General features: G+C 37.3%; 3 protein-coding genes across 6 annotated transcripts in view; all 3 read left to right on the top strand.

Annotated features, from left to right (window-relative positions):
* The first annotated feature begins 41,634 nt into the window (after positions 1 to 41,634).
* Positions 41,635 to 52,457, top strand: LOC107806819 (ubiquitin C-terminal hydrolase 12). 2 transcript variants are annotated; one of them, XM_016631064.2, is made up of 14 exons: positions 41,635 to 41,799; positions 43,828 to 43,884; positions 43,969 to 44,049; positions 44,138 to 44,257; positions 44,705 to 44,827; positions 45,731 to 45,796; positions 45,919 to 46,007; positions 46,405 to 46,513; positions 46,595 to 46,663; positions 46,808 to 46,918; positions 49,602 to 49,668; positions 49,882 to 50,029; positions 50,124 to 50,281; positions 52,080 to 52,457. In XM_016631064.2, exons 4-14 carry the CDS (start codon positions 44,237 to 44,239, stop codon positions 52,226 to 52,228), a joined length of 1,110 nt encoding a protein of 369 aa, XP_016486550.2. In that variant the 5' UTR covers positions 41,635 to 41,799; positions 43,828 to 43,884; positions 43,969 to 44,049; positions 44,138 to 44,236; the 3' UTR covers positions 52,229 to 52,457. The 2 variants fall into 2 exon arrangements, with proteins under 2 accessions (XP_016486550.2, XP_016486549.2); XM_016631063.2 differs by lacking the exon at positions 43,828 to 43,884 and having other exon boundaries at positions 41,656 to 41,799.
* Positions 52,458 to 83,928: 31,471 nt separating this feature from the next.
* On the top strand, positions 83,929 to 111,077 carry LOC107760244 (ubiquitin C-terminal hydrolase 12-like). 3 transcript variants are annotated; one of them, XR_001642360.2, is made up of 19 exons: positions 97,788 to 98,598; positions 98,665 to 98,745; positions 98,835 to 98,954; positions 99,357 to 99,479; positions 100,451 to 100,516; positions 100,641 to 100,729; positions 102,038 to 102,146; positions 102,230 to 102,298; positions 102,445 to 102,555; positions 105,736 to 105,810; positions 105,900 to 106,019; positions 106,458 to 106,580; positions 107,458 to 107,535; positions 107,657 to 107,745; positions 109,146 to 109,254; positions 109,337 to 109,405; positions 109,536 to 109,646; positions 110,198 to 110,370; positions 110,737 to 111,077. XR_001642360.2 is itself a non-coding variant. In XM_075227810.1 (18 exons), exons 1-18 carry the CDS (start codon positions 84,034 to 84,036, stop codon positions 110,797 to 110,799), a joined length of 1,629 nt encoding a protein of 542 aa, XP_075083911.1. In that variant the 5' UTR covers positions 83,929 to 84,033; the 3' UTR covers positions 110,800 to 111,077. The 3 variants fall into 3 exon arrangements, 2 of the variants coding, with proteins under 2 accessions (XP_075083911.1, XP_016433752.1); XM_075227810.1 differs by lacking the exons at positions 97,788 to 98,598; positions 110,198 to 110,370 and adding an exon at positions 83,929 to 84,057; XM_016578266.2 differs by lacking the exon at positions 110,198 to 110,370 and having other exon boundaries at positions 97,786 to 98,598.
* Positions 111,078 to 126,764: 15,687 nt separating this feature from the next.
* LOC107760236 (ubiquitin C-terminal hydrolase 12) overlaps positions 126,765 to 137,217 on the top strand; it is a 16,618-nt gene continuing 6,165 nt past the window's right edge. The window contains exons 1-17 of the mRNA XM_016578257.2: positions 126,765 to 126,938; positions 128,162 to 128,228; positions 128,575 to 128,707; positions 128,808 to 128,965; positions 130,917 to 131,182; positions 131,256 to 131,474; positions 131,604 to 131,712; positions 131,818 to 131,933; positions 132,014 to 132,112; positions 132,602 to 132,711; positions 132,833 to 132,907; positions 133,347 to 133,425; positions 133,546 to 133,692; positions 133,776 to 133,856; positions 133,947 to 134,066; positions 134,503 to 134,625; positions 137,172 to 137,217. The exon at positions 137,172 to 137,217 is cut by the window's right edge and continues 32 nt beyond it. Of these exons, the coding sequence (XP_016433743.1) occupies positions 126,909 to 126,938; positions 128,162 to 128,228; positions 128,575 to 128,707; positions 128,808 to 128,965; positions 130,917 to 131,182; positions 131,256 to 131,474; positions 131,604 to 131,712; positions 131,818 to 131,933; positions 132,014 to 132,112; positions 132,602 to 132,711; positions 132,833 to 132,907; positions 133,347 to 133,425; positions 133,546 to 133,692; positions 133,776 to 133,856; positions 133,947 to 134,066; positions 134,503 to 134,625; positions 137,172 to 137,217 (1,978 nt within the window). The 5' untranslated portion in view covers positions 126,765 to 126,908. The remainder of the gene's footprint in view (positions 126,939 to 128,161; positions 128,229 to 128,574; positions 128,708 to 128,807; positions 128,966 to 130,916; positions 131,183 to 131,255; positions 131,475 to 131,603; positions 131,713 to 131,817; positions 131,934 to 132,013; positions 132,113 to 132,601; positions 132,712 to 132,832; positions 132,908 to 133,346; positions 133,426 to 133,545; positions 133,693 to 133,775; positions 133,857 to 133,946; positions 134,067 to 134,502; positions 134,626 to 137,171) is intronic.

Raw genomic sequence — 137,217 nt, 5'->3', positions numbered from 1 at the left:
CTGTTCATGGGTTTCATAAAATACGTAGTTGATAAAGTTTGTCTGAAAGGTATATTGATCACATTAACATATTTGTATGCATTTCATTCATTTATACATGCAAATTTTTTATATATAAGAAAATGCCCTTCATATACACGCACACACACACGCACACACACACACACACACACACACATATATATATATATATATATATATATATATATATATATACACACACACACACACACACACACACACACACACACACACACACACACACACACACACACATATATATATATATATATATATATATATATATATATATATATATATATGTGTGTGTGTGTGTGTGTGCGCGTGTTTATGGGATATGGGAAAAGGTTACGGTGTTATATATGCACCACCACCTGATCAGCTGGTATATGTGGATGATTTTGCCCACAGTGGCCGAGATGATATGATGGGATGACCTCAGAGGCTTGATGACATTATGTGCACCTATACCTATGCATGAAACGATATTTATACGCACGTGCAGGATATTATAAATGTTTCAGGATTTACAAAGTGATTTAAACTTATAGTTGGAATTCTTTATTCCATGTTTCATCTATGTATGTTATGTACTGATTTTTATGCCTTACATACTCAGTACATTATTCGTACTGATACCCTATTTCCCGGGGCACCTGCGTTTTATGCACGCAGGTACAGGTAGACAAGCTGACGATCCCCCTTCTTAAGATCCTTGATCAGCGAGAGTTGACGTGCCCCTTTTGATCCGGAGCTGCTTTTGATTTTGGTACGATATGCTTGTATGCATATATAGGTATGACGTGGCCCAGTACCATACTTGTACAATTGTATATTCCAATAGAGGTCTGTAGACAATATGTATAATTGGATAGTATGTGGCCTTGCCGGCTTCCAGTTTTGGGTATATAGTTGTCTATAGCAGCCTTGTAGGCTCGCCCTACATATTCTTCGCGTATATGTACGTATGCATTTTGGGCAGATTTCCCTCATGTATGTTATTCTCGTAATTTAGCAGATGTTATTCATGTTTACATCTTATACGCATGCTCAGGGGTGTTCGACATGTAGGACTCGGGCACCCGTCGCGGCCTATCGGTTTGGGTCGTGACAAAAGTGGTATCAGAGCAGTTCTATCCTAGGGTTGTGTACAGACCGTGTCTAGTAGAGTCTTATTTATGAGCCTGTTGTGCACCACACTTATAGACATGAGGCTATCGGACATATAGAATGTTATCCTCTCTTCTTATCTTAGATCGTGCGATATAAGAATTCATGTTCTTAACCATATGTTACTTTTCAGCGATGCCTCCGAAGACTACATCGTGGAGAAATGTCACATGTGGTAGGGTAGTAGGTTGGTCGTTTTATATCCTGCATTTCGTACATAAAGGTTTCGTCATAAGTTCTACTCGGGGATGATATTATCTTGACGTTATACGCATTTATGCTACCTATAACAAGCGATAAGTAAGTGCCGTGAAGGATAAAGGGTAAACGAATCAAAGAAAATGAGTTTCGTTGAAGGTTATCGATTTGAGATAAAATACGGTCCGGGCCATAATACCCAGTATTTATGGACTAGTGCCATACAAGGTACTCCCATGACCACGATAGTAGGGTGCGTAAAGTATATTAAAAGTGAGTAGTATTTTAAGTAATTTGAGATAATTTTTAATTATGAAGATTATTGGTTAATGAGAGAATTAAAAAGTTAACTAAAATTAGTGGGTAATTAATTAATAAACTTGGGATAAGCTTAACCCCTCCCCAACGTGGCAGCACCCCCACTTTCCCAATTTATGACTATTGAAAGAGACTTAAAGGTGTCACAATTGGAAAAGTCATGTGACACCAAGCTTAATTATGTGGGGCCTACCTAAAAGTAAGGATAACATTTATAATCTCTTAAGAAAGGATTTCAAGGAAGTAACGTTCTGTCTAAGAGTTTCAACCAAGATTCCTTACATAGTAATGTTATTTCTTATCTCTTAAGAAAGAGTTTAACAAAGATGATTTTCCAAATAGCAGCGTTATTGCTAAGTTCTTAAGGGAAAGCTTCAGCCAAGATTTTCTTTGCATAGCAACGTTATTGCTTCGGGTATTTCATACGAATTGTTCCCTATTTCGATCTCGTTGTTACGTGTTTCGTCGCGATGGCGTGTGTTAGAAGGATTGTCTGGAGGATCGACTCAGGTATGTTAAGGCTATCCCTTCTTTCTTTTTGGCATGATCCAAATGATACAAATAAAACGAGCAAAATATGCAACTTTCATAAATAACTCTATTCATAGGAGTATTAGAGGTGCCTATGTTCTTGAATTCCCATGTATCTTATTATCACATCTTCTGTTCATGGGTCTTAGAAAATACGTAGTTGATAAAGTTTGTCCGAATTGATCACATTAATCATATTAACATATTTTGTGTGTGTGTGTGTGTGTGTATATATATATATATATATATATATATATATATATATATATATATATATATATATATATATATATATATATATATATATATATATATATATCAGCTGGTATATGTTGATGATTTTTCCCACAGTGGCCGAGATGATATGATGTGATGCCCTCAGAGGCTTGATGATGTTATGTACACCTATACCTATACATGACACGACATTTATACATACGTGGAGGACACTATAAATGTTTTAGGATTTACAAAGTGATTTAGACTTACAGTTAGAATTCTTTATTTCATGTTTCATCTATGTCTGTTATGTACTGATTTTTATGCCTTACATACTTAGTACATTATTCGTACTGACGCCCTATTTCCCGGGGCTTGCGTTTCATGACCGCAGGTGCAGGTAGACAAGCTAACAGTCCCCCTTCTTAAGATCCTTGATCAACGAGAGTTGGTGTGCTCCATTTAATCTGGATCTGCTTTTGATTTTAGTACGATATACTTGTATACATATATGGGTATGAGGTGGCCCAGAACTGCCTTTGTACAGTTGTATATTCTAATAGAGGTTTTTAGACAGTATGTATAGTTGGATAGTATGTGGCTTTGCCGGCTTTGAATTTTGGGTATATAGTTGTCTATAGCAGCCTTATCGGCCCGCCATACGTATTCTGCACATATATGTACATATGTCTTTTGGGTAAATTTCTCTCATGTATGTTATTGTCGTAATTCAGCAGATGTTATTCATGTTTACATCTTATACGCATGCTCAGGGGTATTCTACAGGTAGCACTCGGGCACCCATCGCGGCCCATCAGTTTGGGTCGTGGCAGGTCGCTCACCGTTGTAGTTACAGGCTAATTGATAAGTTGTTGATTGGGTGTATTATGGTATATTTGGGGTTTTTGTTGTATTGATGTAATGACCCGACTTGTTGTTTTAAGAAATTACGCCTCGTCCAGTGACTTAAGGTCTCGAGAAGCTTCACAATATATATTATGACCCGCGTGGGTGGTCGAGTTTGATTTTCGGAATTTTCGGGATTTAATTTAAAGAAAAATTCTCATTCTGAAGCTTGAATGGAAATAGTTGATCGGGGAGTTGAATTTTGAGTAAACGACCCCGAAATAGAATTTCAATGATGGCAATAGCTTCGTATGATGATTTCGGACTTAGGCGTGTATTCGGATTTGGATTTGGAAGTCCGTAAGACAATTCGACACATTTTGGCAAAAGTTGGAAAATAATAAAATTTGAAAAAATCCTACCGACGGATGAATTTTTGATAACGAGGTCAAATTCCGATTTCGAAAATGGGAATATCTCCCTTACGTCAATTATGACTTGTGTGCAAAAATTTAAAGTTATTCCGGATTGATTTGATACCTTTCAGCGCAAAAATATAGAAGTTGAAAATTTTGAAAAGATATAATTCGATTCGATGCGCGATTCGTAATTCCGGCATTGTTTGATGTGATTTGAAGACTGGAATAAGTTCTTATTGTATTTTGGGACATGTTGTTATAATTGGTTGAGGTCCCGGGGGCCTCGGGTGGATTTCGAAAGGTTAACGGAGCAATTCGGACTTGGAAGAAGCTGTTGGAAAATGGCAGCAGCTGTTGGATTCGCACCTGCAGAATTTTGGGTGCAGGTGCAACCACACAGAAGCGAAGATGGAAGGGCATGGCAGTGGTCGCAGGTGCGAAGAAAATCCCGCACCTGCGGAAGCGCAGAAGAGGGAAAGAAAGCTCGCAGAAGCGAAATTGGCTGGGCTGGACTGAGGCCGCAGGTGCGAAGAATTTCCCGTACCTGCATGAGCGCATAAGCGAAAGCTCTTTCGCAGGTGTGAGGGAAGCGCCAGTGGACGTCGCAAAAGAGAGAATTTTCTTGCAAAAGCGAGCTCGCATGTGCAAAAATATGGTCCGCATGTGCGCAAACTAGGCAGAATGTTAAGGACCAAAAATGGTCATTTCGCCATTTTTGTTTTAGGGTTTTTGGAACTCGGATTTGGGCGATTCTGGAGGGATTCTTCATAGGCTTGGTTGGGGTAAGTGTTCTATATCCTAAATCGATTATATTTCATGAATCTATGATTATATTCATCATTTAATTCGGATTTAAATGGAAGAAATCAAGATTTTTGTAAAATCTTCCAAAAACGAAAATTTAAGATTTGGAAGTTGAGTTGTTATTGGAATTCAATAAAATTTGTATGGTTGAACTCGTATCAGAATGGGTGTTCGGATTTCATGAAAATATGTCGGGTTCCTAAAGGCGGGTCCCGCGTTGACTTTTGTTGACTTTTTGGAATAAATTTTTAAGTCGACGTATTATTATCCGGAATTATTTCCGATGAATTCTAATAAAGTTATACAATTAATTTGGATAAATTTGAGCTGTCCGGAGGTAAATTCAAGCAAGAAGTCTATTTTGAAATATCGGCCTAACTTCAAAAAGGTAAGTGTCTTGCTTAACCTCGAGTGGGGGAATTACCCCTTAGGCATTGAGTCTTATGTGCCATTTGTGAAATGTGAAAAGCCGTGTACGCGAGGTGACGAGAACGTACTCGGGCTTATACGTGCAAAATCCATTGAAATAAAGTCTTAGGCATTATTGCGTAGTAAATTGGAAAATTATGGAAAATTATTAAATCATCAGTTTGCCATGCCTAAATCCTTGTTGTTGACTCTGTTGTTATATGACAATTTGACGTGATTGTTATTTGATTATTTATGAAATTTCGTGAATTTGCTGGTTTGATAATTATTGGAATTTAATTTCATTTTGGATTTTTCTCTCTGCAAATAATTAATTAAATGAGCTTAAGAAGAGGTATTCATATAATTATTGAATATTTGGAGTTAATGAAGACTTTGCTTTATGTTGAGTAATTTCTATCTTTATTGATTATTTTGGGGTGTTGTGCACATTTTGGTCGAGCTATGGACTCCTTATTGCGGAAAATAATATATTTTGGATTTCTGTGGCAAATTATAATATTTGGGCACTTGAGGTACAAGTTGTATTATGCTGTGATAATTGGTCACTTGAGGTGCGATTTGTGAAATATTGTAATTTTGATACGCATGCGGTGAGATAAGGGTGACTTGAAATGGGTGGCTAGTAGGGGAGCTACTAGAAGTCATGCGGTGATATAAGGTCAGAGTGTTGAAACGCATGCGGTGAGATAAGGGTGGCTTGAAACGTCTGGCTAGTAGCCAGTAGGGGAACTACTAGAAGTCATGCGGTGTGATAAGGATGACTAACAACGCGGGATGCTATTTTGGAAAAAATAATTTCTTTAAAATTAAATGTGAAGGCTCCCGCGGTGATATAAGAAAATGAGATATTGTGAATTTATTTATGATTTGGGACTACGAGGCGGTACCTCGGGAGTGCCCTTTTGTTGATATTCTCTATGGCTGCACTTGCCTTTGGTTACTTTATTTTTTCCGAAATTTGTAAATTTTTGTGTTTTCCGTGATGTATTATTTCACCTAATATTAAGTCTTTTGTATTTCTTGAGGTATTATGTTGACCTCGACTTTTTCGTGCGAGACTTTGAGGATTTGTATTTTTGGGTTGTATTTGTTTTGATGATTGAGTTGTTTTAAATAAAATAAATATTCTAATATGTTTTAATTTAATAAATTTTTATATCCAAATCAGTAGTTTATCTGATATTTCATTTTATTTAAAATGTTATTTTCTCCACCCAAATGATTCTAAATAAAATTCATTCATTTATTGATTTATTACTTGATTTAAAGATTTTAACCTTACTTTATTGAAAAATAAATTGATTATGTGGATCTTATATACATTGAGGATATTGGCACGTGAGTTGTCCGTGCAGGTTAGATATGAATTAAGGGCACGAGGTGCCGGAGAAATATGATAATTTAATTATGGGCACGAGGTGCCGTGGAAACATGAAAAATAGGTTGAGACTCGTGTTTACGAAAAATATGAAACTGGGTTGAGACTCATATTTTTATGATTTTGAAATGAGGTGTCACATGGTGACTTTTAATTGAAAGAATTATATTCAAAATATTTATTTGGAAGGATTTTTATTCAAAAGAATTATATTAAAGATATTTATTTAAGGAAATTTTATTTGAAGATATTTATTGAAAGAATTTTATATTTGAAAAATAATTATTTGAGAAAATTATATTTAAAAGAGAGTTATCTGGAAGAATTATATGTGAAAAATATTTATTTGAAAGACTTGATTTAATTGGGTGAATTTGTGTTTATTAATTGTTGAGTGATATTAATGGTATTCTTGTTGTCTGTTGTGCATATCACTAGTTGTTTATTCCCGCCCTTATTATTATTGTTTCCTATTATTTTGTATATTATATTGCACGGGTTATTAGACTAGTGAGTGTCTTGAATGTACCTCGTCTCTACTCCATTGAGGTTAGTCTTGATACTTACTGGGTACCGACCGTAGCGTATTCATACTACACTTCTGCATATTTTTGTGCAGAGCCATGTATTGAAGATAACAGACTTGAGCAGAGTTAAAGCGGTATCGTAAGGATTCAAGGTAGAGCTTCTTGGCCGTCGCAGTCCCTTGGAGTCATTTTATTTCATTGTACTGTTAACTTGTAATCAAATAATATTGTATATTCGGTCCTCGTGATCATTCTATGTATTCAGTTAGAGTTCGTGACTCAGTACTACCAGTCTTGGGAAGTTGTGTATTATAATTACTTTCGCTGTTAGTTTTGATTACTTAAAAAAATGGCTTCAAAAATGTAATGGAAATCGGCTTACCTAGTCTTAGAGACTAGGTGCCATCACGACGCCTGTGGTGGGATTTTGGGTTGTGACAAGTTGGTATCAGAGCTCTAGGTTCATAGGTTCTACGAGTCATGAACGAGTCTAGTAGAGTCTTGCGGATTGGTACGGAGACGTCTGTACTTATCTTCGAGAGGCTATAGAACTGTTAGGAAATTTCCATTTCTTTCATTCCTGTTGTGTGGAATTTGTTGAATTTGGAATTTGAACCTTTGTATCTCCATTATCTCACATATGGTAAGGACACGTATTACTGGGTTAGCTGAGCAGTCATCCGCACATACTGCTAGGGCTGCAAAAGGCCGAGGTCGAGGTCGAGGTCGAGGTCGGGGAAGGGCACGTGCTGCGACTAGAGCACCTGTCAGAACAACAATTGAGGAGCCACTAGTAGCTCCAGTTGGGGACAGGTACCGGAAGCACCTATTGTTACCCCCAGACTTCAGTAGACTTTAGCATAGTTCCTGAGTATATTTGGTACGTTAACTCAGGCAGGATTGATCTCTGTTGCACCAAACACCGCAGATTGGGGGAGTAGCTCAAACTCTTATCATAACTCCAGAGCAGCAGGTTCATATTGGTCAGGTTCCGGGTGTAGTACCGGTACAACCTGTTATTCCGGTTCGGCCTGAGGTTAGGCCCGAGGCATCAGAAGAAGAACAAAAGAGGCTTGAAAGGTTTAAGAGGTATAGTCAACTTACTTTCAGTGGCACAACTACAGAGAATGCCCAAGAATTTCTAGAAAATTGTCACCGTATTTTCCGCACCATGGGTATTGTGAAGGTGAGTGGAGTTGCCTTTACTATATTTCAACTGTCAGGCGCAGCGTATCGGTGGTGGCAAATCTATGAAGAAGGTAGACCAGCCGATGCCACACCACCAACTTGGGCTCAATTTTCGGAAATGTTCTTGAAATAGTTTGTTCCCGAGACTCTCAGAGATGCGTGGCCCGCAGGGTTTGAACGGTTGCATCAGGGCCCTATGACAGTGTCAGAATATGCTATCAAGTTCAGTGAGTTAGCCCGTCATGCACCTATCTTGGTTTCTACAATCAGATAGCGGGTCCGCAGATTCATTGAAGGGCTCGATTATGATATTAAAATATGTATGGCTTGAGAGTTGCAAATTTATGCTCCATTTCAACAAGTAGTAGAGATTGCAAGGAAGATTGAGGGTGTTTTAGGCGAAGAAAGGGAGTCTAAGGAGGCCAAAAGGTCTCGAAGATCTGGAGAGTTCAGTGAATTTTACTCTTCAACTAGAACCCATTATAGCGGAGGCTCGAGCAGTCGGTCAGCTCAGTCCGCACATCAGATTACTCGGAGTGCTCCAGTTTACAGTGCACCACTGACACGAGATTCTTACAGTGGTTATTCCAGTTATCCGGTACAGACTCAATACGAGCAACCGCGACCTCAGAGGGGTTGTTATGAGTGTGGTGATACTAGGCATATCATGAGAGATTGTCCTATACTTGGTAGGGGTGGATTTCATTAGAACATTCCAGCTACAAGCTTTATTCCAGTTGATACTCCACGTGCACAGTCAGCTAGAGGTGGAGGACATGCGGGTAGTGGGCGCCTAAGAGGTGGAGGCCCGACCCGTTGATTTAATCACTATGATTTAGCTGAGGACAAAACACCAGATGGTGTTGTTACATGTACGATCCTGATTTTATTATAAAAGAATATTTCCCTTAATTTGATTCGGTTCTGAATATTGAGGTGAGTCCTCATATTATGCTCCACTTATGGGTGAGCTTCGTAAAATTGTGTTCCATTTATATGTCTATCCCTGTTGCGAGATTTAAAGATGTGAACCCATGTATGTCATTTTATTTTTGTACATCATTGAGGGCTATAAGCACAAAAATAATTTTTATTATTCATTACAGTGGGTTTAATATATTTCGGAATAATTGATTCCAATTTTTATGAATTATATGCCCTACCGGTAGGAGGGTTCATTATATGTTGTGAAAATTATTTATGAAATATATTGAAAAGAAGAAAGAAAGGAAATTGAAAATTTCAGTTGGCACAATGTGCAACATACTTGTGATTCGGAGTTGAGGACGAGATCCTCGTATTTTTACATGATGTGAAATATTTAAACCGAGTTGCAAGCCGTGATGTAAGTTATGTTAGGACGAGGTCCTTGTGGTGAAATATTTATGAGTTTAAAATTTTTCCTTTGTGAAATTTAATTGTACACTAGTATTAATATGGAGTCATGCCTGTTAGGCTTGTTTGATAATTCTCGTATATTTTTCTGGGCATATTCAGCCATTTTGGTGCTGTAAACATTGAGTTTTAACCTATGAAATGAGTGCCCAGGTAGCGTTAAATGTGACTCATTAATCCGAGTAAGCAATTATGAGGTCTTCATGCCTCACATTCTATTGTAAGTGTTGTGAAAATTCGAAATGAGGTGGTGGTTAATATGATATTGATTGATGATGCTGGAATTAATTATGAACAACTTTTAAGACCAGAGATGTGGTGATGAGCATACATATGATGTGCTTCATGTCCTGATATCATTATGATAATACAGTGCTTGTAATGATGAGATTGGTGTTATTGATATATACCTTGTGGTATTGTGTTGGGTTGTGGATGTGTTGTTAGGAGTTGTTTTGGTGTTACTCTGACAGGTGGATAGGCCCAATTACAGGGGAGACTCTGCCGAAATTTCTGAAAAATTTGGGAGTTAGTAAAATTTGAAGGATTGAGAATTTGCTAAGGAAGAGATAAATATGTTATGTATTTGAGGGGGAATGATCCTAAGCGGGGGAAGAATGTAACACCCCATAAATGTTTTTGAAGTACTTCAAAACTATTAAGAAAATTGATGTGTGTGTAGGCACGAGTTGCTATAGCCAGTTGAGACTAATACCATGTGTTGGTGTGAATTTTTTTTTAGACCTTTTGAAATGTTTGGAGTGTAAGAAATTTGATCTTAAAACTTACAAGTATGGATAAAAGAAATAAACTCAAATGAGATGATGTTGTCACGCTTATCTCAAATGCGGTAGCATGGAATCAAACGTGAGTATATGTGTAAAACTAAAATCATCAATTTGGTAACCTCAGAATAATTCTTAGAATGTTCGAGGACGAACGTTTGTTTAAGAGGTCGAGAATATAATGACCCGACTTGCCGTTTTAAGAAATTACGCCCCGTCCAGTGACTTAAGGTCTCGAGAAGCTTCACAATATATATTATGACCCGCGTGGGTGGTCGAGTTTGGTTTCCGGAAGATTCGAAATTTAATTTAAAGAAAAATTCTCATTTTGAAGCTTGAATGAAAAGAGTTGACTGGGGAGTTGACTTTTGAGCAAATGACCCCGAAATGGAATTTCGATGATGGCAATAGCTTCGTATAATGATTTCGGACTTAGGCGTGTGTTCAGATTTGGATTTGGAAGTCCGTAGGACAATTCGACACATTTTGGCGAAAGTTGGAAAATAGAAAATTTTGGAAACATCCTACCGACGGATGAATTTTTGATAACGAGGTCAAATTTAGATTCCGGAAATGGAAATAGCTCCCTTATGTCAATTATGACTTGTGTGCAAAAATTGAAGTCATTCCGGATTGATTTGATACGTTTCGGCGCAAAAATATAGAAGTTGAAAGATTTGAAAAGATATAATTTGATTCGATGCGCGATTCGTAATTCCGGCGTTGTTTGATGTGGTTTGAAGACTCGACTAAGTTCGTATTGTATTTTGGGACATGTTGTTATAGTTGGTTGAGGTCCCGGGGGCCTCGGGTGGATTTCGGAAGGTTAACGGAGCAATTCGGACTTGGAAGAAGTTGTTGGAAAATGGCAACAATTGTTGGATTCGCACCTGCAAAATTTTGGGCGCAGGTGCGACCACGCAGAAGCGAAGATGGAAGGGCATGGCAGTGATCACAAGTGCGAAGAAAATCCCGCACCTGCGGAAGCGCAGAAGCGGGAAAGGAACCTCGCAGAAGCGAAATTGGCTGGGCTGGAGTGAGGCCGCAGGTGCGAAGAATTTCCCGCACCTGCGTGAGCGCAGAAACGGAAGGTCTTTCGCAGGTGTGAGGGCAGTGCCAGTGGACGTTGCAGAAGCAAGAATTTGCTCGCAAAAGCGAGCTCGCAGGTGCTAAAATATGGTCCGCATATGCGCAAACTGGGCAGAATGTTAAGGACCAAAAATGGTCATTTCGCCATTTTTGTTTTGAAAATTTTGGAGCTCGGATTTAGGAGATTCTGGAGGGATTCTTCATAGGCTTGGTTGGGGTAAGTGTTATATATCCTAAAGCGATTATATTTCATGAATCTATGATTAGATTCATCGTTTAATTCGGATTTAAATGGAAGAAATCAAGATTTTTGTAAAATCTTCCAAAAATGAAAATTTAAGATTTGGAAGTCGAGTTGTTATTGGAATTCAATAAAATTGGTATGGTTGAACTCGTATCGGAATGGGTGTTCGGATTTCATAAAAATTATATCGGGTTCCGAGAGGTGGGTCCCGTGTTGACTTTTGTTGACTTTTTGGAATAAATTTTTAAGTCGACGTATTATTATCCGGAATTGTTTCCGATGAATTCTAATGAAGTTATACAATTAATTTGGATAGATTTGAGCTGTCCGGAGGCAAATCCAAGAAAGAAGGCTATTTTGAAATATCGGCCTAACTTTAAAAAGGTAAGTGTCTTGCTTAACCTCGAGTGGGGGAATTACCCCTTATGCATTGAGTCTTATGTGCCATTTGTGAAATGTAAAAAGCCGTGTACGCTAGGTGACGAGTACGTACTCGGGCTTATACATGCAAAATCCATTGAAATAAAGTCTTAGGCATTATTGCGTAGTAAATTGGAAAATTGTGAAAAATTATTAAATCATCGGTTTGCCATGCCTAAATCCTTGTTGTTGACTCTGTTGTTATATGACAATTTGACGTGATTGTTATTTGATTATTTATGAAATTTCGTGAATTTGCTGGTTTGATAATTATTGGAATTTAATTTTATTTTGGATTTTTCTCTCTGCAAATAATTAATTAAATGAGATTAAGAAGAGGTATTCATATAATTATTGAATATTTGGAGTTAATGAAGACTTTGCTTTATGTTGAGTAATTTCTATCTTTGTTGATTATTTTGGGGTGTTGTGCACATTTTGGTCGAGCCATGGGCTCCTTATTGCGGAAAATAATGTATTGTGGATTTCTGTAGCAAGTTATATTTGGGCACTTGAGGTACAAGTTATATTATGCTGTGATAATTGGGCACTTGAGGTGCGATTTGTGAAATATTATAATTTTGATACGCATGCGGTGAGATAAGGGTGACTTGAAACGCGTGGCTAGTAAGGGAACTACTAGAAGTCATGCGGTGATATAAGGTCAGGGTGTTGAAACGCATGCGGTACGTTAAGGGTGCCTTGAAACGCGTGGCTAGTAGGGGAACTGCTAGAAGTCATGCGGTGTGATAAGGATGGCTAAAAACGCGGGATGCTATTTCGGAAAAAAAATAATTTCTTTAAAATTAAATGGAAGGCTCCCGCGGTGATATAAGAAAATGAGATATTGTAAATTTATTTATGATTTGGGACTACGAGGCGCTATCTCGGGAGTGCCCTTTTGTTGATATTCTCTATGGCTGCACTTGCCTTTGGTTATTTTATTTTTTTCCGAAATTTGTAAATTCTTGTGTTTTTCGTGATGTATTATTTCACCTAATATTAAGTGTTTTATATTTCTTGAGGTATTGTGTTCACCTCGACTTTTTCATACGAGACTTTGAGGATATGTATTTTTGGGTTGTATTTGTTTTGATGATTGAGTTGTTTTAAATAAAAGAAATATTCTAATATATTTTAATTTAATAAATATTTATATCTAAATCAGTAGTTGATCTGATATTTCATTTTATTTGAAATGTTATTTTCTCCACCCAAATGATTCTAAAATAAATTCATTCATTTATTGATTTCTTACTTGATTTAAAGATTTTAACCTTACTTTATTGAAAAATAAATTGATCATGTGGATCTTATATACATTGAGGATATTGACACATGATTTGTCCATGCAGTTGAGATATGAATTAAGGGCACGAGGTGCCGGAGAAATATGATAATTTAATTATGGGCACGAGGTGCCGTGGAAACATGAAAAATAGGCCGAGACTCGTGTTTACGAAAAATATGAAATTGGGCTGAGACCCATATTTTTATGATTTTGAAATGAGGTATCACATGATGACTTTTAATTGAAAGAATTATATTCAAAATATTTATTTGGAATGATTTTTATTCAAGAGAATTATATGAAAGATATTTATTTAAGAAAATTTTATTTGAAGATATTTATTGAAATAATTTTATATTTGAAAAATAATTATTTGTGAAAAATATATTTAAAAGAGAGTTATCTGGAAGAATTATATGTGAAAGACATTTATTTGAAAGACTTGATTTAATTGGGTGAAATTGTGTTTATTAATTGTTGAGTGATATTAATGGTATTCTTGTTGTCTGTTGTGCATATAACTAGTTGTTTATTCCCGCCCTTATTATTATTGTTTCCTATTATTTTGTATATTATATTGCACAGGTTATTAGACTAGTGAGTGTCTTGACTGTACCTCATCTCTACTCCATTGAGGTTAGTCTTGATACTTACTGGGTACCGACCGTAGCGTACTCATACTACACTTCTGCACATTTTTGTGCAGAGCCATGTATTGAAGATAACGGACTTGAGCAGAGTTAAAGCGGGATCATAAGGATTCAAGGTAGAGCTGCTTGGTCGTCGCATTCCCTTGGAGTCTTTTCATTTCATTGTACTGTTACCTTGTAATCAAACAATATTGTATATTCGGTCCTCGTGATCATTCTATGTATTCAGTTAGAGTTCGTGACTCAGTACTACCAGTCTTGGGAAGTTGTGTATTGTAATTACTTTCGCTGTTAGTTTTGATTACTTAAAAAAATGGCTTCAAAAATGTAATGGAAATCGGCTTACCTAGTCTTAGAGACTAGGTGCCATCACGACGCCTGTGGTGGGATTTTAGGTCGTGACAATTGAAGGTACCGAATTGTAATTAGGTTGGTTTTGAGTTGATAATTGTATTATGTTTGTATCTCGCCTATAGTAGGCTTGAGGGAGCAGTAAAATAAGGGAAAATGCTGCCCGTTTTATTTTAGAATCGAGTTATCGTTCGAGATACGTAATATACTACCTCCATCTAAGTTGTACATGTATTTATTTGGTATAGGGTTGGCGCGCTAGTTGTCATAAGCTTGTTGTTGAGTTGCATTGACGACTTGAGGTATGTTAAGGCTGACCTTTCTTTCTTTTTGGCATGATCCAAATGATACAAACGAAACGAGCAAAATACGCAACTTTCATAAATGACTCTATTCATAGAAATACTAGGGGTGTCTATATTCTTTATTCCCCATGTGAATTATTATTATATCCTCTGTTCATGGGTCTAAGAAAAATATGTATTTGATAAAGTTTGTCCGAAAGGCATATTGATTTTATGATAGTCGAGAAATCTTATTAACGTATTTCTTATGCATTTCATACATTTATACATGTACATTGACCCATGACCAGAAGGCGTTATATACGCATATATTATATGTATATGGAATATGGAAAAGGTTACGACGTTAAATACACAGCACCACCTGATAAGCTGGTATACGTTGATGATTTGCCCACAGTGGCGGAGATGATATGATGGGATGCCCTCAGAGGCTTGATGATGTTATGTACACCTATACCTATGCATGATACGACATTTACACACACGTGCATTACAGTATAAATGTTTCAGGATTCACAAAGTTATTTAGACTCACAGGTGAAATTTTGTACTCCATGTTTCATCTATGTCTTTTATGTGTTGATTTTCATGCCTTACATACTCGGTATATTATTTGTACTGATGTCTCTTTTGCCTGGGGATGCTGCGTTTCATGGCCGTAGGTGCAGGTAAACAGTCTAACGGTCCCCCATCTTAGGATCCTTGCTTAGCGAGAGTTGGTGTGCTCCATTTGATCCAGAGTTGCTATTAAGTATTGGTACGATACTTTTGTATACATATGGGTATGACGGGACCCAGCCCAGTCCTTTATTCCTTTATATATTTGTACACTCTATTAGAGGTCTGTAGACAGTCATATATAGTTAGATAGTATGTGTCCTTGTCGGATAACCCTACCGTATTCCGTATATATATATATATATATATATATATATATATATATATATATATATATATATATATATATATATATATATATATATAGAGAGAGAGAGAGAACGTATGTTGTTCATATGAACCAGTAGTTTATTTGAGACGTTATGCATGACCTACACTTATTTCATGTTTATATCTTAGACGAATGCTTAGGGGTGTTCGATAGGTAGAACTCGGGCACTCGTCACGACCCATCGGTTTGGGTCGTGACACCTGCCACCTAGATTGTCGAGTGTGCATCCAGTATTTCATATTTCTATACTCCGGAAGTATGTCGGCGATCCGTCTCATGTTTTGGATTTCAGCATTATTCAGTTGGATGATGATTTGACTTATGATGTGGAGCCGGTGACTATTTTGGATCGGCAGGTTCGAAAGTTGAGATCAAAAGATATAGCTTCAGTGAAGGTGCAGTGGAGAGGTCAGCCCATTGAGGACGCTCCTTGGGAGACCGACCGGGAGATGCACAGCAAATATCCATGCCCATTTGAGACTCCAGATATATTTTTAGACCCGTTAAAAATGAACGTTTGTTTAAGAGGGGGAGGATGTAACGACACGGACGGTCATTTCGAGATTTGTAGCCCCATTCCCCCATTTACTGCTCCATTTGTGCTTTACATTTGTTATATGACTTAACAGGTTAGTTTGTTCGGGTCCGGAGAGATTTCGGAGTGAATTGAGACACTTAGTTTCATAATGGAAAGATTAAATTGGAAAAGTTGATCGGATATTGATTTATGTGTAAACAACCTCGGATATTGCTCCGTTAGGTTATTTTGGACTTAGGAGCACGTCCGGATTGTGATTTGGAGGTCCGTAGTAGAATTAGGCTTGAAATGGCGAAAGTTGGAATTTTGGAAAAGTTTAACCGGGAGTGGACTTTTTGATATTGAGGGTCGGATTCCGATTACGGAAGTTGGAGTAGGTTCGTGGTGTCATTTGTGACTTGTGTGCAAAATTTGGAGTCAATCGGACGTGATTTGATAGGTTTCGGCATCAGGTGTAAAGTTTGGAAGTTTCAAAGTTCATTAGGCTTGAATCTATGTGCGATTTGTGTTTATGATGTTGTTTGAGGTTATTTGATGGTTCGACTAAGTTCGTATCATATTTTTAGACTTGTTGGTATGTTTGGTTGAGGTCCCGGGGGCCTCAGGTTGATTTAGGGTGGTTAACGGATCAAGGGATGAAATTGAAGAGCTGCCGAAGTTTGAGGACTACTGGTGTAATCGCACATGCGGAGTGCGCACTGCAGGTGCGAGCCCGCAGAAGCTGGAAGGGAGTCGCAGAAGCGGGCCGGGAAGGAATTGGCAGAGGCTGCATGTGCGAGGTCCCTTTCGCACCAGTGAGGCCATACATGCGACAAAGAGGGCGCAAAAGCGGAGTGTGTAGGAGTTAAGGGGCGTAGGCTGCTTCCGCAGAAGCGGATCATGGGCCGCAGAAGTGCCTCCGCATGTGCGAGACCTGGAGCACAGGTGCAAGCCCAGTTGAGTTAAGTGACTTCCGTAGGTGCGAAATATTCACAGCAAAAGAGAGACCGCAGAAGCGAATTTTGGGACCGTAGGTGCGGTTTGACTAGGCAGAACATATAAACATAAGGGTTCGCGGTTTTCTTCATTATCTAACATTTTGGCTTGGATTTTGGAGGTTTTCGAGAGGATTTTGATGGGGATTCTTGAGGTAAGTTCCCTGTGTTTATTTTTCTTTAATAGTTATGTTTTCCCATTGATTTTCCACCTAGATGGTGTGTTTATGAGGTGTAATTTGGGGGTTTAAGGCTAGGGATTTGGAGAGTTGATTTTGGGGATTTGAATGACCAATTGGTGTCGGATTTTGATGAATTTGGTATGACTAGACTCGTGAGTGAATGGGCTTTCGGGTTTGTAACTTTTGTTGGATTTTGAGACGTGGGTCGGAGGCCGGGCTTGAGCCGATTTCGGAATTTTGAGTTATAACTTCATAATTTCTTGTAGAATTGATTCATTTACCCCGTATTGATTGTATTATACTGTTTGTGGCTAGATTCAGGGCATTTGGAGACCGATTTACGAGGTAAAGGCATATTGGAGTAGGGATTTGCTCGAATTGAGGTAAGTAACACTTCTAAACTTGGTTCTGAGGGTTCGAAACCCCGATTTTATGTGTTATGTGATTGGTATTAAGGTGACGCACATTCCAAGTGACGGGCATGCGGGTGTGCACCGTGAGAATTGTGACCTGGTCGATTCCATGGCACTGTTTAGTGGTTCTATCTTGTTGATATCCGTGTTTTCATCATGTGATAAAGTAATTGAGCTGACACTCATGCTAGATATCATGTTTAGGCTTTATGCCGGTACTGTTGGGACCCATGATTGTTGTCTTACTGATTTATTGATATTTCATACTCAGTCATAGTCATTCATTTCATATCATATCTCAGTCTATATTGTTATTTACTGATACATTATATCAAATTATTCGTGCTAGTATCTTGACATTTTGAGCTCGTGAGAAACAGACCGGAGAGATTGATGACTGAGTGAGGTCGAGGGCATGATTATGAGTGACATTTATGGGATCAGACTACACGCCGCATCAGTTATACTGATTTATGATAGCGTTTAGGCTGAAGGAGACCCTCCAGAGTATGCACACACCCCTAGTGAGCGCGGTTGATTATATTGAGGGATGGATCTTCCCTGTACATGGATCTTGTCCGAAGCATTATGTACCTGGAGATGGATCTTCTGTGTTGGATGGATTGCCCTACTCGGTACTGAGTGACAGATGGTTAGTGATATATATATTCCAGTATATATCTTCCTTGGGCCGTATGGGCCATATACAGTACCGAGTGATTGAGCATTTGAGAGTGTGATCACATGAGGCTGTCAGCATGGTGCATCACATACAACATGTGCATTGGCATGTAGAAGTAGAGGAGTTATATTCTTCATATCATTCAAATTTGATCCATTTTTACTGTTTTGACATATCTATCGAACTTGAAAGCATGTCTACATTTGTGCACTTTATTTTTTGTATTGAACTATGCCGGTCGAGTTCGTCACTACTTTCAGTCCACAGTTTGGATTTGTTACTTATTGAGTTGGTTATACTCATGCTACACCTTTAGCCTCGTGTGCAGATCCAGGTGCTTCTGGTTACGGCGGCTGCTGAGTGAGGGATCGAGATTTCGGAGACTATCGAGGTAGCTACATGGCGTTCGCAGACCTTGACTCTCCTTCATTATCTTTATTTGTATTTCAGTTCTTATTTTTTCAGACATTGTAGTAGGCTGTATCCTGGTATAGATGCTCATGTACTCGGTGACACCCCTATTTTGGGAGAGATTTGTATGGCGTTGTTATTTTAATTCAGTTTTTAAAAGGTTTTCTTAAATATTAACTTCTTCCATTTAATTTTCAAAGCTTTTATTTGGTTGAACTGGTTGAGTAGTTAGCTTGCCTAGTTCCACGATAGGCGCCATTACGACGGTTGGTTGTTGGGTCGTGACAGAAACATATCACAATGCTGAAATAATTTCGTAGGACAATGCTCAGGACAACTCAAGCTAATCCGTGTAATTATTTATATTAATATTGCAGAGTTATTATTGAAATTTTTGCTCTCATTTACTACAATCTAAGAAACTATAACAAGTAATAGTACTACCGAAATTATTGATGGTGTTACCAATTTTGGTGTTGACCTTGCTGCTATTGTTCTAATTATCTTGCCATATATCCATGATGTTGCAAATACGTTATTGCATTTACAACTTGAGCAGACACTGATATCAAAATACAGGTATGTAAATAGACATGGTTACATATCCGATCCTAATATTAAAATCTTCAAGAAAGATGGACCCCAATGCAAGAGATGAGTTGGGATAAATGACAATATCACCAAGTCAAAATTAAATTTGACTAAAGCGTATAATATAATTATTGTAGTCATTTTTCAAATAAATAATGTGGCCAAAGTGAGAGATTGAGTGATAGACTTTGCAATCGCTAGGATTAATATCTGGTTTATACTCAAATACTATTGATAAGTGTGAAATATGTGCTGAAGCTTAAAGCACTAAAAACACTTATTTTTCTGTAAATAGAGAAACTGAATTAATATCCTTGATTCACACTGATTTAGGCGATTTAAAGCAGACTAGGACTAGAGGTGGTAAAAAATATTATGTGACTTTTATTGATGATTTTTTCAGATATACTAAGTTGTATTTACCAAGAAATAAAGATGATGCCTTTAATGTTTTTATTTCTTATAAAATTGAGGTTGAAAATCAACTTAGTAGAAAAACCAAGAGAATTAGATCTGATAGAAGTGGAGAATATTTTTCTTTAAATATTTTTTATGAAAAGAATGGAATTATCCATAAAGTAACTCCCTCTTATTCACACCGAGTCTAATGCAAGTTGCTGAAAGAAGAAATAGAATATTGAAAGAGATGATGAACTCCATGCTACTTAGTTATAATACACGTGATAATTTATGGGTTGAAGCTATATTATCTACATGTCACTTACAAAGTAGATACCATATAGAATAACTGGCAAAACTCATTATGAATTGTGGAAGGATTATAAACCTAACTTGAAAAATTTAAAAGTGTGGGGGTGCCTTGCTAAAGTTCTTTTGCCTGAACCTAAAACGAGAGAAATAGGTTCTAAAATTGATGATTGTATGCTTATTGGATTTGCTAAACATAGTGTTGCATATAGATTTCTAGTTTTAAAAAGTGATGTGCTTGATTACAATACTATAATTGAGACAAAGAATGATGAGTTATTTGAATATATTTATCTATTGCCTGATAAAATTCCTCATACACTTGTTGAACAATTAATGAAAGTACCTCTAATGAGGAACCGAGAAGGAGCAAAAGGTATAGGAAAGATTATTTTTCTTATGGAATGATTTTCAAACATTTCTTGTCAATAATGAACCATGAAATTATTTTGAGCTATATCTTCTTTAGAAACTAATTATTGGAAAGAGGCAATAAAAATGAAATTGATTCTATTTTGAAAAATAAAACATAAATTTTAACAGATTTACCTCCTAGTGCAAAACATATTGGTTGTAAATTGATTTTCAAAAGAAAATTTAATCCTGATGGATCTTTAGATAAATATAAAGTTCGATTAGTAGTAAAAGGTTTTCTTAAAAATAAAATATAGGTTGTTTTGATACATTTGCACCAATGATTATAATTTCTTCCATTCGAGTATTTATTGCCTTAGTTTCAATTCGTAAGTTTTTATCCATCAAATGGATGTCAAAATCGCTTTCCTAAATGGTGATTTAGAAGAAGAAATTTATATGGTTCAACCTGAAGGCTGTGTCATTCCTGGACAAGAAAATAAAGTTTGTAAATTAATTAAATCTCTTTATGGCATTAAACAAGCTCCTAAATAGTGGTATGAGAAATTTGAACAAGTCTTACTGAGAGACGATTTCTTTCCAATGGAGTAGATAATTATACTAAAGTGGTAGACCATGATTATGTAATAATATGTTTGTATGATGATGACATACTAATATTTGGTACAAGTTTAAATATTGTGAAAAGTACTAAATTATTTATGTCTGCTAATTTTAATATAAAAGATATGGGTGAAGTAAATACGATATAGGGAGTTAAGGTTATAAGGAGTGAAAATGACATAATGTTGTGATATCGTGCTATAATTTTATATATTTTGACGTTTATTTACCCTACTTGTGTGTTATTTGGATGCTAATTTGTGCGATAATTGAGCTAAATAGAGCTTATTTCACTTGTACGAATGCTTTGAGAAATATTGCGTGAAATGGTACCCCGGAGCTATAAAATGGAGCAATAAAAGAAGACGAGCAAGGAAATGAAAAGTCATGGCCATCGACAGTGCAAGGCATTGTCTATGGCACTGTCATTGGTTCTCAGACAATGCCTCGCGCAGAAACATTGGCGCCCCTGACAGTGCCTCGCGCAGAAATGTTGGTGCCTCTAACAGTGCCTCACGCCAACGATGCTATCCAAGCCAATTTTTTTTTCCTCACTATTTTTGGACGTGTAAACTTCGACCCCAACCCTATAAATACCTCTTAAAGTTAATTTTGAGGGGTTAGATATCATTAGAGAGGGGATTCGACCCAAGGAGGCAAGAACACGCTAGGAGCAAGGCGGATAATTCTTCTACGAGTTTTTCACTTCCTTCTTCCTATTTTCATTATTAGTTATGAATTATAGTATTGTAGTTTTGTATACTATTATAAATAGCTAATTTGTTATCTAAGGTTTTGATGAAACCTTTTATAAGATAAATTCTCGTTATGTTTTTATATAATTGAACCGTTGGATTTCTCTACTTGTTAAAGTACGTGTTTACTACTGTTGATTGAATGACCATCAATTGATTGTGCCTATTTAATATGGATTGCTTGAGAGAGGGTAAATACGTAGGTAGTTATTGAACAATATCACTCCTAACGTATGTGAGAGATCAATATGAAAGGTTTAAAGGCGGGATTAAAGATAAAGAAACCTTGGTGCGATCATAGTGAGCGGTGAATTAGTGCCAACTAGCGTAGTTCGAGAGAATATATCTAGTAAATTGTAGTAGTTGCTCGAGAAAGAATTACAACACCAGAAGTACTTAAGATTGGTAGAGAATACTTAGGCGAAATTATAGAAGATGTAGCGGAAAGGATTCCGACTATTGGGAAAATAATAAATCTAGACCTCCATAATATTTTCTCTAACCTTTAGTATCCCCGGTTGTTAATTTACTACTTTAATTTGTTAGTTAATTAGTTAGACATAAGAATTTTAATATTTATAACTTATGAATTGTTCGAGCTTGTTTTCTGAGTGATATTGAATAGTTATAGTGAAATCTTAGTTTTTTGTGGGATTTGACTCCGGACTTTTAGAGCGGATTATATTTGCAACGACCACTTATCATTTTTAGGACTAGAGTTGGGCGTGATCAAATTTTGGCGCCATTGCCGGGGAACTAACGTTGTAGTTCTAGCTGTATATATTGTTAGGTTTCAAGTTTGAACTTTTATTTTATTTTATTCTGCTTGTTGAATTGAGAAACATGACATCTTGGAATTATAGGAGTTTAGGTGTTGATAATTCTATTGTTGATCCTCATATATATTGTGAAGGAAACCACCCATGGTAAAATTATCAAAATATTCCCGAGAACAAGTTATGTGCATCAACTTAATCTTATGTGTGGAATATGTGTAATATGTGTGGTGGTAAAGATGGTCACTTTCTTAGTTCTACTTATATTTCTTATCCTCCCAACATTTCTTATTATGATAGTTCTACTTGTGAAATTCACAGGAATAAAGAAACTGGGGATGCGGACCTGAAGGAGATCAAGAATATGTTAAAGTGCCTTCTGGAACAAATAATGAGAAACAACTGTAGATAGAAAGGCAAGAGGCAACTGTTCGCAACTTGGAGGCTCAAGTGAGTCAATTGGTTGAAGCTTTTAATGCTCAACAAGCCAATATTGAGGATAGTAGCCAATAAGAACGTGAATTCAAGGTGTTATTAGAGGACGTCAGAGTAGAACATCAAAAACCTATCTAACTACAATTTGAGGATGTCGATGTTGAAGACGTGAGACTAGAGTCAGCCAAGGACATTGATGATATAAATTTTATTGACTCTAGTATCATTGATGTTGAGGATGTTGAAAGTCCTGAAGTTCATGTGTTTGAGCTTATTGGTCCTCACTCCAAATATTTTTCCACATTGTACTTGGATGATGATATGGAAATAGAGTCATCCGAGCCGATTGAGGAGTCAAGGAATGAGGAACAAGATGCCTACATTCTAGAATTTTTCTTGCCAGAAAGACAAGACTACATACATGATCTAAAAGTCAAGAAGTGTAGAATAGTACAATGGTTGCTTGGGCCAATTAGATTTGTTCCACCACCTCTAGAGCATAATCAAAAACCTGAAACCAAATTGGGGGCTCAATTCATAAGTTAGAGGCGGAGGCGGAAAATGGTTCACGTGGTGCCGCGACGTTAAATCAGGCGCTTGTTGGAAGGCAACCCAACTTTACTGCTTTCTTTTATTTTTATTTTTTAAAATTATTTTCTTATTGTATTATTTTGTAGTGTCATTTTTCATTTTTTAGAAGCGTGGGAAGCATAGCTATTGGAAGGAGGCAACATCAAGACATATGGTTAGAACTAAGTGTGGGGTATCCGCACAAAGAAAAATACAGGGGGAGAAGTCTTGAGTACCCCATGAGCTGCTAGTACTTCGGCCTTTGGCCTACCAGAGAGTTTCTTTTACCCTCTTATTATTTATGTTGTACATTGGGGACAATGCACAATTTTAAGTGTGGGGTGAGGAGATTGTTTGAGTGACTTTCTATGCAATTTTAGTTGTGTTAGTTTAATTGCTGATTTTTTTTAAAAGACATTTTTGGACTTTTCCCGATTATGGATCTACTAGACATTTTTTGAGGGATTTAAGTCTAAACAAAAGATACAAAAAAAATTAGAAAATACAAAAATACAAAACACATGTCTTTTTTAATTTATTTTTCTTAGGTAGTAATAATCCCCGTAGTTTTTCTTCGTGCCTCGGTTCTTTTTCGTGGATGTAATTTGAATTGGGTAGTAGTTTTAATTTTTATTTTATTTTTACTTTTAGAGTAGTGTGTAGGAAATAAAGGAGAAAAACAAATGCGATTCGCATCTTTTGACTTGTTTGATGGTTGCATACTTTGGTTCTGGCATGTGCTTCACCGTCCCTTGATTTTAAATATATGATGATGCTTTGATAAAAATGAATAGCATGTGATATGACTCCTATGTCTCGGTTGCTTTACTTGCGTTCACTTTGTGCTTTACACTTAATATATCTCTTGGCTTTGTGAATACTTTTGATTGAGAGTCCGAATGAAACCGTCCTTAGGGAGTCACGCGCCATGTGTGAAGTGAGTTCTTTGCATAGTCCATGTTATTGTATTTGAGTCTAGAACTTGCTCGGAATGTAAATTGAATTGAAATAATAGGCGTTACTCGGTTTGAAAAGTGATGTTAGGCTTTCTTTGATCTTTTTGAGTTTTGTTGTCTATCACAAAGAAAATCATCCATAGTTCCCTTTTTGAGCCTATAAGCCTTTCTTTTGGCACCCGCATTACAAGCCTATTCCCGTTTATTCCTAATTGAATCATTTCGATTCTTATACCTCTTAAAGCACTTGAATTATAAAGAGAGCACTAGAAAGAAGTAATAAGGAAACTTAGGGTAGCTTTTGAGTGGAACCAATAGAAGGAGAAATGTGCAGTTGTGCTTTTAATAAAACGCCACTAGCGACAAGGTAAAAATACAAAAAGCAAAAAAAAAGAAGAATAAAATGAATAAATAAATGTTCTTATTTTTGCTAGTGAATGTGATCTGAAGTAGTGTGTAAATAAGAAGGAAAATATTCTGGGGTGAGCTATCTTGTGATGATTAAAGTGGATTGAAGGAATATCAATACGTGATGTGTTAAAGTACTTAGGAGGGTTAGCCACTATATCCTAAACATATCTTCCTCATCCCTTATCCCACATTACAACCATAATAAAGTCCTAGTTGATTTCGGACCGAGCGGGCCTACATTAGTAGAGGTTTACATAATGGGAAAGCCTATGGTACCTTTTGTATGTATACGACTTCTGTGAGAGAGTGAGTGATTTTTCTTCATATGTGTGAGTCCTTAAAATATATCCGATCATGTGATTTGGATGTGTGGACTGCTTACTCTTTATTTTATTGCGAGAGCACATGGTTTCACAAAGGATAGGTAACGTTATTAGACTTCTCTGTTAGATTAAGTATTCAAGCCTCGGGTGCATTGTGACATTGAGTTAGTTTTCGAGGCTAGGATTGTTATAATCATGTTGTTCCTGTGTTGGATATTTTGAAATTAGTCATAAGTATGGGAAGTGTATTTTGACCACATATGCTATAGCTTAATGTTATTATCAACCATGGTCATAAGTGTAGTGTGTTGTGAATGCGTGGCTTGTTGGGTCCTTGAAGAGGAAGTGTTTGGTTGGTTGACTCGAGGGCGAGAAACATTTAAGTGAGGTGTTGATGTCGTGTTATAATTCCAAATATTTTGACGTTATTTACCCTACTTGTGTGTTGTTTGATGCTAATTTGTGCGATAATTGAGCTTAATAGAGCTTATTTCACTTGTAGGAATGCTTGGACATGAATTGGAGAAATGTTGCATGAAATGGTACCTCAGAGCTATAAAATGGAGCAATAAAAGAAGACGTGCAAGGCAATGAAAAGGCATGGCCATCGACAGTGCAAGGCATTGTCCAGGGCACAGTCATTGGCACCCCAGACAGTGTCTCGCGCCGCCGATGCTATCCGAGCCAATTTTATTTCCTCACTATTTTTGGATGTGTAAACTTTGGCCCTAACCCTATAAATACCTCTTAAAGTTAATTTTTGAAAGGTTAAACATCATTAGATAGGGGATTCGACCCAAGGAGGCAAGAAAACGCTAGGTGCAAAGCGGAGAATTCTTCTACGAGTTTTTCACTTCTTTCTTCCTATTTTCATTATTGGTTATGAATTCTAGTACTGTAGTTTTGCATACAATTATAAATAGCTAATTTGTTATCTAGGATTTTGACGGAACCTTTTGTAAGATAAATTCTCTTTATGTTTTTATATAATTCAACCGTTAGATTTCTCTACTTCTTCAACTACGTGTTTACTGATGTTGACTGAATGGCCATCAATTAACTGTGCCTATTTAGTATGTATTTCTTGATAGAGGGTACATATGCAGGTAGTCACTCCTAACGTATGTGAGTGATCAATATGGAAGGTTTAAAGGCGGGATTAAAGATAAAGAAACCTTGGTGCGATCATAGTGAGCGGTGAATTAGTGCCAGCTAACGTAGTTCGAGAGAATATGTCTAGTAAATTATAGTAGTTGCTCGAGAAAAAATTACAACACCAGAAGTACTCACGATCGGTAGAGAATACTTAGGCGAAATTATAAAAGATGTAGCGGGAAGGATTCCGACTATTCCTTAATTTTTTCTCTAACCCTTAGTATCCCTAGTTGTTAATTTACTACTTTATTTTATTAATTAATTAGTTAGACATAAGAATTTTAATATTTATAACTTATGAATTGTTCGAGCTTGTCTTCTGAGTGATATTGAATAGTTATAGTGAAACATTAGTTCTCTGTGGGATTTGACTCTGGACTTTTAGACCGAATTATATTTGCAGCGACAACTTATCATTTTTAGGACTAGAGTTGGGCGTGATCATGTTGTCACAAGAACATTATGTTGAAGGACTTCTTAAGAAGTTTGAGTATTTTAATGTCACACGCTACAAAAAAAAATTGGAATTGGCTACGAATATCGTCACTATTCTGTCGCTAAATCGCTCGTAGCTAGCAAATTTTCTTGATAATCCGTCGCTAAATGATATTAACAACAGATTATTCAGTTTAGCTACAAAATTTGTTTATCGCTAAAACCTTATTTTTTTAGTAGTGACACTTGTGAGCACTCCTTTTCATGCTAACTCTAAGTTGAAAAAAGCATAATGGTGACTCAGTTGCTCAGTCTAAATATGCTTAGATTATTAGGAGTCTGATACATTTAATGAATTTTACAAGGCCTGATGTAGCATATAATATGTGTAGACTGAGTATATATATTCATAATCTCAACATAGAGCATTGGTCTGCATTAGTTAGACTAATAAAATATTTGAGAAGAACCATAAATTATGATATCTTATATAATGGATTTCCTTCTACTCTAGAAGGTTACATTGATGCAAATGGGATCTCTGACTCAGATGAGACAAAATTCACTAGTGGTTATGTATTCACCATTGGCGGTGGTGTAATATCGTGGAAATCTGCTAAACAACCGATCATAGATAGATCGACTATGGAATCAGAGTTTGTAGATCTGGAGTTAGCTGGTTCTGAGGCTGAGTGGCTAAGAAACTTCTTAGGTAATATTCCTTTAATACATGACGTATTGCCTCCCATGTTTATGCATTGTGATCGTCAAGCGGCAATAGCTATTGCAAAGAATAAATCTTACAATTGTAAAAGTAGACACATAAAATTGAGACATGATGTCATAAAACATATGTTGAAAGATGGAATAATTTTTATTGACTATGTGAAGTCAAAAATAAATCTGGCCGATCCTCTGACTAAACTTGTGAGAACAAAATTAATTCTTCAAACCTCAAGAGAGATGGGGTTAAGGCTAACATGTTGTCAATAGAGATAGTAACCCAATCTATATGATTGAAAATACCACGAAGTAGGTTCATATGAGTAATAACAAGTCAATATTGACAATAAAACACTAAAAGAGAGTGCTTGATTGCTACTAATTGAGAGGATAAGTTATAACTCGTAATGAAATTCATATTCCTTATAGATGGTGTATTTTAAAATAGTATACACTTGATGAATTAACCTATATGAGAGTGGAGTGGGGCCGCTCCTATGAGATCTTGGCCTAGTCTATAGAGCTCACATGAATTACCAGGCACACACATGGCTTAGTGGCGCAAAACTGCGTTGAACAACAAAATTGTGATGGTCAAAATGTGATTGATAAAATCTCTAACTTACAATAAGAATTATTGGTTCATAAAAATATTATAGTTCACCAGTAATTCTGTAAGTTATATTTTATTAGTCTAAGTTTGGTTCATAGTCCAAAAGATACCAAACCTATTGCATTTGGACCATACAAATTCAGCAAATCTTTCTCCTCTTTGTATGAACCATTTGAAAATATGTGGGGAAACTGTTGTGATATTTTCAAAAATGGACAAATGTCCTTCCAAGTGACAATAGAGAAATGAGTGTGGCAATCTTACATGGGAAATTCAAGACAAGTGTTATACACTTGTCATGCTTCAAACCTCTCTTAAAGCCTATAAATTGGCATTCAAATTAGGCATCAATCATCAACAACTTTCCTTTGTTTTTTCGTTCTTCACCAGCCTCCCTTTGTTGTCTTTCCTTCTCAAATTTTAGTCGTCTATTTTCTTTTATTCTCCTATTTTAAATAACTGGGTATGTAATTTAATATTTTGTTGATTCTTGTATCCTCTTAAGTAGAGGTAAGCTTGTTTTATCCTGGGAAAATATTTCACATTGCTGAAATAGTTTCTTAAGACAATCCCCAGCATGACTCAAGCCAAACCGTGTATTTATTTATATTAATATTGCAGTGTTATTATTGAATTTTTTTCTCTCATTTACTACATGGGCAACTGTTAGTGACAAGGGTATTTTTGTTTACTTTGTTAACGGTAAGAGTAGATTTGATCAGAAAGTGTAGCGGAAGGTAAATGTAGACTATTTTCAACAATACATGGGTATAATTGGCCTTTTCCCCTCATTAATTCTCATTCGCATAGTATGTTCACTATTGTTATAAAATATAGCTCAAAGTAATAATATATAACAAGGAAAAACAAGCTAAGAAATATAGAGAGATAGAGAGAAGGAAGAGATTTTCTTTTTCAGTTGTGTGTATTTTCCTATCTATTACAATGCTTTTATATAGGCATGAAAAGTGAAGCAAAATATGTCATTGAATATGTAATTAAGCATTTGAGATGAAGATCACGGAGGAAGAGTAGACATCCACCATAATTTGATTTTTCTTATAACATTCCCTCATGGATGTCCATAGATAATGTGCCTTGTTAAACCTTATTAGGAAAAACTCTCTAAAGAAAAATCACAGTGAAGGAAAAAGAGTACATATGTTTATAAATACGCCTTTTGGTTGCCTCATTAAAAACCTTCAAGGAAACCCCTAATATCTTAATAACAAATTTATAATGATCTTACAATCTAAATGTAACGACCCTACTGGTCGTTTCAAAGGGATTCTTGAGGTAAGTTCCTTGTGCTCATTTTTATCAATCATCTTGCTTCCCCATTGATTTTCCCATCTAGTTGGTGTGTATGTAAGGTGTAGATTGGGGGTTGAGGTTAGGGATTTGGAGTGTTTGATTTGGGGATTTGGGTGACGATTTAGTGTCGGATTTTGATAAATTTAGTATGGTTAGACTCGTGATTGAGTGGGCTTTCGGGTTTTGTGAATTTTATCGAATTTCTAGACGTGGGTCCGGGGGCCGGCTTTTGAGCCGGCTTTTTATTTTGATTAATAGCTTAGCATTTTCTTATGCAGTTGATTCCTTTATCCCATATTGATTATGTTACATTGTTTATGGCAAGATTCGAGGCATTCAGAGGCCGTTTCGCGAGGCAAGGGTGTGTTGAAGTAGAGATTTGCTCGGATTAAGGTAAGTAACTGTTCAAAATTTGATTTTGAGAGTACGAAACCCTGTATTACGTGTCATGTATTTGGTCTTGAGGTGACGCACATGCAAAGTGACAGGCGTGTGGGCGTGCACCGCAGGAATTGTGACTTGGTCAAATTCCGTGGAACCATGTAGTTGAATAATCTGTTGTCATTTGCACATTATCCATGTAGTAGAGAAATTTAATCACAAATTATGTTAGAAATCATGTTGGGCCCCACAGAGGTCGTCAACATGTTGAATTATCTGCTAAATTATTATTTTGTACTCAACCACAGTTTTACTTATTTATTATATCTCAGTCTATATTGTTCCTTGCTGATACATTATATCATTTCTGTTGGGGCTGACTTTCATGATTACTGAGGGCCTGAGAGACTGGAGAGGTTTATGACTGAGTGAGGCCGAGGGCCTGATTGTGAGATAGTAATACTATAGCATGTGAGAACCTGATACCCTGCTCCAGATTCCACTCTGCTCCTACATCAAATCCATCATCCTCCGAGTTGTCCGTGCGGATCCAGATATTATACTGTAGCACGTGAGTTGTCCGTGCGAATACAGATATTATACTATAGCACGTGAGTTGTCTGTGCAACACGTGAGTTGTCCGTGCGAGTTATAATGCTTGGGCTAAAGGAGCCCCTCCGAAGTCTTCACCCCCTCCCCAGTGAGTGCAGATACCTACTGAGTACGAGTGCTAAGTGAATGAGAGAGTTGAGTGACTGTGGCCCTGAGATGATGTATTTGATTTCTTTATTGTTGCACTTGGATGCCATGTATCACTGTCTTGAAATTTCTGAAAGGTATTACTCTATGTGTCACTTAAACTTGTCATGGAATAACTATTTGACCTAATTTATCAAACTTGAGCATGCCTACTTTCTTATGTTGAAATCACTGTAATTGAACTATAACTGTGAAACTTGTCACTACTTTTAGTTCTTTATTTAGTCTTATTACTTACTGAGTTGGTAGTACTCACGCAACACCCTACAACTTGTGTGCATACCCAGATGCATCCGGCCACGACGATTGCTGAGTTGTGGAGTTCGGATTCTCAGAGACTATTGAGGTAGTTGTTTGGCATTTCGCAGACCTTGTTTCTCCTTCCCTATCTTTCCACTTATTGTATTTAGTTTCAGATTAACATAGACAGTATTTTCCGGATTTATGATGTATAGATACTCATGTACTCATTGAAACCCTGATGTTGGAAATTTTCGCGTTGTATTTTGGGTTTCTATCCCGTTTGTGAAACCTTTTATTGTCTTAAACTGCTTAAATTCATTTTTTGTTAAAAGTGCTGGAAATATTTTAAATGTCGGATTGCCTAGTATCACGATAGGCGCCATCACGATAGGTTAGAATTTTTTGGGTCGTGACAAGTTGGTATCAGAGCCTAGGTTACATAGGTCTCATGAGTCATGAGCAGGTTTAGTAGAGTCTTGCGGATCGGTACAAAGACGTCTGTACTTATCTTCGAGAGGCTGCCGAACCCTTAGGAAATTTCACATTCTTATATTCTTGTTGTGCAGATTTATTGTTTTCGATAACTAAACTTTTGTATTCTATTCTCTCAGAGATGGTGAAGACACGTGCTACTGGACAGGATGGATAGCCACTAGTACCACAAGGTTAGGCCATGAGAGGCCGAGGTCGAGGTAGGGGGCCCCGAAAAGGGTAGAGGTATAGCTCGTACAATAGCTAGAGCAACGCCTATAGATCCACCAGTTGCTCCAGCTTAGGAGAAAGTTCCAAATGTAGTTGAGCCAGTAGGGCCAGCTGAAACACCAGTTGTGCCCATTGTGATCCTAGGCCTTCAAGAGGCATTGGCCCAGATATTGACAGTTTGCACTGATCTTGCTCAGGTGGTTTCGGCTCAGGCTGCACCAGCCACTTCTCAGGCCCAGAGAGGTACTCATACCCCCGCTGCCCCGCACTCCAGAGCAGGCGATGCTGGGACTTCAGACACCGGAGGTACTACCCGCCCAGCAGGTGGCAACTGCTTAGGCCCCGGTGGTCCCAATTATAGATGATGATGAGCATATGAGACTTAAGAGATTTTGGAGGCTTCAATCTCTATCATTTAGTGGTGCTGAGTCAGAGGATGCCCAGGGCTTCTTGGACAAGTGCCAGGGGTTACTTCATACAACAGGTATTCTGGAGCCCAATGGGGTCTCGTTCACTACTTTTTAGTTTTTTGGGACTGCTTTCGGTTGGTAGGAGGCTTATGAGAGGCGCGGTCCGATCGGTGCAGCACCACTTACATGACAGGAGTTCTCCGTTCTCTTCTTGGAGAAGTTCGCGAGGCGATTTCGGTGGTGTACCTTATGGGGGGGGGGGGGAATTCATACCACAATAGGGATCGTCCTTATAGGCCCGCTCAGATGACTCGTTAAGCTCATCGTGGTGCATCAGCTAGCCACGGTTCTTACAATGCTCGCTCAGACCAATATTCATTCAGTGCACTACCAGGGCAGAGTTCTCACCATGCCTCGTGCGCTTAGGTTTATACTTGTAGTTCCTCAGGTTACTAAGAGTAGGAGTTCCGTTAGAGTAGAGGTTATTTCGAGTGCAGAGACTTTGGTTCAAGAGATATTGCCTTATGTTGTTGAGTGGGACTCCATAGTAGAGTTCTCGGCCGATGGCACCGGCACTAGCAGTTGCACCACCCACTCAGCCAGCTCGGGGCGGGGCTCAGTCTACTAGGGGTCGCCCCAGAAGGGGAGGCCGATCAGGTGGCGGTCAGGCCCGATTCTATGTTATCCCTGCTAGACCAGATGTTGTTGCCTCCGATGCAGTGATCAGATGTATTGTCTCAGTATGCCACATGGATGCCTCTGCATTATTTGACCCTGGTTCCATTTATTCATATGTATCATTGTATTTTTCTCATTATTTGGATATGCCCCGTGAGTCCTAAGTTTCATCTGTTCGTGTATCTACGCTAATGGGCGATACTATTATTGTGGACTGTGTATATCGGCCGTGTGCAGTGACTATTGGGGGATTGAAGACTAGAGCTGATCTCTTATTGCTTAGTATGGTGGACTTCAATGTGATCTTGGGTATGAATTGGCTGTCTTCAAGTCATGCTTTTCTGGATTGTCATGCTAAGACCGTGACGTTGGTGATGTCGGGGTTTCCAAGGATCGAGTGGAGAGATTCTCTAGACTATGTTCCCAGCAGAGTGATTTCATATTTGAAGGCCCAACGGATGGTTGGGAAGGGTTGTTTATCTTATTTGGCCTTTGTGAGGGATGTTGGTGCTGATTCTCCTGCTATTGATTCTGTTTCAGTGGTGCGAGATTTTCCGGATGTGTTTCCTGCAGACATTCCGGGTATGCCGCCCGACAAGGATATTTACTTTTGTATTGCCTTGGTGCCGGGCACTAAGCCCATTTCTATTCCACCTTATCGTATGTCACCGACTGAGTTGAAGGAATTGAAGGAACAACTTTAGGAACTCTTTAATAAGTGGTTTATTAGGCCTAGTATTTCGCCTTTGGGTGCACCGGCCTTGTTTGTGAAGAAAATGGATGATACCATGCGGATGTGCATTGATTATACGTAGTTGAACAAAGTTACTATCAAGAACAAGTATCCTTTGTCGCGCATTGATGTTCTATTCGCCAGCTTTAGGGAGTGAGGGTGCTCTCTAAGATTGACTTGAGGTCTGGGTATCACCAGTTGAAAATTCGGGACTCGGATATTCTAAAGACAACATTCAAGACCTGTTATGGTCGTAATTATGAGTTCCTTGTGATGTCTTGTGGGCTGACCAACGCCCCAGCAACATTCATGCACCTAATGAACAATGTATTTCAGCCCTATCTTGACTCGTTTGTCATAGTGTTCATTGATGATATTCTGGTATACTCTCGTAGCCAGGAGGAGCATGCCCAACATTTGAGGATTATATTGCAACGATTGAGGGACGAGAAACATTATGCTAAGTTCTCCAAATATGAGTTTTGGCTTAGTTTAGTGGCATTCTTGGGGCATGTGGTGTCTTGTGAGGGGATTCAGGTGGATCCGAGGAAGATAAAGGCGGTTCAGAGTTGGCCCAAACCATCCTCAACTACGAAGGTTCGGAGCTTTCTCGGCTTAGCCGATTATTAACGTCGCTTCATGGAGGTTTTCTCGTATATTGCATCGCCTTTGATCAAATTGACCCATAAGGGTGCTATTTTCAGATGGTCGGATGAGTGTGAGAAGAGCTTTCAGAAGCTCAAGACTACCTTGACCACAACTCTATTTCTGGTTTTACCTTCAGCTTCAGGCTCTTATACAGTGTATTGCGATGCTTCTCGGATTGGTATTGGGTATCTCTTGATGTAGGGAGGGAGAGTGATTGCTTATGTTTCGCGTCAGTTGAAGCCTCATGAGAAGAACTACCTTGTCCATGAATTAGAGTTAGCTGCCATCGTTCATGCATTGAAAATTTGGAGGCATTATCTCTACGATGTATCTTGTGAGATATTTATAGATCATCGGAGTCTCCAACATTTGTTCAAATAGAAGGATCTAATTTTGAGGCAGCGGAGATGGTTTGGAGCTGCTAAAGGACTATGATATCACTATTCTGTATCATTCCGGGAAGGCCAATGTGGTGGCCGATGCCTAGAGTAGAAAGACAGTGAGTATGGGTAGCCTTGCATTCATTCCTGTTGGTGAGAGACCGCTTGCAGTTGGTGTTCAGGCCTTGGCCAACCAGTTCATGAGATTAGATGTCTCGGAGCCCGGTAAGGTTCTAGCTTGTGTGGTTTCTCGGTCTTTTTTATATGATCACATGAGGGAGCGCCAGTATGATGACCCTTATTTTCTTGTCCTTAAGGACACGATTCAACACAGTGATGCTAGAGATGTTACTATTAGGAATGATGGATATTGAGGATGCACTACGTGAGTTGATTCTTGAGGAGGCCCACAGTCCGCGGTATTCCATCCATCCGGGTGTCGTGAAGATGTATCAAGACTTAAGGCAGCATTATTAGTGGAGGAGAATAAATAAGGATATAGTGGGGTTCGTAGCTCGATGCCTTAACTGTCAGTGGGTAAAGTACGAGCATCAGAGACCGGGCAGATTGCTTCTGAGGTTATAGATTCCAGAGTGGAAATGGGAGCGGATCACCATGGATTTTGTAATTGGGCTCCCACAGACTTCGAGGAAGTTCGATGCTATTTAGGTGATTGTGGATCGACTTACCAAGTCCGCGCACTTTATCCCAGTTGGTACTACTTATTCTTCGGAGCGGTTGGCTGAGATTTACATCTGAGTGATTGTTCGCCTCCATGACGTGCTAGTGTCCATCATTTCTGATCCAGGCACACCGTTCAGATCACAGTTTTGGAGAGCCTTGCAGCAAGAGCTGGTACCCAGGTTGAGTTAAGCACAACGTTTCACCCTCGGACGGATGGACAGTCCGAACGCACTATTCAGATATTGGAGGATATGTTACGCGCTTGTGTTATTGATTTTGTGGGTTCTTGGGATCAGTTTCTGCCACTCGCGGAGTTTGCCTACAACAACAGCTACCAGTCGAGCATTTAGATGGCTCCGTATGAGGCTTTGTATGGGAGACGGTGTAGATTTCTGGTGGATTGGTTTGAGCCTAGTGAGGCTAGGTTATTGGGTACTAACTTGGTCCAGGATGCTTTGGATAAGGTTAAGATAATTCAGGAGCGGCTTCGCATGGCGCAGTCTAGATAGAAGAGTTATGCCGATAGGAAGGTCCATGTTGTTGCTTACATGGTTGGGATAAGGTACTGCTCAGGGTTTCACCCATTAAGGGTGTTATGAGGTTCTGGAAGAAGGGCAAGTTGAGCCCTCGATATATTGGGCCGTTTGAGGTACTTCAGAGGATTGGGGAGGTGGCTTACAAGCTTGCCTTGCCACCTAGTTTGTCGAGTGTGCATCTAGTGTTTCATGTTTCTATGCTCCGAAAGTATGTCGGCGATCCGTCTCATGTTTTGGATTTCAGCACGATTTAGTTAAAAAGTGATTTGACTTATGATGTGGAACCGGTCGCTCATGTCCAGAAGATGAAGTTAGTAGAGATGAGGATGCTGAGATGGATGTACAGGCACACAAGGTTAGATAGAATCAGAAATGAGGTTATTCGCGACAAGGTGGGTGTGGCCCTTATTGAGGATAAGATGCAGTAAGCGTGGTTTATGTGGTTTGGTCATGTGAGGAGGATGAGCACGACGTCCCGGTGAGGAGGTGTGAGAGGTTAACATTGGAGGGCCTACGGAGAGGTAGAGGTAGGCCAAAAAGAGGTGGGGAGAGGTGATTAGGCAAGACATGACGCAACTTCAGCTGACCGAGGACATGACCCTTGATAGGAAGGTATAGAGGTCGAGGATTATGGTAGTAGAGTAGGTAGTCTAGAGTGTTCATAATAGTAGTATTGGCACGCAGTCTCGCTTTCTGTTGGTAGTAGGTTTTTATGACTAACCGTTGTTTCTTTCATTGTTGATCACCTTACTATCTGGTTATTTTTATTCTGCTTTTATATGGCTTCTTGGTACTGTCCCTTATTCTCTATATTTTCATTAATGTGGTGCTTATGTTTTCCTAAGCCGATGTTCTATTAGAAATAACCTCTCTATCCTCACAAGGTAGGGGTAAGGTCTGCGTACACACTACCCTCCCCAGACCTCACGGTGTGGGATATTACTGGGTATATTGTTGTTGTTGTGGAGCCGGTCGCTATTTTAGATCGACAGGTTCAAAAGTTGAGGTCAAAGGACATAGATTCAGTGAAGGTGCGGTGGAGAGGTCAGCTAGTTGAGGAAGCTACTTGAGAGACCGAGTGGGAGATATAGAGCAGATATCCACACCTTTTTGAGACTCCGGGTATGTTTCTAGACCCATTTAAGGACGAACATTTATTTAAGAGGGGGAGGATGTAACGACCCAGCAGATCATTTTGAGAGTTGTAGCCTCGTTTCTCCATTTACTGCTCATTTTGTACTTTATAGCTGTTATGTGACTTGATGGGGTAGTCGGTTCGGGTTCGGTGAGATTTTCAGTATGAAATGAGACACTTAGTCTCAAGGTTAAAAGTTTAAATTGAAATGATTGACCGGATGTTGATCTTTGAGTAAACGATTCCGGAACGGAGTTTTGATGGTTCAGTTAGCTCCATTAGGTGATTTTGGACTTAGGAGCATGTCCAGATTATGATTTGGAGGTCTGTAGTGGAATTTGGCTTGAAATGACGAAAGTTAAAATTTTGAAAAGTTTGACCGGGAGTGGACTTTTTGATATCGAGGTCGGCTTCCGATACCAAAAGTTGGAGTAGGTCCGTAATGTCAAATATTACTTGTGTGCAAAATTTTGGGTCAATTGGACGTGTTTTGATAGGTTTCAATGCCGTTTGTAGAAATTAAAAGTTCAAAATTCATTAGGCTTGAATCTATATGCAAATCGTGTTTTTGATGTTGTTCGAGGTGATTTGGGGGATCGACTAAATTCGTATCGTGTTTTAGGACTCTTTTGTATGTTTGGTTGAGGTCCCGGGGGCCTCGAGTTTATTTCGGATGGTTATCAGATCGATTTGAAGTTAGAGGGAATGTTGAAGCTCATCAGCTTTTGGTGTAATCACACCTGTAGAGTGGGGATCGCAGGTGCGTTCTCGCAGAAGCGAAAAGGGACCCGCAGAAACGGCCAGGAAGGGAGTGAGCAGAGGTCGCAAGTGCGAGGTTATTTTCGCACCTGCGTGGTCACAGATGTGACGTTAATGGCGCAGAAGCGGAGGGCTCACAGGTGCGATGGGGAGTTCCGCACCCGCGGTCGCGTAGACGCGAGGCGAGGACTGTAGAAATGGAGGCCCAACTCTAGTGGTTCACCGCATAAGTGAAATTTTGGTCGCTTCTGCGACACCGCAGATGCAGTTACATGTCCGCATAAGTGGAAAGGCTGGGCAGAAAGTTAAATATAAGGGTTTGCGATTTTGGCTTCATTTTAAACATTTCAAGCACGATTTAGGCATTCTTTGAGAGGGTTTTCGAGGAGATTCTTGAGGTAGGTTACTTGTGCACATTTGTGATCAATAATCTTGCTTCCCCATTAATTTTTCTACCTAGTTGGTGTGTATTTAAGGTGTAGATTAGGGGTTGAGGCTAGGGATTTAGAGAGTTTGTTTTGGGGATTTTGGTGACGATTTGGTGTAGGATTTTGATAAATTTGGTATGGTTAGACTCGCGGTTGAGTAGACTTTCGGGTTTTGTGACTTTTATCAAATTTTGAGACGTGGACCCCGGGGTGACTTTTGAGCTGATTTTTGATTTTGATTAATAGCTTAGCATTTTCTTATGGAGTTAATTCCTTTAGCACGTATTGATTATATCACATTGTTTATGGCTAGATTCGAAGCATTTAGAGGCCGTTTCGGGAGGTAGGGGTGTGTTGGAGTAGAGATTTGTTCAGATTGAGGTAAGCAACCGTTCTAAATTTGGTTATGAGGGTACGAAATCCTGTATTACGTGTCATGTATTAGGTCTTGAGGTGACGCACATGCTAGGTGACGGGCGTGTGGACGTGGACCGTAGGAATTATGACTTGGTCAAATTCCGTGGAACTGTGTAGTTGAATAATCTGTTGTCATCTGCACATTCTCCATGTAGTAGAGAAATTTTACCACAAATCATGTTAGAAATCATGTTTAGACTATTTGTTGGCACTGTAGGGACCCGCATTCTCTATGTAGTAGAAATCATGTTAGAAATTTGACATATGTATGTATTTTTATATTTTTAATAAAATGCCAATCTATAATTATGTTAAAACTTGTTGACAGTATACTCATAAAAATAACAGCATAGTGTCTTAAACCACAAATTATATGAATGCATCACTTTTTTGTGGTTACCAGAATAATTAGGTCCATGTAATGGGAGCTTACATAAGCATAGAATTGATTGGTTGAAAATATTTAAAGAATAATAGCATCTAAATTAACTGGTATATGTGTAGATTAGTAATCAACCTTGGGAAAAAGAAAATTATTCAGACGTAATAACAATGCTATGACAACTTTAAAAGAAATATACCAGAAAGTAGAGTGGTGGTAGCTAGTGTGTGCCTGATCGGACTTGAGCAGAAGCTAATTCGTGCTGATAACGTGTTATAAAATATAGCTCAAAGTAACAATATATGACAAGGAAAAACAAGCTAAGAGATATAGAGAGATAGAGAGAAGGAAGAGATTTTCTTCTTCAATTGTGTGTATTTTCCTATCTATTACAAGGTCTTTATATATGCATAAGAAGTGAAAAAAATATGTCATTGAATATGTCATTAAGCATTTGAGATGAAGATCATAGACGAATAGCAGACATCCACCATAATTTGATTTTTCTTAACAATAGTTATATATAAGTGTTAATATCCAAATTAGTTGAAAGCAAACTGATGGTGCTTATATACGACTTCACGAGCATTGTTTTTTGGGATATGTGACAAGCATTTTCCTTACTCATGTGAGGAAAAATACATAATTGCATTGTAAAATTGTCACGTAAAGTTATTAATTCATACACTTCGATTTTACAGACGTTCCCCTTAACCCGTCACTCATTCAGAGTAGCAAATATCCCCTTAACCAAATGAGTATTTTTTTTTCCATGATATATAAAAGTATTTTTTTCATCTTAACAAAAAAAATTCTTTTTTTACATGTAGAAAAAATATTTTCTTTCATTTCAATAGAAAAAGTATTTTCTTTTCATGATGTATTTTTTTTTTCATTTCAACAAAATGAGTATTTTCTTTTCATGATATAGAAAAAGTATTTTCTTTTATTTCAATAAAATGAGTACTTTATTTTCATGTTGTAGAAAGAGTACTTTCTTTTTCAACCAAAAAAGAGTATTTTCTTTTTAGTCACGGAGCACAAATTTCAACGTTTTCGTAAAAAAATAAAGCAACACATTATTTCCTTTGGATTTGTGTGAATTTTTAGAAGAATAATTAAATTATTGAAGAAAATAGAGTCTAGGGACTTGAGGGAAGGGGTGGGGTGAGGAGAGTAGCATAAAAAGATATTTTCCCCAAAAAATATTTTTTACTCTCTAACCAAACACTAGAAAATATTTTTCGAAATTATTTTTTCACTTACCAATCAAACAAGAGAAAATAAGTAATAAAATCACTCATTTTTCATGAAAACATTTTCCATAAAAAATATTTTCCTTCTTACCAAACAAACCCATTATCTACATCTTTTTCTACATTGTGTCACTCACATTGGGCTCTATATTATGGAGTATCTTATAATACATCATTAACACCCTATCATTTATGAACACCCTATCATTTTAACCTTTCGACAACTATTAGTCTCTCAAAATTTGCGTGGTGAATTTTTTTAATGCTCTTTAAATTCCTATTTACGTGAAAAAAGGTGTAAGGTCAAAGAAATATACATTAACATCTCCTCATATAGTATCTCTTCCCCTTTATAGTACAGCGGAAGCCTCATGTGCTTCTATATATGAAGGTAACGTTTTCTATGACAATAAAAATCTTTGTCTTTTTATTTTTTATTTTTTTAAATTAAAAATATTTGTCTAGGTTGATATATTATCTATGCGAGAAAAAGCTTTTCTATTGTTTCTGTACATATACTTTTAATTCAAAATTGAAGCTCTCGCAAATCATCTCTTTTAGTATGTGTTTTAGTTAGTACCCCTTGAATATGGATTATAAGTATCTTAAGTATATTAAAATTTTCAAAACTCTAAGCCAAAAGCATTTTGAAATGAACTGTCATACGAATCAATAACTGAAAAAGGGACATGCCTTTTAGATATGAATTTGATTTCCTCGAACTGTGAGTGACAATAAGACTACAACACTTGCCACAAAGAGAAAAAGTTACAAACTACTATAGTACTATATTTATTATTTACTATTTTCGTAACTGCCATAAATAAGAGCAGGCATGCAATAACAAGACGTATACATCCCCATGCTATTGTGTGGAGTAGGGGGTGTTGAATATATATATTGAAATGTAATAGTTGATGAGTGACAGAAAAAAAGAGTTTACAAATATTTGTTTTGGAGTTTACATGAAACAGGAAAATACCAAAATGCTAATGTATATTATTAGGGTTGTAATAGTACCAAAGTATAGTTGAAAATTAGTAAGAAATAATCATTATTACTGTAAGGTGCAAGTATCCCCGTACAATATCATATCTCATCAAAAAAAGAAAAAAAGAAAAAAATTGTGTCTGCGCTCGCGCATATGATATAGAGCTTCCATGTATTTAATTATTTGCATATGATTTCCTGACATACACTACCGAGGATTGGTATTTTTGTGTTTAAAGAAAACCTATATTTTTAATAATTGATGTGTAATGCAAAAAATAAATTTAGCACCCGTTTGATCATAAATTTTAGATTTAGAAACACCGTTTGTTATGGAACATGATCAATTTTTGAAAAACATATTGAAGTTTTTTTCAAGTTCACAAAAAACTTATTTAGAGTAGTTTTTGGGTGAAATTTTTTCTTTCATTTATAAAATTTTTAGTCAAATAAAATATATATGCAAGCACAATTTTATTTTAAAAAAATTATTTTTCAACCGCAACTTTCATTGAATTTATATCCAAACTAGAAAAAAATTGTAAAGTAAGACCTTGACCATTAAAATTTATTTGAACACATGGCACTCATCTACAGTTCCACTGAAAAAGAAAACACCTCTTGAAATCACGAAACTACCCCCAAAAGTAAACCTCTTTATTTTCACTAGCTCTTCCTCTTCCTTTACCCAACGCTCTCTCCTCTCACATGCACTGAATTCTCAAGTACGGAAGTTTCTCCCATTCGCCACCGATCGTACGGTCACAGTTCTCCGGCAATGTCTCTCCCCGATCCTCCTCCGGTAGGTGTAATAATCTTACTCTTGATTCCTCTGTAACTTATGCTCTGTGAACTTATTTGCTTTTACAGTTTTACTCTGTTCTGCCTATTTTTTGTTTACAGTAGCTTTTCCTGGTGTAGTTTCAAAAATATAGGTGCTGATTATAAGGTGTGTTTGGTTTCCACCAAAAAATGTTTTCCTTATAAGTGTTTTCCTAGAAAATAAGTGATTTTCTGGTATTTGGTAAGTAAGCAGAAAATTTTGTCCCAAAAGTTTTTATACTAGCTATTAGTAGGGGTGGAAGTGGTGTGGTGGGCAGAGGCGGATCCGAGGATGGGTGCACTACTGTGGAGAAATGTATCTAGAATTTATATTTGACGGGTTTAACTTTAGTCTCTTACCGTGAACCCACTACACTTTTGAAATTATATGTTCAAAATTATATTCTTTTTGAAAATTTAGTAATTTTCACATATATATCTATTCTTCGTGCCGAAATCAAGACCGTTCAGAGTGTAATTTGAACCGCCAATTTTGACTTGTAGAGGTGCACTCAACAATACTTGTACCATAGGAGTCTTTGATCATGGGTTCACACACATATATTTAAGTAATATTAAAGAAATATAACATTGTTATATATGATTTTGGTAGAGGAGTATGGGTTCACGTGAACCCATATCCATAAACATGGATACGCCTCTGGTGGTGGGGCGGGGATGAGATGAGATGGGAGTGGGAGTGGGAGTGGGAGTGGGGGTGATATAGGGGTCGGGTTGGGGGGTCGGTTTGTTGGGGGAGGGGACAGGGTTGGAGCCGAGGTGTTGGGGGTGGGGACGACACAATCAGGATGAAAATGCTGCTTATGGAACTTGTTTTCCTTATTCTTTTCTGGTATTTTAAGGAATAAAATATTTTCCAAAAAACATTATGACCAACCAAACATTGGAAAATTGAAAAAAAATATTTTCCTCTACACCAAACACACCCATAGTTTGCACTTTGCTGTGATTGTGGTGTGAAATTGACATTAAATTTCTTTTAAAATGTGACTGTTACTGAGTTTATTAGCTGTGTTGCTGTGTGAATTCACTTTGTTTTTACAGCTCTACTCAATTTTGCATATATTTTTTTTGTTTAAAGTAGCTGTGCTTGGTCTAGTTGTGAAAATATTGATTTTCTTTATAGGTGCTGAATTTAGTCCGCTATGATTGTGGTGTGAAATTGACCTAAGCTTTCTTTAAAAAGCCATACTGAATTAATTTATTAGCCGTGTTGCTCTATGAATTCAATTTTTTTTCCAGTTTTACTCCGTTTTGTGTATTTTTTGGGGTTTAAAATAGCTTTATTTGGTGTATCTTTGCTTAGTTTATTGATTCTTTTAAAATTTATTGTTGGTGAATTTAAGCAGCCGTGATTGTGGGGTGAAATTGACCTAAAATTTCCTTAAAATATGATACTGAGTGAATTTATTGGCTGTGTTGCTGTGTGAATTCATTTTGTTTTTCAGTTTTACTCTGTTTTGCGTTGTTTTGTTTTTGGTTTAAAGTAGCTTTTGCAAGATTTATGATTGCACTTTGAAATTGACCAAAATTTTGTCTCAAGTGCGATCGTGATGCTTAATCCACTATGTTGTTGTTTTGCGTGTTTTTGTTCTAAGGTGCTTTACTTGGTGGAGTTTCGGAAAAAATGATCTTAGGGATGGATATGTGCTGAATTTAATAATCCGATGCTATTGCAGTGTAAAATTGACGTAATTTTCTCTTTTTAAATGCGAAAGATTGATCAAAACTGTTAAGCTTTGTTAGATTGATTTCTAGTAAATTTCCGTTGGCTAGCCAATTGAAAAAGTATGCTAAAATTTTCTCGCTAACTGGCGCCACAAGTCTTCCGATGGATTCCGACGGTTGTCCATCGATAATGTAGTATTTCCAACCATTGGAAATTCAATAAATTCGAGTTGTCTATACTTTTATCTTTATTTTAGCAAAACTCACCGTCCGGTTTTATAAATATTAATACGCGCATGTGCTTGTTTATATACGTAAGTGACAAGGAAAAGATTAATGCAATGTGGATGAGAAGGATATAGTCGAGCATCTCCGGGTGGGTTTATACTCAATACTGTTGATTTAGTTTCTCATTCTATTAGTTCAGTCGTAGTAATCTTTTATCAACCTCAACTTTCAGATAACACTGAAGAAAGAGCAAGAAGAAAAGGAACAAAAGAGAAAGGAGAAAGTAGAGGATCATCTCTACACAATCATCAAGGTTTCTTTCAACTTTTAGTCTCTATGCTTTACTTCTTGTATCTTTATATTTAGGAAACGTTTAACTAAAAATTTCATTTCATTTTCAGGTAGCTCGTGATGAAGACCTCGGTGAACAAATCGGAAAGGAGATTTATTTTGATCTTGTGGATCATGATAAAGTGCGTACTTTTCGTATTCAGAAACAGATGCCATTTACTCAATTGAAGGTACAGTTATCATTCTGTTGCATTTCTTTTTCTCATAGATTTGCAAAGTTATAGCCATATTGCTCTTACTAAACATGACGCGCAATTGTATGTACGACATAAGAATGAAGTCGGTTTGACCTTATCTAATAAAGAGGCGTCATGTGAAATTTGTTTCTTCTACAACTTGAAATATGGAAGGTAAACTTCTGTAACTTGTGTTTATATCGAGTTAAAAGATGAAACTTTGAATTCTGAGTGCTAATTATAGGTAAAATTTGAGTAGAATACAAACAATCATAAAAATTCAGAATACGGAGTTCTAATGGTTAGGGTGGGAGGGTTCACATAATTACTAGTGCTCTCTCAGCAGACAAGATAAGCATATTTCTCTTGAATGTCATTGGTCAATCAGACAATCACTAAGTCTTAAGTATGGCATGTGTCTGATGGTACATCTGTTTCTAGGAGGAAGTTGCTAAGGAATTGGGTATACCGGTGCAATTTCAACGTTACTGGATATGGGCAAAACGCCAGAACCATACGTATCGGCCTGATCGTGCATTGACAGCTCATGAGGAAACTCAATCCGTAAGTTCTGTCTGACAATGCTGTCTTTCTGCAGTGTGCTCTTCGTCTGAGTTATGAGTGCAGTTTTCATGGTGATGTTCTTTGTATATTTCATGTTTTGTCTTCTACATAAAGTTTATTCTCCTTGGCTTGTCCCTTCACATGAAACGAAAAAGGAATGACCGTAGCATGATATTCTTGTCAGTGGTGTGAAGCTATCTGACATTACGAGACAATTCCATATATGGTCTGCAGCTATATGGGACAGTTTGATTCAGTGATTTCTCGTGCTTGATCTGTCTTCTACCCAAAAAAGAGGCTATATTTATTGATAATCAATTTGTATGTTTGCAAGAATAAAGAAAGTAATATAGTTACGTGGACTCAGCTTGATAGGTGTGCTAGTGGAAGATAGTAAGTACCCGGTGGAACAGTCGAGGTGCACCGGAGCTAGGACACCAACATTATCAAAAAAAGCTATGTGGGCCCTAATCGACTATGGAATGTAATACTTACTGCAAACGTAACTCTGTTTCCTGAAAATTTTGATCAAGAACTTGGCATCCACCAATTTCCCGTTGCTTAGCAAAATAGATGTCTTCAGTTGCTAGTGAATAAGATCAATATTTCTGATCATGTTGGTTCATCCATTGCTGGTCCACAAGTCCATTCTCCTTCTCTATCTCTCTGTATCCCCTTAACTCCCTCTTCCCCACACTCTGGACATGTTTTTGGATTGGACCAAGTATTGTGACCCCTCGCCCCCCTTGAAAGTGATTTTCTTGAAGCGTGACAATTGTGGCAGGTATTATGATCATTTTGTCTTGCAATCTTTCTTCTATAGTCCATGGTTTCTACAGTTTGTTAAACAATGGTACAGCTTGATTAACTCAGTGTTAATGATTTCACATTATGTGTTTTCAGGTTGGTCAACTGAGAGACAGGAATAGTGCTGAGCTAAAACTGTTTCTGGACGTAGAATTATGCCTGGTAATGCATCACTTGCCTACTTGTCTTCCCTTTTGATGATTCACATGTTGCATGTTTTCTCTGTGAGGCTTTATCTACATGTTTCACTTTTGTGTTTTATTTTATTTTGTGTATTTTTGCAGGATTTGCGACCTTTTCCTCCACCAGAGAAGACCAAGGAAGATATCCTTCTATTTTTCAAATTTTATGACCCCCTGAAAGAGAAGATAAGGTATTACATCTTGCTTCTATATAGGTTTAATACTTTCACTAAAGTAGCGATTTTCATGTTTGAATTTGGGATTTGCTCATTTGTTTTGAGACAACACGACCACATGGAAAAGGTGCTTTGTACTTTTACACAGTCTAGAGGTCTATAACCGACATCGTAGAGAATTGAATGTGACACTGTAGTTAGCATGAGTGTACAACAAAGAAGGGAAAAAGGGAGAAGACGACGACTAGATCAAAGCTTTGGACTTGATGACGGTTCATATTAATTCAAAATTTAATGGATTTGAAACTTGATATGCTGTTAAAGTCCAACTGCATGGGGCTGCATATACGAGAAGCCATGATGTGGACGAGTTTTTTGATCTCTCTCCGTTTAATTTTCTTTTTGTTGTCAGGTATGTTGGACGGCTTTTTGTAAAAGAAAGTGGCAAGCCGATGGAGATATTAACAAAGCTAAATGAATTGGTTGGCTTTTCGCCTGATGAAGAAATTGAACTTTTTGAGGTTAGTTTTCTTCTTCTCTTGCTAATAGTTTTTTAACTCTTAACATATGATATGTGATTTTTCATGTTTTGTTATTCACAGGAAATAAAATTTGAACCCAATGTGATGTGTGAACACATAGACGGGAACCAGAGTTTTCGTGACTGTGAGGTATGTGCAATAAATTGCCAGTTGCTTGGGGTTTTTATGCACTTGCTGATGTAGTCAATTTCTTCCAATAATTTTTTCTTTTTGTTTCTTCTGCTGGAATTATTAGCAATGAAAATTTTATGCAATACTGCTCTGGCTTTGTAGATAGGAGATGGGGATATAATTTGCTTTCAGAAATCCCTTCGAAATCACGTCAGTGAACAATATCGCTTTCCTGAGGTTCCTTCATTTTTGGAGTACGTGCACAATCGCCAGGTATGTGTGGCACGCTCTTATTGTGATATTGTCATTGGAGTATGAGAGATTGTTGCAACATTGCAATAGATTTTGATGATGGCTATATCTTTGGTAGTACGCCTGCCATACTTGTATTTTGCTCACTTTGACTTAACCAAACAACCGAACCCGGGAACCAACATAGTCATGAGAAAGAGACAGATTCAAAGACATGTAGAAATCTAGAGATTACCTGTTGTAGTATTGTTAAATGACGAATCGCAGCAGACATATATTGAAGCAGGAGCCACGAATCACCTGCGAGATGCTCCACCGGAATTTGGTTTCTCAGTGAGGAAGTCCGGCTATTGAACGACTTCCTTACTTGCTAACTTGGTGGTCTTTTCCCCAAGGAACGTGGCCGGGAGAGTAGTGATTGGCTGGAAAAGAAGGTGGTCGATGGAAGCTCTTGAATGGCTAAAAAAGTCATTTCTTGGAGGAGAATAACAGAACAAGACTAAGTTTGAGAGAGGAAAAAATGGGGAAGAAAGGGGACTGAAGGAGGTGTTAAGACATTTTAGACAGCTAGTCATTGGAATTTAAAGAGTCCCCGTCGGAAATCACTTATTTCAATAAGTACGCCGCAGCTAGCCGTTGAAAAATCTAAATAATTAAATTAATATTTATACATTTTGGATGGTGAAAATTTATTTAACAATAAACAATTTATATATTTAACAAATGTCCACCGGCTAGCCACCTGAAAAAGTTGCACTAAAGTTTTCACTCAAACTGGTGCCACAAGTCTTCCGACGGATTTCGTCGCCTTCCATCTGTAATGTAGTATTTCCTTCTGTCGGAATTTTTTTGCTATTCTGACAGATCTTCGGCCATCGGAAATTCGATAAATGCTAATAGTGTATGTTTTGGCAACTGACCTCATTGATAGGAAGGCATACAACAGAAGTACACAATCTATGCCAATCTGTGATAATTATGGAGGAGGAACTGAAAGATAAGGGTTTACAAGTATTCCTTTTGAAGTTTATATGAATGATAAATCAATTGTTTTCTTTTAATCAATGCTAATACATCATTATGTTGGTTATATTATAAAGCATATTTGAAAGTTAATAAGAAAATCCTCACTGTGAGATGAGAATATCTCATTTATTTACGGAAATTCAAGATCAAATCATTAGAGTTGTAATTGGTCCAGCAATAACACTTATTGCTTGTTCATCCACGATACAGCCATCCTACAACATCAAGTGATTAAACAAACTCTAGAGAAGGTCTTAAGTTCATAATAAATTTCAACACAAGAACGCTTCCCTTTAACAAGTAAATCTCTTTCTTTTTCTTTTAAAATCTGTGACGCATGTATAAATGCAATTTTTGTAGAAACCTCGATCACACCAATTTACAATACAATTTTTAACCTAATCACCAGACAATAGATAATATTGGATACTAAGACAACGATGATATTCAAATATCCATGAAAAAGATTAAAATTTTAACAATATTTTTTATGTAGACATCCAGTATTTGAAATTCACACACTTGACTTATTCAGATTCACGACAGGTAGATTCAATAAGGAGGTAAAAACTCTTTATCTAAAGGTTCTCAATTCGCAAAGCTCGACAAGGAACCTCTAGCTATAAGGTAAAAGGTTCCCACTATTCTATCAAACCTTTTGATGGTCAGAATATCGTCTATTAATACTCTAGGAACAGACATGTTTTGAAATATCAATGAGACAGACATGTTTTGAAATGGACACACTATCAACATTCAACTACTGTTAAACTAACAACAACCTCCTCCCACATGAAAGGGAAAAGAGAGAAGAAATTTTTCAAAGAAACAAAAAACTCCCTGCTTAATGCCTTATACTGATTAACATATCCGTGTTCAAATACTACTATAAAAAACATCTCTGGAAATTCTGAACCCCCCAATGTAAACCTTTTTTCTCTTCACTACCTCTTCCTTTTCCTCGTCACACAATAACTTGAACTCAAGAAAGTTCTTAGATCCATCATCTCAAACGTTTAGATTAATCTCACATACTTGAATTCTCAATTACTGAAGTATCTCATATTCACCGCTGATTGTACACCGGGTACCCGGGCAATGATTCTTTGTAATTTTTGCTCTGTTAATTCACTTTGCTTCTACAGCTTTGCTCTGTTTCGCTTGTTTTTGTATTTAAAGTAGCTTTGGTTGGTGTAGTTTTCAAAGTATAGATTTTTTTGTTTATTTATTTACAGGTGCTCATATATCCGCTGTGATTGCGGTGTGAAGTTGACCTAAAGTCTCTTTATAATATGATATTGACTGAATTTATTAGTTGTGTTGCTGTGTGAATTTACTTTGTTTTTACAGTGTTACTCCGTTTCACATCTTTTTGTTTAAACTAGCTTTATTTGGTGGCATTTTGAAAAATTTATGATTCTTTTGGGATTTATAGTTGCTGATAATTGATTTAAATTTCCCTAAAATGCGATAGTGATGGATTTAATCCACTCTGTTGCCCTATGAATTCAATTATTTACAGCTTTACTCTGTTTCTGCTGGGTGGAGTCCCCAAACAAATTGATGTCTTGGATGAATATGTGCTTAGTTTAATAATATGATGCTACTACGGTGTAAACTTTACCTAAATTCTCTCCTTACATGCGAAAGATTTATCATTTTGCTTCGTCCTTGGCAGCCAGAAGAGCACCAAATGGTTGTTCCTATTTCCGACTCTCCTACTAAGATACCTCAGACTATCAAAGGTATCTCACCTACTTTACATTGGTTGAATTGTAGTATGCGTAATTTGCACTAATTACTACCAGTTTTAGAATGAAATGGAGCCAAATTGAGCAGAATATGTAAAAGATTCATATTGCCGACCCCGGCAAGTTTGGCATAGAGGTGTGGTTGATTGATCGATATCTTACTTTTTTCTGCCTTTCAAAGATTTGGCACGCCTTATTTTTTGGCAGTTGCACCAGCGGACACAGCAAGTACGGTGGATGCACAGGCGGTTGATGATCCGGCATCAGCCCAGTTCACATGGACTATCGATAATTTTTCAAGGTTGAATGTGAAGAAGTTGTACTCTGAAGTTTTTAATGTAGGAGGATATAAATGGTAATTATTTTCAACACCCCCTTTTTTAGTGGATTGCTACAAATTTAATGGGGATATGATATTGATGTACTATATGGTGCATTGTGGCTGGCAGGAGGATATTGATATTCCCAAAAGGGAACAAGGTAGACTGTTTATCAATCTACTTAGATGTGGCAGATTCTGCAAGCTTGCCTTACGGGTGGAGTAAATATGCCCAGTTTAGCTTAGCTGTTCACAATCAAATTCAGAACAAGTTCACAGTGAGAAAAGGTCAGAGATCTCACTTGTGTATAAAAGATATGAATTTCGCGCATGAATTATAAAATGAGGGAAAATCTATAGGTTTTCTAACAACTGCATGTTTTAAGCCGTTTGAATAAGGTTTTGTTGCGTTAGATTTTTTCTGATTTTCGTCATAGTCAGCTGTGGAGAGTAATCATCAAACTTTAGACTTTTCTGGATAACTTATTTCAGGTAGTATTCTGTGCATATGTTTGATTTTTCTTTCATCCGTAAGGAACTAATTAATTAATGAACTTCCACCCATGTATTATCGTTTTGAGTTTTGACTGTTAATAATAAAACATGCCATCTAGGTTTTCATTGGGCTGTTGATTTCAAAAGTGCTCCAACAATGATGTGGGTTCATAAATGTTTTATTGCTCAATTCTTCTGCCAACAATGCTTCAACATTGTGATGCTAATTCTCCATGAGTTTCTTTTGTTTGTTTTGCTGAAAGACATATGGGTTCATCTTTATCATTATTTTTTTAACCTGTAGTATTGTCTAAAAGGCCTCTTTAATACTGTCATATCTAATTGATTCTGGAAAGATCTGTTCATTAAATTGAATCTTGTCGGCCTGTACGAGTCATCTTTTTCCCGATAAGGTAATTTTTTTTAATTAATGTGGGGAAAACTATTTAAAAAATGTGGGAAAAGCTCCCGTATTCAAGACGTATACCAATAAGTAGAGAACCTACAGAATAGTATGTTCCTGAAAATGTTATCCAATCTTCTACACGCGAGAACTTTATGTGTGCACCAAAAGCTAACTAAGAATAAGAGGCTATTCCTCAAATGTACAAAATTCATCCTCTAACCCCTCAAAGGTAGTGCCCATCTTGGACAAAACCTTAGAAAAACTTCAAGGGCTCTGTACCCGTCATATGTAGAGTTTTTATAGACAACATCTTCTAATGTACTTATATGTATTTTCTTAGAGAAAATGATATAAATGGTCCCTTGTGTTCGAGTGTAGGTCTAAAGTCGTCCATTTAATATACCACTTAGCATATTTAATCCTTTAAGTTTATCAAAAGTGAGCATTTTTGGTCTTTGTTAAGTTTAATCATGACACCATTAGTTTACTTGAATGGAAATCTCACCATGCACCTTGAAGCCATTGTGAAGCAGTGAAAAGGCACAGAGACAGAATTAATGCTGAGCTTTCTACTCTTATAACTAATCCATAAAGAATAATATATTCATGAAGTACCACAAGTAGCAGGAGGGGTAGTATATTCCTCTAAAGGCTTCTGTTTGCTGCGACGGTGGGCCTGAATTATCCTCGGAGCCGTGCCGGTGTTTAAGAATATAACCAGTTTGGGCTGCAGAACTAAGGTTGTTTTTCTGCTTTGTTCCGTCGATATGGTGGAATATAATACTATTTTTATGAATTCGCTCAGTCTCTAGTATATAGTAGTCCCATGTAGGATATCTAAATCTCCTTCTGCATCCAACTTACGGATTAAAGCAAGAGACTATTCTTCTTGCCTGCTCAGTTTTCTTAGTTCTTTTTCCCCCCTTAAATTTCAAAATCTGTAGCCACCGGATTGGTTTGCCTGATGGCTTTCTTTGTTTTCTTCCCTTACGGGAGGGACTTCGGGAAAGTGAGGATAGTCCCACTGCCTTTTTGTCTTGGTATAATGTGTTAGGCAGCTATTATCTCTAGTCTTTCACTAGAATAGTAAGCTTCTCGCGCTCAAGGGTGTGACTAGTGGTCAATGAAGTACGGTTAAGAACCAATTTATGACTATGTTCTTTAATTGTATGATCCTTATTGCAGATACTCAACACCAGTTTAATGAAAGAGAGAAGGACTGGGGTTTCACATCATTCATGCTTCTTAGTGATCTATGTCATCCTGAAAAAGGTTATATTATGGATGATACTGTCATAATTGAAGCTGATGTTGCTGTGCGCAAAGCCAATTGATCACTGAAAGGTTTTAAGTAAGGATCTATGCATCACTAATGTAGAGGATTCATTCCTCCAGTAAACAGTTATTCAAGTTTTTGAAATTCCCTGGTCATAGCGTAGTAGCTCTATAGATGTTAATCCAAAGTCTGTTGAAAGTACTTAGACAGCCTTTTTGAGCATTGGGATCTCTGGCTAGCATTTCCCATAGTAATTACTAGCTAATGCAAATATTCCTAGCTTGACGCATAATTTAAGAAAAAAAGGAATACTTTTATCTTACATCTTGTGATCTTATTATTAAGGGTAAAATTGAAGTTCAAGTAAAAAACATTCTAAATATTAAAAGATGTGCAATTCTTTTTATTAATACAAATTAAAAATGATAAATTGACATAAAGTGGAACTAATGAGGTATGATATAAAAATATGCATGGTTGGGAGGGTGATATTTGGTTCCAGTAAAATCTTCTTTTCAGTTTCCTTCGTCCAGAGTTATCTCTTATATTTATTTTTGTCACTCCTTCAATCTAATTGCAAGTACAAGTATTTTAACATTCCTAGGAATCTCAAAACTCTAACGCCAAAACATTCGTTTCCGAAGATGAAATGAAATTGAAATTCTTAATTAACCAACGGTAATACTTTGAAGAGTATATATATATATATAAGAAAAAGAATTGAAAACCAATTGTATAAGAATAAAATAGAGCAAAACGACAAAACCAAATAAGTAAAAGCATTTCCAATCAATTTGTAGTTTTACAATGACAGTGTTCATAAATAATATTTACTGTTGCAACTAATTTTTATGCTAACTATACTTGGTGACTGTTGGCATGTTCAAACTACTGTAGACGGAAAATGAGGGAGAAAACAAAAAAGTGAGAAATAAATAAATTTACTGATCTAAAAGAAATGCCACGTAAACATCATTTTTTTTTTGACTCCCTAATGAATTGTTTTACTGATTTGCTAATCGTGAATTTTCAATCTTCTCAGGAGATAGGCAGAGAAACTTGAAAATAAAACATTTACAAAGTCTTTAAATTTTAAAAAGTAAAATGCGAAAACAACAGTAACAATTGATTTATGCCGTAATTAATTTAAGCTAAGCAAGCAAACCATCTTTAAAAAGAAAAAAGAAAAGAGAAGGCCAAACATCATAAAAAGAAACTTTAGGAGATTTAGAAAAGTTTGAAACCGTAAAAGAGCTCATAAATGGAGATGTTAAATTGTCTAACAGAAAAAAAGAAAGAAAAAAGAAGAGCAAATGAAGTCAAAACTAAGAGAATATCTCTCTTATTTATTCTCTAAATTAATATCGCCCTATAGTAGTTTTATACATTTCTCAATGTACTAAAACCAGTTCTAATCTCAAGCTTCAAAACTATAAAAAGGTGAAAAATCAAGAAAACTGCCTGTTTGGCCTAGTTTCTAAAATTAGCTTATTTTGAGAAGTGTTTTTTTCAAAAGTATTTTTCAAAAAGTGCTTTTGGTGATAAGCAGTTTGTGTTTGACTAATTAATTTGAAAAATACTTTTGAGCAGTAATTAGTGTCTGACTAAGATTTTAAAAACTGCTTCAAAGTGTATTTTTTTCAAAAGCGCTTCTCAGAAAAGTGCTTTTGGAAAGAAGTTACTTTTTTCTGCTTCTTAGAAACTGCTTCTGTTTCTCTTCAAAATTACTTTTTTTTTCCAACTAAAAACTTGTCCAAACATCTTAATTTTTGGAAAAAAAAAAAAATTTGGCCCAAAAATATTAAGATAACAATCATTTCAAAAGGCGATTCTATTCTCAAGTGCACAATGGATTACATTGTTACGATATAAACTAAATTTCCTCTACCTAACTCATTTTATCAAAAATGTATAAGATCTGGTTCGACCATATACATGTTTGGACAGAGATGACGTCGGAGATTGGCGAATAAGAGAGAATCGGTTATGTGAACAATTGTTTGTGATTTAAGTATATGCATCAAAACATAGGAATATTTATTTAAAAAGTGTGAAAATGTTTACAAAGAACATGTTTATAAATATGATTCGTTTCCCGAGTTCCGTCACAAACTTTTGGGATACGTCACTATAGCATATAGAAATATTTAAGTAAATTCAAGATCAGATCATTTGAGTTATAATTGGCCCAACAATAACACTCATTTCTTGTTCATCCACAATACAACCGCTCAACAACATCAAGTGATTCAATCAAACTCTAGAATAAGGTGTTACGTTCTTAATAATTTCCAACACAAAGAACACTTCCCTTTAACAAACTCTAGAATAAGGTTATAGTTTCAGGGAAGGAAATGCAGTCGCTGATTCTCTAGCAAAAGAGCCAAAATGAAAAGGTTTCTTCCTTTTTTTCTTATTTTTTGGTAAGTAAATTATTTCATTTCACAAACCAAAAGAGATTACAGCGCAAATTCATCTAAGGATTTGGACATCATACCCCAAATCCTTGATTCAAGTCATCATCCTTGTCACGATGCCTTACAATGTCGTGATAGCGCTTAGTCTCTAAAACTAGGTAAACCTAACATACATTGAGGATTTAACAGAATTAACAACTAAGATGACAAATTTTAAACTGATAACTTTCATAGTGAAACCAAAACGGTACAACAGTCACGATATCCCAAAACACGGTGAAACTGAGTGAAAATGCACTAATAATCTCTAAATACAACTTTGTTTGAAGTGAAGATAAACAGTAGTAAGGCAATAGAAGAAGGTGACTCTGAGGCCTACGAGCGTCAACATATACCTTGAAGTCTCCAAAGTAACTGGGTCAACTTATTGGCGTCTGGCACAAGCATAACTACATAGATCGACAAAACAATGTGCAGAAACGTAGCATGAGTACACCACAATGGTACTCAATAAGTATCAAGCTTAACCTCGGTAGAATAGTGACGAGACCAAGTCAAGACACCTACTAGACAAAAGAAACCTAAACAATATATAATATAATCTAATAACGGGAGACAAAGAAATAGATGACATCAGAGCATTACGATGATGTAAGGCTAACACCGGAAGTTTAAAGCAATAAATGCCAACAAAGAGTGAACGTATGCTAGGAACAACAAGTGATCAAGTACCGTGAAAATACAAGTAAAACAATGAAGGAAAGATAATAACCGCTCAAATCAACAAGCCTTTTGAACATATAATATACAACAAGAATCACAACTGAGGCACCACACCTCATATCCACATGTCACAATTTACAATCACAATCTTCGTTATATCGCCGCGTGAGCCTTACATTAATATTTTTTAAAATATTTTTTCCGAAATAGCTACACGCGCTTTAGCCCCCTTATTTCACCGTGTGGCTTCAAGTAATTCCCTTAATAGCAATATGCGTATAAATCATACCTTATACCGCCGCATGCGCATCAATATCACAACACAATAATCAACTCGCACCACACGTGCCCATATGCCACAACATTGCAAAAATTAACAATACCAAATGTCATCACAATATATAGCCCACGGCTCAAGTACAATGTGTGCAAAAATCTCAATAACAACAAAAAATTAATGAGAAACAACTTAACGAGGAAAGATGTCTCAATAATCAAGAACTTCAGCCTCAATGTGTTAATAAGTTTCACAACTACAACTTCAATAACTCACAATAAAGGTATTCTCATGGGATGGAAACTTCCAATTCAAGTGCAAAACATAAGTTCAATAATGAAAGAGATAGCATGAAATAACAACTAAGTCTAAATGCATGACAATAACTCAATAATAGAAAGAATGACATGTTACAACAACTACAAATAAATGCACATAAGAGTAACTTTGACAATAAAAAATTAGAACATGTAATAACAATTTCAATTAAAGTATGTAAGAATAAAAATGACAAAGAAAGATATAATAAATAATAATAACTTCAATTAAGTTCTTATAAGTAACCTAAGAGTCTAAACCAGTCAAATATCATATATAGGCCTGTATACACACTTGTCAGCTCGTGTACACGTCTTCCACATAATTCAAATAGTACAATCAACCCAAGTCCTGAGGGGTAGTTCCCCCATACAATATTAGACAAGATACTTACCTCAACTAGGCCAAATCAATAATCAAAAATAGCCTTTCCCTTAAAGTTTGCCTCTACACAGCTCAAATCTAACAAAAAATGACTTAATATCATCAAACAATGTAAGAGAAATCAATTTTGATTAATAAAGTTAAGATATTTATACAATTTTTCAAAAGTCAACAAAAGTCGACTCCGGGCCCGTCCGGTCAAAATTCAAGTCCAAGGGTAGATCCCGACTATCTATAATTCCACGAGTTCATATATATGTTTTGTTTCAAATCCGAGTCCAATTCGACTCTCAAATCCTAAATTTTTTAATTTTTTTTCAAAATATAGATAAAATTTCTCTTTTATTCGCATAAATTTGACGTTAAATCTCATATATAATCATGTAATATAGTTAAAAATTTATCAACATCACTTACCCAATAATTGCAGGTGAAAATTCTCTCTGCAAATCGCCTCATACCGAGTCTAGGGTTCTAAAATGAGAGAAATAAGATAAAATCCTAATTGTCTAGCCCTTTTGTTCAGGTGCAGATATCGCAATTGCGACACTGGGTTCGCAGTTGCAAACCCTCGCAATTGCGAAGACGGAATTGCAATTGCGGTGCCTGATAGTCTAATTGGGAAGTCGCAAATGCGACATTGGCTTCGCATTTGCAAAGCATGTTCCCATCGCAAATGTGATAAAATAGTCACAAATGCGAGCCTACCTTTGCTAGCCTCACTTCGCAAATGCAATCCAGGTATCGCAAATGCGATTCCTAAGACCCCCTACTATGATCACAATTGCAATATTGGTGCTCACAATTGCAATAACTGGAGCACCAGCAACCTGAAATTGAGTCAAAACATTCTGAAACGCGTCTGAAACTCACTCGAGCCCTCAAGGATCCAAATCAAACATCCACACAAGTCTAAAAATATCATACGAACTCGCTCGTATGATCAAAATATAAAAATAGCATCTAGAACCACGAATCGGACATCAAAACATATGAAATTCAAAAGAAAACTCAAGAACTTCTAGAATTGCAACCAAGCATTCGAATCCTATCAAACGAACTCCAAATTACACCAAACTTTGCAGACAAGTTCCAAATAGCAAAACAGAGCTATTCTAAGTCCCAAAATCAAATTCTGAACCCGATTGTCATAAAATCAACCTACGATCAAACTTAGAGAAACTTCTGAACCTCAAATTGCCAACTTTCGACAAAATAATTCAAATCAACCTAGGGAGCTCCGAATCCAAGTCCGGGCATACTCCCAAATCTAAAATCACGATACGAACCTATCGGAGCTATCAAAATACCGTTCCGGGGTCGTTTATATAAAAGTCAAACTTCGGTCAATATTTCTAACTTAAGTTACTAAACCAAGAATCAAATGGTCCAAATTAACCCAAAACCTTTTCTGTAACAAAACTAACCATCATCGTAAGTCATAAAACCATAAATGCACATGTATAAAGCATCAAAAGGGGAAACATGACTTAAATGCATAAAATAACCGGTCGAATCATTACAATCCTATACTACCAGCTGCAACTTGTGTGGTTTACAAATTTGGATATACTTATCCTTTAGGATACCACTCCATGTCTTGTAATTTATCAGCCATCTTTCTGTTAAGTTTAGAATTTTAATAATGATCAATAATCTAAAAAAAGCCTTGACTAATGATATCTCATTTTGTGCAGATCTGGAAAGCAAAGATGTTGATGAAAGGAAAGAAGATCATACTCAATGACTATGTATTTTGAACTTTGCTCTACATGGAAAATGAATCAATCAATTAAAGAACAAAGAAAGAAAGAAAATCAGTCAAACTTGTCAAAGATTCTCAAGCGCGCACAAGAATGAGAAGAGAGCTAATTACGGTTGGAGACCAAATCTAGAACAATCTGTCAAAGCTCAAATCAAGGAGAAATGGAGGAAATAATTCATCATGATTAAGGATGAATCTAGCGACTCTTTCAAGCTATATTTATGAGGCTACCCTTGGGTCTCAATCTTAGATGTCTATGCCTCACAAGGAAATGTCTCCAATAATTGTTGCCATATAATCCTAGAAGACAAGGAAATAGAAGACTCATCGAGCTATAAAGGAAGAAGTAGAAGAACATCCAAAGATACACAACTACATCATCTGTTTCTACGCCTTTCTAGTTCTTAGTATAAATACTGTATTCTTAAGTCTATAAATGTCACAAAATATAGGAATAGATAGAAAACAAAATGAGAGTTGTGTCAAAATAAGAAAGAATCACTGTTGATGTATATCGTTGGTGGTGAACGTACTAAAACCATCACTATTGTAAACACTTACAAAAGATCTAAGAGAACATGTGTGACCCAAGGGAACTGGACGTAGGTACCACACCGGTACTGAATCAGTTTAAAAATTGATGTGTCTTCTTTACTTTTCTGTCTCCTCAAGTTTACTTCTACAGTGATCAATCACTGTGTAAAGTCTAGTTGACTAAATTCCTACATAGTCAACTAAATTTTAAATCCGTTACAATTCACCTCCCCTCTTGTACTTTCAATTGGTATCAGAGCAGGACTCACGAACATTGCTTAACAGCAAATGAGAAAAAGATCATGGCATCAAAAATAGTCGTTGGAGCATTATTTCAAGAAGGAACCTCTCAGATACGACCCCGATACTTCAATGGCCAGCACTTCTCTCATTGGAAAGTGCACACAGAGACCTATACTATGTCATATGACATTAAGGTTTGGCGTGTGATTAAAAAGGGAAATCTTCCAATTCCGCCAATAAAGGATAAAGACGGTCAAATTATAGTATCTTCTGATCCTCTTGATTTAAATGACTACACAGAAGAACAATAAGTTGTTATTCAAGTGAATGCCAAGGCAAAAAATCTGATGTACAATGTTATCAGTGGGGAAGAATACGAAAAGATATCAAGCTGTGAAACTGCAAAGGAAATGTGGGATAAGTTAGAGGTCACATATGAAGGAGCCAACAAAGTGAAAGAGGCAAGGATCAATCTCCTAGTTCGAGACTATGAATTATTTCAAATGAAGGATGAAGAATCAGTGGAGGAAATGTTTTCTAGGTTCACAAAATCCTTAGAGACTTAAAATCCTTTGGCAGACCAATCAAAAGTGGAGAACAAGTCAGAAAATTTTTGAGGAGTCTTCCCACAATTTGGCAACCCAAAGTCATTGCTTTGGAATGTCAGGATCTTGACAAAATATTCTATGATAAATTCAGAGATGATCTAATTACGTTCGAGAAAACCCACTTAGACAGGCAAGTTCAACAAGAAAAAAGGAAGACAGTTGCATTCAAAGCAATTGTGGCTGAATGAGAAAATTAAGAAGAAGAAGAAGAAGAAGAATAAAGATGAGGAGAACAAGATGAGAATATAGCTATGCTCTCCAAGGTTGTAACAAACATGATGAGGAAAATCGAAATAGCAGAAGAGGCAAAACAAACTTCAAAAAAGGAAAGACGAATAATGAAAATGACAAAAATGATGGAAGATGCTATGAATGTGGAAAATATGGACACATTCAAGCCGAATGCCCTGAACTGAAAAAGAAACTAAGCAGGAACTTTCAAAAGAAGAAATCCTTTGGAGCTTAGAGTGATGAAGAAGAATATGATCACGAGAAAATTGCCAGCATGTTCTTCATGGCTATCAAAGAAGATAGTGATGAAGACTCACGTGAACTTGGTCTCATAGAAGACGAAGGAACAAGTTAGGTACATCTTCCGACATGTCCTAACTATCATGAACTTCAAGAATTTATTAATATTGCTCTTGCAGATATTGAGAAAGTTTTGAATGAGCTTCAAAAATCCAAAGAGAAAAGAAAGACTAGGCTTTGAAGTTAGAAGTATGTGAAATTGAGAGAGATATGCTTTAAGATTCAGTTAATGAACTTCAACTTCAACTGAATGGATTGCGAAAATCCACCAGTCATAGTTCAGTTAGATCGAATCAATTTGCTTCACATAAATCTTCAACTAGAAATAGAAATCTCTATGTATGTACCCATTGTGGAAAAAATGGTCACAACACTAACCACTACATGCTTAAAATTAGAGGAGAAAAAGTCTATGAAAATTCCAATAACCCCTCCTATTTTTATTGCAGAAAACTCGGTCATACCTATAAACATTACAGGTTTAAGAAAAACAGGAGATGGGTCTAGCGACCTAAGCCCTCTAGTCAAGCTGGCACTCAGAGCACTAACCATTCAGGACCTAAGCAGGCTTGGGTACCTAAAAATAAGTAATTTATATTTTACAGTAACACCGCAAGAAGAATCAAAAAAGAAAATGGTACCTTGATAGCGCGTGTTCCAGACATATGACTGGTAACAAATAACTATTCAAAACTGTCAACAAACTAGATGGAGGAACAATCACTTTTGGAGACAAATCCAAAGGAAATATAATTGGAGTCGGAAGAGTTCCTCTCAGCTCAATATGTGATGTAGACGAAGTGTACCTGGTTGATGAACTTGGTTACAACCTTCTCAGTATCAGCCAACTATGTGACAATGACTATGAGGTTCATTTTTAAAAACATGGTTGGTTTATTAAAGACGAATCAGGTAAAGTTATTCTTTCTGGAAATAGAGACAGAAATGTCTATACCATCAGTAACATAGATAGTCTTGGTAATCAAATTTTTCTAGCCTCTATGATTGATGATCCTTGGGTATGGCAAAGAAAACTTGGTCATGCCAGCATGCATACTATTCATAAACTTTCCAAAAAAGATTTAGTCATTGGTCTTCCAAAACTAGATTTTTCAAAAGATCATATTTGTGATGCATGTCAACCAGGAAAACAAACCAGGTCCTCTTTTAAGGTTAAAAATATTGTCTCTACTACAAAACCTCTCCAACTCCTGCATATGGACCTTTTTTGTCAAACTAGAACTGCTAGTATAGGTGGTAGAAAATATGCCTTTGTTATAATACATGATTTTTCTAGATTTACCTGGGTTATCTTTCTAAGTCATAAGGATGAGTCATTAAGGAACTTTGAAGTCTTCTGCAAGAAGGTGTTGTGGGAAAAAAGTTACTACATATCCTCCATAAGAAGTGATCATGGAGGAGAATTTGAAAGCAAAGCATTTGAGAACTTCTGCAATGATCAAGGGATCTCATAATTTTTCATCTCCAAGATCACCGCAACAAAATGGAGTGGTTGAACGCAAAAACAGAACTTTGCAAGATATGGCAAGAACTATGATTGTGGAAAACTCACTTCCACACAACTTCTGGGCAGAAGCTGTAAGCACCATATGTCACATCATCAAGAGATGCTTAATTCAACCCATTCTCAAGAAGACTCTATATGAATTATGGAAAGGACTCTTTTGGTTGCAAATGCTTCATACATAACAATGGAAAAGACAATTTTGGTAAGTTTGATCCCAAAAGCGATGAAGTTATTTTTCTAGGATACTCTCCCTCTAGTTGAGCATATAGAGTTTTTCATAAGCGCACTCTTTCTATTGAAGAATCTATACATGTTGTTTTTATGGATACTAATCCTCGCTTAAGGAATGAAATACTTCTTGAAGATGAGGAAATTTTCATAGTTCCAAAGTCTATCAATACATGTGAAAATACTCATGACGAAGTGATTGAACAGTAAGAACAAACAACTAACAGTTCTATAGACTATCAGGAACCTTCTACAACTATTCAGACAAGTTCTATTGAAAAGGAGTCGGTATCAATTGTTCCAAATGAATGGAAAAGTGAGCCTGGATATCCACATAAGTACATCATTGGAGATTCTTAGGAAGGAATGAAAACTAGAAGATCACTAAAGCATACATCAAATATTGCTCTCATATCCCAGTTCTAACCAAAAAAAAAGTGAATGAGGCACTTCGGGACAAAAGCTGGATAACTGCAATGAAGGAAGAGCTTGACCAATTTGAGAAAAATAAGGTATGAGAACTCATTCCTAAGCCACCAAATGCATCCATTGTAGGAAAAAAATCAGTGTACAGAAATAATCTGAATGAATCTGGACAAGTTGTACGAAATAAAGCTAGACTGGTCGCACAAGGCTATTCACTGAAAGGAGGAATTGATTACAAGGAAATCTTCGCCCATGTTGCCAGGTTAGAATCTATTCGCATTCTATTAGCCTATGCTGCTCACAAATGTTTTAGACTATTTCAGATGGATATGAAAAGTGCTTTCTTAAATGGGTTCATCTCTAAGGAAGTATTTGTTAAGCAACCTCCAGGATTTGTAAATGAATCTTTTCAAATCATGTCTACAAATTGTCCAAAGCACTGTATGGTCTAAAGCAAGCTCCTAGAGCTTGGTATGAAAGACTGTCTCATTCTTAGTCGAACATGGATTTGACAGAGGTAATATTGATACTACTCTTTTTATCAAACGATCGTCTCAAGGTAATTTAATTGTACAAATCTACATAGATGATATTATTTTTGGTAGCACTAACCATGTTCTATGCAAGGACTTTTCAAATATCATGAAACAGGAATTTGAAATGAGCATGATGGGGGAATTAACTTTTTCCTTGGTCTTCAAATCAAGCAAGTACAGAAAGCAATTTTCATTAGTCAAACAAAATATACAAAAGAGCTCAAAAAACAATTTGGAATGTCGAATGCAAAGGTCATAGGAACGCCTAAGAGTCCATCAACTACCTTGGATGAAGATAAAGATGGTAAGAGTGTCGATAAAATAATGTATCGAGGTATGATTGGTTCTCTACTCTATCTTACAGCTAGTCGATCAGATATTATGTTCAGCGTTTGCAAATGTGCAAGATATCAGCTCCTAAAGAATCTCACTTGACTGTTGTTAGACGTATTGTCAGATATTTGATTGGGACAGTCGACTATGGATTATGGTAAGAAAGCTTAGATATCTTTGATCTCAAAGGTTTTTCAGATGCAGATTTTGCAGGAGATAAAATTGACAGGAAAAGCACAAGTGGAACGTGCCAATTACTTGGAAATTCTCTAATATCCTGGCACAATAAGAAACAAAGTTGTATAGCCTTATCTACTACTGAAGCTAAGTATTTGGCAGTAGGCAACTGATGCACACAAGTCCTATTGTTTGTGCATCAACTATTAGATTATGATTTACGCCTTAACTGCGTTCCTATTATGTGTGATAACACTAGTGTTATTTGTCTATCAAAAAATTTTGTGCATCATTCTAGGGCTAAGCATATTGAGATTAAGCATCATTTTATACGTGATCATGTTGCTAAAGGTGATATTGTGTTAGAATTTGTCAATACTGAAAATTAGTTAGCAGATATTTTTACAAAACCATTGCTTGAAGAAAGATTATGTTTCCTTCGTAACAAAATTGGTATTTGTACAATTCCGTATAGCTGTACTTAGTGTTTTCTATAATTGTCTAAGTTTAACTTTTGTCCATATATATTCTTCATAATTTTTGCCAAAAAAATCTTTTGGTACTTGATTAGTCTATACATACATTAATTGTGAACTAACGGTGAGTTTGTAGAAGGCAACTTTTCAGTTGCCCTTCATATGTCTCTTCGAGAATCGAGGCGTCCTCTCAAAATTCTTTTAATCCCTTTCCCTCGATCATATCTCCCACTCTCTCAAAGAAATTCAATCTCTATCACTTTGTTTTCTTTTACTCATGGCCAAAACCAAACCTTCTCCTTCATCCTCCATACCCAGAAAAAGCCATCGCTTCAAGAAAACTAAAGATAATCCTGTTGATGTAGAATCCCCAGAAAGCACAGACCATCTAATGACCGAGGAAGATTCCAGTGATTCTCAAGAAGAAATTCTCATCTCCCAAAAGAGAGAGGGAAAACGACCAATGGAGTCCATCCCCAAACAATCTTCTCAGAAAAGAGGAAAAACTGAAAGTGTAGAGTTTGGCCCTGAAGACAAGATGAACTTCTATGGACCTGAAGAGAAGGCCAGGTTTGTTGCTTTCAAAGGAAAGTCGATTGCTTTTGGCCGCACTGTAAGTTTAAAATCCATGCAAAACTCTCACTGTGATGTTATCTTTGTGTTCGAAACTCAGAAACTCGTCTCTCTATTTGCTATTGTTGGTGATACTATCTATGAAGAGCATCCGTGTATGTTTTATGCAAATCTATTTGTGAATGACAAAGACGATATAGAATCCATGCTTTTAGGAACTCGTATTATTCTTGACTCCTATCAGTTTGAGAAAATCTTTGCAACAAAGTTTGTTGATTATAATTTTTTTTGTGCAGCACTCCTAGCCAGATAATTTTGAAGTGTCGTTTGAGGAAGCCAAAAGTATGTTGTGTGAAAACCCTCCTGATATTGGTCCAAAAATTTTGAAATTTGAACACTGCGTACTAGCCCACATTATTAATGCCACATTGTTATCCCGTACTGGTTCACTTAGTACTATGTCTCTCAGAGATATGTTTGTTTTGTACTGTTTGGTAAATGAGAAGGCCATCAATTGGTTTGCCTGGGTACGTTAGTACATGCTTGAATGCATCATGGATGTCTCATCTTATGCTAATAGTTTGCCCTATGGTTTACTAATCTCTCACATCTTAAAAGTTATGAAAGTGGATATGTCCCTCTATGATCCTAAAACTATCTCCAGCACATATGACAAGACTGCATTTGCCATGATGGGATACACCTTGATTGAGGGAACATGCCTTAAGAAAGACAAAACACCTAAGTCCATCCCTCATCAGAGTACTGGAGGGATTAAATCTGAAGCCAGCAAATTCTCTTCCTCAGATCAGTTGCTGCTAATGCAGCAAACATTGCAGGTATCAAGGAATTACTAACATCTATGCATGAACGGGTAGACAAGATCAGGGCAATAACCAAGGAAACTGGAGCAGATGTGGCTAGGCTAAAAATCACTCTCCAAGCCACAAGGAGGCAGGGAATCAGGTCTATGCATGATGTAGCTGAGAAGCTGACCAAAGTCACCAAAGAATTAAGTGTATGCTCAGTATAACTGCTAGTTGTATATAATTTTTGCCTACTTAACTAGTACTATTGTTAGATATTATTCTTCTTGCTCTTTTTGATTGACGTCAAAGGGAGAGAAAAGAAAGAGTACAAAGACAGGGGAGAAACAAACAAAGTAAGACAAGGAAGAGCTCCAAGACATGGGGAGTACACACAAACAAAGGAAGATAAGGAAGAGCTCCAAGATAGGGGGAGTACACTCGTAAAAGGGAAGTACCCATAAATTAGTCGAACACTTTTTAGATTATTGTCATCATCAAAAAGAGAGAGATTGTTAGGTTTAGAATTTTAATAATGATCAATAATCTAAAGAAGCCTTGACTAATGACATCTCATTGTGTGCAGATCTGGAAAGCAAAGACGTTGATGAAAGGAAATAAGATCATACTCAACGGCTATGTATTTTGAACTTTGCTCTATATGAAAAATGAATCAATCAATTAAAGAACAAAAAAGGAAAAAATATCAGTCAAACTTGTCAAAGATTCTCAAGCGCGTGCAATAATGGGAAGAGAGATAATCATGGCTGGAGACCAAATCTAGAACAATCTGCGGAAGCTCAAATCAAGGAGAAATAGAGGAAACAATTCATCATGATTAAGGATGAATATAGCAACTCTTTCAAGCTAGATTCATGAGGATACCCTTAGGTCTCACTCTTAGATGTCTATACCTCATAAGGAAAGGTCTCCAATAATTGCTGCCATACAATCCCAAAAGTCAAGGAAACATTGTAACGACCCATGTGCTTTAAAGAATGACTTGTGGGTATGGTTGGTTCGGGATTTGGAAGTGTTTGGGTTGAAATCGGAACACTTGGTTCCTTAAGTTGGCTTTAAAAGGCCAAGTTTGACTTTGGTCAATATTTTGAGCAAACGGACTCGGATCAATATTTTGACAGTTTCGGTAGGTCCATATCATGATTTGGGACTTGGGCGTATGCCCGGAATCAAATTCCGAGGTCCCTAGACCGAGATATGGAATTTTGATGAAACAATTAAAGAATTTAAGTTCAAATAGTGATCGGATATCGAATTATGTGCAAATGACCCCGGAATAGAATTTTGATGATTCCAACAGCTCCGTATGGTGATTTTGGACTTAGAAGCGTGAGCAGGATTTTATTTGAAAGTCCGTAGTAAAATTAGGCTTGAAATGGATAAAACAAGAATTTAAGTTTAGAAGTTTGACCGGGGAGTTGACTTTTTGACACCAGAATCGGAATACAGTTCCGAAAATTTTTATAGCTCCATTATGTCATTTATGACTTGTGTGCAAAATTTAAGGTCAATCGGAGTTGATTTGATAGGTTTCGACATCGAATGTAGAAGTTGGAAATTTTAAGTTTCATTAAGCTTGAATTGGAGCATAATTCATGGTTTTAGCGTCGTTTTATGTGATTTGAGGTTTCAAATAAGTTTATATGATATTGTAGGACTGGTTGGTATATTTGGTTGAGGTCCCGAGTGCCTCAGGTGAGTTTCGGATGGTTAACGTATCAAATTCAGACTTAGAAGAAATAGCTGAAGTTTCTGCTCTCTGCTGCAATCGCACGTGCGGAAATTCTATCGCAGGTGCGAGCTCGCAGAAGCAAGCCTGGCAAGTGCAGATGCGCAAATGAACTATGGGGCAGTGGTCGCAGGTGCGAGGGAAATTCCGCACCTGCGTTAGCGCAGATGCGGAGGGACGCGCGCAGATGCGGCCTACGCAGGAGCACAAACAGGCGCGCAGATGCGGGCAAAGGCGTAGATGCAAGACTTTTTCTGCACATGCGGTTGGTGCAGAAGCGACCAAGTTGCCGCATATGCGAAAATCCCTGGACATTACAAAAATATAGGGGTTCCGAGCTTTTGCCATTTTTGGGCATTTCAAGCTCGGGTTGGGCGATTTTGAGCAAGGTTTTCACGGAAAAACTTGAGGTAAGTCCTTGGGATCATTTCTACTGGATAATATTGGAGTATCATCAAATAATCCGACTAGATTACATGTTTTTGAGGTGTAAATCGTGGGATGGAACTTAGGGATTTGAAAATAAGATTTGAAGCTTTGGGGGTTGAGTTGAGGTCGGATTTTGGTAAAATTTGTATGGTTAGACTCGTGGTTGAATAGGCTTTCGGATTTTATAACTTTTGTCGGGTTCCGAGATGTGGGCCCCACAGGCAATGTTTGAGCTAAAATTCGGATTTTTATGGAAAATTAGCATTTTCTTATGGAATTAATTTCAATTAGTTTTATTGATTGAAATGAATTATTTGTGGCTAGATTCGAGGCGTCTGGAGGCCAATCCACGAGGTAAAGGCATACCGGAGTAAAGAATTACACGGTTTGAGGTAAGTAACACTTCTAAACTTGGTTCTGAGGGTATGAATCCCCGAATTTGGTATGATATGAATTGTTTGGAGGTGACACACAAGATAGGTGACGAACATGTAGACATGCACCACAGAAAGTGTGTCTTGAATAAATCCTGTGAAGTAGTAAAATTAAAGAATCATGTGATTATTTGAACATGTGGCACGTGTTAGAGGTATTAAGCTGAGGCTAGTAATAAAGATCATGTTTAGGCTATGTGCCGATATTTTAGGACTCATGGGGTCGTGATGCTGTTGAATTAATTGTTCAAAAAACAAATATACATTTCACACTCAGTAATAATTGTCTATTGTAAGGATATTTATGGGATTGAGTTGCGCAACGCAGCAGGCCATTTGGCTTTATATATGTTATTATTAAATGGATCAGGGCTGCCCGCCTGCAGCATGCTAGAATGGCTTTATACATTATTATTGTTCTGGATCGGGGTTGCCCGCCTGCAACAGGCCTTATTCGCTTTACTATTTTATGGATCGGGGCTGCCCGCCTGCAGCGGGCCTTATTGGCTTTGTATTACGCTTGGGCTGAAGGAGCCTCTTCGAGTATGTACACATCCCCAGTGAGCGTAGATGAGCATCGATATTCGGGATGGATTTTCCCAGAGCATGGACTTGCCTTACTTACTGCTTATATATATATCTGGGATGGATTTTCCCAGGGCATGGACTTGCCTTACTTACTACTTATATTTATATTTAGGGATAAATTATCCCCGGGCTAGATTGGCCTTATACGGTACTGGGTGACTGACTGTCAGTCGATGTGCATATATATATACGGGTTGGAACACCCCTGGGCTGGATTGGCCATAAACAGTATGAAGTGACCGAATAATTTGTGAACAGTATTTACATGAGGTCTTTCTACTAAGATGTCATATGCCTCATATCATGTAGTATTGATCTATTTCACTTGTATTGAGTTTAACTGTTGAAGTTGAAAGCATGCCTACATTTCTGTACCATTATTTTTACTGGGTTGTACCTGCGGAGCTTATCATTTCTTTCAGCCCAGAGGTTAGTCTTGTTACTTATTGAGTTAGTTGTACTCAAACTACACTATGTACCTCGTGTGCAGATTCAGGTGCTCCCGGATACGACGACTGGTAGAAATTGGAGTTATTTCTGTTGGAAAGTATCAAGGTAGCTGCTTGACGATCGCAGACTTGATTCCCTTCCTATTCAGTTATTGTACTGTTCTATACTTCAGACAATGATGTTTATCAGTCAGACTTTGTATTCATTTAGATGCTCATGTACTCAGTGACACCGAGTTTTGGGGGTGTTAGATTTTAAATTATGATATTTTCTTCCGCTGAATTTAATCACTTTGTTTTTAAACATAAGAGATATGGTGATTTATTGAGATATTCGGCTTGCCTAGTATTGAGATAGGCGCCATCACGGCAGGTGAGATTTTGGGTCGTGACAAGTTGGTATCAGAGCTCTAGGTATCATAGGTCTCACGAGTTATGAGCAGGTTTAGTATAGACTTGTGGATTGGTACGGAGACGTCTATACTTATCTTCGAGAGGCTGCGAAACCCTTAGGAAAATTTCACTTTCTTGTATTCTATCGTGCGAATTTGTTGATTCTGGACACTAAATTTCTGCTATTCTATTCTCTCACAGATGGTGAGGACACGTACTACCAGATCGGACGGTCAGCCACCAGTGCCACCAGTTAGGGCCGCGAGAGGCCGGGGCCGTGGTAGAGGCTGGGGCCGAGGTAGAGGTCGAGGTGTAGCTCGTACCACAGTTGGACCAGCACCTGTAATACCACCAGTTACTCTAGCTCAGAAGCAGATTTCGGATATAGTTGAGCCGACAGGATCAGCTCAGGCACCAGCTGTACCCATTGAGATTCCAGGCCTTCAGGAGACTTTGGCCCAGATATTGGCAACCTGCAATGGCCTTGCTCAGGTGGTTTTGGCTAAGGCCGCACCTACCATTTCTCAGGCCGGGGGAGCTACTCATACCCCTATTGCTCGTACTCCGGACCAGGTAATGTAGAGACTTCATATACCGAGAGCACTACCAGCTCAGCCGGTTGTTGCTGCTCAAGCCCCAGTAGTTCCTATTATGAAAGATGGTGAGCAGAGGAGACTTGAGAGATTTAAGAGGCTTCGACCTCCACTGTACCGAGTCAGAAGATGCTCAGAATTTTCTGGATAAGTGTCAACGGATGCTTCGGACAGCGGGTATTCTGGAGACCAGTGGGGTCTCATTCACTACTTTTCAGTTTTCTGGGGCTGCACTCAGATGGTGGGAGACTTACGAAAGGCGTAGGCCTGTTGGCACAGCACCCCTTACTTGGCAGCAGTTCTCCATAGTCTTTTTGGAGAAGTTCGTGTCTCATTCCTGCAGATAGGAGTTGCGCAGACAGTTTGAGTAGCTTCGCCAGGGTGATATGTCCGTGACGTAGTACGAGATGAGATTTTCTGAGTTGTCTTGTCACACTGTCTGGTTGGTTCCCACTGAGAGGGAGAGGATTAGGAGGTTTATTGATGGCCTCACATATCAGCTGCAGTTACTTATGACTAGGGAGAGAGTATCTGGTGCTACTTTTGATGAGGTAGTGGACATTGCTAGGCAGATAGAGATGGTTCGTAGCCAGGAACGTGAAGAGAGAGAGGCTAAGAGGCCTCGTGGTCCGGGTGATTACAGCGGTGTTCCTTCAGGGGGTCAGTTTTACCGCGGTAGGGTTCGATCTTACAGACACGCTCAGACGAGTCGTCCAGTTCACAATGGTGCATCATCTAACCATGGTTCATACAGTTCTCATCAGAGTCAGTCATTTCTCAGTGCACTTCCAGCCCCGAGTACGGTCCGTGTACCATCAGTTCAAGGATCATATGTACCAGGTCCTTCTAGTAGTCATTCTGGTTCCCGAGGTCCGCCTCAGAACTCGCCACCATTCTTCGAGATGGAGTGTTATGACTGTGGAGAGCTGGGCCATGTGAGGAAATATTGTCCCCGCCGTACGCGAGGTGCAGTTCTGCAGAGGAGTCAGGCTACTACTTCTGTACCAGTTGCTCCACCACCCGCTCAGCCAGCTCAGGGTGGAGCTCAGTCAGCTAGGGGTCACCCAAGAGGGGGCGGCCGATCCGGTGGCGGTCAGGGCCGATTCTATCCTTTTCCTGCCAGGCCAGATATTGTTACTTCAGATGCAGTGATCACATGTATTATCTCAGTGTGCCATAGGGAGGCATCTATATTATTTGACCCTGGTTTCATCATATTTTGTTCATTTCTGGATATGCCCCGTGAGTCCTTAGTTTTACCTGTTCATGTATCTATGCTAATGGGCGACACTATAATTGTGTACCGGGTGTATCGGTCGTGTGCAGGAATAATTGGGGGACGAGACTTGAGTTGGTCTTTTATTGCTTAACATGGTCAATTTAGATATTTTGCTTAGCATGGTCAATTTAGATATTAATTGGGTATGGTGGGATATCATATGTTTTGTTATATGGCCTTGGGCCAAGTGGGGGAGTCTGCTATCTACGATTTGATTGCACGTTTAGGTGTGGTATTGGTTTTGGTCCGAAGCATACTTGTTGATTAGTTATGACTTGCAGAGGTTGAGATCGGGGATGACTCGAGTAAGAAAATTTCTTGAATGCGGGTTATATTGCGCTTTAAGAAAGTATGAAAATTATGGAATGAGTAAATTATTATTTTGAAGGATGTAGTGCACACGAAGTATGAATTTGATTGGTCGTGTTAAGGTATGGTTACTTATTTGAGTGTTGATTGTGCTAAAAGAGCACATGTCCTTCGGCTTGTTAGGGAGGTACAATTTAGATTTGAGCATAGCGGTGTGTTGTGAGGGATTTAGATTTATAGGTACGAGGTGGAGATTCGTTCTTAAAAGGAAGATCACAAATTCTGAACCAAATGGTCAGTGTTATATATTTAGATGAATGCCATAGTTGCTCGGTAATCCCTAAGAACGGTGTGCGGTTGAAACGGGGTTTTTTGTTTTGAATTACAGATGTTCATTGGTATTACGGTACTCTCCTGGTTGATAGACTAATGATATTCAAGGTATTGATACTATAGCACGTGAGTTGTCCGTGCGAGTGATGTTAATATGAGCTCTAGAAGGGCTGGTTACTGTTATTAAATTTGTGTGTCTTGGTTCTACTATATATAATGAGCTTATAATATTACAGTTGTAGTGGTGGTTGTTGAACTTGCAATACGGTTCTTTTCTTTGAGACATCTTCCATATTTGGGTACACGGATTGCCCAGTTGTGGCTTGAGTTATATTGATGTGGCTTGTCCGTGGGATGGTTGTGTTTAATAAAATAAGGTCATTGGACCTAGAATGGGTACTATCAGGCTTGGTTATGGTATATTCGGGAGAATAATATTGAAAGTCGGCTTAGGAGAGGAGTGTGGTTTTGGTGGGAGCAAGAGAGCTCCATGGTTAGTTGATCTGATGAGTGGTTATGAGTTTTTGATTGTTTCTTTAATCATTGGCAGTTTACGAAGGTTTTAGAATGAAGTTCTATTGCATGCAGGGTTTTATACTAGTACTTGGTTGGTTTGAAGTAGTTACTGTGATCAGGAATGGTGCTACGAGCGGGCAAGCTGTGTAATATGCTAGGTGATTATATCCGTGATTATAGTTATATCTCGATGTAACTTATTCAGACTCATACAATGTGTAAATGTAAGATTCGTGTCTTGAAAAGAAATTCTGAAGGTTGGGAATTGAATTCGAAGGTTTTTGGGCTAAGGTTAAATTAAAGATTTTCAGTTGTATTGTGTTGTCAGGCCTATGTGGAATAGGGTGGCGTGGGATCACCCAGGTTATGTGTGTGGTAAAGTGGAATAGAGATTTGAAGGTTAAGAACAACTCTTGGCACGTTCGAGGACGAACGTATGTTTAAGTGGGGGAGAATGTAACGACCCAACCAACCGTTTTGACTTTTAGAACCTCGTTCCCCTAAATAAAACTTCTCGTATGTGCTTTAAAGATTTATGACTTGTGGGGATGGTTGGTTCGGGATTTGGAAGTGTTTGGGTTGAAATCAGAACACTTGGTTCCTTAAGTTGGCTTTAAAAGGCCAAGTTTGACTTTGGTCAATATTTTGAGCAAACGGGCTCGGATCAGTATTTTGATAGTTTCGGTAGGTCCGTATCTTGATTTGGGACTTGGGCATATGCCCGAAATCAAATTCCGAGGTCCCTAGCCCGAGATATGGAATTTTGATGAAACAATTAAAGAATTTAAGTTCAAATAGTGACCAGATGTCGAATTATGTACAAACGACCCCGGAATAGAATTTTGATGATTCCTACAGCTCCGTATGGTGATTTTGTACTTAGGAGCGTAATCGAAATTTTATTTGGAAGTCCGTAGTAAAATTAGGCTTGAAATGGCAAAAACAAGAATTTAAGTTTGGAAGTTTGACCGGGGAGTTGACTTTTTGATACCTGAGTCAGAATATAGTTCCAAAAATTTTCATAGCTCCGTTATATCATTTATGACTTGTGTGCAAAATTTGAGGTCAATCGGAGTTGATTTGATAGGTTTCGACATCGAATGTAGAAGTTGGAAATTTTAAGTTTCATTAAGCTTGAATTGGAGCATAATTCGTGGTTTTAGCGTCGTTTTATGTGATTTGAGGTTTCAAATAAGTTCGTATGATATTGTAGGACTGGTTGGTATATTTGGTTGAGGTCCCGAGGATCTCGGGTGAGTTTCGAATGGTTAACAGATCAAATTCGAACTTAGAAGAAATAGCTGAAGTTTCTGCCCTCTGCTGCAATCGTACATGCGGAAATTCTATCGCAGGTGCGAGCTCGCAGAAGCGAGCTTGGCAAGCGTAGATGAGCAAATGGACTATGGGGCAGTGGTAGCAGGTGCGAAGGAAATTCCGCACCTGCGTGAGCGCAGATGCGGAGGGACGCACGCAGAAGCGGCCTGCACAGGAGCACAAATAGGCGCGCAGATGCTAGACTTTTTCTGCACATGCGGTTGGCGCAGAAGCGGCCAAGTTGCCGCAGATGCAAAAATTCATGGACAGTACAAAATTAGAGGGGTTCCGAGCTTTTGCCATTTTTGGGCATTTCAAGCTCGGGTTGGGCGATTTTGAGCAAGGTTTTCACGGGAAAACTTGAGGTAAGTCCCTTGTGATCATTTCTACTCTATAATATTGAATTATCATCTAATAATCCGACTAGATTATATGTTTTTGAAGTGTAAATCGGAGGTTGGAACTTAGGGATTTGAAAATAAGATTTAAAGCTTTGGGGGTCGAGTTGAGGTCGAATTTTGGTAAAATTTATATGGTTAAACTCGTGGTTGAATAGGCTTTCATTTTTTATAACTTTTGTCGGGTTCCGAGAGGTAGGCCCCACAGGCGATTTTTGAGCTAAAAGTCGGGTTTTTATGGAAAATTAACATTTTCTTATGGAATTAATTCCAATAAGTTTTATTGATTGAAATGAATTATTTGTGGCTAGATTCGAGGCGTTTGGAGGTAAATTCACGAGGTAAAGGCATACCGGAGTAAAGAATTACACGGTTTGAGGTAAGTAACACTTCTAAACTTGGTTCTGAGGGTATGAATCCCCGAATTTGGTATGATATGAATTGTTTGGAGGTGACACACACGATAGGTGACGAACATGTAGACGTGCACCACAGAAAGTGTGTCTTGAGTAAATCCTGTGAAGTAGTAAAATTAAAGAATCATGTGATTATTTAAACATGTGGCACGTGTTAGAGGAATTAAGCTGAGGCTAGTAATAAAGATCATGTTTAGGCTATGTGCCGATATTTTAGGACCTATGGGGTCGTGATGCTGTTGAATTAATTGTTCAAAAAAAAAATACATTTCACACTCAGTAATAATTGTCCATTGTAAGGATATTTATGGGATTGAGTTACGCAACGCAGCAGGCCATTTGGCTTTATATATGTTATTATTAAATGGATCGGGGTTGCCCGCCTGCAGCAGGCCAGAATGGCTTTATACATTATTATTGTTCTGGACTACCCGCCTGCAGTAGGCCATATTGGCTTTATATCATGCTTGGGCTGAAGGAGCCCCTCCGAGAGTCTGCACACACCCACAGTGAGCGCGGTCGACTTATAGCGCTTGGGCTGAAGGAGCCCCTCCGGAGTCTGTACACACCCCAGTGAGCGTAGATGATCATCGATATTCGGGATGGACTTTCCAGGGCATGGACTTGCCTTACTTACTGCTCATATATATATTTAGGGATAAATTATCCCAGGGCTGGATTGGCCTTTTACGGTATTAGGTGACCGACTGTCAGTTGAAGTGTATTTATATACGGGTTGGAACACCCCTAGGCTAGATTGGCCATAAACAGTACTGAGTGACCGGATAATTTGTGACCAATATTTACATGAGGTCTTTCTACTGAGGCTGGATTGGCCATAAACAGTACCAAGTGACCGAATAATTTGTGAACAGTATTTACATGAGGTCTTTCTACTGAGATGTCATATGCCTCATATCATGCAGTATTGATCTATTTCACTTGTATTGAGTTTAACTGTTGAACTTGAAAGCATGCCTACATTTCTTTACCATTATTTTTACTGGGCTGTACCTGCGGAGCTCATCATTTCTTTCAGTCCAGAGGTTAGTCTTGTTACTTATTGAGTTAGTTGTACTCATACTACACTCTGCACCTCGTGTGCAGATTCAGGTGCTCCCGGATAGGGGTGTTCAAAACCGAACCGAAATCGAAACTTAATGGCTTATTGGTATCGGGTTAACGATTTAATGGACGGGGAACTGATTAAAATTTTTTTATTAACGGCTTATCGGTTTGGGGGCGGATTATTCAATTTTCTTAACGGATAATTCGTTAACCCGTTAAGATATATATATATATATATATATATATATATATATATATATATATATATATATATATATATATATATATATATATATATATAATTTATTTTTATATATATATATATATATATTAAATATCAAAAACCCTTCCACTTCTTCCAGTACTCTATCTCTAAGTTCTAACGCCTAATTCCTAAATAATCAGAACCCTAACGCCTAAACTTCAACCAGCAGCCACCAGCAGAATTATGGTTCTCTTGATTCGACCATAATTCAACTAGTTTCAGTAGAAATTCAACCAGCAGCCACCCTAGTACTCTATCTCGTCGACTTCCAGACTTCAAGCACTCTATCTTTGTGCCCTAGTATGAAAAGTAAGCTCATATTTTTGCTTTTTAAAATTATAAATATGGCTCCAACACATCCTTTGTGTTGATTATTAATATATTGTTACCTTTCTAAGAGAAATGAACAAGAAACAAAGGGAAGGACCACACGTTTATTGTAATTTTGCTTCGTTTGTGCTATGAATAAATTAGTAAAAGATTAGATACCATTATATTTAATAAGCTAAACTACTGAAATTGTTCCTTTGCATCTAAACCCAGGCAATTACATAGTCATCTCAGTGAAATTTGATATCCTTGTATGATCTATGTTATAGATAGCAAGAGTTACAGTGGCATATCCATTAGAACTATCCTACAATGTGTTCTGCTTTTTTCACTCTACAACACATGACACACTACATCATTCTTATGTAGGCGTTAACAAACATGTCTGTCTGGACTCAATGTGTAATTTTCTATTCAGAATTTGTATGCTAGGCGGTCAGCAAACAATTAATGCACGCAATATAGATTGAATTAGGCCGATAAACCGCTCGATAAGAGCTAAACCGATACCAATCCGCCCGATATCTTATCGGGTGGCTAGCGGATTAATACATTTAAAAGCTAATAATCGTTAAGCCAAACCGTTAAGAGTAATTAACCGTCCAATCTACCCGATAAGCAGCCCTACTCCCGGATACGACGACTGCTAGAAATTGGAGTTATTTCTGTTGGAAAGTATCAAGGTAGATGCTTGACGACCGCAGACTTGATTCCCTTCCTATTCAATTATTGTACTGTTCTATACTTCAGACATTGATGCTTATCAGTCAAACTTTGTATTAATTTAGATGCTCATGTACTCAGTGACACCGGGTTTTTGGGGTGTTAGATTTTAAATTGTGAGATTTTTTTCCGCTGAATTTAATCACTTTGTTTTTAAACATAAAAGATATGGTGGTTTATTGAGATATTCGGCTTGCCTAGTATTGAGATAGGCGCCATAACGACAGGTGAGATTTTGGGTCGTGACAAACATAAGATTCATCGAGCTATAAAGGAAGAAGTAGAAGAACATCCAAAGATACGCAACTACATCATTTGTTTCTACGTCTTTCTAGTTCTTAGTACAAACAATATATTCTTGAGTCTACAAGTGTCACAAAAGAACAAAACGAGAGTTGTGTCAACATCAGAAAGAATCATTGTTGATGTATATCATTGGTGGTAAACATACTAAAACCATCACTGTTGTAAATACTTACAAAAGATCTAAGAGAACCCTTGTGACCCAAGGGAACTGAACGTAGGTACCACACCGGTACTGAACCAGTATAAAAATTATTGTGTCTTCTTTACTTTTCTATTTCCTCAAGTTTACTTTTACTGCGATCAATCACTATGTAAAGTCTAGTCGACTAAATTCCTACATAATCAATTAAAATTTTTAAATCGGTTACAATTCACCTCTGTTGTACTTTCATTTCGACAATAGACCTCCTTAGCTATCATTCTTATAATGCTATCCGTTGATCTGGTCTTTCCTTGGAAGACCCCCAAATTTCTCTCCATCCAGTTGTGATAAACACTTGCAGACATGCACAATCTGTACACATTTGCCTCAGCCGCCTTTGGCGTTATCCACTGCCCACAAGACCTCTTCAGACCACAAGGCCACTTAATTTTTTTTCTTTTAAACAATGTAATGTACATGTAAATGTGATTTTGATAGAAATCTCGATCTACTAGATTGACACCAATAGACACTACACCTTTCAACCTAATGACCATAAAATAAATAATATTGGATATGAATACAATGAAGATATAGAAATATCCGTGGAAAAAAAATCAAAAAATATCATTTTTTTTATGTAGGCAACCAGATCTGAAATTCACACTTAGACTAATTTAGATACATGTCGCGACGGTTCACTAAGGAGGTAAACATTCTTTATCTATAGGTTCTCGAATTGCTAAGCTTGGACACGAAATGTCTAGCTAAATCAAAATGTTGCAACGATCTTGTCACACCTTCTCGACGTAAGAATTTCAACATTTAATACATATATAACTCGTGTCTAACACTTTCTTCTTATCTGCTAATTCATGAATACCCAATTTTTCACCCTTTGACGATCATTATATCTCCCCAAATTTTGCCTGGTGAAATTTTTTAATACCCCTTAAATTCCTATTTATGTGAGAAGGTGAGGACCAACAATGTACATTAATATCTCTTCGTGCAATTATAATAATTTGGCGAAATGCTTCGAAGACGGAGCTAGGATTTGAGCTTTTCCTTTCTAGATTTTAGAAAATAAAATTTATTGGGTTTTGAATAAATTATTTATACATATTAAGTGAATTTTGTTTAACACAAATGTATGATTTGTGCCAAAGCTACTAAATTTTTCGAACTCATAAACTCAATTGTCGCTCTGCCCGTAAGTTTCAACTTTATATATACATGTCATGTGTTTCTAAGACGTTGGAGATATTCGCCAAGAGTAATATTGTAATCTATGTAAAATAAGGCCTTTCAATTATTTTTGCCTTATTGCTCCAATATAATAAACCTTAACTCTTCAAGTCAATGTATATTAGCATTGCTTAAATTTTGTAGTATTTTAAGTTTAGTAAAGTTCGTAACTCAAAGCTAAAAACATTTTGGAATGAACTGTCACAAGAATCATTAACTGAAAATGGACATGCTTTAAGGATTTGAAATTGATTTCTCTCATCTGTGAGCAAAAATAAAACCACAACGCTTGCCACAAAGGGAAAGTTCCATACTATTATTTTGGAAATTGTCTAAATAAGTAAGAATGCAGCAACTAAATTTAACACAAAGTAAAAGGGTGCGAGTTAAATTAAACGGAAAAGGGCCAAATATACCCATGTACTTTCAAAAATGGTCTAAGAATAACCCTCGTTATACTATTGGGCTATATATACCCTTCCCGTCATACTTTGAAACAAATATACCCTTACTTTGGATGGAGTGCCACGTGTCAGCACCAGATGAAAACGACCCATTTCTTTTTTACCCGATCCGTTTTAAAAACCCACCACCCAACCCGTTTTAAAATTCAGTTTTTTTAAAGCATATATTTTGTAAAAACTAGGGGAAAAAAGGAATTTGCAAATTATATATTTTTAAGTTTTTTCAGTTTTTTTAAAGCATTTGTTTTCTAAAAACTAGAAAAAAAAAATTAAAAAATGCTTTAAAACTGAAAAATATATATTCTGTAAAAACTGGAGAAAAAAAAAGAAATTTGCAAAATATATATTTTTTAGTTTTTTCAGTTTTTTAAAGTATTTATTTTGTAAAATATTTTTATTTTTTTGAAACTAATGCATATGTAGTCCACTGCTTTAGGAGAGTCTTTTTTTCAGTTTTTTTAAAAAAAATATTTTTTTAGTTTTTACAAAAAAAATACTTTAAAATAACTGAAAAGGCTTAAAATATATATTTTGCAAATTTCTTTTTTTACCAGTTTTTACAAAATATATATTTTTCGATTTTTAAAGCATTTTTTTTTAAAAAAAATTGTTTTCAGTTTTTACAAAAACAATACTTAAAAAAACTGAAAAGACTTAAAAATATATATTTTGCAAATTTCTTTTTTCAGTTTTTACAAAAAAAGAATTCAGTTTTTACAAAATATATGCTTTAAAAAATTAAATTTTAAAACGGGTCGGGTGGTGGGTTTTTTAAAACGGATTGGGTAAAAAAAAAAAGAAATGGGTCATTTTTATCTGGTGCTGACACGTGGCACTCCATCCAAAATAAGGGTATATTTATTCCAAAGTATGACGGGAAGGGTATATATAGCCCAATAATATAATGAGGGGTATTCTAAGACCATTTTCGAAAGTACATGGGTATATTTGGCCCTTCGCCGTAAATTAAATGCCAATATATATGTGGTATATTGAGGAGTAAAATAGATACTCCCTCTAGTCCACAATAATAACTCGTTTGGTCAAGCTTCTCAAGAGGCCAAAAGTGTTTTTTTTCTTCTCAAAAGCACTTTTTTTTCCTAACTTGAGTTGTTTGACCAAGTTTGTTTTAGGGAAAAAAGTGCTTTTGGGAAGAAAGCAGTTTGTGAGAAGCAGAAAAAAGTAGCTTCTTCCCAAAAGCAGAAACAATTTTGACTTTTTTCTTACCAAAAATACCCTTAATAAAATATATTATATACCAAAATAACCGTTAAACCTAATACTTAGGATATTTATGTATAAATATTTTTTATTATTTTTAGGATAACTTTCTAATATATAGTGACTTTAGGGGTGAATGCTTTTATATTTGTTAAATGATTTTTAATATATTTAACTTATATTAAAAGAATTAAGTACTTTTAAATTTTATTTTCATATTTTACTTAAATAAAATAAAATAATTTAATTATTGTGTGTAATAACAAATTTTTAAGATTATTTATTTACTTATAATATTAACTATTAAGTAAATTTATTCATGTCCTTATTCGTAATTTGATACTTAAAAACACTTTCTGAAAAGGTTGGTCAAACACAAATTATTGCTCAAAAGTGTTTTTCAGAGTGATTAGCCAAACACAAACTGTTTTTCTCCAAAAGTACTTTTAAAAAAAGCACTTCTCAAAATAAGCTGATTTTTCTAGCTTGGCCAAACATGCTATAAGTGATTTTTTAGTTGTTTTCACATAGATTAAGAAATTCACCTTTTAATATTAATTAACAATGAAATTAATCATATTAACATTTACTATCTCTTCACATAAACACTCCTAACACATAATATTCCAACACTATTTGCTCCAAAGGCAATGTAGGAAAAAAAATAATTAATTCATTCATGAAATCTGAAAAAATCACTTATTTTAGACCATAAAATAGGTCAAAAAATTACTTATTGTGGACCAGAGGGAGTAGCAATATAGTAGTTGATGAGTGGTAAAAAATAAGGTTTATGAATATTTGTTTTAATCCTGGTTTACATGAAAATGAAAAATCAGTCGCGTATATTAACCAATACTAATATATTGTTATGTTGTTAATTGTTTAAAATATAGTTAGAAATTGATAAGTTAGACAAATTTTTACGTTAAGGTACAAAAATCTCATTTTCTTTATTAAAAAAAAATCTAAAACAATATAAGAGAGTTGTAATTGGACCATTAATAACTCTCTTTGCTTATCTATTCCATTGATACAATAGTCCGACATCAAGTGATTCAAAATAATTTTTAGATAAAGTGTTAAGTCTAGGTTTCCAACATAATATCACCTTCCTTTAACAAATATGTCTATTTGTAAAATTGTAGTAGCTGCATTTTATTCTTTGCATTGGACTCTCCAACATTTCACTACAAAAGAACTCCTATTTAGGTGTGTTGAATGTTCCTTACCAAAATATTTTTTGTTTTCAAAACCCAGACTCAAACATATTTGTTTAAGGGTGAAGCTATTTCAACCGTTTCACAAAACGATAAAATTTTAATAATTACAAGGAAAATATATAAGTTGCTACCTAAACTTATTTCGAAAGCTCAGTTATATATTTTAATTTTACGGGTGACCTTTTACCCCCTAATTTTGTTTCAAGTAAATTTATTATCTCTTTAAGTGGTGAAGTGACAAAAAAAGTAATCTTCACCCATGTTAAGCGCGTGAAAAGTAAAAAACATACATAAAATATTGTAAATTTTTTTACAATTGGGACTTAATAAAACTTAACAAGTGAGGGTCCACTTTTTATTTTACGAAGCTTTATCAAAATAAAATAAAGATAAAAACAAAATAAAAGGAGGAGATCCTCGCCCCCTATATGCCCCTAACCCAAAATCAAGCTAAAGCAGAGTTGTGCGTAAGTCAAGTATATTCTAGGAAAGTAAATAAGGACATGACCTTCTTGTTGTTACAAATATGTACTTTTAGAAATTACATTAGAATGGTCCATTAAAATGCTTTTGGCTAATCCACATTATTTGTCTCATTTGCTGCAAGAGATATGAGGAAAGTTGTTAATAATTGAAAAATAATAAGGTCCGTTAATGAACTTGAGTAGGAATAATTCAAAGTTCATAATTGGTCTAAAATAAGTCGGTCTAAATTACACCGAAAAGTGAGAAAATCCTATGTGTGATTTGGCCGAAAAATTTCATTCGAGCAAGATTAATTTTTCTTGATTTTTTTTTTAACACTCCTTTTTGTTGTTCTTCTAAGAAGAGGGTATCATGTTCTTTTTCTTTTTGGTTGATTCTTATTTACTTTAGCACCATTAATATCATGTTCTTTTTTCTTTTTGGTTGATTCCTATTTACTTTAGCAACATTAAAATCTTATGTGGGGGAGGAGAGGGACAGAGTGTTTTTTTTTTTAAATTTGACATGTGAACGAGCGTGCAGTTTCAAGGGAATTAATTTTTCAAGGGAATATTAAATTCTTTAGGGCTCGTTTGGCACGTGAGATAAAAAATAATTTATTTTAAGATTAAATTTAAGAAGAGTTTATTCATTTTGGTTAAGAGAAAATTACAGTATAATTAATTCCGTAATTAGTTATCCCGGGATTATAGTGAGAGCTCTCGACAATTTATATGCAAAATCTCTAGAAAGATGAGAGTAACTGAGAAACTACTCTATCTTCATGTTTGTTTTTTGTTTTTGTTTTTTTGGTTTGGTTAAAAAAGAAAATAATGCAGTAACCGATCTTTAATGTTTAAAACAGAAAAAATGTAAAATAAGATCTTACCATTCAAATTTCTCCAAAAAGAAAGACCATTAAAATTACGAAAAGGCCAAAATTGCCTCTGAAGTATCGGAATTGGTACAAAAATATTTTTCGTTCATATATTTGAATAAAAATGCCCTTACCGTTATTTTTTTGGCTCAACATTACCCTTTTTATTAACAGAAAATTATGGGAAAAAAATTAATTAATGGATACGTGTCACTGTCCCATTGCCCAACTTAAAATTTACCCTAAATATAATTAAACTCACCCGTAACACGTCCGAATATTGACCCACTCCGATTTTAAAATACATCCCTCTCTTTCTCTCTCTCTCTCTGCCTTCTTCTCTTCGTTGCTGCTTGGGCGGAATCCACCGGTAATAGCAACAAACACAACAGTCTCATCTCACTTGCAAATTATGAATAGAAAGTCCCTTTTACTAGACTTAGTCCAATAATCTAATTCAGAAAATGGATTCCATGATAACAAAAAAAGAATTCAAAAAAAAGAAAACAAATATTAGTGAAAAATTATCTAAAAAAATGTCAACTATTATTAGTACATCATATGAACACAGTGTGTGTGAAATGTGACAATTGCACAATACCCATTACACAAATGAGAAAACTTACATATTAATAGAGAAAATAACAAAATAAATTTAAAATAGAAATGCACATTCATATACGGTAAAAATTTGGAAATAATCCTCAGATTTTCATAACGGAATGATAAAAAATGGTGAAGAAAACCCCTAGAAATTTTGAATAAAAAAAGCTTACACAATAAAGGTTACGCATTGTACAAACAAAGAAGAATCTAAACTTTTGGGATAAAGAAGAAATATGATACTTCCTTCCATCTTACATAAAATAACAGAGAACTCAATTTTGGATTTGCCTCATGAACAGTCATACATAGCCATATAATTCGTACAAAAATACTAATAAATAAAAACGGCGAAAAGGCAGATGGTGAGTGAGAGAGAGATATTTTAAGATTGGAGCGGGTCAATATGCGGGCGGCTTGCGGGTAGATTTAATTATAATTTGACTTAGGGTTTATGTTAGGTCGATCGGACGGTGACACGTGGATATTAATTAAATTTTTTTTTTAGAATTTTCTGTTGGTAATAAAGATAATGTTAAGCTCAAAAGATAAGATAACGGTAGGGGTATTTTTATTCGAATGGACCTATTGAGGGTAATCTCAATACGTGAGGGACAGTTTTTGACTCTTTTCCTTTAAAATTATTAAGGCCCCGCTGAAAAGTACTGCAGCAAATAATAAAAGGAGAAAAAAAGCCTTTGGAACCAAGGAACTACCCCTTGATTAAACCTTCCTTTTCCTTGTTATACAAGTAACTCCAACTCATATATAATCCTTTTATTTAATTCTCAATTACCGAAAACTCTACGCTTAGCCGCCGATCGTACGGTCAGAGTTCTCCGCAATGACTCTACTCACTCCTCATCCGGTAGGTGTAATAATCTTTCTCTTCATTTCTCTGTTAATTTTGCTATGTGAATTCATTGGCTTTTACTGTTTTATAGCCTGTTTGGCCAAGATTTTTAGTTGATATTTGACTAATTAATTTGAAAAACACTAATTAGTGCTCGGTCAAGTTCTTAAAAAATATTTTTTCTGAAGTTTTTTGAAAGGATACTTTTTTGGCTTCTACTCAAAACAATCGCTTCTACCAAAAAAACACCTTTTTTTTTCTATTAAAAGCTTCACTAAATAACTTAATTTTAGAAAAATATACTTTTGGCCAAAAAGTAGCTTGACGAAACAGGCTATTACTCTTACTTTGCAGCTTTGCATGGTGTTGTTTTGAACATATATACCCTGAATATAGGGTGTGTTTGGTTTTCACAAAAAATATTTTCCGGCGAATACTTTGGAGTGGGAGTGGTGGGGTAGTGGGGTGGTGGCTGGTGGGGAAGCGGGTAAGGGTGGGAGTGGGGTGTTGGGGGTCGGAGGAGACAATGCAACTGAAATGCCACTTATAGAACTTGTTTTCTCTACCCCTACCACTTACCAGAGAAGGAACTTGTTTTCCTGGAGAAAATATTTTCCAAAGTATAATGACCAATCAAATATAAGAAAATTGAAAAACATTAGTTTCCTCCATACTGAACACACCCATAGTCTGCTGTGATTGTGGTGTGAAATTGACCTAAAATTTCTTTAAAATGCATTACTGAATGAATTTATTAGCCGTATTTCTGTGTGAATTCAAATATTTGTTTTTCCAGTTTTTCTCTGTTTTGCACCCTTTTTAGTTTAAATTGTTGAGGTTTTGTTTTTAAGATGAAATATTCTTAAAATGAGGGTGAATGGGAAATGGAGGGAAAATGAAATTTTGAGTAAAATTTTAAGTTTCCCCCTCGCGCCGCCGTCGTCGTCGCTCGCTCGGCTTTGGATTTGGATTTGGTCAAATGATCGATTGATTGATTGATTTTTTTTGGACCAAATTTATTTGTTAATAGTAAATATTAACGTAAGATTATCCGCATTTGTAACGGATATTTTTCAATCCGTGTATTGACCATTTGGCAGCCGCCTAATGCTCTTCCCACCATGAATGTGTTATTCCCGGTCAATATTGCTGTATTTGTAAATATTAATTCTGCAAAATATAAGTTAACGTAATGAAACAATAATAATAAATTCGAGCCCACTGAATTCACAGTGTTTCCTTAAGGAATTTAATCCCCTCCTAGTACCCAAGGTAATGGATTATTTCCTCCCGGGATAGAACGAATAACACACTGGTGTAGCGGTACTTCAAACCCCAGTGTTTCGGCGAACACAAAGTTCGGTAGCAAATCACACTTACAGTTACTTTGTTTGAAGTTAAAAAACAATGCAGAACGAAGGAGTATATACTCAGAAAAACGTATGGAAGTTCTGAGAGGAAGGAGTGCAATGTATAGCCAATTTGTTGAGCGAATTGTATGTTGAGTTGAGTATCTTTCTTCAACATTTGCTGCTCATATATATAGCAGCCAAGAAGGAGTGCAAGACCAAACGTCCACCCTTCATGGTGGAGCAAGCATTACATGTTTGTGGAGCAAGCACTTCATGGTGGGAAGACCATTATCCGGCTGCCAAATTATCAATACACGGATTGGAAAATATCCGTTACAAATACGGATAATCTTACGTTAATATTTACTATTAACAAATAAATTTGGTCTAAAAAATTAATCAATCAATCGATCATTTGACCAAATCCAAATCCGAATCCGAATCCGAATCCGAAGCCGAAGCCGAAGCCGAAGCCGAAGCCGAAGCCGTAGCCGAAGCCGAGCCGAGCGAGCGAGCGACGACGACGGCGCGAGGCTTGCTTTCTTCTTAACTCTTTAAGAGCTACAAGAAGAGCAATTATATATATACCCACCAAAAATGTCTTCCACTTCCAATATGGGACAATGTCTCATTGTTAAGAGGGGAAACTCAAAATTTCATTTTCCCTCCATTTCCCATTCATCCTCATTTTAAGAATATTACATCTTAAAAATAAAACCTCAACAATCCCCCACATGAATGGGGAATGGCTATATCACGGAAGTATGCATGAAAAACTGTGTGATTTACAAGCAAGGATTAATTGCATCTGGATAAGTAGGTTTCCCTTTGAACTTTCCATAGTAAACTTATGTCGGATATACTCGGTCAATCGGTAGATTTGATATCTTTGAACCGTCGATCTTTGGTGTATACCTAGACAACCATAAGTCACACAATCAACCCTTAACCGTCTTTGGTTCTCATTGTTGTGTTCGTTTCAGCCATGAACACCGCCTGGTTTCATAAGTGCGTAGAGAACTGGCCTTACAAAGTTCTCCTTGAAGCGGCTCACACTTCACACTTAAATAGGTGATTCCTAAACGTGTCATCCTGTAGATACACTATTTGATATACCCCGTATCAAATTTAGAAATCATTAAAAAGCCTTAATGCTTTATCCTTGGTACTGAACATTGTCTCATCACGAGAATGGACTAAAATTTTATTTGACAATGTTGAACCGTCATTAATGACTTTGTTTGATCTCTTTGAACCTAGATCTTGGGATCTCCAGTCTTCTAGGTAGAGTTACCGCCACAATGACTTATTCTCGGCCATAGCCCCATTCCCCTTGATGATTTCTCAACTACCTCTCTAGTTAGGCCTTTTGTAAGTGGATCCGACACATTATCACTTGACTTTACATAGTCAATTGTGATAATTCCTCTAGAGAGTAATTGCCTAACGGTTTTATGTCTTCGTCGTATATGACGAGATTTACTGTTATACATGACGCTCCCAGCCCTTCCAATTGCCGCTTGACTATCACAATGTATGCATATTGGTGCCAACGGTTTGGGCCAAAATGGAATGTCTTCCAAGAAATTTCGGAGCCATTCAGCTTCTTCACCGGCTTTATCTAAGGCTATGAATTCAGCCTCCATTGTAGAGCGGGCAATACATGTTTGTTTGGACGACTTCCAAGATACCGCTCCTCCACCAATAGTGAATACATATCCACTCGTGGACTTAGAATCAGTTGAACCGGTGATCCAATTTGCATCACAGTATCCCTCAATCACCGCAGGGAAATTACTGTAGTGCAATTCAAAGTTCTGGGTATGTTCTAAATATCCCAAAACTCGTTTCATTGCCATTCAATGAGATTGGCCTGGATTGCTCGTATATCGACTTAGTTTACTTATAGCACAAGCTATGTCTGGTCGTGTACAATTCATGATATACATTAAGCATCCCAATACACGAGCATAATCCAATTGTGATATGCTTTGGCCTTTGTTCTTTGCTAATGCAAGATTCACGTCAATTGGAGTCTTTGCAACTTTAAAGCCCAAGTGCTTGAATTTTTCAAGTACTGACTTAATATAATGAGATTGTGATAATGCCAGACCTTGAGGAGTCTTATTGATCTTAATTCCCAGAATTAAATCAGCAACTCCCAAGTCTTTCATATCAAACTTGCTATTGAGCATACGCTTAGTAGCATTTATGTTGGCAATGTCATTACTCATTATCAACATATCATCCACATATAGGCAAACAATGACTATGTGATTTGGAACATTTTTAATGTACACGCATTTATCACATTCATTTATCTTAAAACCATTTGACAACATTGTTTGGTCAAATTTCGCATGCCATTGTTTGGGTGCTTGTTTTAGTCCGTAAAGAGACTTAACAAGTCTACATACCTTCTTTTCTTTACCTGGAACCACAAACCCTTCAGGTTGTTCCATGTAAATTTCTTCCTCCAACTCTCCATTTAAGAAGGCCGTCTTAACATCCATTTGATGAATTTCAAGACCATACACTGCAGCTAATGCTACTAACATCCGTATGGACGTAATTCTTGTAACTGGAGAGTATGTATCAAAGTAGTCTAGACCTTCTCGTTGTCTATACCCTTTGACTACGAGCCTTGCCTTGAATTTATCAATAGTGCCATCATCTTTGATTTTTCTCTTAAAAATCCATTTAGAACCCAAAGGTTTATTTCCAGGAGAAAGATCAACCAATTCCCATGTATGGTTGTTCAATATGGATTCTATTTCACTATTGACTGCCTCTTTCCAAAACAATGATTCCGAAGAAGTCATAGCTTCTTTAAATGTTTGAGGCTCATTCTCCAATAAGAAAGTCACAAAATCTGGTCCAAATGAAGTAGACGTTCTTTGACGTTTACTACGTCTTGGATTCTCCTGATTACATGTACTTTCTTTTGTTTCTTCCCGAGGTCGTTTAGATCCTTCACCAAACGACTCACATTCCTTTTTATACGGATATATATTTTCAAAAAACTCAGCATTATCTGATTCTATAACCATATTATTATGAATGTCGGGATTTTCTGATTTATGAACCAGAAATCGATATGCTTTACTATTTGTCGCATATCCTATGAAAACACAATCAACGGTTTTCGGTCCTATCTTTACCCTTTTGGGTTTAGGAACTTGCACTTTTGCCAAACACCCCCACACTTTAAAATAATTCAAGTTGGGCTTCCTTCCTTTCCATTGTTCATAAGGAATGGATTGTGTTTTGCTATGGGGCACTCGATTTAATATTCGATTAGCCGTAAGAATGGCTTCCCCTCACAAGTTCTGTGGCAAACCAGAACTTATCAACAACGCATTCATCATCTCCTTTAATGTGCGATTCTTTCTTTCCGCAATCCCATTAGATTGGGGCGTGTAAGGGGCTGTTGTTTGATGAATAATTCCATATTCTAAACATATTTCTTCAAAAGGAGATTCATATTCACCACCCCTATCACTTCTTATCATTTTTACTTTCTTGTTAAGTTGCGTTTCAACTTTATTTTTGTATTGCCTGAATGCGTCTATTGCTTCATCTTTACTATTCAGTAAGTAAACATAGCAATATCGAGTACCATCGTCAATAAAAGTTATGAAATACTTCTTTCCACTGCGAGATGGTATTGACTTCATGTCACAAATATCTGTGTGAATTAAGTCTAAAGGATTTGAATTCCTTTCAACTGACTTATAAGGATGTTTAACATACTTAGATTCCACACATATTTGACATTTTGATTTTTCGCATTCAAACTTGGGCAGTACTTCCAAGTTAATCATTTTTCGCAAGGTTTTATAATTGACATGAGCCAAACGTACATGCCATAAATCATTTGACTCAAGTAAGTAAGAAGAAGCTGAAATATTATTATTATTTTCAACAACCATTACATTTAGATTGAAAAGGCCCTCGGTGAGGTAACCTTTTCCCACAAATATTCCATTCTTACTAATTACAACCTTGTTGGATACAAAAACGCACTTAAAACCGTGCTTAACAAGAAGTCCAGTAGAGACTAAATTCTTTCTCATTTCGGGAACATGAAGGACATTGTTCAAAGTCATAACCTTGCCAGAAGTCATTTTTAGAAATACCTTCCCATATCCTTCAACTTTTGCTGTTGAAGCATTTCCCATATAAACTGTCTCTCCGGGTTCAGCAAGAGCATAGGTAGCAAAAGCCTCTCTAACTGCACAAACATGGCGAGTGGCTCCTGAATCAAACCACCACAGTTTAGGATTTCCCACCAAGTTACATTCAGAGAGCATGGCACACAAGTTATCAACATCATCATGGTTTACTACCATGTTTGCTTGACCCCTTTTCTTGTCTTTCTTCGGAGCACGACACTCCGTAGATTTGTGTCCGGTTTTCCCACAGTTGTAGCAGTTTCCACTGAACCGCTTCTTGCTTGGGTTGTATTTCGGACCAGAAGCCTTCTTCCTCTTTTTGTTAGCTTCAACAATATTTGCTCCCATTATTGTTGAATTTCCACGGCCTCTCCTTTCAGCAGCTTTATTGTCCTCTTCGATTCTCAACCGAACAATGAGATCTTCAAGGGACATTTCCTTTCGTTTGTGTTTCAAATATTTTTTGAAGTCCTTCCACAACGGAGGCAACTTCTCAATCATTGCTGCTACTTGGAATGCTTCGTTGATTACAAGACCTTCAGCAAGTAGATCATGAATAATCACTTGCAATTCCTGGACTTGAGTAATAACAGACTTGCTATCTATCATTTTGTAGTCCAGAAATTTTGCGGCAACGAATTTCTTCATCCCGGCATCTTCAGTCTTATATTTCTTTTCAAGCGCATTCCACAATTCTTTGGATGTCTCCATGCTACTGTATACATTATACAGATTATCATCCAGTCCGCTAAGAATATAATTCTTGCATAAAAAATCAGAATGCTTCCACGCTTCAATCACGAGAAAGCGTTCATTATCTGGAGTTTTATCCGGCAGATCAGGAACATCTTCATTGATGAACTTCTGTAGACATAACGTAGTTAAGTAGAAGAACATCTTCTGCTGCCAGCGTTTGAAATCAATCCCGGAAAATTTTCCGGGTTTTTCTGCCGGTGCCAACGCCGGTGTTCGGCTTGTCGTTGCGTTGGCAGTCGCCATCAGAACAGCTTGGTTTTCGTTTTCAGTCATCATCTTTTCTGTAAAAGAATGACACAAACAAACGTTTAATACACGTTTTCAAACTGGAGTAAAAATCACGTAGATTTTAATATCCAACAAAACGCCACGAAGGCTTAACTCTCCAAAACGGGAGTACACAAACCACAAAGGTTTTAGTTTGCAGAATAATAAGAATAACACAAGTACAGAAATAAATATTAAATTCCTTAAGATTGTTATTCCCGATCAATATTGCTGTATTTGTAAATATTAATTCTGCAAAATATAAGTTAACGTAATGAAACAATAATAATAAATTCGAGCCCACTGAATTCACAGTGTTTCCTTAAGGAATTTAATCCCCTCCTAGTACCCAAGGTAATGGATTATTTCCTCCCGGGATAGAACGAATAACACACTGGTGTAGCGGTACTTCAAACCCCAGTGTTTCGGCGAACACAAAGTTCGGTAGCAAATCACACTTACAGTTACTTTGTTTGAAGTTAAAAAACAATGCAGAACGAAGGAGTATATACTCAGAAAAACGTATGGAAGTTCTGAGAGGAAGGAGTGCAATGTATAGCCAATTTGTTGAGCGAATTGTATGTTGAGTTGAGTATCTTTCTTCAACATTTGCTGCTCATATATATAGCAGCCAAGAAGGAGTGCAAGACCAAACGTCCACCCTTCATGGTGGAGCAAGCATTACATGTTTGTGGAGCAAGCACTTCATGGTGGGAAGACCATTATCCGGCTGCCAAATTATCAATACACGGATTGAAAAATATCCGTTACAAATACGGATAATCTTACGTTAATATTTACTATTAACAAATAAATTTGGTCTAAAAAATTAATCAATCAATCGATCATTTGACCAAATCCAAATCCAAATCCGAATCCGAAGCCGAAGCCGAAGCCGAAGCCGAAGCCGAAGCCGAAGCCGAAGCCGTAGCCGTAGCCGTAGCCGAAGCCGAGCCGAGCGAGCGAGCGACGACGACGGCGCGAGGCTTGCTTTCTTCTTAACTCTTTAAGAGCTACAAGAAGAGCAATTATATATATACCCACCAAAAATGTCTTCCACTTCCAATATGGGACAATGTCTCATTGTTAAGAGGGGAAACTTAAAATTTTACTCAAAATTTCATTTTCCCTCCATTTCCCATTCACCCTCATTTTAAGAATATTACATCTTAAAAAATTAAAACCTCAACAATCCCCCACATGAATGGGGAATGGCTATATCACGGAAGTATGTAATGCTTGCTCCACCATGGAGGGTGGACGTTTGGTCTTCTTCAATATTTTGCTGCTATATATATGTGCAGCAGATGTTGAAGAAAGACACTCAACACACAACACACAATTCGCTCAACAAATTGGCTATACATTGCACTCCTTCCTCTCAGCATTTCCATATGATTTTCTGAGTTTATACTCTTTCGTTCTGCATTGTTTTTAACTTCAAACAAAGCAACTGTAAGTGTGATTTGCTACCGAACTTTATGTTCGCTGAAACACTGGGGTTTGAAGTACCGCTACACCAGTATGTTATTCGTTCTATCCTGGGAGGAAATAATCCATTACCACCCGTTTTGGAGAGTTAAGCCTTCGTGGCATTTTGTTGGATATTAAAATCTACGTGATTTTTACTCCAGTTTGAAAATGTGTATTAAACGTTTGTTTGTGTCATTCTTTTACAGAAAAAATGATGACTGAAAGCGAAAACCAAGCTGTTCCGATGGTAACTGCCAACGCATCGACAAGCCGAACACCGGCGTTGGCACCGGCAGAAAAACACGGAAAATTTTCCGGGATTGATTTCAAGCGCTGGCAGCAGAAGATGTTCTTCTACTTAACTACGTTATGTCTACAGAAGTTCATCAAGGAAGATGTTCCTGATCTGCCAGATAAAACTCCAGATAATGAACGCTTTCTCGTGATTGAAGCGTGGAAGCATTCTGATTTTTTATGCAAGAATTATATTCTTGGCGGACTGGATGATAATCTGTATAATGTATACAGTAGCGTGGAGACGTCAAAAGAATTGTGGAATGCGCTTGAAAAGAAATATAAAACTGAAGATGCCGGGATGAAGAAATTCGTTGCCGCAAAATTTTTGGACTACAAAATGGTAGATAGCAAATCTGTTATTACCCAAGTCCAGAAATTGCAAGTGATTATTCATGATCTACTTGCTGAAGGTCTTGTCATCAACGAAGCATTCCAAGTAGCAGCAATGATTGAGAAGTTGCCTCCGTTGTGGAAGGACTTCAAAAATTATTTGAAACACAAACGAAAGGAAATGTCCCTTGAAGATCTCATTGTTCGGTTGAGAATCGGAGTGGATAATAAAGCTGCTGAAAGGAGAGGCCGTGGAAATTCAACAATAATGGGAGCAAATATTGTTGAAGCTAACAAAAAGAGGAAGAAGGCTTCTGGTCCGAAATACAACCCAACTAAGAAGCGGTTCAGTGGAAACTGCTACAACTGTGGAAAAATCGGACACAAATCTACGGAGTGTCGTGCTCCGAAGAAAGACAAGAAAAGGGGTCAAGCAAACATGGTAGTAAACCATGATGATGTTGATAACTTGTGTGCCATGCTTTCTGAATGTAACTTGGTGGGAAATCCTAAACTGTGGTGGTTTGATTCAGGAGCCACTCGCCATGTTTGTGCAGTTAGAGAGGCTTTTGCTACCTATGCTCTTGCTGAACCCGGAGAGACAGTTTATATGGGAAATGCTTCAACAGCAAAAGTTGAAGGATATGGAAAGATATTTCTGAAAATGACTTCTGGCAAGGTCATGACTTTGAACAATGTCCTTCATGTTCCCGAAATGAGAAAGAATTTAGTCTCTACTGGACTTCTTGTTAAGCACGGTTTTAAGTGCGTTTTTGTGTCAAACAAGGTTGTAATTAGTAAGAATGAAATATTTGTAGGAAAAGGTTACCTCACCGAGGGCCTTTTCAACCTAAATGTAATGGTTGTGAAAAATAATAATAATATTTCAGCTTCTTCTTACTTACTTGAGTCAAATGATTTATGGCATGTACGTTTGGGTCATGTCAATTATAAAACCTTGCGGAAAATGATTAACTTGGAAGTACTGCCCAAGTTTGAATGCGAAAAATCAAAATGTCAAACATGTGTGGAATCTAAGTATGTTAAACATCCTTATAAGTCAGTTGAAAGGAATTCAAATCCTTTAGACTTAATTCACACAGATATTTGTGACATGAAGTCAATACCATCTCGCGGTGGAAAGAAGTATTTCATAACTTTTATTGACGATGGTACTCGATATTGCTATGTTTACTTACTGAATAGTAAAGATGAAGCAATAGACGCATTCAGGCAATACAAAAATGAAGTTGAAACGCAACTTAACAAGAAAGTAAAAATAATAAGAAGTGATAGGGGTGGTGAATATGAATCTCCTTTTGAAGAAATATGTTTAGAATATGGAATTATTCATTAAACAACAGCCCCTTACACGCCCCAATCTAATGGGATTGCGGAAAGAAAGAATCGCACATTAAAGGAGATGATGAATGCGTTGTTGATAAGTTCTGGTTTGCCACAGAACTTGTATGGGGGAAGCCATTCTTACGGCTAATCGAATATTAAATCGAGTGCCCCATAGCAAAACACAATCCATTCCATATGAAAAATGGAAAGGAAGGAAGCCCAACTTGAATTACTTTAAAGTGTGGGGGTGCTTGGCAAAAGTGCAAGTTCCTAAACCCAAAAGGGTAAAGATAGGACCGAAAACCGTTGATTGTGTTTTCATAGGATATGCGACAAATAGTAAAGCATATCGATTTCTGGTTCATAAATCAGAAAATCCCGACATTCATAATAATACGGTTATAGAATCAGATAATGCTGAGTTTTTTGAAAATATATATCCGTATAAAAAGGAATGTGAGTCGTTTGGTGAAGGATCTAAACGACCTCGGGAAGAAACAAAAGAAAGTACATGTAATCAGGAGAATCCAAGACGTAGTAAACGTCAAAGAACGTCTACTTCATTTGGACCAGATTTTGTGACTTTCTTATTGGAGAATGAGCCTCAAACATTTAAAGAAGCTATGACTTCTTCGGAATCATTGTTTTGGAAAGAGGCAGTCAATAGTGAAATAGAATCCATATTGAACAACCACACATGGGAATTGGTTGATCTTCCTCCTGGAAATAAACCTTTGGGTTCTAAATGGATTTTTAAGAGAAAAATCAAAGATGATGGCACTATTGATAAATTCAAGGCAAGGCTCGTAGTCAAAGGGTATAGACAACGAGAAGGTCTAGACTACTTTGATACATACTCTCCAGTTACAAGAATTACGTCCATACGGATGTTAGTAGCATTAGCTGCAGTGTATGGTCTTGAAATTCATCAAATGGATGTTAAGACGGCCTTCTTAAATGGAGAGTTGGAGGAAGAAATTTACATGGAACAACTTGAAGGGTTTGTGGTTCCAGGTAAAGAAAAGAAGGTATGTAGACTTGTTAAGTCTCTTTACGGACTAAAACAAGCACCCAAACAATGGCATGCGAAATTTGACCAAACAATGTTGTCAAATGGTTTTAAGATAAATGAATGTGATAAATGCGTGTACATTAAAAATGTTCCAAATCACATAGTCATTGTTTGCCTATATGTGGATGATATGTTGATAATGAGTAATGACATTGCCAACATAAATGCTACTAAGCGTATGCTCAATAGCAAGTTTGATATGAAAGACTTGGGAGTTGCTGATTTAATTCTGGGAATTAAGATCCATAAGACTCCTCAAGGTCTGACATTGTCACAATCTCATTATATTAAGACAGTACTTGAAAAATTCAAGCACTTGGGCTTTAAAGTTGCAAAAACTCCAATTGGCGTGAATCTTGCATTAGCAAAGAACAAAGGCCAAAGCATATCACAATTGGATTATGCTCGTGTGTTGGGATGCTTAATGTATATCATGAATTGTACACGACCAGATATAGCTTGTGCTATAAGTAAACTAAGTCGATATACGAGCAATCCAGGCCAATCTCATTGGATGGCAATGAAACGAGTTTTGGGATATTTAGAACATACCCAGAACTTTGAATTGCACTACAGTAATTTCCTGCGGTGATTGAGGGATACTGTGATGCAAATTGGATCACCGGTTCAACTGATTCTAAGTCCACGAGTGGATATGTATTCACTATTGGTGGAGGAGCGGTATCTTGGAAGTCGTCCAAACAAACATATATTGCCCGCTCTACAATGGAGGCTGAATTCATAGCCTTAGATAAAGCCGGTGAAGAAGCTGAATGGCTCCGGAATTTCTTGGAAGACATTCCATTTTGGCCCAAACCGTTGGCACCAATATGCATACATTGTGATAGTCAAGCGGCAATTGGAAGGGCTGGGAGCGTCATGTATAACGGTAAATCTCGTCATATACGACGAAGACATAAAACCGTTAGGCAATTACTCTCTAGAGGAATTATCACGATTGACTATGTAAAGTCAAGTGATAATGTGTCAGATCCACTTACAAAAGGCCTAACTAGATAGGTATTTGAGAAATCATCAAGGGGAATGGGGCTATGGCCGAGAACAAGTCATTGTGGCGGTAACTCTACCTAGAAGACTGGAGATCCCAAGATCTAGGTTCAAGGAGATCAAACAAAGTCATTAATGACGGTTCAATATTGTCAAATAAAATTTTAGTCCGTTCTCGTGATGAGATAATGTTCAGTACCAAGGATAAAGCATTAAGGCTTTTTAATGATTTCTAAATTTGATACGGGGTATATCAAATAGTGTATCTACAAGATGACACGTTTAGGAATCACCTATGTAAGTGTAAAGTGTTAGCCGCTTCAAGGAGAACTTTGTAAGGCCAGTTCTCTACGCACTTATGAAACCAGGCGGTGTTCATGGCTGAAACGAACACAACAATGAGAACCAAAGACGGTTAAGGGTTGATTGTGTGACTTATGGTTGTCTAGGTATACACCAAAGATCGACGGTTCAAAGATATCAAATCTACCGATTGACCGAGTATATCCGACATAAGTTTACTACGGAAAGTTCAAAGGGAAACCTACTTATCCAGATGCGATTAATCATTACTTGTAAATCACACAGTTTTTTTTCATGCATACTTCCGTGATATAGCCATTCCCCATTCATGTGGGGGATTGTTGAGGTTTTGTTTTTAAGATAAAATATTCTTAAAATGAGGGTGAATGGGAAATGGAGGAAAAATGAAATTTTGAGTAAAATTTTAAGTTTTCCCCTCTTGACAATGAGACATTGTCCCATATTGGAAGAGGAAGACATTTTTGATGGGTATATATATAATTGCTCTTTTTGTAGCTCTTAAAGAGTTAAGAAAAAAGCAAGCCTCGCGCCGTCGTCGTCGCTCGGCTCGGCTTCGGCTACGGCTACGGCTTCGGCTTCGGCTTCGGCTTCGGCTTTGGCTTTGGCTTTGGATTTGGATTTGGATTTGGATTTGGTCAAATGATCGATTGATTGATTAATTTTTTTTAGACCAAATTTATTTGTTAATAGTAAATATTAACGTAAGATTATCCGCATTTATAACGGATATTTTCCAATCCGTGTATTGACCATTTGGCAGCCGCCTAATGCTCTTCCTACCATGAATGTGCTTGCTCCACAAATATGAATGTGCTTGCTCCACAAACATGTAATGCTTGCTCCACCATGAAGGGTGGACGTTTGGTCTTCTTCAACATTTTGCTGCTATATATATGTGCCAGCAGATGTTGAAGAAAGACACTCAACACACAACACACAATTCGCTCAACAAATTGGCTATACATTGCACTCCTTCCTCTCAGCATTTCCATACGATTTTCTGAGTTTATACTCCTTCGTTCTGCATTGTTTTTAACTTCAAACAAAGCAACTGTAAGTGTGATTTGCTACCGAACTTTGTGTTCGCTGAAACACTGGGGTTTGAAGTACCGCTACACCAGTGTGTTATTCGTTCTATCCTGGGAGAAAATAATCCATTACCTTGGGTACTAGGAGGGGGTTAAATTCCTTAAGAAAACACTGTGAATTCAGTGGGCTCGAATTTATTATTGTTTCATTACGTTAACTTATATTTTGCAGAATTATTATTTACAAATACAGCAATATTGGCGGGAATAACATAAATTAGCTTTATTTGGTGCAGTTTGCAAAATTTATTCTTCTTTTTTATTTGTTGGATTTATAGTTGCTGAATTCAAGCTGCTCTGATTGTGGTGTGAAATTGACCCAATTTTTTTTTAAGATTAGACACTGAATGAATTTATTAGCCGAGTTCCTGTGTGGATGGATTCACTCCCTTTTTACAGTTTTACTCTGTTTTGCTTATTTTCTTTGGGTTTAAAGTAGCTTAATTTAGGTGTAGTTTTGCAAAATTTATGAATCTTTTTTCTTTTGGATTTATAATTGCTGAGTTAAAGCAGTGTGAAATTGACCAAAATTACTCTGAAGTGCTATTGTGATGCTTAATCCACCGTGTTGCTCTGTGAATTCACTTTGATTTTAAAGTTATTATTCTGTTTTGCGTTGCTTGGTGGAGTTTTAAAAAAAAAAAGATCTTTTGGATGCATACGTGCTGAATTTAACAATCAGATGCTATTGCGGTGTAAAGTTGACAGTAAATTTCTCTTTTTTAATGGGAAAGATTATCAAAATTTTCAAGCTTTGTTAGATCGAATTCTAGTAAGTTTCCGCCTTAAAAAATGTAGGGCTAAATTTTTTCTGGGAATTGGCATTACATGTCTTCTGATGGATTCTGACTGCTGTCCATCGGCAACGTAGTATTTCCAGCCGCATGAATTATGTCACAACTTAGGCCGTCGGAAATTCAAAAAATTTGAGTAGTCTATATTTTGGCAGCAATTCACCATTTGAACTTATAAAATATTCAAATGAGTATATGCTTATTTATATACGTGAAAGTTACAAGGAAAATATTTTATGCAATGCGGATGAGGACTTAGCCGAGCATCTCAAGGTGGGTTTCTACTCAATACTGTTGATTTAGCTTTTCATTCTATCTTTTATCAACCTCAACTTTCAGATGACACTGAAGAAAGAGCAAGAAGAAAAGGAACAAAAGAGAAAGGAGAAAGTAGAAGATCGTCTCTACACAATCATCAAGGTTTCTTTCAACTTTTTGTCTCTATGCGTTACTTCTTGTATCTTTATATTTAGGAAACGTTTTAACTGAAAATTTCTTTTCATGTTCAGGTAGCTCGTGATGAAGACCTCGCCGAACAAATTGGAAAGGAGATGTATTTTGATCTTGTGGATCATGATAAAGTGCATGCTTTTCATATTCAGAAACAGATGCCATTTACTCAATTCAAGGTACAATTATCACTCTGTTGCATTTTTCTCATAGATTTGAAAAGTTATAGCCATACTGTTCTTACCAAACATGATGAACAATTGTATGTACTGCATGAGAATGAATTCAGTTTGACCTTGTTTAATAAAGAGAGTCATGTGAAATCTGCATCTTCTACAACTTGAAATATGGAACGTAAATTTGTGTACTTCTGTTTTATATTGAGTTAAAAGATAAAACTTCAAATTCAGAGTTCTAATGTAGGTAAAATCGCAGAGAATAGAATAATCTTAAAAATTGAGAATTCTACTGGTTAGGATGTGAGGGTTCACAAAATTATTTCTTATGAATGTCATTGGTCAATCACTGATTCACCGTAAGTCTTAAGTATGGCATTTGTCTCATGGTACATCTGCTTCCAGGATGTAGTAGCTAAGGTATTTCGTATCCCGGTACAATTTCAACGTTACTGGCTATGGGCGAAACGTCAGAACCATACTTATCGGCCTGATCGTGCATTGACAGTTCAAGAGGAAGTTCAATCCGTAAGTTCTATCTGAAAATCTTATATTTCTGCAGTGTTCTCTTCGTTTGATTTATCCAGACCCCACTTGTGGGATTATACTGGATTTGTTGTTGTTGTTGCTCGTCGTCTGATTTATGACTGCAGTCTTACTGGTGATGTTCTTTGTACATTTCATGATTCATATTTAGTCTCCCACATAAAATTTGTTCTCCTTGGCTTATCCCATCACATGAAAGTAAAGAGGAATGATCTTAGTATGATATTCTTGTCGGTGGTGTGAAGCTATCGGCCATTACCAGACAATTCCATGTGTGATCTGCAAGCTATATGGGATAGTTTGATTCATTAATTTCTCGTTCTTGATATGTCTTCTACTGAAAAAAAGGCAATAGGTACGGTTAATCAAATTTGTATGTTTGCAAGAATAAAGAAAGTAATATAGTTAAGTGGACTCAACTCGGTACTTCTGATGAAAGATAGCACGTACCCGGTGGAATAGTCGAGGTTTGTGCAATCTAGAAAGGGGACCGCCATTATATAAAATAAAAAAAGCTACGTGGATTCCAATCCATTACGGAAATTGCAATCTTAACTCAGTTTCTTGAAATTTTTTATTATGAACTTGGCATCCCCCAATTTCGACTTGCTTAGAAAATAGATGTCTTCAGTTGCTAGTGAATATGATCAATTTTTTCTGATGATGTTTCACTGGTTACTGGTCCACAAGTCCATTGCTCCCTCTCTATCTCTCTGTTTCTGCCGCTAACTCCCTCCACCACACCTTCCAGACATGTTTTTTGATAGGACTCAGCGTCGGAACACCTCAGGCCCCCTTGAGAGTGATTTTCTTGAAGAGTGACAATTATGGAAATATTTCTTCTGTAGTCCATGGTTTCTTAAAAAAAAGTAGCCTGTGTTTTCTGCAGCTTGTTAAACAACGGGACCACTTGATCAACTCGGTGTTAATGGTCTTACATGATGTGTTCTCAGGTTGGTCAACTGAGAGAAGGAAATACTGCTGAGCTAAAACTGTTTCTGGAAGTAGAATTATGCCTGGTAATGCATCATTTTCCTACTTGTCTTCCCTTTTTGGTGATTCACATGTTGCATGTTTTCTTTGTGATGCCCTATTCTACATGTTTTACTTTTGCATTTTTGTTTATTTTGTGCATTCTTGCAGGATTTGCGACCTTTTCCTCCACCTGAGAAGACCAAGGAAGATATCCTTCTATTTTTCAAATTTTATGACCCTCTCAAAGAGAAGATAAGGTATTACATCTTGATTCTCTATTGATGGAATACTTTCATTAAAGTAATAATTGTCATGTTTGAACTTGGGATCTACTCATTTATTTTGACAAAGCACGACTACAAGCAATGTGCTTTGTTGTTTTACTTCTGTAGGTCGTCGTAGAGAATTGACTCCGACACTGTAGTTAGCACGAATGTACAATAAAAAGGGGTAAAAAGAAGCTAAGTCAAAGCTTTGGACTTGATGACACCATCATATTAATATTTTTAATTCAAAATTAATTCCCTCTGGTCCATATTAGTTGTCATGTTTCTATTTTACACGTTCTTTAAGAAACTATTAATAGAAGAGGTTTTTTACTACAATACCCTTACTTATATCTTTAGTCATTCAACATATTAATCTCTTTTCAATAAACATTCTCTTTATTTATGTGCCTTATCCACCAATAACAAATCTAAAATAAACTCACTTCGACATGTACAAGTCAGATGATGCATACGAAGACTTCACTGGCATAGAGTAGATAAACAGACATTTAGGAATAAACTAAATGAGAACACAACAACAACAATAACCCAGTATAATCTCACTAGTGGGGTCTGGAGAGGGTAGTGTGTACGCAGACCTTACCTCTATTGTTTCCAAGAGACCCTCGGCTCCCTGCCTCCAAGAACTCCCCACCTTGCTCTTGGGATGACTCGAACTCAAAACATCTTGGTTGGAAGTGGAGTGTGCTTACCACTAGAGCAAAATGAGAACACATTGGAAGAATAAATATAAAAAACACTAATCTGGCTTCAACATTGCACCCAAATGTTGAAAACTAAGCATGTAAATTGACCTTTTCTAAATTGAATTTCTATTGCACTCATAATCGTTTCCTCCAAAAGAAAATTCAAAATGACATATTGGAAAAAATTTCAACTTGAATTAAATGCATTCACAGGAGTAGTAATGGACTTGACTAAATGTTTTGGAAAACCAAGGTTTTTACAATCTTAACAATCATAACATTACTAACTTCTACTCTTCCATTTAAATTTCTATGCTAGTTTTTTACTTTCAAGGACATTCAATACTAAGGGCAAAATTGGGGGGAAGGGGAGGGGGGGATGATAAATTATACTACTTGGATTTTCTAAATTGATAATTTTGGACCAGATATATTTAGTAAGGAGGACAACTAATATGGATCGGAGGGAGTAATGAATTTGAAACTTGAAGTGCTGTTAAAGTCCAACTGTTTGGCGCTGCATATATGAGATGCCATGATATGGATATGGTTTCTCGTATTTCTCCATTTCATTTCCTTTTGTTGTCAGGTATGTCGGACGGCTTCTTGTAAAAGAAAGTGGCAAGCCGCTGGAAATATTAACAAAGATTAATGAATTGGTAGGCTTTTCGCCTGATGAAAAAATTGAACTTTTTGAGGTTAGTTTTCTTCTTCTCTTCCTACCATTTTGTTTCAACTCTTAGCATATGATATGTGATTTTTCAGATTTTGTTATTCTCAGGAAATAAAATTTGAACCCAACGTTATCTGTGAACACATTGATAGTAAGCGGAGTTTTCGTGACTGTGAGGTATGCACAATCAATTTCCAGTTGTTTGGGGTTTATATGCACTTGCTGGTGTAGTCAATTTATTTCAATAGTTTTTTTCTTTTTGTTTCTTCGGCTGGATGTATTAGCAAAGAAATTTATTATGCAATACTGGTCTGGCTTTGCAGATAGGAGATGGGGATATAATTTGCTTTCAGAAATCCCTTCAAAATCAATGCAGTGAACAATACCGCTTTCCTGAGGTTCCTTCATTTTTTGAGTACATGCACAATTTCCAGGTATGTGCTGCACTCTCCTATTGGAGGAGAGTAACGGAAGGGGGATAAGGGTTAGAGAGGAAAAAAGGAGGAAGAAAAGGTACTGGTCGGGGAGTTAATAAGACATACCTGGAAGCTAGTCATTGCAATTTAAAAACTTCCCTTCGGAAATCACTTATGTCGGTAAGACACCATGACTGGACGTAGGAAAATGCTAAATAATTAAATTGTTTATTATCTATACATTTCGGGACAGTGAAATTTAATAAATAATTCATTTATTTAGTAAATTTCATATGGCTAGCCGCCTGGAAAAGTAGCGCTAAAATTCTCTTGCGAACTGGCACAACATGTCTTCAGATTGATCCGATGGCTATTCATTGGCAACATAGTATTTCCAGCCGTATGAATTATATCAGATCTTAGGCCGTCGGAAATTCGATAACTTTTAGTAGTCTACAATTTGGCAACAATTCACCGTTCGATCTTGTAAAATATTCAAATGTGCATATGCTTGTTTATATACGTGAAAGTGACAAGGAAATTGTTATACACAATTTGGATGAAAAGGACATAGCCGAGCATCTCAGGGTGGGTTTCTACTACCAGGACTTAGATTGACTATCTACTTCTCAAAAAGTCTGATAGATGTCTGTGCGCGGACAACAAGGTCACCCCGAGTGAGAACTTCACGACCCAATATAGGGTCATGGATTTGGAGATTACGAGGAAGCGAAGAACGTGGGTTGCGTACGGTCTTCCTATGATCAAGTGGGGAGCTTTTATTAAGGTCAGAGCCCAGGAGTTGGGGGATAAGTTGTTGGCTATGGGAGCATGGAGGAGAAGCGGGGACGCGAGTGGTATGTGTACCGCAACTGCGAATTGCATTAGGGAGGTATTGGGGGTCTCGAAGGGCCCATCTGGTGGCCGCAAAGAGGATTAGAGGACTGGTGCTGGAGCAATGAGGTCCAAGGTAAAGTACAAGCCAAGAAAGTGGCTTATTTGATACATTTGGAGAGCATGGACAAGGAGGAAAAGAGGATGAACAAGGAGCGGTATAAGGTGGCTACGAAGGAAGCGAAGTTAGTAGTTACTGCGACTAAGACTGCAACGTTTGAGCGCTTGTATGAAGAACTTGGAGGCAAGGGAGGGGACAAGAAGCTGTACAGTTTAGCCAAGGTGCGAGAAAAGAAGGCCGTGACCTAGACCAAGTGAAGTGCGTCAAGGATGAGGAAGGTAGAGTGTTGTTGGACGAGGCTCTGATTTGACAGAGATGACAGACGCACTTCCATAAACTCCTGAACAAAAAGGGGGATAGGAATATTGTGCTGGGTGACTTAGAAAACTCCGAGAGTCGTCGGGACTTTGGGTATTGCTGGCGTATAAAAATTGAGAAGGTAGAGGAGGTTATGCGTAAGATGACCGGGCCAGACAAAATCCTGGTGGAATTTTGGAAGAACGTGGATAGGGCGGGCTTGGAATGGCTAACTGGGATATTCAATGTTATTTTTAGGACGAAGAAGATACCCGAAGAATGGAGATGGAGTCTGATGATCCCGTTGTATAAGAACAAGGATGATATCCAAAATTGCAACAATTATCGGGGTATCAAGCTACTGAGCCATATTGTGAAAGTATGGGAGAGGGTGGTGGAGCTGAGGGTGAGGAGGATTGTGTTTATTTCAGAGAACTAATTCGGATTTATGCCAGGGCGTTCGACTACAGAAGCTATTCACCTTGTTTAGGGGGTTGATGGAAAAGTATAAAGAGAGGAAGAGGGATTTACATATGGTGTCCATCGACTTAGAGAAGGCTTACGATAAAGTGTCGTGGAGATGTTTGGAGGCTAGAGGCGTTCTTGTTGCATACATTTGGGCTATTAAGGACATGTACGATGGTACTAAGACTCGAGTGAGGACTGTGGGAGGGGACTCAGAACACTTCCCGGTTGTGATGGGGATGCATTAGGGTTCAGTCCTCAGCCCATTTTTGTTTGCCCTGGTGATCGACGCACTGACGCGTCACATTCAAGGGAAGGTGTCGTGGTGCATGTTATTTGCAGATGACATTGTACTGATTGACGAGACATTGTGGTGTTAACGAGAGGTTAGAGGTATTGAGACAGACCCTAGAGTCTAAAGGTTTCAAGTTGAACAGGACCAAAATAAAATACTTGGAGTATAAGTTCAGTGGCGCGACTCAGGAAGTGGACGGAAACGTGAGACTTGATTCATAAGTCATCCTAGGAGAGAGTTTCAAGTACCTTGGGTATGCTATACAAGGGAATGAGGAGATCGACGAGGATGTCACACATCGTATTGGGGAGGGATGTATGAAATGGAGGCTCGTTTCCGGTGTTCTGTGTGATAAGAATGTGCCACCAAAAACTTAAAAGTAAGTTCTATAAAGCGGTGGTCAGACCGACTATGCTGTATGGGGTGGAATGTTGGCCAGTCAAGAACTCCCATGTCCAAAAGATGAAGGTGGGTGAGATGAGGATGTTGATGTGCGGGCATACCAGGTTAGATAAAAGTAAAAATAAAGTTATTAGAGACAAGGTGGGTGTGGCCCCTGTGGAGGACAAGATGCGAGAGGCGAGACTTTAGATGGTTCGGGCATGAGAAGAGGAGAGGCATTGATGCTCCGGTGAGGAGGTGTGAGAGGCTAGCATTTGAGGGCCAACGGATAGGTAGAGGCAGACCGAAGAAGTATTTGGAAGAGGTGATTAGGCAAGATATGGCGTTGCTCCAGCTTACTGAGGACATGACCATAGATATGAAAGTTTGGAGGTTATGAATAAAGGTAAAGGGCTAGCTAACCAAGTGTTGTCCTTGTTTGTAACAGTAGCTTTGATAGACCACTTGGTGTCTTTCGTGTTTTTTTTTTTTCGTATCCCTAGACTTTTGTTACTACTTGTTGTCTTTTGTTTCAGTTTCTGATTGCATTACCTATTGCTAGTTTTGTATTTTCGCTTCGGTTGTCACATCAGTTTGCTTGTTATTGCCCCTCTCCTTTTCCCTTCCTGAGCTGATGGTCTATCGGAAACAACCTATAAGAAGACAGGGGTTAGAAGACAGGGGTAAGGTGTGCGTACACTCTACCCTCCCTAGACTCCACTTGTGGGATTACACGGGTTATGTTGTTGTTTGTTTCTTTCTATTTGTTCAGTCAAAGTAATCTTTTATCAACCTCAAATTTCAGATAAAACTAAATAAAGAGCAAGAAGAACCGGAACAGAAGAAAAAGGAAAAAGCTCATCTCTACAAAATCATCAAGGTTTCTTTCATCCTTTTGTCTCTATCCTTTAGTTCTTGCGTCTTTATACTTCGGAAATGTTTAGCTGAAATTAGTCATTTCATTTTCAGGTAGCTCGTGATGAAGACCTCGGTGAACAGATCGGAAAGGAGATTTATTTTGATCTTGTGGATCATGATAAAGTGCACAGTTTTCGTATTCGGAAACAAATGCCTTTTACTCTATTCAAGGTACGTTTATCATTCCATTGCATTTCTTTTTCTTATAGATTTGAAAAGCCATATCCATACTGCTCTTTTCAAACATGCTGAGCAATTGTATATACTGCCTGAGAATCAATTCAGTTTGCCCTTGTTTAATAAAGAGGCGTCATGTGAAATTTGCTGGTTATACAACTCGAAATATGGAATGTAAACAACTGTACTTGTGTTTATATTGACTTAAAAGATAAAACATCAAACTATGAGTGTTATTGTAAGTAACAATTAAAGAAAATACAAACAATCATTAAAATTGAGAATGAGTAGTTCTCATGGTTAGGGTATGAGGGTTCACAAAATTATTTATGCTCTCTCAGGCACAAGATAAACATACTTCCTGTGATTGTCATTGGTCAATCACCATAAGTCTTAACTATGGCATGTGTCTGATGATACATCTGTTTCCAGGAGGAAGTTGCTAAGGAATTTGGTATACCGGTGCAATTTCAACGTTACTGGCTATGGACAAAACGCCAAAACCATTCATATCGTCCTAATCGTCCATTGACAGCTCAAGAAGAAATTCAATCCGTAAGTTCTGTCTGACAATCCTATTTTTCTGTAGTATTCTTGTGGTCTGAATTATCACTGCAGTTTTACTGGTGATGTTCTTTTTATATTTCATATTTGGTTTTCCACATAAAACAATTTCTCCTTGGATTATCCCATCACATGAGAAAAAGGAATGATCTTAGCATAATATTCTTGTCAGTCGTGTGAAGCTATAGGTCATTACCAGACAATTTCTTATATTTTCTGCAGCTAGATGGGACAGTTTGATTCATTAATTTCTTGTGCTTGATCTGTCTTCCACCGAAAAAAGAGGCTATACGTAAGGATAATCAATTTGTATGTTTGCAAGAATAAAGAAAGTAATATAGTTAAGTGGACTCAACCCGATACTTGTGCCGGAGAATAGTTGAGGTTTCCGCTAGCTGGCCAGGATACCATTGTCACAAAAAGAGTTATGTGGACTTCAATCCACTAAAGAATGTAATACTTATTGCAATCTTTACTCTGTTTCCTGAATTTTTTTATTATGAACTTCACATCCGCCAATATCGCTTTACTTAGCAAAATAGATATCTTCTGTTGCTAGTCAATTGGATCGATATTTCATGTTGGTTCATTCATTGCTCGTCCACAAGTCCATTGCTCCCTCTCTATCTCTTTGTATCCCCTTAACTCCTTCCTCCCCACCCCCACCACCCGTCATTTTTTTTATTGGACTAAGTATTGCAACCCCTCGGCCCCCTTGAGAGTGATTTTCTTGAAGCGTGACAATTATGTAGGGCATTATGATTATTTTTTCTGCCATTCTTCTGTAGTGCATGGTTTCTACCATGTTTTAAACGATGGTAGCACTTGATTAACTCAGTGTTAATGATCTTACATGATATGTTTTCAGGTTGATCAACTGAGAGAGGTTTCAGATAAACAGGATTGTGCTGAGCTAAAACTGTTTCTGGAAGTTGATTTATGCCTGGTAATGCATCACTTGCCTACTTGTCTTCTCTTTAGGCGATTCACATGTTGCATGTTTTCTCTGTGAGGCCTATCTACATGTTTTATGTTTGCGGTTTATTTTACTTTGTGCATTCTTGCAGGATTTACGACCTTTTGCTCCACCAGGGACGACCAAAGAAGAAATCCTTCTATTTTTTAAACTTTATGACCCTCTGAAAGAAAAGATAAGGTATTGTATCTTGCTTCTGGATAGTAGGAATTCTTTCATTTAAGTAGTGATTTTCATGTTTGAATTTGGGATCTCCTCATTTATTTTGAGAAAAAACGACTGCATGGGAAAGTGCTTTGTACTTTTACTCAATCTAGAGGTCTAAAACAGCATCATAGAGAATTGAATGTGACATAGAAAGAAGAAGAAGAAGAAGACCAGGTCAAAGCTTTGAACTTGATGAGGCTATCAAAATAGTAGGGTAATTTCAAAATTTAGGGCTTGTTTGGAAAGCCACCATGTAATTGGATTTGGATGTAATTGGGTGTAATTACACAATTTTGGCATGTTTGTCTGACCAACTAATTACTTGGTCAGCATGTAATTGGTTGTAATTGAGGGGGGCGTTATTACACTCTGCAGTTCTCGAGGGGAGCTGAGAATTGCTGGTAATTACATGGTATAACTACCCATGTAATTACCAGATTATTTTTTGAATCTCTTTCTTTTCTTTTTAATTTACTTTATATTTCTATTATTTTTTTTAATCTTTTAAATTATTTTTTTATATTTTCTTATTTCCCATTTTCCAACATTTACTTTATGTGTTTCTACATAATTTCTCATATTCTTTTTAAAGTATTTTTCTTTATTTTTTTTATTATACTTAACTATGTTATAATTCTATTTTTTCTAAAAAACAATTACCTCGTAATCTTAGAAAGAATAAGTCATCCACAAACTTGAATTATAATGAGTGATGTCATTAATGTTGAACTTTGTTATTGGATTGGGTTATATGCAAACTTAACTATGTTAAAATGATAGATTGCTTTTTAATATTTCTAGTTTTGAAACTCCTCTTAATATTAGAAATTATAACATCATTAATAAACTTAGCATATAACGAGTGATGTCATTAAAGTAGAATCTCATTGTTGAATGAGGTTATAGACTTATGTTTTCCTTTTCTTTTGAATTATATTTACTTAAATTTATATAATATTAGTACAAATATATGATTAGTAATTAATATATTTTCCAGAAACAATATCTATCTTAAATGTCAAATTTAACATTATTTATAAAAGCATATATTTGTTAAATCTTAACTTTTAATTTTTGACAATTAACTTTATATTTAAAATTTAATCTAACTGCGTAATTACACTTGTGCAACCAAACACTACACTTGTAATTACACTATGACAAACAAACAGGTTGTCGTAATTATAATATTGTGTAATTACTACCATAGTAATTACACCAATTCCAATTACTTGGTGGCTTTCCAAACAGACTCTAATTTGAAACATGAAATGCTTTTAAAGTCCAACTTCTTGGACCTGCATATGTGAAAAGCCATGCTTTAGATGATGCTCTTTTGGTCTTTCTCCCTTTCCTTTCCTTTTTGTTGTCAGGTATGTTGGACGGCTTTTTGTAAAAGAAAGTGGCACGCCATTGGAGATATTAACGAAGTTAAATGAGTTGGCTGGCTTTTCGCCTGATGAAGAAATTGAACTTTTTGAGGTTAGTTTTCTTTTATCTCGCTACCAGTTTTTTAACTCTTTAACATATGATATGTGATTTTTCAGGTTTTGTTTAATCTCAGGAAATAAAATTTGAACCCAATGTGATGTGCGAACACATTGACAGTAATCTGAGTTTTCGCGATAGTCAGGTATATGCAATCAAGCCAGTTGCCACCTTGGGATTTGATGGCGTGGTCAATTTCCTTCAATAGTTTTTTCTTTTTGTTTCTTGATTTATTTGCAATGAAAATAGTGTGCAATACTACTCATGTTTTGCAGCTTGGAGATGGGGATATTATTTGCTTTCAGAAATCCCTTCGAAATCAAGACAGTGACCAATATCGCTTTCCTGAGGTTCCTTTGTTTTTGGAGTACGTGTACGATCTCCAGGTATGTGCTATTGTGTTGCACGCTATTATTCCGATATAGTTCCCTGGAATATGAAAGATTGTTGCAGTACTGCAATAGATTTTGACGATGGCTATATCTTAATCACAAGGCATTAGGCATACGACAGCAGAATTGACACAAAGTAAAGGCAGCAAGAAGTATAAGCAATCCATGCCAATGTCTGATAATTATGTGGGAGGGGTGGGGGGTTCAAAGATAAGGGTTTAAAAGTATTCTTTTTTCAATGTCATATGAAATTGATAGATCAATTGTTTATTTTTATCAGTGCTGATAAGGGTTTAAAAGTAGTCTTTTTTGAAGTTCATATGAAAATGATAGATCAATCGTCTATTTTTATCAATGCTAATACATCACACTTGAAAGTCATAGGTGGATCCAAGGTTTTATATGTATGGATTTCTGTAACGACCTCGGGTAAATTTTCATTAGTAACTTGGTTCACATTCAAACATTTATAGATATTTAGTGAATTTTTGGAATAAATTTACACTGTTTTGACAAAAGCTATTGTGTTCACGTGAATCCGTAAGTCGCAAGCTGGATCCGCCCCTGTTGAAAGTTGATTAAAAAAAAAAATACGTGGAGAAGAGAATATCTGAGTCTATTTAAGGAAATTCAAGGTCAGATCATTTGAGTTATAATTGTCCCAGCAATAAACACTCGTTGCTTGTTCGTCCACAATACAACCATCCAACAACATGAGGTGATTCAAACAAACCCTAGAATAGGTGTTAAGTTTATACTTCTTGCGTTTCAATTTAGATGATATACTTTGATTTGGCACAAAGTTTAAGGAAAAAAAAGGAGACTTGAACCATATGGTCCCAAAAGCTTAAGGGGTAATGCATTCGTGTGACTATAAAAGCTTCTTATTATGGGTAAAATGAAAAGTTTAAATAAAGTTAAATTGTTTCCAAATATATAAATGTGTTATTCTATTTGGAACAGATTAATAAGGAAAGTATATCATTTAAACTGAAACGGGTGGAGTATTTAATTTCCAACTCAGGAACACTTCCCTAATCTCTTCATTTTTTACTCGGTGCTCTAATATTGTTCATGATTGCAGGTTATTAAAGACAGATTCCCTCGAATCCAATCCTTAGAGACGTACTTTCAGGGAAGGAAATGAAGTTGCTGACTCTCTTGAAGGAATGAACCGAGCCAAATTTCAACATGTTTGTTTATATGCTATTTCCACCATTATGATCTACTTCTCATATGAGGATAGAGAAGGATGGAACAAACTTTCCTAAATTTTTATCAGCGACGGCTTGTAACTATTTGGCCTGTCTTGGTAATTTAAGTGCTAGTAATAGCACTATGACTATAACGACAATTACTAATATTATTTATGTGATTTTTAAAATCAAATATAAAGCTTGTGTCAAAGCTTTTGGGTTTTCCTAATCTCAATTGAGTCTTGCCCCGGTAAGGTTTGACTTTTTATGTAAACGTCATGTGTTGCTAAGACGTGGAGATGTTCGTCTAGGGTAATACTGTTACTGAAGTGAAATAAGGCCTTTCCATTATTTTTGCCTTATTGTTCCGATAAAACCTTAACTTTGCAAGTCAATGTATGTTAGCACTCCTTAATCTTGTAGTATTTTAAATTGGTAGAATAGCCTAAATGACATTTATACTTGTGTCACTTTGTCCCTTCGATTTTGATCCTCAAACACAAATGTTTATCGCATTTTCAAGTCTAAATTTCAATACCCAGCTGAGTTTTAGTACTAGGTAAGCAACAACTTGAGGTTTCAAACCACTAGATTCGTTCTTCGCAAGACAAGCAATGGAGTTTCGAAAATTCTCAACAAACAAGCCTTTGAATCTCCTCTTCAAAATTCGAATAAAGATCCAAATAGCGAAATACGATAACAATAACCAAAACAAATCTTTGTCAACCTAAAGAGTCGTCGGAATCAGTGACACTACTACCACGGCTAGGATACTGGAGCAACGTTGTAGGAGGAACGAAACTCCTTGTAACCCTAATCAGTTGGGTTTTGATTAAACAGGAAAAAAAATAAAAAAATGTAAAAGATTCTTTTGTTAAAGAAATAGAGAAAAATAGTATATTCCTGCTTGATATTGTGATTTTGAAGGCTCATCCATTGTTTATAGTAGTGTGTAGGGGAAAAGAGTGAAGGGGAAAGAGGGATTGGGGGCGAGAAGAAAGGTGGGATTTTGTGCATGATTTTAGTTTAATTCATTTTTAATCAAAATCACTAGTATCACTCTCTTTATACGCACGTGCTACACATAATTTGTCCACCTCAGCTATGTCAATGCCACATAAGCTCGGTCAATGGTCAGAGGAATTTAGAAAATTAGATTTGAACGAGTGTAAGTGTTCAATTGACAAAATAATAAGTTTGGTGACCGATATAACAAAGTGTCACAAATATAAATGTTATTTAGGCTATTCTTCCTTTTAAATTTACTAGAGTTCGAAACTCAACGTCAAAAAATATTAACTAAAAATAAATGCTTTTTGGATTTCAGTTACTCTCATTTGTGAGCGAAAATAAAACCACCATGCTTGCCACAAAGGGAAAGTTCCAAACTCTATTTTGAAAATTGTCTAAATAAGCAAGCATGCAGCAACTGAATTTAACACAAAGTAGAAGAGCGGGACACATAAATTAATGCCAATATATATGTGGTATATTGAGGGGTAAAATTGATAGAAATGTTGTAGTTGACAGGTGGTTAAGCTTCTTTTTTTTATGAGTATTTGTTTTAGTCCAAGTTTACATGAAAATGAAAAATCTATCGCATAATGAGATAATGAAAAATTATTTCATCTTTTTAATTGGAAGTTGAAGTCCTTTACGACTATACTATAAAGCATAGAGGAGTGTTCACCTTTGGAAACTTTCCCGGGTAAAATGCAAATTTTTCAGGGAAGTTTCCCATAGATATATTATCGGTGGCAGTTCCCGCTGCAATTTAGAAAAATTCGGTAGAAAATGAAAGAGTTTTCTTTTACCTTTTTTTGAAACGTTCCCACAGACTATAGGTGTGAATTATTTGGCGCAAAAAAACGTGCGATTTGTTTTCCACTGAATCAGTAAAAAATACATTAAAAAAATTACTATATAAAATAATTAACTTTTTTCAGTGAAACGGTGAGAATTTAAAGATAAAAAAAAAAATTTAATATTCTCATAGATGCGGTGGGAAATGAAAGGGTTTTCTTTTACCTTTTTTTTTTAAAACGTTTCTACAGACTATATGTGGGAATTATTTGGTGCAAAAAAGCATGTAATTTGTTTTCCACCGAATCTAAAGATAAATAATTATTTTAATGTTCCCCCAGATGTAGTGAAAAATTCAAAATTTTGAAATTTAAATTTTGGTCCAAATAACTAGCGAGGTTAAAAAAAAATTCACAAAAGAAAAATAAATTTAATAAGATAATTCCCACAAATATTCCAGGTGAATCAGCGGGAATATCTTTCCTATTATAGTACATCCCTTCTTCTTTCTTTTCATTTTCACCTTCATTCTCTTCTTTGCAAATCCTCCATTCTTGTCCAAGGAGCTTTCACTCATGTAAAATCAAAGGTAATATCATATTCACTCATGTAAAATTAAAGGTTAGAGGATTATTATTAGATTTTGAACTCGATTTAGCTTTATGAAGCCTGAAAACTTTTCCTTTCATATAATAGTTGTAACTTTTTTGCATAATACTTTCAAACAATCGTTGGAGGAGTTCATTGAAAGCCAACCAACCGATGATCAAGGGAAGCCAATCCAACCATCCCAGGAGAGTTATATGGACCTACGGAATTTCAAACAATCGTTGGAGGAGTTCATTCAATTGGATAAGATTGAATGCTGATTTTTTATTTGAGTGTTTAGTTGCATTATTGGTTTATTGTATTTTCTGTTTTGGTTGGATGTTTATGAAATGGATCAGAATCAATGCTGAATTTTGTATGTGAATGTTTAATTGTATTTAGACTTGTTGGTGGTAGTTGTATTTTTTGTTTGGTAAGTGGTGCAGTATAAAAAATAGCACAGTGCACAAATATATTTTTCGGACTTCTCACTGAATTCGTGAGAAGGTTCGTCCTTTTAGTTATAGATCTTGCATGATTCTCACTGATATCGGTGGGAAAGTTCATACTTTTGTTTTTATTACATGCATTTTTCCCACCACTTTCCTGGCTAATATATTAAAAATAATAAAAATTACTAATAATACTTCCCACGGATTGTTGGTGGGAAATTTCATTATTTTTCCTATTAAATCTTCGCTAGGAAAACCGTGGAAAACTTCCCACTACTTCTCTGGGGAGTTTTTTCCAACCAGGCTTTTTCTGGGTGATCCGTTTCGGTGGGAATATAGTGTGAAAACTCAATTTTCTCACTAATTTTCCAGTGATGTTGCCGAGGGAAAACCATGTGCTTCTAGTAGTTGTTGTTAACAGTACAAAATATAGTTGGAAAATGTTAAGTAAGGCAATTTTTACGATAAGGTGCAAAAATCTCACTTTTGTTAAAAATTAGTAATTGGTCCATTAATAATACTCTACTTGTCATCCTATGATACAATAGTCCGACATCAAGTATATTCAAATAAGCTTCAGATAAGGTGTTAAGTCTAGATTTCCAACATATCATTACCTTCGTTTAACGAACGAAAATATTTTTTTTATGACTACTGTTTATCCGGAAAATCGGATAAAGTTAAATTTGAGTATGGTTCTAAAGATATGTGATATAATTTGATACAAACCGTATAGAAAAATAGTAATATCTAAGTTCTTGATTATGGGAATGAGAATAATGAGCAAGAAGAATGGATAAGATAAAATGAAACGAGCACAAGGGGATATCTTTCAATATGAGAAGTGATCTTTTATTACAGAGTGTCCTGCTTGCTTACAATCCATGTCCCTCTTATAGTAGAGGAATCCTACTTTATATACAATAAAAAATACGCAGTGGAGAGCCCATGGTGTATTATCTTTTCCTCGATTTCCGCCAAGATTCTCTCCCATAGTGCGGTTGCAACGGCCCTAGTCTGTGAGCTCGATACTGGCTCGAGCTCGGTATTGGATCGAGTCCTCGGTCTTGGTCCGAGCTCGATTCTAACTTGGGGTCTCGGTATTCGGGGTGAGTGTTGGTCGGTCCATGCATCTTCGATAATCTCCGCTTTGCCTCGTAGTTCGATTTGGATATGAGCTTGATAATGATATCGAGCTTGTCATTGATCGGTCTTAGAACTCGAAGCTCGCCGCCCTTACTTCGGACCTTGACCGAGCTTGTCATGCAGATATCTTTTGATCGAAACATTATCGTCTCGACCAGTCCGTACGACATACTCAAATCGATTTTGACCGTACACAGATAGTCCCCTCGTTTCTCGGAAAAGGATGTGGTGAGAAACGATATGATTTCTCAACAGCTCGATCAGATATATACTGACGTTTTCATCGATCCCGACCATGACGTATGTGATTGTTGTCCCATCGGTTAGGTTTTACCGAGGCATTTAATGTGTCAGACGGTAGTCGGCCACCTCTGATATTGAACCGTCATTGCTTCAATCTATAAATAGCCTTTTATTCCACCATTCATCATTTTTACATCTTCAATCTTCCAAATTTTTCAAGTTCCTTTTCGTCTTTTCTAAGTTTTCTGCCTGTAAACTTGTGAGTTTTACTGCAAACTCTTCCTTAGAACACCAAAAACTTCTATTCTTTGTTTACGAAATTTTAAATGGCAAAAACGTCTAAAACTGTTCCGCAAAAAGAGACCGCTTCTTCATCTCGACCTGCTGGTGGCGAGGATGTGGAAGAGCCCCGCCCTGAGGAATTCGTTCCGGTTGGGTGTTCGACCGTATGCGATTTTAAAATTGAAAAGCCTTCTCCGAGACCGGGTCGGTGTGAGCCGATGTTGAGGTACCAATGTTCAATCACCGAAAATGTTCTTGATAAAGTCATACAAGAATGCAACTGGGATAATAAACTCGTAGTAATCCCATCGCCCGATGAATCAATTACTACATACATCGAAGGGTTCTTAAGTGTTTATACTCATCCTTTTATGTTGGGACCCCTAGACCCTATCATCGTTGCCTTTTGTAAAAGGTACGATGTGACCATCGGCCTAATCCACCCTTCCTTTGGGAGGATAGTGATTCTTCTTCGATTTTTCTCGAGTAAGGTCGAGGGACGTATCTTTACCCTCGATCATCTTATGCGTCTTTATAGTCCCCAACTTTATCGATGAGGGCTGATCAAGCTTGCTCGCCGAGCAACCAAAGCGCCATTCTCGAGAATAGACGAGACCCGGGATTGGGGTTGGATGGGCCGCTTTGTTCGAATCAGAACCTCAGATCTGATCACTGCCGATGTCTTTCCATTTCCCGAGAAATGGAATATGAGCCGTGAGTAAACGTTTCTCTTTGCCCATTTTGATTTTGTGATTGCTTTCTATTTTGTTAATCCATTTTTCCTTATCACAGTCGTAGCTCGAATGCCGGAACCGATCTCAGATCTTAGACAATGGGTCGAAAGCCTGGTGTTGCAGAGACCGTACTCCGAGCGTGCTTGGGTCGAATTATCAAAGGGCCGATGAGAGGCCATCAGTCATGGTAAATCTTTTTGTCGACTTGTCTCTTCATCGGTTTGTATGGTAAATCTCCCTCTTCCCTTTTGTAGGACTTGGGAAAGATATAGTCATGAGGCTGCCATCTGGTGACGAAGAAGTTCCTGTCCTGAAGCAGGTGAAAGAAAGGAATAGAAAAGACGTATCGGGCTCCCCGAGCTCAGAAAAGAAGAAACCGACTAAGAGATCTTGAAAGCCGAATGGGGGCTCTGGTGTTATGTCTTCGGAAACGGTCCGCCATTCAATGGACGAGCCCGAAGAAGGAGAAGAGAATTTAGCCTGCGTACGGGCTAATGTTGTGATTCAACAGTCTTCCAATTTGGTGGAAACAAATCAGGGAACCTTGGCCATAATCCCAAAACAATAAGAAACCGAGATTATCCCTTCTCGAGCTAAGATGATTGAAAAGGATACCGAGGGTGGATCTTCTCGGGCAGTAGAAGATATTTCAAGGGATGAGTTCAGGATAGTTGACATTGGCGTATCCCCTCAAATTTCAGATTCCATGATTCGAGAGGCCGTCATGTTGGAGGATCGGTCCTATGAGGGTATTCAGGAGTCGGCCGATATCCACGATTTTCTAGAGGGGCTCGAGTCAGGTGTCTCGGAGGAGGTTACCGATTTTGGTGGAATGCCGGTACCCAAAAAAGCGTCGTGGTCGGGTTCCATCGAGCCTTCATCGATTCATAAACTGGTGGACCGATTTTCGGCCCCGAGTATCGATCCCGATCGAAGGCGGAAGATAGTGCTCTCCGTACCTGCGGATACCCGAATTTTTTCTTCCCTTGTGGGGATTGTAGTTACCTTCGGTCCTTGGTGACCGAGGAAGATCAATCAGTGATGAATGTGGTTGGGGCCGCCTGTCTCTTCAACGAGGCCCAACATGATTTGAATCAGGTAATTCTAATGGCGTTTTCGCCGCTTCTTTTACACAGAGTTGCAGGTAATTCTAATGTTTCTCTTTTTGTTTGCAGGCTTCGGTATTGTATTATGAGGCCTTTCTTTGAATCAGGGAGGAGCATGATGCCGAGGTTCGGAGCCTCACTGAGAAGAGTGACTCGTACAAGCTTCTTAGTGAAAAACTTCGAGTAGATTTGACAGCGTCTCGGGAAGAGCATGAGGAGATAGCTGAGCAGGTATTCTGAATGTTCCTTGATAGTGAAGATGAAAAGGAGATAACCATTAACGATCCGATTCTGCAGGTTTGGCAGAGGATCGAGCAGATTGGATGTCTTAACTCACAGGTAGATGCGCTACTGTCCGAGGCAGAAGAATTTAATAAGTGTATGGATAACCTTGCCTCGAAAAAGGAAGACGTCGAAGCTCAGTTGGAGTTGTCTGATGCCCAACTTCCATCTGCGAAAGAAAATGCTTTGGGGCTGATCGAAAAGATGAAAGAGCTTCAACATCGGTTCGATTTGCCCACTTTAGATAAAGCATATTTGGCCAAAGAACTCGAAGTGGCCAGATCTGAAGTGATCGAGGCCAACAAAAGAGCCGATGCCAAAGTGGCTCAGTTCAGGATCGATGTCGAGGTTAACCAAGCCAAAGTTGCGAGCATGGTCGAACATGCAAAGTGGAAGGCTCGAAGAGAGGCTCTCGAGGAGGTCAGAGCTCAGGGCTTCAATATTGGGGTCGAGATTGAAGTCGCTAGAGTGGAGGAGAACAAAGCTCGGAGGTTGTCCTTTCCTGAGGAGGACTCCGATGACTCGGGGGAGTCTGAAAACGAGGACGATGCCGAGAATATGGCCTCCGATGAAGATTGAGTCATTTAGGGCCTTAGGTCGATTGTTGCGTTCTTTTGATACTGCTTTCGATTTTTGTATAAAGAACTTCCTTTTGGAAGAGTAGCCGCCTCTGTACAAAAAAATTATAAATATAAATCTTTCTTCTTTTTGAAGAAAATAGCCTTTTAAACTAAATAGATAGTTTGAATTTATATCTCTATTGCCTTCGGGCCTTGTGGGTAGTCCCCTTTGCTTTATCGGGATCGAACATCCTTCAACTTAAATAGTCAAGTGTTCGTTTTAATTCGAAGAAATGAGTAGTTTTGCTCGAAATAATGTAGCCCGTAGGCGTAATAGTCGAGTGCTTGCTTGCTCGAAATTGAAATAAAAGTAGCCCGCAGGCTTAGTAGTAGAGTGAATGATTCGAACTCGATGCAATGCAGCCCGTAGGCGTAATGGTCAAAGTAGACCGTAGGCTTAATGGTCGAGTGAGTGCCTGCTCGAACTCGAAATAAAAGTAGCTCGTAGGCTTAGCAGTCGAGTGAATGATTCGAACTCGATTCCATGTAGCCCGTAGGCATAATGGTCGAAGTAGATCGTAGGCTTAATGGTCGAGTAAATACTTGCTCGAACTCAAAATAAAAGTAGCTCGTAGGCTTAGCAGTCGAGTGAATGATTCGAACTCGATGCAATGTAGCCCGTAGGCATAATGGTCGAGTGAGTGCTTGCTCGAACTCGAAATAAAAGTAGCCCGTAGGCTTAGCAGTCGAGTGAATGATTCGAACTCGATGCAATGTAGCCCGTAGGTGTAATGGTCGAGTGAGTGCTTGCTCGAACTCGAAATAAAAGTAGCCCGTAGGCTTAGCAGTCGAGTGAATGATTCGAACTCGATACAATGTAGCCCGTATGCGTAATGGTCGAAGTATCCCGTAGGCTTAGTGGTCGAGTGAAATGATTCAAACTCGAAATAATGTAGCATGTAGGCTTAATTGGTTGAATTAAACTTAATTCTGTATGCATAATAAATCTCCAAATAGAGGAATTTTCCTTGGATATAATATGTCGATAAAGAAGAGAACTTTCTTCGCAAGTCATTAAACGTGTTCATGTTTCGCGCCTGGGTTCGGGTCAATCTACATGATCATGGTTCGTTTAGACCATTTGGCTCTTATAATTTTTCCTATTGGAACCATGTTGTTGTGAAATAACTCTTTTGCATCCGAACTCGATGTATTTGAGGGCCTAATGCCCCCTCAGTATTTGAGGTCGATTGTAAAGAGGCCTCAGATATTGTTGTAAGTGCAGCACGATCAATGGTTGCCTCATTAAAAACCTTACCGAAAAACCCATTTGGGATAAAACCAGTTTAAGGGAAAAAGAGTGCAACGCGTGCTTTCAAACGAAAGATCTATCTTAGCCCTTGTTCGGACTTCTGCAGGGGTCAATTTTGAAACGTAAACGAATATGGAAAGGCCGTACCTTTAACAGTAGTACCATTTTAGATGTGATACATTCTAGCTGGTTGATAGTTGTTTGCCATTTATAATGCCGAGCCTGTATGATACCTTTACGACGTTCTCGAGCACTTGATATGCTCCTTCCCAATTCGGTCCTAGTTTTCCTTCGTTCGGATTTTCGGGTATTTATGGTGACTTTTCTTAACACCAAGTCCCCGGGCTTGAAATGGCGGAGCTTGGTTCTTCGATTATAATATCTTTCGATTCGCTGCTTTTGGGCGGCCAATTGGACGAGAGCAGCTTCTCGTCTTTCGCCGATAATTCGAGGCTGGTATTCATAGCCTCGTTATTTGATTCTTCCATCGCGAATCAAAATCTGGTACTAGGTTCCCCAACTTCGACTAGTATCAATGCTTTAGACCCATATACTAAGGAGAATGGGGTCGCCCCCGTACTGGATTTTGACGTCGTCCGATATGCCCAAAGGACTTCGGGCAGGATTTCTCTCCATTTTCCTTTAGCGTCGTTCAACCTCTTCTTTAGGTTTTGAATGACAGTTTTGTTCGTTGATTCGGCATGTCCATTCCCACTGGGGTGGTATGGCATTGATAGTATGCTTCTTATTTTGTGATCTTCAAAAAAATTTGTTACTTTGCTGCCAACAAATTGTTTCCCATTGTCACATACTATTTCGGCGGGTATCCTGAATCACATACGATATGATCCCAAATAAAGTCTATAACTTCTTTCTCTCTTATTTTCTCAAACGTCTGCGCTTCAACCCATTTAGAAAAATAGTCAGTCATAAATAAAATGAATTTGGCTTTACCTGGGGTCGATGGCAGAGGACCGACGATATCCATTCCCCATTTCATGAACGGCCATGGGGATAGGACTGAGTGAAGTTTCTCTCCGGGTTGATGGATCATTGGGTTATCACATTTACGAACAAATTCCTTTGCATCTTTGCCCATATTGATCCAATAATACCCTGCTCTGATTATTTTTCGAACTAATGCATCGGCACCGGAGTGATTCCCACAGGTGCCCTCGTGCACTTCCCGTAGGATGTAATCGGTATCTCCCGGACCCAAGCACACTGCTAACGGGCCATCGAATGTTCTTTGATATAGCGTTCCGTTCGAAGCCAACGTGAATCGAGAAGCTTTAGTCCGTAGGGCCCTAGAATCTTTAGGGTCTGGTGGGAGCTTTCCGCTCTTTAAATATTCAATATACTTATTTCTCCAATCCCAGGTTAAGCTTGTAGAATTTATCTCTGCGTGACCTTCTTCGATTACCGATCTCGAAAGTTGAACAACAGTCCCTGAGCTTAAGCCATCTATCTTGACCGACGATCCCAAATTCGCAAGTGCATCGGCTTCATTATTTTGTTCTCGCGGAACATGCCGCAGAATCCATTGTTTGAAACGGTGCAAAGTGACAAGCAGTTTGTCTAAATACCTTTGCATTCTTCCTTCTCGAACTTTAAAGGTTTTGTTTACTTGACTCACCACCAGCAAAGAATCACAATTGGCTTCAATGACTTCTTCTCCCAAGTTTTTAGCTAGCTCGAGACCTGCAATCATGGCTTGCTCTTCTCGAACTAGGACACTGCTTACGACGATTTCCGATACTGCCAAGTACAAGCAAAGTTTTTCGTCTGTTTTTTGAGTGTGAAGTAGTGGTGGGCTTGATAGATATCGTTTTAGTTCCTCTAATGCTTGTTGGCACTCTGGGGTCCAGGCAAAATTGTTCTTCTTTTTGAGTAGAGAAAAAAAATTGTGACTACTATCAGATGATCTCGAAATGAACCGGCCTAAGGCTGCAATCCGACACGTTAGCCTTTGTACGACTTTCACGCTGTCCACAACGACGATGTCTTCGATGGCCTTGATTTTATCAGGGTTAATCTCTATTCCCCGATTTGACACCATGAAACCGAGGAACTTGCCCGAACCGACCCCGAAAGCATATTTTTCGGGATTGAGCTTCATGTTGTATTTCCTCAAAATTTTGAACGTTTCCTGCAAATGGGTCAAATGGTCCTCTGCGCGCAGGGATTTAACTAGCATGTCATCAATATAAACTTCCATTGATTTTCCTATTTGTTCTTCGAATATTTTATTTACTAGGCGTTGGTAAGTAGCCCCTGCATTCTTTAGCCCGAAGGGCATTACATTATAACAATACGTTCCATATTTGGTGACAAATGAAGTCTTTTCCTGGTCCTCCGGATTCATCTGGATTTGATTATACCCGGAATAGGCATCGAGAAAATTGAGGATCTCGTGGCCGGCCATGGCATCGATCATGCGATCGATGTTGGGCAGCAGAAAGGAATCTTTGCGGCATGCTTTGTTCAAATCCTTATAGTCCACACACATCCTAAGTTTGTTCCCTTTTTTAGGCACTACAACTACGTTGGCTAACCATTTGGGATATTTCACTTCCCGAATGGACCCTATCTTGAGAAGTTTGGTTACCTCGTCCTTTATGAATGTGTGCTTTCCCTCGGACTGGGGTCTTCTCTTTTGCTCTACCGGTCTGAACCTAGGGTCCAAGTTTAGCCGATGCGTCGTTATATCCGGTGGGATCCCTGTTATATCTAAATGGGACCAGACAAAGCAATCGATGTTATCGATAAGAAATTGAACAAGTTTCTTCCTGAGTTCGGGGCTCAACCTCATTCCCAAGCATACCTTTCGCTCGGGGCAGTGCTCGATTAGTGTGACTTGCTCTAGTTCCTCGATTGTTGATTTGGTGGCGTGAGAGTCATCGGGAATCATGAAAGATCGAGGGACCTTTTGATCATCATCTTCTTCGATCTTCAGGTTATCTGGCTAGGTCGAAGCCGATGTCTGTGATTGCTATTTAGTGTCACGTTCTCCTTCTGAGCCCGGTCCCTTTATCGGCGAAGGCGAGTACATTGATTTTGCTTCCTCGATGGCGAACATTTCCTTTGCGGTCGATTGTTCTCCGTACACTATTTTGACACCTCTCGATGTCAGGAATTTGAGGGCCTGGTGTAGGGTCGAAGGTACATCTCTCATATTGTGGATCCATGGCCTTCCGAAAAGGGGATTGTATCTCATATCGCCTTCAATCACGTGAAACTTTATTTTCGGGATAGTTATGGCCACGTTTATTGGTAGGATTATCTCGCCTTTGGTGGTTTCACATGCCATATTGAATCCTTTTAGAACCAGAGTTGCGGGTACGATCTGGTCCTGCAGGCCAAGCTGTTCTACGACCTTCAATCTGATAATGTTGGCCGAGCTACCTGGATCGATTAACACACGCTTAATTTTAGTTTTATTCATGAGTACGAATATTACCAGTGCATCGTTATGAGGTTGGATGACTCCTTCTGCATCTTCATCATCGAAGGACAAAGTCCCTATGAGTGCGTAATCTTGAGTCCGAGATCACTTTTCCCTCACAATCGATGTTTTAGTGCATTTAAGCACTGGTCCCTGAGGGGTATCGACGCCGCCGATGATCATGTGAATGACGTGCTGCGGTTCTTCTTGCTCGTTTTGCTTGCCGAAATCCCTGTTTTTAAAATGGTTCTTCGCCCTATCACTCAGAAATTCCCGAAGGTGTCCTTTGTTAAATAAGTAGGCTACTTCCTCTCTTAGTTGCTTGCAATCTTCCGTTCTGTGGCCATGGGTGCCATGATATTCTCACATTTGATTGGGATTCCTTTGGGCAGGATCGGTCTGCATGGGTCGAGGCCATTTAGTGTCTTTGATGCGTCCGATAGCCGACACAATAGCGGATGCACCAACGCTGAAGTTATATTCTGACAATCGAGGTGCTTCTATAAGATCGACATATTTATCAAAGCCGCTCTTACTCATAAGTCCCCGAGAATTTTACCCTCGATCAATCCTTCGATTGTTCCGAACTATATTGTGTGCTGAACCGTTGTTCACCCGATCTGCGACGTACGGTTGATATCGGTCTCTGTTTGACCTTTGCTCTCTGTCGATCTCCTTTTAGTTTTTAGTAGCTGTCTTGTTCTGATGCACGGGTCCATACGGAGCTCCCAACTGATCATCCTCGACCCTAATTTTTGATTGGTATCGGTTGTGTATATCCGCCCAAGTTATTGTTGGATACTCGATCAAATTTTGTTTCAGCCAATGTGATGCAGTCGAACTTAGCTCGTTCAACCCTTGGGTGAAAGCTTGTACGGCCCAATTGTCTGTGACCGGTGGCAATTCCATGCGTTCCATTTGAAATAGGGATACAAATTCCCTTAGCATTTCATTACCCCTTTGCTTTACTTTGAAGAGGTCTGATTTTCTTGTTGCAACCTTTATGGCACCAGCATACGCCTTTACGAACGAATCTGCTAACATGGCAAAAGAATCGATGGAATTTGGTGGTAAATTGTGATACCAGATCATTGCTCCCTTCGAGAGGGTCTCCCCGAAAATTTTCAACAACACGGATTCGATCTCATCATCCTCCAAATTGTTACCTTTGATGGCACATGTGTAATAGGTGACATGTTCGTTAGGATCGGTCGTACCATTATATTTGGAAATTTCGGGCATACGGAATTTTTTGGGGATTGATTTTGGGGCCGCACTCAAGGGAAAAGGCATTTGTATGAATTTTTTTTGAATCAAGCCCTTTTATCATTGGTGGAGCCCCCGGGATTTGATCGACCCTGGCATTGTATGTTTCCACTCTCTTGTCGTTGGCTTCAACTCGTTTTATGAGTTCCTCGAGCAATTTAGTAATTTCGGGAGTGGTCCCCGATTCTTGGTTGTTTGATTTCACTATAGTGGGCTCCGTTCTGGGGGTGATTTCTCGAAGTGGATTGAAATCCGGCCTGCTTTGTATGCGAGTTTGGCTCTGTAACTGAGCTATCGCTACTTGTTGGGCTTGTAGCATCTCGAAGATCATACGTAAGCCGGCCCCGATTTTCCCCGCGTTATGGGTGTCTCGGGCTACGGATCGAGTATCGCCCTGAATGCTTCTTTCTGGTTCGGAACGCTGATTCGCCTCCAGAGCTATTTGTGAATTGACATCCAATGGTACTTCGTATTAAATTTCGGGTACTTCGATTCGAGCCTCGGTGCCATCGTTAAGTGGCCTTCCGGCCCTAGGTGCCAAGTTGTTGGTTTCATCTTGAAGGCCGACTTCGTGGTCGATAGGTAAAGCCATTGCTGATTTGAAGTTGTAAGCTGGTGTGTACTGTAGATTTATATCAAACGATCACTGTTATCCTTAGCCCCACGGTGGGCGCCAAACTGTTTACCCGAAAAATTGGATAAAATTAAATTTGAGTATGGTTCTAAAGATATATAATATAATTTGATACAAACCATGTAGAGAAATAGTAATATCTAAGTTCTTGACTATGGGAATGAGAATAATGAGCAAGACGAATGGATAAGATAAAATGAAACGAGCACAAGGGGATATCTTTCAATATGAGAAGTGATCTTTTGTTACAGAGTGTCCTGCTTGCTTACAATCCATGTCCCTCTTATAGTAGAGGGATCCTACTTTATATACAATAAAAAATACTTAGTGGAGAGCCCATGATGTATTGTCTTTTCCTCGATTTCCGCCAAGATTCTCTCCCATAGTGCGGTTGCAACGGCCCTAGTCTACGAGCTCGATACTAGCTCGAGCTCGGTATTAGATCGAGCCCTCGACCTTGGTCCGAGCTCGATTCTGACTTGGGGTCTCGGTATTTAGGATGAGTGTTGGTCGGTTCATGCATCTTCGATAATCTCCGCTTTGCCTCGTAGTTCGATTTGGATATGAGCTCGATAATGATATTGAGCTTGTCATTGATCGGTCTTAGAGCTCGAAGCTCGCCGCCCTTACTTCGGACCTTGACCGAGCTTGTCATGCAGATATCCTTTGATCGAAACATTATCGTCTCGACCAGTCCGTACGACATACTCAAATCGGTTTTGACCGTACACAAGTACAACAACAACAACAAACTTAGTGAAATATTACAAGTGGAGTCTAGGGAGGGTAAAGTCTACATCGACCTTACCTCTACCTTATGACGGGGAAGAGACTATTTTCGAAAGACCCTCGTCTCAAGAGAAGTGAAAGTGAAGCAATAAACACACAGTAACAACAACAAAGTAATAAGACACAGAAGCAAAACAAAAATCTAAGAATACAACACTAATGACATACCGTGTAATAGCAAGGGGCTAAGAATATGAAAATACAAGACTCGTACTAATACTAATGGAAAGATTAGACAAATAAGCTGCCCGTCAACCCACGACCCTAATGTTCGACCTTCACACCCTCCTATCGAAGTCATGTCCTCGATAAACTGAAGTAACGTCAAGTCCTTTTATGTCTATTTGTAATAAATATATTTTATTTTTTCCATTAGACTTCCTAACATACTAGTATAAAAGAGAAAACAACTCCCTTTTAGATGTGTTGAAGTGTTTCATAACAAAATATTTTTTGTTTGTACAACTCAAGCTCAACACATTTGTTTAAGTGTAAAGTTATTTCCACCGTTTCACAAAAAACTTCAATAACTAATACTACAAAAATCATGACTTGTCCGAAATAGATCACATTCAATTGCACTACCGTATTAACAACAATTATTCCAACAATATTGAATATCATAAAATAACTTCCTTTGCAAACTCACTGTTTTATCATAAATGGATCTAAGGAGAGTAGTGTGTACGCAAACCTTACCTCTATCTTATAAAAATAAAAATATTATTTTTGATAGACTCTCGGCTCAAGAAAAAGCGGAGATAAGGCAAAAAATAGCAAACAATAGTAACAACAATATATTAAGTTAACATGCGCGAATGACACACCATGTAATAGTAAAAAATTATGAATAAAATAATACAAAAATAATCCTAGGACTACTGGTAAGCCTATGAGAAACAAATTATTATCCGTCAACCTACAACCCTCGTCCTTGACCTCCCCACACTTTTATATCCTCGGTAAGCTTCTTTTAACTCATAAATATTTTTTTTTTTTAGTATAATAGGTGTGAGTTTAGTTTTTACTATCTCACTTTCTCTTTTCCCTTTTTCTATACCGTCATGTAAAAGAAGCAAAATAAAAAAAAATAAAAAAGGAGAGAAAAAGTGAGAACAATTTTAAAAAACGACCAGCTTACAGCCTTACACTGACCGACTGTAGATTACCGAGTTCGAGTAAAAGAAAACAAAAAAAAGCCTCTATGAAATACCGAAAGTACCCCTACTATAAACCTCTTTCCTTTCACTTACCTCTTCGGCTCTTCCTTTTCCTCATCACACAAGAACTCCAACTCAAATAAGTCCCTCGATCCATCCTCCTTTCACGTTTAAATTCCCTCTCACATTCGTCGAATTCTCAGTTACCGGAATTATCTCATATTCGCCGAAGATCGTACCGTCACCAGTTCTCCGGCAATGACTCTTCTCACTCCTCCTCCGATAGATGTACAATAATCTTCCTCTTCATCTCTTTGTAATTTAAGCTCTTTCAATTCACTTTTCTTTTACAGTTTTACTCTTTTTTACGTAAAGTAGCTTTGTTTGGTGTAATTTTTAAAAGTTTGATTTATTTGATTTATAGGTGCTGAATATAGTCCGCTGTGATTGCTGTATCAAATTGACCTAAAATTTGTTAGCTTTGTTACTGTTCGAATTCACTTTTTTTTTCATAGTTTTACTTTGTTTTGCGTATTTGTTTTTTGTTTAAAGTAGTTTTGCTTCGGTGTAGTTCTGAAAATATAGGTGCTGAATATAGTCCGCTGTGATTGCGGTGTGAAATTGACATAAAATTTCTTTAAAACGCTGACGCTGACTGATTTTATTAGCTGTGTTGCTGGTGAATGCACGTTCGTATTGTTTTTGTTTGAAGTAGCTTTGCCTGGTGTAGTTTGAAAATGGTGATTTTTTTATTTGTTTATAGGTGCTGAATTTAGTCCTCTGTGATTGTGGTGTGATGTTGACCTAAAATTTCTTTGAAACGCGATACTGAGTAACTCATAAGCTGCGTTACTGCGTGAATTTACTTTTTTTTCTTACAGTTTACTCTTTTTAGCGTATTGTTTTTGTCTGAAGTAGCTTTATTTCGTGGCGTGTTGCAAAATTTTTGATTCCTTTTTTTGGATGAGCTTAAGTTCTATGCGCTGTCGGTGAAAATAAATTAACACAATTAGGTCGTTTAAAAGGTAATTGCAGGTAACTTTACTTAATAACGTTGATTGATAATCTTGAAGAAATTGGTAAGTAACCTGTTATAATTGGTTAAATGACACGCATGCTGTAAAAACTTTCATTGCACTGTAAGTGCATATAACTTAAATCCTTTTTGGATATATGGTTGCTGAATTTTAAGCTTCTGTGATTACGGCTTGAATTGACAAAAATCTCTGAAGTTCGATAGTGATGATTAACCCGCTGTGTTGTTCTATGAATTCACTTTGATTTTTCAGCTCTACTTTGTTTTGCCTGTTTTTGTTCAAAGGCTCTTTGCTTGTTAGAATTTTAAAAAAGAAAGTCATCTTTTAGATGAACGTATGCCGAATTCAATAACCTGATGTGATAGCGGTGTAAAACTTGGCCTGACTATCACTTTTTAAAATGCGAAAGATTGATCAAAGCTGTCCAGCTTTGTTAGATCGAATTAATTGCTTCTTTGGTTTATCTTTTGGCAGCCAGAAGGGCACGAAATGCTTGTTCCCAGTTCAGACTTTCCTACTGAGGGACCTCAGCCTATGGAAGGTATCTCACCTACTTTTACGCGCTCACATACACACACACACACATGTTTAGAGTAACAATGTATTTATAGTCATTTTATTTGTCATTTGTGGTTTTTTTACTTTACTAGTGGAATACATGTGTATGTTCGCACATCTTTACGTTGTTTAATTGTAGCATGTTGTAATTTGCCTGATAAGACTAATTACCGACCAATATTAGAATGAAATGGAGCCAAATTGAGCAGAATATGTAGAAGATTCATATCACTGACCCCAACAAGTTGGATTGAGTTTTGGTTGATTGATCAATATTGTATCTTTTTCTCGGTCTTTCAAAGATATTGCATGCTCTTTATTTTTGGCAGTTGCACCAGCGGACACAGCAAGTACTGTGGATGATCCGGCGTCAGCCCGGTTCACATGGACTATCGATAATTTTTCAAGGTTGAATGTGAAGAAGTTGTACTCTGATGTTTTTAATGTAGGAGGATATAAATGGTAATTATTTTCAACATCCTGCTTTTTAGTGGATTGCTTTACAAATTTAATGCGGATATGATATTTTTTTATGTACTATATGGTGCATTGTGTCTGGCAGGAGGATATTGATATTCCCAAAAGGGAACAATGTGGACAATTTATCAATGTATTTAGATGTGGCAGATTCTGCAACATTGCCTTATGGGTGGAGTAGACATGCACAGTTTAGCTTAGCTATTCTCAACCGAATTCATAACAAGTTCACAGTGAGAAAAGGTCAGAGTTCTCATTTGTTGTATAAATATATGAACTTTTGTGCATGGGTTTAAAAGGAGGGAAAATCTATAGCTGATTTAACTTCTGTGTAGTTTAAGCCATTTGAATATGGCTTTAGGGTTAGGTTCCTCTGATTTTCCTCATTGCCAGCTGTGGAGAGTAATAATTAAACCTAGACTTTCTGGATATCTTATGTCCACAGTGTTTTATGCATACTTTAGATTTTTTTCCGTCAGTAAGGAACCAAGTATTAAAGGAACTTCCACCCATGTGTTATAGTTGGGGCACTTAATATTAAAACACACGACTTAGGTTTTTATGTAGCTGTTAATTCTTTTAAAAATTTATTCAACAATGATGTGGTTGAATGAAATGTCTTATTGCTCTATTCTCCTGTCAACTTGCTAGTTCTCCATGAGTTTCTTTTGTTTGTTTTGCCAAAACTTAATAGATTCACCTTTATCATTATTTTCTTTACCTGTTGTGTTTTTGAAAGGCCTCTTATAATACTGACAAATCTAATAGATTCTGAAAAGGTTTGTTTATTAAGTTGAATCTCGTTGGTCACCGTGTGGGTGTTGATCAAGACCTACTGTACCAGTCATTTGTAGAGTTAATAAAGACAATATATTTTAACGTTCTTATACATAATTTTTAGCTAATTTTTTTATGTAAATGGCAAAAGCTTTTTGCTTGTAACTATCAGCTCTTTGGACACAATGTAGAGTTTTCCATGTTAGCCAGAAGTCATTTTGTTTTGGTATAATTTTTAGGCAAGCTACGATCTCCAGTTTTTCAATGGAATAGCAAGCTTCTTGTAGACCATTACTTTCTTTTATTATAGGTTTCTCTGTAAGAGGCAATTCTTGCATTTCAATTGTTTATATGGGCTTATTCACAAGCGAGGGATGAGGTTATCCGACGTATCGTCTCCTCTTCTTCCAGATGCCACTTTGTATAGAGTAAAGGGTTTATGCCATGCAAAGCTAGTATGGGGGTAGGGGAAAGTGGGGGTATATCGTATGTAGCAACTCCTTTTGCTTTTCTGCTAGGAGGTTTATCCATGCCTCAAACCTGTAGCCCAGGTCACCAGAGCCAAAGGAGAAACTGTACTGTTGAACCAAGGGTTGCGCCCTCCCACATGTATAGAGTGCTTGTGCAAATTAGTTTTTTTCTCTAATTTTTTTTGTGGCGGCTGTGTCTGGGCCAACTTGCGGGCGCATGTAAAATTGGTTTAGTGGTGCAGATCATTTGATTGTTCATACATTGGGGAACAGTACATTGAATATCTGATCAAAGACCACCTCTGCGATCTTGATGACTGCAATTATTTTGTAGAGGGTCTATGTAATGCATCTTTGGAAGGGACTGCCTAAAGGATCTGACTAGAAATGATTTTGACCTACTTTTAAGTCTATGGTGTTTACTGTAATCGATTTTGAAGATTCTGCACTGCTTTGTCCATCTTTTTAACTCGACCTTCAAAGCTTTCCTGAGAAAGGATTTTAAAGCAGCTTGTTGGAGAAAATTAATTAGATGGTGTGTGTAGTCATTCTCTTGCATTGGAGAGAGATTAAAATCCTGATCAGGGAATTCCTTTAAAGGAAACTTGATAAATAGTCATCTTCTCTTGACTATGTCCTGAATTCATTTTCAATCAGCTTGTGAGATGGTGTATAAAGTTACTCTCTTGTATTTGAGAGAATAAATCCTGATCGGGGGATATCTTTAAAGGAAACTTGATTCGATTGCCATCTTTCTTGAGTATATCCTGAATTCGTTTTTCAATCAGTTTGGTTGACCTTTCTAATTTACGCTTCTGGAGATATTTTATTTTATGATGCTACTTTCAGTGCTCTCTTCCTTTGAGGGGTCTGAATTTATGTCATAGAGAATTGTGATTTGATTCGTATGCTGGCTGTTTTGTTAAGTGTTATGATCCTTATGCCAGATACTCAGCACCAGTTTAATGCAAGAGAGAGTGACTGGGGTTTCACGTCATTCATGCCTCTTAGTGAGCTATATGATCCTGGAAGAGGTTATCTTGTGGATGATGCTGTCATAGTTGAAGCTGATGTTGCCGTGCGTAAAGTCATTGATTACTGGTCCCATGACTCTAAGAAGGAGACTGGTTGTGTTGGCCTTAAGAATCAGGGAGCCACTTGTTATATGAATTCTCTCCTCCAAACACTATACCATATTCCCTATTTTAGAAAGGTTAGACTTGTAGCATGAATGATGTCTTTGATATTATCCTCCTACAGATGGTTAATTTATACTTGTTTCTCAGGCTGTGTATCATATGCCAACAACTGAGAATGACAATCCGTCCAGCAGCATCCCTTTGGCTTTACAGAGCTTGTTTTATAAGCTCCAGTATAGTGACACTAGTGTATCAACAAAAGAGTTGACAAAGTCCTTTGGGTGGGATACCTATGATTCTTTCATGCAGCATGATGTACAAGAACTTAACAGGGTTCTTTGTGAAAAGCTCGAAGATAAGATGAAGGTAATGTGTCTAATGGAATTGAAGACTTAGAACTTACAAACACCTTTATCTTGGATGATATACTTCTTTAGCAACAAGATTATTGTTTTGGATTATTAATTTCTTTTAACTTTTATTTCTCTGGCTCAGGGAACTGTTGTAGAGGGCACAATACAACAATTACTTGAGGGGCATCATATGAATTATATCGAATGCATCAATGTGGACTACAAATCAACAAGAAAAGAATCTTTTTATGGTAGTTTTAGAACCTACAGAACTAGCTTAATTTTTGTGATGGTTTTTGAATGGAATTTGGAAGACCATTTTATCATTTTATTTATAAAAATGTCTCTTTGGTCAGATCTTCAGCTTGATGTCAAAGGATGTCGTGATGTGTATGCTTCTTTTGACAAGTATGTTGAAGTAGAACGCCTTGAGGGTGACAACAAATATCATGCAGAACAACATGGTTTACAGGTTAAATGTCTTTAATGTCCTTAAATTTCTGATATCTGATTTCTTCATAGCTCTCTCGTTGTAACTCCCAGTTTTTACAGGATGCTCGAAAAGGTGTCCTTTTCATTGACTTCCCTCCTGTTCTCCAACTTCAGTTAAAACGCTTCGAATATGATTTTGCACGGGATGCTATGATCAAGGTAATTAATTGATCCCACTTGATTGTACAGGTGTAGGTGACAATGTTTTCTTTCTTTTCTCTTAATTGGATAAGTAGTAAACTAAGAGAAATTTTTAAATTTAATTCAGATTAGTCCTGGCATCCTATAAACGATACATAAATTAGATTGGCACAAAAAAATGCAATTTGGCTTAGTCTTATCTGTTCTTATGCATTCATGGGAGTTTCCTGTTTATTAGTACCGTAAAATGGCCACCTCCTCATACTTTCATGGACTAAGCAGGCTGAAACTTTTTCTCCATCTGTCTTTCATCTGGAGTTTTACTTTATTTTTGATCTGTATTCATATTTCATGGTAAGGAAGTTCGCTCATCTTGAGATCAGTTTTTGAGGAATTGGTTACAGTGATGGGGCTTTTTTTTTTTGTTTTGCTAGCTTGCTGACTTCTAACTATATGTTTTCCATGTGATGTTTATTACTGAAATCACTTCTTTTATTGACAATATAGATAAATGACCGATATGAGTTCCCTTTGCAACTTGACCTTGATAGAGAGAATGGAAAATATTTATCTCCAGACGCAGATCGAAGTGTCCGCAATCTCTACACTCTGCACAGGTCTCAATTTATTCTGTTTTCATGATAATCTTCTCGGTGCTAGTTATTGCTCATTTTTTCAAAAGCTTTTGGTCAACCTTTAAGTTGAATAACGTGGTGAATTTCTTTTATTTTTTTTCAGTGTTTTAGTTCACAGCGGTGGGGTGCATGGGGGGCACTATTATGCTTATATAAGGCCAACACTCTCTGATCAATGGTATGCAGTTTGTTGCAGTCAGCAGGCGTGTTTCTCCAACATCTCTAATTGGGCTTTTGTCAATGTTCTGCAGTCAGCTGACATGCTTCTTCAACATTTATAATTGGGCTTTTCTTGAACATCTATCCTTTTCTTAATGTTTTAGTTTAATTTAGCCCTGCCAGAGGAAGATTTGAACATTTCTAAAGCTTCGTATTTGTTATACTCCATTTTCTACGTACTTCATAGAATTCTTCGGAATTTGTTAAAACTTGCTAAAATTTGAATGTTCCTGTATCAGACATACGCCCTATCCAGTATTCCACCTGTTTGTGCTTGCTTTTGATTGCCAAGTGGTTATGCTGTTGGTCTTCTTGATGGCTGCTTCGCGTTGACATAATGTCTCCAGATTTTACTCTCTGATTATTGGTTTGATTCATTATGCATTTCGTCTTGTTAGGTATAAATTTGATGATGAGCGTGTGACAAAAGAAGATACAAAGAGAGCTTTGGAAGAACAGTATGGTGGTGAGGAAGAGGTATTCGTCCTATTCCTGTACACTTTAAGTTATGCTTGGATCTTTTATATTAAAAGAAGTGTATATCCTGCATTTTCTTTTAGGTTTGTGCGCATTTTAATTGTCATTTCTTGCTAACAGTTACCGCACACAAACCCTGGGTTCAACAATTCACCATTCAAATTTACAAAATATTCGAACGCGTATATGCTTGTTTATATACGTGAAAGTGACAAGGAAAAGATTATATGCAATGTTGATGAGAAGGAAATAGCTGAGCATCTCAGGGTGGGTTTCTACCCAATACTGTTGATTAATTTCTCATTCTATTGGTTCAGTCATAGTAATCTTCTATCAACCTCAAATTTCAGATAAGACTAAAGAAAGAGCAAGAAGAAAAGGAACAAAAGAGAAAGGAGAAAGCAGAGGCTCACCTGTATACAATCATCAAGGTTTCTTTCAACTTTTAGTCTCTATCCTTTACTTCTTGCATCTTTATATTTAGGGAACTTTTAACTGAAGTTAAATCATTTTATTTACAGGTAGCTCGTGATGAAGACCTTGGTGAACAAATCGGAAAGGAGATTTATTTTGATCTTGTGGATCATGATAAAGTGCGCAGTTTCCGTATTCAGAAACAGATGCCGTTTACTCAATTCAAGGTACATTTATCTTGCTTTTGCATTTCTTTTGCTCATAGATTTGAAAATTTATAGCAATACTGCTGTTATTAAACATGAGGAGCAATTGTATGTACTTCATGGGATGCATTCAGTTTGACCGTGTTAAATAAAGAAGTGTCAAGTCAAATTTGTTGCTTCTACAAGTAGAGATATGGAATGTAAACTTCTATACTTGTGCTTTATATTGAGTGAAAAGATATAACTTCAAGTTCTGAGTGCTATATAGGTAGAAAATGAGGAGATACAATAACCAAAAATTCAGGAGAGCACAAAGTTCTCATGGTTAGGATATGAGGTTCACAAAATTATTTATGCTCTCTCAGCAGACAAGATAAACTTATTTCTTATGATTGTCATTGGTTAATCACTGTAAGTCTTAAGTATGGCATTTGTCTGATGGTATATCTGTTTTCAGGAGGAGGTTGCAAAAGAATTAGGTATACCAGTGCAATTTCAACGTTACTGGCTATGGGCAAAACGCCAGAACCATACGTATCGGCCTAATCGTCCATTGACAGCTCAAGAGGAAGTTCAATCCGTAAGTTCTGTCTTCCAATCCTATCTCCTGCAGTGTGCTCTGTGCCTGAATTATGACTGCAGTTCTACTGGTGATGCTCTCTTCAGCTCAGGAATCTGCCAATCATGTTTGGTTTTCCACATAAAATTTGCTCTTGGCTTATCCCATCACATGACAAAAAGATATTATAATCTTTTTATAAGATAAGTAATTTTATTAAGGCAATACCAAGAGGGTATTGCGAAGGTACAAACCAGAGTTACGGACATTTCAATGCAGAAATATCACATTCAGTTCAGAGATTCTAAAAAGTCTAAAATATCTGTTACATTTAGGGGTGTCAATGGTTCGGTTCGGCCGGTTATTTTGTAAATTTTGTACCATACTAATTGTTCGGTTATTCTATTATGTACAACCAAAATTAGACTTTTCGAAACCGTCCCAACCATATCGGTTTCTCTTCGGTATCGGTACGGTTCGGTTAATTTTCGATTTTTTTAAAAATGTCATGTAAAAGTCACTAGAAGAAGTAGAATGCAGTATTATACGTACTTTTATAGGACTTAACAAAACTCTCTAGACATTTTTACATTTTAAAGAGTGATGAATTAAGAAAATATGAAAGATGGCTAGAGTATAGATCCATCAATATTCTACAGCAGCGTCAAAAAAATTAAGCAAATTAATACAAAGAAAATATAAATCACACGAGTGGAAAGATAATAACCAAGTTGGAACTGGGACTCAAGAATAAAGTCTATAGAAGATTAAATATTTAAAAAGATAAATCTAAATCAAACGAGAGGAAACATAATACATTGTAGTTTACCACTCATAATCGCTACAATACCTTGTGTCTTGCTAGTGAATATGCTGAAAATAATTTAGTTTTTATAGGAGTAGCATAATAGGTTTGGGAATTAGGATTTTGTGTTTAATTACTTGTTGGCTTGTACTATTTTCATAATTTCAAGACCCAAGAAAAATTTAATGCTTTATTATTTTTAAACTTAATATATAAATATAGTTTTAACATGTAAATTTATTCGGTACGGTTCAGTATTTTTTCGGTTTATTTTCATAAAATAAAAAACGTATCCTAATTATCGATACGGTTATAGATTTACATAAAAACCTATAGTTTTATTAAAAGAAACCTAACAATCGGTTCAGTACGATACGGTTTGGTCAGTTTAGTCGGTTTTTAATTATCCATTGACGCCCCTAGTTACATTCATCCTCCCTTGCACCAGAAAAGCAGATTTTGCAAACATCTACATTTGATAAAAGCCAAATGTTGTTTTCCCTCCTCAAAACATCTTCTATTTCTCTCAAGCAAAGAGTAACCTCTGCACCTCTTGTGGCATGGCCCATTGCAAACCAAGAATATTTAGGATAATGTCCAAATTTGCCAAGAAAAAAATCACAATGAAGTAATATATAGTCGGTTGATTCCAAAGTTTTCTCACAGAGAAAGCATCTACTGCACAATATAAATCCTCTCTTCTGAAGCGGTTCTTGTGTCTAAGATGCATTTCTTGCCACCTAACCAAAACAGGCAACTTTATTAGGTGCTTTAGTCTTCCATAGCATCCTCCAGGGCAAATTCTCCTCCCAATTACATAGTTTTTGCTGCAATAAGTTGTAGCAGCTGCTAACAGAAAATGTTCCATCCCTTTTAGCTGTCCAAACCTGGGCATTGCTTCCATGTCCATCCAAGAACACAGGCTCCAATTATTCTAGTCATTGACTTATTTCATTGATTTCCCTGTCATTGAAATTCCTCCTAAATTACAGCTTCCAGCCATCCTCAGTAAAACAGTCAGCAACCATACAAAAAAACAAAAAAGAATAATCTCAGCATGGTATTCTTGCCAGTGGTGTGAAGCTGTAGGTCATTACTATACAATTCCTTATACGGTCTGCGCCTATATGGGACAGTTTGATTCATCAATTTCTCTTTCTTGATCTGTCATCTACCCAAAGAAAAAGGCTGTGGGTAAGGTTGTATCTTAGCAAGAACAAAGAAAGAAATACAGATATGTAGACTTCGATACATTAAGGAACATAATTATTATGGCAATCGTAACTCCGTTTTTGAAAATTTTGGTTATGAACTTCACATTCACCAATTTCGCCTTGCTTAGTGAAATAGATGTCTTCAGTCGTTAGTGAATAGGATTTTAATTTTTCTGATCATGTTGGTTCATCCATGGCTGGTTCACAAGTCCATTGATCTCTCTCTCTCTCTCTCTCTCTCTCTCTCTCTCTCTCTCTCTCTCTCTCTCTCTCTCTCTCTCTCTACACACACACACACACACACACACACACTCTCTCTCTCTCTCTCTCTCTCTCTCTCCAGACATTTTTTTGTATTGGGTTAAGTGTTGGGACCCCTCAGACCCCCCTTGAAAGTGATTTTCTTGAAGTGTGTAAGAATTGTTGCTGGTATTACGATCATTTTCGTCTGGTACTCTTTCTTATGTAGTGCATGCTTTGTACAATCTGTAAACAATGGGAATGCTTGATTAAGTCGGTGTTAATGATCTTACATGATGTGTTTTTAGGTTGGCCAACTGAGGGAGGTTTCAAATAAAGCGAACAATGCTGAGC

Source organism: Nicotiana tabacum, chromosome 13 (genome assembly GCF_000715075.1).
Source record: "Nicotiana tabacum cultivar K326 chromosome 13, ASM71507v2, whole genome shotgun sequence".
NCBI lineage: Eukaryota > Viridiplantae > Streptophyta > Magnoliopsida > Solanales > Solanaceae > Nicotiana > Nicotiana tabacum.
This window is presented reverse-complemented; position numbering and strand designations above follow the sequence as displayed.

Excerpts from the sequence above, each read along its gene's own strand:
- LOC107760244 (XM_016578266.2), top strand. The coding sequence starts at position 98,521 with ATGCTTATTTATATACGTGAAAGTTACAAGGAAAATATTTTATGCAAT. Across the intron at positions 102,556-105,735 it reads AGTACATGCACAATTTCCAG|ATAAAACTAAATAAAGAGCA; the intron begins GTATGTGCTGCA and ends CTCAAATTTCAG. Across the intron at positions 107,746-109,145 it reads CCTCTGAAAGAAAAGATAAG|GTATGTTGGACGGCTTTTTG; the intron begins GTATTGTATCTT and ends TTTTGTTGTCAG.
- LOC107806819 (XM_016631063.2), top strand. The coding sequence starts at position 41,776 with ATGTCTCTCCCCGATCCTCCTCCG. Across the intron at positions 44,050-44,137 it reads ATCTCTACACAATCATCAAG|GTAGCTCGTGATGAAGACCT; the intron begins GTTTCTTTCAAC and ends TTTCATTTTCAG. Across the intron at positions 46,008-46,404 it reads CCCCTGAAAGAGAAGATAAG|GTATGTTGGACGGCTTTTTG; the intron begins GTATTACATCTT and ends TTTTGTTGTCAG.